Genomic DNA, 143,348 nt, shown 5'->3' on the forward strand with positions numbered 1-143,348 from the left:
GGTCAAAAATAACATTTATAATTAGGATTTAATTGTCAGCCCTCTGGCAATATCTCCTTTCCTGGAGTCTGGTGTCCTCTCCTGTCCTATTTCATTTGTAAGTGATAATGTATAGTCAGCATGTCAGTATCACAAAATAAAAACCCAACAGGGTACACAAACAGTATCCAAGCTTTCCAAATAAATAATTGAATAATTAAATGCACTAATATTTTATTTTATTTAATTTAAAAATAATATTGCTGTGAGTTTTTTACTATTTGAATATATTTTAAAATGTAGTTTATTCATGTGATGACAAAGCTGAATTTTCAGCAGCCCATATTCAGTCTTCAGAGATCTTTCAGAAATCATTTTCAAATGCTGATTTGGTGCTCAATAAATATTTCATATTAATATCAATGTTGAAACAGTTTTGCTGTGTATTTATTTTTTTTTTATTTTTTTTTTGTTTGTTAAAAACTGATTTTTTTTTCTGAAATTTTTTTTGATGCACATTTTTTGAATGCGCATTTCTTCAAATAGAAATTTTTGGAAAATTAAAAATGTATTACTGTCACATTTAATCAATTAATGCAAAAAAAAACATTACATTATTTCTTTAAAATAATAATGAAAATAATAAAATAAATACTGACCCTAAACTTTTGAGTCAAAAATGATTTATGATGTGCGAAGAAAGACATACGAGATTATATTTATTTAGAAAAATTGGTCAGAATATTTCAGCCAATCAGAATCAAAACAGCTGTGTTACAGTTCTCTACTTATGTAATAAATACTCAAGTCTGTATGTTGTTGTCTTTTTCTCTTTGGAGTGAATTCAAAGCATGAGGCATGTTGCTGGAACATTAGATAATCATAATCACTAGGCAGATGTGATAGTATTGAATCAGACCTAATTAAAGAGGCAGATATACAGCCTTGTGATGAGACTGTGGACTGGAAATGAAGGGAGACAGCGTGTGCTGGACAACTAGAGATATCGCAGCTTCCCGCTTCTCCATATGAGCTGATAAGATTCTAATGAAGCAATAACTGTGATTTACTGTGATTGTAAATTGTGTTTCAGGGCTGCTGTAAGGCTTTATTCATAAGTAAGCATCATAAACGTACTCTGCAGTCGAGTTCCAGGAAAAAGTTTAATGTAGCTTTCTAATAATCCTATTTATAAGGCTTCATCTTTCCATTGTGCACAGCACTCATAACCTCTCAGTCTCTTTTCACATCCCTCATATAACAGAAAAAGATTTTGAGAAATTTAGCAATTTATCATTCACTTATCAATGGATCCTCTGCAGTGAATGGGTGCTGTCAAAATAAGAGTTCAAACAACTGGTTCATTAAGGTGTTTAACTTTAAACTGTCAATTCAGACCAAAATATCAGTCAATAATCCATAATAATGCTTGCTTCAAATGACTCGAGTAAATGTTTATTACTTGTGGATTATTGTAATGTTTTTATCAGCTGTTTGGACTCTGATTCTGACAGCACCCATTCACCGCAGAGGATGCATTGGTGAGCAAGTCTAATGCTAAATTTCTCCAGATCTGTTCAGATGAAGAAACTATCTACATCCTAAGGGTGAGTAAATGTTTATTAGTTTTTTGGGTAAACGGTTCCTTTAGGTTTTTTATCTTTTTTTTTTTTTTTTGTAATGTATATTTAAGAAGACTAGCAGCTGAAAAGTTCCACTAATATATATTGATTTGAATGCTGAGCATTCAGTGGTCTCTGTAATGCTGGGTCTGTGGACCTGTCTCTTCATGCTAAGTGAGAGTGATGTAGTCAGTGATGCAGTTACACCAGGAATGAGTGTCATTAGACGGTCAAAATGCTGATCACACACCCTTTAGCAAAACACATTACATTGGGTCTCTAAAGCCACAGAGTTTTAGACTGCATATTATTGCAGCACATATGTATTACAGTGCCCATATTAACAGACAATTGCATTCACATTGCACGTGTATAAAAATGTGTTTTAATTTTTATACTATTGTTTTTAAGATTTTGGGTCGGATTTTTTAAATGTTTTTGAAATAGGTCTCTTAAGCTCACCAAAGCGCGCATTTATTTGATCAAAAAAAATTGAAATAATATTACAATGTTAAAATAGATGTTTTACATTTGAATATATTTTAAAATATATTTATTTTCTGTAAATGCAACGCTGAATTTTCAGCATCATTACTTCAAGTCTCCAGTGTCAAAATGAACTTCAGAAATCTTCCTAATGCTGTTTTGCTGCTCAATAAATATTTTTTTTTATTATCAATGCTGAAAACAGTTGTGCTGCTTAATAGCATTGTAGAAACCATGATATTTTTTTTTTTGAATTTTGAATTTGAGTTCATAATTAAAACATTTATTTGAAATAAAAACCTTTTCAACTAATATTATGTTTTTTCTTCCAAACACCTTGCTCAATAGAAGTATGAATGTCTTTCAAACTTATGAAATGTAAGCAGTGACAAAATACAGTTTATTTATTTATTTATTTTAGCAATTTCTAGTGATGTGAAACCAGTGCTTATTTGTATTTTATTATTATTATTATTGAAAAACTCAGCACACTTGCTCTTATGGTTCAGTATTTGTTTTCTAAAATGTGTCTTGAATTTGTACGGTTTTTCAGTTCATCACACAAAACGGTGTGGTCGACACAAACCATGTTTGTCCTAGAAAAATTGAATTTAATGTATTCTGGGTTGTAAATCTTTTTAACTTTGCTTAGTTTTTTGCTTGATTTTTTAGTATAAGGAATGTCACCCAACCCATGTTTGGCATCTGTCTAATTTGATGAATCTGTGCCAAAATACAGTAGACTTGGACTGACCCCGCGACCCTTGATGTCAGCTTCTACTGTTGTCCATCTGTTTGTGCTCTTGACTTCAGACCCACCAGCAGCAGCTTGCATTGCTTCTGGTGACCCAGCTATGAAAAAGTTACAGTATAGAGGTGAATTTGAAACATGACTGGTCGTTTCAACAGTCATGGTGTGCTGGAGCATGTCCCCTCAAGCAGCTGCAGTCATGGCTAGATGAAATAGATGTTTACTCAGTGTTTCCTATTAAGAATGGAAAGACTGGCAGCCAGACACGCCTCACATTTGGCTTTGGGTCTTAGTGAACTGTTTCTGTGTGCTGGATGTAGTATTCAGAAAAGGAAAACAGGGAGTATGTGCATCAGCAAAGTACATTAACATTGACTTTGTCCCTCCACCTAATGTGATATTTTAGTAATGTCCAGGCTCACCTACCCATGAAAACAGAAAATTTGCTTTGTCACTGCATTAGAGTACTGGATGTTTTTTTTTTAAACAAATGTGTATTTTTATTGCATTTTTCATCTAATAAATATTACAGATTTGCTTGTTTGATTTGAAATACTGCTGGATCTTAAGTATTCTTTTTTATTTTACATTTTAACTTTTTTTTTTCTTTTAAATCCTTAAACAATTTATTTTCAGGTTTTAAAATAGGATTTTAATACAAGATTTTCAATGTGGACCCCAGACCTTTGGACTAAATCTAGTTATGTCTCCACAGAAAAACCTCTGCAACAAATATCTCGGTAATGTATGTAACCCTCTTTCACTGAAGGAGGGAATGGAGACATCACATTGGGTTACCGACGAATTGGATCTTGTTTCGAGAGACCAATCTACTTTGAGTGTAAAACTAAACGAGCCAATGCACATTGGCATATGATAACTGCATCCAGCTGCTGCTCGTGACGGCACTGACATAAGTAGGCAGCAGGTGTAATGCATATTCAGGTTTTGCTGAGGAGCCGAGCCGGGGACATGGCCGCTCAGCGGTGGTACAGTGGCCATGGCGAGGGGACATGATGTCTCAGAAAAAATTATCTGTGTCATCCGCGCCACAAGGAGTGCGAAGAATGCACTGTTTCTACATGTGTTTAGCTTTAGATTTAAAAGAAAACAGCGCATCCTTGTGGCGCGGATGAGAATGAAGAGCATAGGGTGATTTGGGTGGTATGGGGGGAGACAGATGGACCAGGAATTATTGATAAAGTTGTTTCTTCGCTTTACAAAAAAAGTGTTCTTGTCCTTTCATATAACCCAGATTGCACGTCTGATGGCAGATTGAGTATTCTGAAGACAACTTTAATAACTTTAATGGACCTTGACAATGTTATTTACTTGGCAATCAATGGGACAGTCTCAAGCCTCCTTGTTTTCTTTCAAAATATCTTAAATTGTGTTCCGAAGATTTCAGAAATTTTATGGGTTTGGAATGACATGGGGGTAAGTGATTAATGACAACATTTTAATTTTGGATGAGTGGAGTGTCCCTTTAAGCTTTTTGTCTCAAGATAAAGACTAACTAAATCAAAAATGCCTGTCAAATTAACACTGGGTCACTGAAGTGACTGACTGAAAGGAAACTAGGGGTCGACCTATATGTGTTATTCAGGGCTCATGCCGATACTGATTATTTTAGATCAAGTAGACCGATAACCAATATTTTGAACCAATATATATGTCTGGTGGAAAAAAATAAAATTAATGTACAAAATTAAGATAGCAAGGGCTCTGACAAAAACTTTCTTTAAATGCTTTTAAATTATTTTATCGGCAAATTGGTTTTGAAAATGACAGATACTGATAACCATTTAAAAAAAACTTAGTATTGGCGCTGATAGTTGGCCAGGCCAATAATCGGTTGGCCCCCACAAACAAACGGCATGTTTATTGTGATATCATTGATATAATATAAATAATAAATATTATGTATAAATATTGTCAGTAAATATGTCATTGGTTCCATTCTCTCAGATTGAAATGACTCTCCTTTATCTTTCACTGAAAACCTTCACATCCTCACATATGTATTTTTGTGCCATTTTTCAGCTAGAGATATTCATGTTTTCAATCTTTGTGGAGTTTAATGACCCTTGGAGGTGTAATGTAAGGAAAGAGTGTTTTAATAGACCCCTCATCTGAAGACCGTCTGCAAGGAGCTTCATTTCTAGGACCAGAGTTTGCCTTCCTGACTAATTTTTAACCTCTGATTCCAAGTAGCCCCTTTCTCATTTGTCTTTGGCTGAAATAACTGCTTTTAAAATGTGATCCTGCTTGGAGCCTAACACCTTTTTGTACGCCTCGTCCCCCACTCTTTTACCCCTCTCCTCTCTACGTCTTTTTTTGACCTACAGCAGTCTGTCTGCAGGGCTGGTGCCCTGAGTTGTTCTTGTTATGTCTCTGTGCAGATACCCGAAAGCAAATAGAAAGAATTGTTGGTATTGAGTTTTTCTATCCTGTAGTCTTTCACCTTAGTCTCTGGAGACGAGGCTCTTTTCAGTATACTTTCTTAAAGGGTACTGCACTGACACTCTGCCCTCAGTATGTTTGTGTGTGTGTGTGTTTGTATACATCTACGTCTGAGGGCTAGTCTTTTGTTTTAGTGCAAAACTACCATGTCTTCAGCTAAAAAGTGTGTTGATCTACCCGGCTAACTGTGTTATTTTGAGGGAACCAAATTTCTGAAATAGTTTACATTTTGAGCTTGCTTAGTAAACATATTAAATGATAAAGGAAAATATAAATGGGTCATGTGACACTCATTTTTTTCTTCCAGTAAGTTCATAAACTTATTTGAAAATCCATGAATAATACTACTAATAATTAACATGATTAGTATTACCTTGACCTTTCTGACTTCACATCCCGTGAAAAAAAAAAAAAAGAACAATTTGTATATGATGTAAATATAAAAATGTAAATTATATTATATTACCTAAAATGTGTAATATAATGTCATTTGGAATCAGTAAATGGACTACAATTCGTATTTATTTATTTATGGAAAATATTTTAACACTGCATTAATATTTGTATTTATTTATTTATGGAAAATATTTTAACACAGTAATTTGGTGCAATCAAAATGCTGAAAAATGGTATAAAAGTTTTTCAAAACCGGATTAAACCTACATAAATACAAAGAGTGCATTTATAAGAACCAGTGACATCCCTTCTAAACCATATTTTTCCTTTAAAACTACAGTATGTTTCCTTTTAAAAATCCTTTTTTTTTTTGTTGTGGTGAACTCTTTTACCAAATATGCAAAATGAATATCATTATCTAAGTACAAAAACAATAGTCAATGCAAATTCCCCTGACAGATAAATGATACAAATAATGTAAAATGTCTGTTTGCTTTCTGTGTTTGAGGGTTAGTCTTCTGTTTTAGTGGGAAAACTTCACCATATCTGATTATCTACTACTTAGTGTGCTGACCATCTGGCCCTGGCTAACTTTGGTGTGATTTTTGCAGGAAACAAGAGCTGCTGACCATCTCCAGCGTGCCTCTGGGAGAATGTCCACCCTCACCTCCCCCGCACTGCACCACCACCATGAGGTGAGTGAGGCCAGGCATTCACTCACGCACACACACACACACAACACACACACACACACACTCACACACACACACACACACACACACACACTCACACACTCACACACACACACACACACACACACACACACACACACACACATTGCTCTATTAGAGCTGTTAGCCGAAATCTGCTGTATTCGTCTCCCAGACACACCTTTACACTGAATTAACCTCTATTAGCGTTGATAGCATGAGAAAGTTGAGAATGCCCTTTGTAGCATGCCATATAAAATGACCTCCTTTCACTACCAAAATGTCAACATGCTCTTACAACATGCCTCTAACTGATTTAGACATGCACATTTAACCTGCGGTATTGTCTTTGACGGTGCATGCAGCAGGTGTTTGAGGTAAAGCTCTTCATTCAAGGTTACCTCTAAATGTAATTCTAATTCATTTTGGACTGAGAAATCCATTTTCTTCCTGAGCATTAAGGTCCCATTGAGTTCACATGGTGTCGCTATCTCTTTATATTTGCAAAATCCTCGAGAGGGGGCTGGAAAGATTTTCTGTCTTGTTTAAAAAGTGGTACACGGCGTCAGAGATGGATTGTGTGGTGTGAGCGGAGCACAGTCGGGTGTCACCTTGAAATGAGACACACTTGCCGAAAAATCAGAAGAGGAGGATGGAGAGATTGGTGTTTATGCAGGAAGGGAGGCTGAGGGGCCGAGGCGTCAGGTGTGATATTAAGATGAGAAGACATGAAGTCGAATCCAGAGGTCATGATCCTGTTAGCCAGTGCTTTAATTATGAATATCGTTTCTCATAAGGACTGATTAAATGTCTGAGGCACACAGCACTTGTGTGTCTGAAAAAAATCATACTTGAAATTTATTGAGGTCTCCATCACGCTTTTGCTTAGTTATTACCTGTTTGTTGGAGGATTTGAGGATTTATTTATAAATAGCTTAAATGGGATTTGCCTTTCTCATGAGCCAGATGTTGTAAATTCTGTTATCATTTGTTTGCTCTTATGTTATTACAAAACCTATGACTTACTTTTTTTTTTCTGTGAAACATAAAAGAAGATATTTTGAAGAATTCCTAATTTTTGTTCATACTATGAAAGTCACTGGGTTCCAATGTTTTTGTTTTTTGTGTGTTGTATTTATACAGGTGTGAAATTACATGAAGGTGAATAAATGTTGAAAGAGTTTACATATTACACTACTTTTCAAACATTTGGGGTCAGTAAAGTATTTTTTTAAGAACGAAATACTTTTATTTTTACAGTGACACATTACAAAGGTCAAAAGTAACAGTATAGACATTTATAGTGTTACAAGAAGAAAGTAATGCTGTGTCTTTCAACTTTCTTTCATAAAAGAATGCTAAAAAAAAATATATCATGCTTTCCCCAATACAGCTGTTGCCAACAATGAAAATAACAGAAATATGTACCCTGGACCACAAAACCACAGGGGTATTTTTTTTTTTTATTATTAAAATCCATTATATATTTAGCTTAGGATGCGCAATATTTGACCGAATACAGGTATTTGAATATCTGGAACTTGAGGGAGCCAAAAAAATATAGAGAAGAGAGTGCTGCTGATTTTAAGCTTTTTCAAATACATTTTTCTCAATAAATAAATATTTAAAGAAAAATATATTAAAATAAAAAAGAGGAATTTAATTTCACATAATGATGCCCGCTCTGTTCATAAAACAAAAAACAATATTGTTGTTTTTGCAAAACAAAACAGCTTCTATTAAAAACAAAACATAAAATAACACCAAACTTTTAAACAATAGTGTATTTTATAAATACAATTATATTTTGACTAGTTAGCACCTCTTATACTTAAAGTTTAAATCTAGTATTAGTTTGCATTGCACCAATCCTAAAAATAGTGTCACTGAAAAACTCACATAACAAGTTTCAAGTTCCCAACTTTGTCCTTACAGTCACTTTACACATTGCAAAGAAATGTTTGCAGAACAGGTTAACTCTACACAATGTACTGTACCTCTTTACAGCTTTAACTATTCTTGTGGGGACATTTGGTCCAAACATTGTAGCCAAAATCTGACACATAAACACACACTCACCCACTCAGAACACCCCACAATGTGCAAAAACTCCATTAACACCTGTGTTTGAGTGTAAACAAAATACATTTAGTAGGGACCATATTAATGTGTATGTGTACGTGTCCTTTAAGATATAGAATTATGTTGTTCACACAATTGGTGGCCACTCCCAATGTAAACACAGTGTCTAAAGAAGAAAAGAGGAAAGGGAGGAAAGCAAGTGTGCGGACTTGATAAGCTCTCGTGAACTGTGGTTCAAACAGCTGTTGGTCATATACAAAGCAGTACTACAAAAGCAGAGAGAATGGGAGAAATTAATAACTCATAGGTACAGACACACTGGTAAGACCAGTTTTAGGGTGTGGAGCCATTGCACACTGCCAAGCGGACTTGGTCGTCCTCTTCCTGTTTTGTAAAGTGTTTGCATAGAGGATCACAGCTAATCAGAGGAGAGAGGTATGATCGCCTGTGTGACAGACGGGGGGAAACACAATGTGAGAGCTGTGTGTTTATTGTGGGATGGGGGTATTGATGAGGTTTGTTAGTGTGTATTTGACACAGCATAGACCTCCTGCACCGCTGCAGTTCATTCATTCATTCTAGTGTGTCTGAGTCTTTATGTAATACTGTATCTGTTTATCAGCCAGTTCTGGACAGAGTCCAGATGCACACTTTATTACCCCACTGCTTCTATATTGGTGTCTTTTTTCTACCTATAACTACATGCAAATTCAAATAAACAACACTTTCAAATTTTTTTATTAAAGAAATGGCAGCATTTAACAGTAAGGTTCAATATGATAACATTTGCTAATGCATTTATTATAATGAACTAACAACAGCTTTTTATTTATTTATTAATTATAAAAATTAGAACTACAAATGTTAAAATGTATTAGCATATGTAGAAATTTACTTAATATTTACTGTAATACTTAATATTTTCACTCAGAATTTCACAAATAATTACAAAGAAACAGCAATTAACAAATTGAATTAAATGTGAAATTTGAAGTAGAAAGATTAAAATAATAAGTGCTGTCAGACGATTAATCGTGATTAATCACATCCAAAATAAGTTTTTATTTACTGAATATATGTGTGTACTGTGGATGTTTATAATGTATATTACATGCACACACATGTATGTATATATTTAAGAAAAAAATTATATTTATATATTTAATATATTTATATATAAAATAAATTATATGAATATAAATGTATAAATGTAAATATTGTCAAAATATATACTGTATGTTCTGTAATTTATATATGCCAAATTAAATATACACAGTACACACACATATATTATGTTAACAAAAACATTTATTTTGGATACAATTATAATATATATATATATATATATATATATATATATATATAGTGATTAATGGTGTCTTATCAAATATCAGGGACTTTGTATGTCTACTAGAAAATATTTGGATGTATTGTGTGCTTTATTATAAAATGGGTGAAACTTCAAAGATCCAGGATAGGGTGATAATCTTGTTTGAGACAACAGTGGGACTAACAGGTTGTGTTGGGAGATAAGCTCTGTCTCTTCATAACCTTACTATGACACTACGGCATAATTTAAGACCTATGTGAATTTTTTATCATGTAGCTCTTATGTTTTATATTTGATTTGATGTGCTCACGCAAACTGCTTCAGGCATTGGACTGCTGACTCGTGAGTTTTGTTTGGTTGTGGGACAAAAACAAAGTCAATATCCAATATATAAGCAAAAAAGGTCAAAAGATTGTTGCATTGCAAAACTCTCAAAGCCTTTCCAAAAATATACACATCCACTCAGCTTGTTCCTTCTTTGGCCACCCGTTCCTCTTTAGCGATAAGGAGTTTACCCTCATGCGTCCTATTGATGTTGTGGTCTCAGTTGCTCAAGGTTATTTGGTCAACTATGTCTCAGCTGGGCTTTACTCTGTTGACTTTGTGTAGTGAGTTGCCCCTTGGATCCATGGCAGGTTAAACATTAACCGATCTGCATTTGTTCTGTCCTACTTGCATCTGTTACACTCCGTCCGATCACAGAAATATTCTTAAACCCAGGGGATCTGTTTTGAACAAATATCAGATGTTTTTCTTTTCTACCGCCTCTTAACTAGCAGGGGTGCTCTGTCAAGGTAAGAGACTCTGGGTTCAGTAGAAATATTGTGCAAAGAATATTTGAGAGTTGTTTTTATTATAAGCCCTTCAGGTCTAGACTACAAATTGTGGTTTAAACCTCTATTGTATTTCTTAAATAACTAATAATTAAGCCCTAATGGTTGCACAGCCCATAAATTAAATGCAGATGTAAAGGTTCAGTACATTTGATTTAGAGCGAGGAAGTATTATGGTTTGTTAAGTCTGCATGGAGAAAGAGGCATTTGAAGTTATTTACAATGCATTGAGCATATCTTGACCTATATTACATTTATGATATAGCATTACAAATGTGCAGTGGATTGTGGACAAGTCTGTAGCTGTTGACTTGATTTTAGATACGATCAGGCTTTGCTGTGTGAGGCTGTGGGAGTTGGGTGTGTAGGCTTGAGAGTCCAATATACATGGGAACTTCTTTAGTATGCTTTAAAAAGCACCCCAGGATGCACCTCATGTTGATTTAAGGGAATGTCTAGAGTGAGCAGAGAATCTATAGACAATGGGTTGGGACCAAAATGAAATATAAGACTGAAATATGAGATTTGTTTTTGTTTTCTTGTACTGTATACTTTGGGTTTTGATTAGGGATGCATAATAAATTGGTTCCATATCAGTTATAGGTTTTTATTTTATTTTATTTTATTTTATTTTATTTTATTTTGATTTTTCTTACATGCATTTGAGCATGCTCATTTGACCCATTTTTTTTACTTGTAGATATCTGTTAGTGCTCACTTAAGTTGATCTTTAAAATGACTGATATAATAACACTGTTAAATGTAATTTTCTAAATCTCAAAATACTATGCACATTTTCATATGTTTTGATTAGGGTTGCCACTAGTCCCTTAAAATACGGAATCAATTTGTCCCATATTTACAAAGGCCAACACATATTTGAATAAATAAATAAGTATTTTGCACTGTTTATAATACTAATAGCAATTATAATGAAATCAGTTTCATAAGAAGTATTGAAGAAGCTCATTTGCGCGTGATTTTGATGTCTTTGTATCCATAGCGACAGAGTCGCCAATGGCCAGTTGCTTAAACTTAGCCACCATCTTAAAAACTAGTTTGACCAACTAGTAGTTGCCAAGTGGAACTTACAAGAGTCTTACTTTTCCAATACAAATAAGACCAATCTACCTCTTCATAACTGAAGAGAATAAAATTATGACAGTTCTTGAAGAAAAAAAATTAGAAACTAACTTTTTTTAAGGCTAGTCTAAACCGTTTATGCAACTGGCCCCAGAACGCGTGCCGTTAAAGCCCTTTCACACGAGCACAGCATGTAGTAAACAAACCTGCGTGGTTTAAAACATAGGAGCTCACATCTGCCCTTTGAACACAAGACTCTCCACATGTAGGGCTGAGTGGGAACGTTATCAATGTGTCTGTCCAGTAACTAATGATGAACGCAGTTTGCAGAGAAGCTTTTCAGTTGCTCATGGTGGACTGTCTGACTGAAAGGGACAGTTCACCCAAAAATGAAAATGTTGTCATCATTTACACACCCAAAAGTTGTTCCAAACCTGTAATAATTTCTTTCTTCTGTTGAACATAAAAGAAGATACTTTAAATAATGTAGGTAACCAAACAGTTTCTGGTCCCCAATGACTCTGATAGTATTTAAAAAAATTTTTTTTTTACTTTACTATGTTTATGGAAGTAGATGTTTAGTTTGTTTAGTTTATTCAAATTATGTTCTTTTGTGTTCTTTTGTGTTAAGGGTGTCCCTTGTTTTGCCTCGCTGAATGTGGCAAACCTAGTTTTGCTCATTGCTCATTTCATCTGTAGCATTTAAATTGATGTAATGATTTTGGGACTTAGTGTTTCATTTTTTATTTATTTAGAAAAAGTGTATAGAATTTTAATCTGCCATTTATCTGTTATCAACCATGACATGAAAATAATTATCGGATTTTTGGTATTGGTCAGAATTTTAACAATGTTGCAAGTTTTGATTCCTTTAATATTATTTTACAGTATAGAAAATAGTAATGACACAACTTATTATAGTAAAAATAAGTAGTGTCTTAATGTATTAATCATAGCTTCTTTCTTGGTTCTACAATTTCCTTTCAGGTAATGATAAAAAAAAAAAAAGTTTTGATGTAAATATCACCAGAAAACCATAAATCTAAATTCTCTTTTCTTTTCCAGTCGGCGGAGTTCTTCGACATGCTGGAAAGGATGCAGGTAAGATTCCTTCATCATTCAGATGATCTTATAAGTGCATGTCCTCCTTTAGAATAAGATTCCTCCAATAACTTTGTACCTTAGCTGAAGATAATTTTACTGTATAATAATATAATAATCACAGCATGGTTTTTTTTTGCCCTTGAGTGCTGGCTAAGTGTTCTCTCTCCAGTGGACCAGACCTCAATTACTCTGAATGAATAATTACACATTCCAGCTCATTTCAAACTCATTGATTTAGCCAGCACTTTTCTTTGTGGTGGGTCTTTGGGTGGGGGTTTGGTAGGAGCTCCACAGGGGTGTGAGACTGAGAACAGGACATACTGACCTGTTATATAAGAGCAGCATGATTGTGTTGTTGTCATCTTGTGTGTGTTTGTGAGAGTGTGTAGTTAATGGGCAGCAGGTAGCTTAAGATCAGCTGATCAATACTATGTTGAGGCTGGATTAAAGCCCTCAGTCTTCTTGTCCAGACCTCAGTATGAGTGACAGATCGATTCAGAGGTTTGTCTGAAGGGCTGATGTCTCTCTCCAATGGATCACATGTACTTGTAATGTTTTAGATCAAAGATGAAGGTGTGCCTTAGTCAGCTCCCTAGTTCTGTAGCATGTACGGTGCCCAGGGAATTGACCATTTCCTGTTTTTGGTTACACATTATTTTAAGGTGTCATTGTTACAGTGTAATTATACATTTAAGTACTGAGTAATATTAATTAACTAGATGTACTTACTATATGTTTGGGTTAGGAAAAGGGTTTATCTTGGGGTTACTTGCGTGTAACTACGCTTAATTAATTGTTATTATAATAGTAATTATATGTAACCTGTGTAACATAGACACCTTAAAATAAAGTCTTACCAAGTTTTTTTTTCAGTTTATAATTACAATTCATGCCTAATATTTATGAAATGGAAACAATCCCACAAACTTATACACAAAATACACTGGAATAAAATCTGATAAAACATTTTTATTTTACATTATATATTTAATTTTATTAGATTTAAAATTTTTATTTTACCATTAAAACTAGAAATTAATTTGCATTTTTTATCAAATTAATTAAAATATTTGAAATATTAAATAATAAAACTAATAAATAAAATACATGTAATTACAATGTAAATGCAATTTACTTTAATTTATTTTAATTTTGTTTATTGTCTCTTAAATTATGTTTAATTTTAATAATGTCATTTAGAAAAGTATCTGTACTTAACAGCTAAGATAAAGAGATTGACATGCATGCAGTGTTATATAGCAATATTGTATAGCTATATTTAATATCTGACATTGTATTCATGTTACAGATAATTGTCACTGGTTTTGCAATATTCAGTTGTAGAGATTCACAAAAAGCATTACAAATGTTTCCAAGTGAACAAGAGCTTCTTCCTTTATTTATCTCTAAGTCAAAAAAAAATTTCCTGGACTGTCAGGTGGAAACAATTTTAGCATGGTAACCACAGTTTTTGACAAAATAACTTGATACTAGCCACCAGTCATAAGAAATTTAAAAAGGACAAAAATATTCTGAAGGCTTTATTGACTGTAAACAGAGCTGCTTTATTGGGGAGCTCATTTGAATAACAGTGTTAATTGTTTAGTTTGTCATTTATTCATCCTCTTTTCACCCTCTTCTGCTTTCCTGGACACGGCAGATTCCCAAAACTGAGGAGACTAAGAAATACAAGGTTTGGCTGGTATTGTGAATGTGTGTGTGTGTGTGTGTGTGTGTATTGTGTCTGTAAGTGTGTGTTTGTGAGTGGGGTCTTTTCTTCTCTATTAATATTCTGATAAACATCAGCCACAGTTTTGAGTTCTACAGCATCAATCAACATCAAGTACTTTTTTTTTGTTTTGTTTTTTTTACATTTGGTGACGTAAAGGTCAGTGATGATGGCCTTCAGATTCTGCCAGAGAGACCAAAAGCAGACTAAAAACCTTTAAATCCAATATATGGTTATTGGAATGCAAGCAGAGAATAATCAATATGTCTTTTTTTGTTGCTGTTGCCATTATTTAGTTTTTTTTTTTTTTTTCATTCATATTCTGGTGTAGATATTATTCCTCTATCCTGCTCTTGGGATTTTTTATTGCAATAAACAGACTGTGATATATGTGGTTGACATTTCGATGTTATCCTATGATGAAATGTCTTTTCCTCTCCTACAGGATGACTACATCCCTTACCCCCGGATTGAGGATGTGAGTCCATGAACACACACACACACACTCACATGCTGTGTTTCCATGTTTTATGGGGACATTCCATAGGTGTATTGGTTTTATACTGTACAGACTGTATTTTCTATCGCCCTACACCTAAACCTACCCCTCACAGGAAACTTTCTACATTTTTAGATTTTCAAAAACCTCCATTCTGTATGATGTATAAGCTTGTTTCCTCATGAGGACCTAAAAAATGTCCCCACGAGGTTCAGATTTACTGGTATTACTATCCTTGTGGGGACATTTGGTCCCCACAACGTGAAAAATACGAGGTACACACACACATACACACAATACTTCTAAACACAATAGTTCTATTTAATATTCTTGTGGGGGACGGGTTAAATACTCGTTACAACAAGAGGGTTTTCATTATGTTCAAGTGTTTTAAGGCTGAAAGGAACAGATCGTCTCTATTTATTACACAGCTCTTTGGAATACTTGATTCTGATTGGTTAATCACTGCATGTAGATGTTTGTGTAGTGTTTGCTAAACTGTTGTCCCTGGCAACAAATCTTATACACTGTGCTACTTATTTTTCCATAGAAAAATAAGGTAACCACTAGCTTTCATTAATAACTTCAGAATTACTATTGTTAACAGGTAATAGTTCTAAATGTAATGAAAGTTTGATTAAAATATTTTTCTTATAGACATTGCATTTGTAATGTTACAAAATATTTCTATTTTAAATAAATGGCATTCTTTTGAACTTTCTGTTCATCAAAGCATCCTGAAAAAGATGCATCAAGATGTCCATAAAATATTAAACAGAACAACAGTTTTCAACATTGATTATAATAAGAAGCACCAAAGCGCATATTAGAATGATTTCTAAAGGATCATGTGACAGTGAAGACTAAAGAAGTAATGGCTGCTAAAAAATTCAGCTTGGCCATCACAGGAATACATTACATCTACAAACATTTTAAAAAACAAACGCCATTGTCACTCCCTCGCATACAGCCTTTCTAACACAAATCACATCTTACAAAAGTTAAATTAGTATTGTTTTCTGCGAATGAGTGAACAGGATGATTCAGTACATTCATGCTTCTTACATATTATTGTAGCCCAGTTTGTGCTGATTACAGTGTAATCAGACTTTAGTCATTAATATGTTTTTAAGATACTGAAAAAACCCCCACAAATGTCAGGGCATGACAAAACTTCTCCAGGGCCCCAAAACCCCTCAGACCCCAGAGGGTTAAATGCAGCCTTGGTGAGCATTTAAAAAAAAAAAAGATTTAAAAATCTAACCGACCCCAAATTTTTGAGAAGTATTGTGTACAATAGCTAGATTATAGTTGCAGATGTGTGGGACTTGTGAATGATTTAAAAATACAAATTATTCTAACGTATAATTGAAATATATAATTAAAGGGATACTCCACCCCAAAATGAAAATTTTGTCATTAATAACTTACCCCCATGTCGTTCCAAACCCGTAAAAGCTCCATTCGTCTTCGGAACACAATTAACATATTTTGGATCAAAACCTGGAGGCTTGAGACTGTCCCATAGACTGCCAAGTAAATAACAGTGTCAAGGTCCATCAAAGGTATGAAAGTAGTCGTCAGAATGTGCCATCAGATGTGCAATCCGGGTTATATGAAGCGACGAGAACACTTTTTGTGAGCGAAGAAAACAAAAATAACGACTTTATTCAATAATTCCTTTGTCAGCGTTCTCCTCTGAGTCTTTCCATATCGCTGTATGCTGTGTATACTCTTCTGTATCATCCGCACCACAAGGAGGTTTTCATCCAAAATATCTTATATTGTGTTCCGAAGACGAACTAAGTTTTTATGGGTTTGGAATGACATGGGGGTAAGTGATTAATGACAAAATTTTCATTTTGGGATGTAGTATCCCTTTAAAACCAATTATGACTTTGCTGACCATTTATGTTTTTATGTTTTTTTTTTTTTTTTTTTGGCTTTGTTGTCTAGGTCCTGGAGAAGGGTGGTCCCTACCCTCAGGTTATTTTACCTCAGTTTGGTGGATATTGGATTGAGGATCCCGAGGCTCCGGTCGGGACGCCCACGTCCTCAGACAGCAGCTTCTGTGAGGAGGAGGAGGATGGTCTGAGTCCTGGTGGAGGAGGAGGAGGAGGAGGCTTCAGCTACAGGCTGGAGTGTAACAGCATCTCACGGGCTTATCGCAAACACTTTCTGGGCAAGGTGAGGATTCTTTTGTTAATGCTGATGGTATGTTTCATTTCTATACTGTAGGTTTACAGGGCCAAAAGTATCCATATTTAAAGAAATACCCATGTATGCCCAGGATATTTTAGCTTTTGGCCGAAGGTAGGTGTCCTGTTTGAGTTAATAACTCGTGTGCCCGAAGCTTATTCACTCACAGTTCTTCATAACACTTGGATATGAGGTGTGATGGCGCCTCTTTGAACAAACATTTTGTACGCCACATTTTGCTATCAGTTGTGTGTCACAGAGAGCTTGACAGAGAGCCACACTTGAGTGATAAAAATGCAAACTCAGTCTACTGGAAAATTAACCTCTCCATATCAAAATATTTAAGGAACGAACTTGTGAAATGAGCCTGCGGAAACACCTTTCTCTTTCTCAGGAGCACATGAACTATTACTGCACAGGCAGTAGTATGGGACACCTCATCATGTCTCTGAAGTATGAGGAGGCAGATGGACAGGAGTCACTCCGCATCATGCTCAGGTACCATGTTCAGCACATAATAAAACTCTGGTATAGTCATTGCTAGGTAGGTCTTTATTGTCATAGTAAATAGCAGAGCAATTATTTTTTATGTCATTTTCTAGGTCAAAAACAAAGACCCTTCATGAGCGAATCCCACTAGAAGGCCTCCTCCATCTACCCAGCGTACCACAGATAGCCAAGGTGTGTATTGGCAAGACAGGCAGCACCAGACCAAAGTCAATGCTATTAAATAACAAAAAATAGTGATGCATTGACCTTACAAATCAAAACTGTTCAATGACACAGTCTTTAGGATCATAAGAACCATGTGCAAAACTGTGACTTAAGAGACATTTTCTGTGACCTTAATGTCTAATAACCTCGAACAAGTATAAGTTAGCTTTACACATCCAAGTAAATATTTAATTTATAGAAAATAGGAAGTGCTATATACACTACTGTTTAAATGTTTGAGGACAGCAAGATTTTTATGCTTTTAAAAGACATCTCTTATGTTCACCAAGGCTGCGTTGCATGTAATCACAAATATAGTAAAAACAGAAATGTTGTGAAATTATATTAGTTAAAAATAACAGATTTCTATTGTAATATGTTTTAAAATGTAATTTATTTCTGTGATGGAAAATCTAAATTTTCACCATCATTACTTCAGTCTTCAGTGTCATGTGATACTTCAGAAATCATTTTAATATGCTGATTTGTAGCTACAAAAAAATTTCTTATTATCAATATCGAAAAAAGTTAATTTGTAATTTTTTTTTGTGGAAAATGAGATACTTTTTTCAGGATTCTGTGATGAATATAAAGTTGAAAAGAACGGGATTTATTTTTAAAAAAATCATTAATTTTAATGTATCCTTACTGAATAAAAATTTAAATTTCTTAATATATAATAAATTCTTTATATATATATATATATATATATATATATATATATATATATATAATATATATATATTTTTTTTTTTTTTTTTTTTTTACAGTAATTATATATTCTTTCAACTGACCACTAAGCCTAATAGGATTGTGGGATATCATAGGCAGTAAAAGCTACTAAGATTAAAAAATTCTCAAGATGAAGGCATCTTTATAGACTACAATCACATTTAAAGTGTATGAGGACTCAAATTCTCAAAAAAAGTCTCTCCCACAAAGTCTCTCAAGACTTCAAGAACTTAGCAGACCTCTTCTGAACTTCCCTCAATCCACTCAAAGGATGTGAGATGTTCACATCAGATGTGTCCTATGTGTTTCAGCTGCTCTGCGATGACGTCACCGGTCTGAAGTTCAACCCCGTCCTCTACCCTAGGGTGAGCATTTCTGAGTTTCTCACTCCATCTGTGACTTACCTACTGCAGGCATCAGGGGGAAATAAGGGTTGGGCTTTGCTCCGTTTCACCCTAGTACCCAAGTCATCTGAATTAATATGTTCCCGTGCTCCGGGGGAGTCACAAATCCATCTGCTATACACTGCCTGGCATGCCTGAGCCACATAGTGTGTTTGAGAGGAGCCTTGACCATCTCAAGGCTTTGCATGGTCTGTCAGGCATGGCAAACACAAATGCCTGAATTATGGAAAGGCACTGACACACATATTTACCCCTGCAGGCGCTTTCGCTCATTTTCTGTTTTCTCTCACCCAAGCCTCGCAACTGATCGTCAGTTTTGATGAGCACGAAGTGAACAACACTTTCAAGTTTGGAGTCATCTATCAGAAGTTTGGTCAGGTGAGAGTCAGTCTTGAGCTGTTGTCCTCTATGTACATACTTTCACTGAAGTTCTCTCTCTTTTTCCCACTGGGATTGTCTCTTCACATCAGACGACAGAGGAAGAGCTGTTCGGGAACAATGAGGAGACGCCAGCCTTTACTGAATTCCTCAGTGTTTTAGGAGACAATATTGAACTGCAGGAGTTTAAAGGGTGAGAGATGGAGATTAAGCTCTTAAAACTGCTGCCAAGGTTCATCTGAGCACTCATAAAAGGCTTGTTTTAATATTAAACAATATTCAAAGAGTGCATTTGTGAATAATTTATTTAATTTACTCATTGTGTGATTTTGACTGGAGGCCTGCTCACGGTAATCAGATTGATCTGCCTAAGCAGCGCTTCTAATTTGACTGGTGTGTGTGATATTGTGCTGCTCAGGTTCAGAGGGGGTCTGGATGTGTCTCATGGGCAGACCGGATCTGAGTCTGTCTATACCACGTTCCGTCAGAGAGAAATCATGTTTCACGTTTCCACAAAACTCCCTTTTACAGAAGGAGACATTCAGCAGGTGTGATTCCTTTTTTTAATGTTTAATAATTAAAATGATTTTTTTTTTTTTATATTATTACATTTTTACTTAAACTTTTAAATCAAATTAATATCTATTATTTAAATATTTTGTAGTTATTTATTATTTATTGTAATATTTTTTTTTATTTAGATTTTTTTGTCAAAAAAATACACTCTTTGTATCCATATTTCACTCTAAAATTAACAAGAAAAAAAATATTGTTTTCACAGTAAAGCACATGTTCCTTCCAAATCTAAATTGCTGTAATGGATCAAAAAAAAAAAAAAGTAGTTTATTTGTTTGTGCTAACGTTAACCCTTACAGTAAAAAAATTAATAATGAAAATTGTGGAGATAAAATGAAAAATAGGGAGAAATGTACAAAATCTAAATTTCTGTAATAGACAAAAATATATATATATCAAATTTTCCTGACCGCAATTCTAAACAGAGTGTTTTTTATTAATACATTTTTTTTTATCATTTTTTTAAATAAAATAATTAAGTAAGATACTACCATGATTTATTTATTTATGTATTTATTTATTATTTATTATTATTTTTGTGTGTTAACCCTAACCTTTTCATGGAGATAAAATCAAAATTAGGGAGAAATGTACTTAATGAATTCACATTGCAAAAAAATTAAATAAATAATTAATTATTAATTATTTCACATTAAAATAAAATAAACTATATTTTAATATAATCCCTGTATGTTTACCTTGACTAAAAATTGTGTTGGAAAATCCATACTATTTAAAATATTTATAAATATTTTCCTTTCTCAGCTCCAGAGGAAGAGACATATTGGCAATGACATTGTTGCAGCCGTCTTCCAGGAAGAGCCCACACCATTTGTTCCTGATATGATCGCATCCAACTTCCTTCATGCCTACGTGTTAGTGCAGGTGGAAAACCCCTGCACTGATCACACCATGTACAAGGTCTGTCAAACCCCTTACTGAATTACTCCAGATACCCATCAATCCCATCAATCCCACTGATCTGAGGTATTGATCGGTGTTCACAGGTGTCTGTCACAGCCAGAGAGGATGTCCCTCCGTTCGGCCCCCCTCTTCCAAACCCTGCGGTCTTTAAGAAGGTAATATAGAAGACTGCTTGTGTTAAATGTTGAAGGAGATGATGATCATAAGTATCATAAGATGATGAACATCAACTCTTTCCCAGGGTCCTGAGTTCCGGGAATTTCTCCTGACAAAATTGATCAACGCAGAAAATGCATGCTGCAAGTCAGACAAGTTCGCCAAGCTAGAGGTGAGAAATAAATCCAGAGATCCATGATTCACTATAAACAATTAATTTAAAGAAATAATCACCCAAAATATTAATATTTTGTCATTATTTACTAATGAGTTTTAATTTTGGGATGAACCATTGCTTTAATTAGCCTATCTGCATCATCATCTGTCGTTCTGTGTGTGTGTGTGTGTTTAAAGAAATAATCATCATCTGTCGTTCTGTGTGTGTGTGTGTGTGACAGGAGAGGACACGGGCAGCACTGTTAGATAACCTTCACGATGAACTGCACAGACAGACACAGGCCACAGTTGGACTGGGATCAACTACAGATGAAGAAAAGCTAGAAAATGGAGGTCATGGAGGGCTGCTGGAGTCTTTTAAGGTGAGATGTCCTGTCCTCGACCACTTAAAAACCCAGAGAACTAAAGATTTTACTGAATGATGTTACTCTTTGCATTTGTTCTATTCAGTGAAGTATTCTCAATTCCCTCTCAAATATAAAAATATTCTACAATATATACTAGTTAACATTTTGGGGACAATAGGAATTTTCAGCAAGGATGCACTTTTAACTTGATAAAAAGTGTCAACAAAGACAAATAATATTACAAAAGCTTTCTATTTCAAATAAATGCTGTTTTTTTGTATTCCTCAAAGAATCCTGAAAAAATGTATCACCAAAATATTAAGCAGCATAACTGTTTTCAACACTAGTAATAATAAGAAATGTTTCTTGAGTGGCAAATCAGCATATTAGAATGATTTCCGAAGGATCATGTGACCCTGAAGACTGAAGACTAATTTAGCTTTGCCATCACAGGAATAAAATACATTTAAAAATATTTTCAAACAGAACGCAGTTATTTTAAATTGTAATAATATTTCACAAAATCACTCATTTTACAGGTTTTCAAATAAATGCAGCCTTGTTGGTTTGCAGACACACACATACACTGCAGTGTTGATCTGTATAGCAGCCGTGACTGTGTATCATACCAAGTCAAACTGATGCAAATGACCACTGCACTTTAAACAATACATTAAACATGTATACAACAACACAAGACTCCCAGATTATTTCATAGATTGTTTGTACTTTTGTGCACATTTTTTTCACTTGTATTGTGTACATTTATATATATGTATATATATATATATATATATATATATATATATATACTATACTATACTATACTACATTTTAACTATATATAAACTAGTTTAAATGTTTTTTTAAATGGTAACATTTCATATTAAAGAAATTATTATATTGTATTATATTATAAAATCTAGATTTTAAAATGTTTTTTTTAAGTGGCAAAGTTTGTAAATGTACAAGCAAAAAATATAAATGTGAAACAAAAAAATAAATATAGAAATAACACAACAGCACAGAACAGAATAGAATGTCTGTTTTCTAACCTTTGTTTGACCTTTGGCTTTAGTATAAAGCTGCTGTGTAGCTCCACCTACCGGTCGTTCCTGGTAATACAATTGCATTTTTCAAACTCCATCATCATTATTATGGGTAGTTTTAGGGCTAATATAAAACAAATAAATGTCATAAAAGTAATAAAATAAGTAATTTAAGATAAATTATTAACCAGCTAATATAAATAATGCACATATAAACCTTACACTGTGACGTATGTTCTTATTTCTCTTTATTTGCCAATACAAATGTATTTGTAGTCATGCTTGGTACAATTTTGCCTTTTTTTGTTCCTCTCTAACCCTCTTCCTCTTCCTCTGTCTCTGTCAGAGGGCCATGCGTGTGAGGAGCCACTCTATGGAGACGATGGTGACTCAAAAACACAAGAGTCCTGGAGTGGCGGCAGGGGTCCCGTCAAGTGTGAGCGGTGGAGGACTCCAGCAGAACAGCATGGAGTGCACCAAGAGCACCTTCACTGTACTTCCATTATTTTCATTCATTCAGATTAAATTCTTATCTCATCCAGTGTATAAACTTGCTGAAGTCATTTATTATTATGAAGCAGTGCAGCAGTGCATGAGCTGAGCTTTGTGTGTTTGTGTTTGTCAGCCTCCAGCGCTGTCTGCAAAATCTCCATTAAAGAGTCCAGTAAAGCGGCGCTCTGGTCTGTTCCCCAGACTGCACTCCAGCACAGAAAGTCCAACTGAGAAACATCCATCTCGCAGGTAAACAAATATACATACAATTTTATACATTACTCCAGTCTTCAGTGTCACAGGATCATTCAGAAATCTTGATAATATGTTGATTTGCTGATCAAGAAACATTTCTTATTATTATCAATGTTTAAAGGTTTTTCTGCTAAAAAATTTTTGTGTGTGTGAAAACTGATACACTACCATTTAAAAGTCTGGGTATGCATGATTTAAAAAAAGAGAGAACAACATTAATCAATACTTTTATTCAGCAAGGATACATTAAATTGATCAAAAGTGACAGTAAAGACATTTCTAATGTTACAAAAAATTATATTTCAAATTCATGCTGCTCATTGACCTTTCTATTCATCAAAGAATCCTGAAAACTGTATCACAGTTTTTACAAAAACATTAAGCAGCAAAAACTTTTTAACATTGATAATAATGGGAAATATTAAAAATCGAGTACCATTAATAATTAATACACCAAATCAGTGTATTATAATGATTTCTGTAATGTAGTAATGACTGCTGAAAATTCAGCAATGTTGCATTTTATCTGTATGTCTATACATTTTCATGTGCAATAGTATTTCAGAAAAGCACTACATAAACTGTATTCTGTGTTTTTGTAGTGACCCAAAAACAGAAGTGTTACCTCACTCGCAGGATGTGAGGTCAGAGACGTCATCCAATCCGAGTTCCCCAGAGATCTGCCCAAGCAAAGAAAGGTGGGTTTCATTGTGGTTTCTCAGTTACAGTTCCTCAGGTACAGAAGATGTGAGTGCAGTGTTGGAGTTTTTTGACATTTGATGAATGAGAAATGTAGTCGGGCTATATTTTTAAATCCTTTTCCAGCACCTTCACCTTTAGCAATGTATGTGAAAGGGTATTTCTTTCTCCTTCATAGTTTTTCAGTAAACAAAAAACTGGATTTCTGTTGTGTAATCTCGGTCTTGTTGGTTTGGTCCCGCAGGCCATTTGTGAAGCTGAAAGAGTGTAGCAGCAGAGCTAATATCTCCCGATCCTCCTCCAGCACCAGCAGCTTCAGCAGCACAGCAGGGGAGGGGGACGGACTGGAGGAGCTGGAAATGGTGACACACACTTACACACACAGACAGAAGAGTTCTGTAGAGATTCAAGAGATGCACTGCAAAAAAAAACAACAGTATTTCAGTAACAGTATATATTATCTCAGCATCCTTAAAAGCAAAACTGCATTAGATCTTATATATAGATCTATAGTATATGTTTTGCTGCTTTTCAAGTATAAGATCTAATGCTGTTTTGCTTCTCAATTTTAATGTTCATAAATTAATTTATTTATCATAAAATGATAGATGTAAAAAAAAATTGTGAAATATTATTACAGTTTAAAATAACAGTTGCATAATATAATATACCTTAAAATATAATTTATTCCTATGGTGGCAAAGATGAATTTTCAGCAGCCATTATTCCAGTCTTAAGTGTCACATGATCCTTCAGAAATCAATCTAATATGCTAAATTATTATCAGTGTTGGAAACCATCGTAAGACAGCTGCCAGCATTTATTCAAAATAGAATATTTTGTTACAATATTAGTCTTTACTATCACTTGTCTTCATTGTAACATCTTTGCTGATTTAAAGTATTAATTTCTTATAAATAAATAAAAACAAAGTGCTGAATCCCAAATTTTGAACTGCAGTGTATATAGTTACAAAAGCTTTTTTTTTTTCAAAATTTGGATAATACAAAAATAAATAAACATAAATTTATATATGTATTTCTTACTCTAGTAAAGCTCACATAAGCTCACTGTGAAAACAATTCACTTATGCTTCTGTCACGTCTAGGTGTTTTCTTTTTTAATTGAAAAGCAAGAAAAAATGATTAAGATGATTAAGAAAATCATTTTTGCAGTGTGTTTCTTTCCCTTGCAAAACTCCTGTAGATAATCACCTCAGATAAGCTCACTATGAAAACAATCCAATTATGCTTCAGAAACTTCCTGTACACAGCTGATTTGCAAATAACCATCACACACTAAATGGCCCTTTGCATTGATTCACTAAGCCTGACGTTTGTCCATATGCCTAATTACTGCTGTACAGCTACTTCTAGAACAATCTATAGCGATGGTACTAGTATTACATTACCTCTGCAGGTTACTTAGTCTGTCATTTGGTGTGTGTTGTGTCCTGTAGAGCAGTCACCCATCCACGGCTTCATCTGTGTACAGTCCATCTCTCGGCGCAGAAAGCCAGAACTCCGGAACACCGCTGATCATGTGCCGCAGTCCCACAGGTGAAATAAGCAATCATACACAATAAAAATAAACTCAAGCTGTCCTATTAATTCCATTAATAGGAAATTGGTAATAGTTGAAATAGTCAGACTCACAATTAAAATAGTCTGACACATCAGTTAAAAGGTGGTGTCCACATATTTGTGGCTATGAGATGTGCATAAACATGAGTATACTTGTATGTACACACAAATGCTTGCACTTGGCACAAACAATAACTACGTTTTTCTTAGATGGAAAGAGCAAAACTTCACCAAGGACAAACTTGAAATTCCGCTTTGACAAACTGAGCCACTCCACTGTAAGTACTGTGTACTGGAATAACCTTTAATATTGACTGGGCATGTTTTGAAATCGGTTTCAACCAGTTGTTTTACAGTAAATCAGATTATCAACAATGGCAATGTTGGAATGATGTAAGTGTGTGTGTTACTATTGTTTTTAAAGTGCAAATGCATTTGTTATCATATGTCTGTAACAGTGCATTTGATTTAATTTGTAAACTGAATAATGAGATTGGAATTAATTCACTAAGAATAATCATTCCCCTTTCTTTCAGGGTCATTAGGTCAGACAGAAGCCACTGCATGGACAAAAGGTACTTTGCATATTACTGTACTTACATATCTTTAAGCTACGTAGATGCATCTTGAAATACAAACTTGCATAAAATAAAAATCTGAAGTTTTTCTTAGTACTTATTTTATTACCTTTTAATTATTTAGCATAGAAATGAATGCGAATCAAAAATTTAATTTTGTTAGTAAATATATACAGTATAGAAAGAATAGTAACTATTTCTCCTTTTACTCATCAGAACAAGTAGAAATACTGAAATGTTTTTAATAAATAAACAGCAATAAATGAGTCATCATTTCCAGTTTAGCCCCTTTTAATGCTAATAATGGAATGTTAAATGGTGCTAAATTAATTACATTTAAAAAAAAAAAAGAAATTACAAGGGATTTTCATCTGTGTTGTTACTATTAACTAAAACTAAAACTATTACAAAATAGTTTTTGTTAATTGAAATAAAGCTAAAATAAAATATGAATAAAAAATGATAAATAATAATGAATATTAAATGAAACGCATAAACTTGCAAATTAAGAAATGTTGTGGTAAGTAATTGAAACAAGTTTGAGTACTAAAATGACTAAAACAAAAAATAAATTATATATATAGGCCTATGTTGTTGTTGTTTTTTTAGAAATATTTATTAAAAATAAAAATAAATGAAAGCTAAATAGAAATATTAAAAACTAATAAAATGACAAAAGCTCATAACAAAATTACTAAACAAAAATGATTTAAAATGAAATTTTAAATATAAATATATCTGTTTTTATATTTAAGTCAGAAATAGTGCCTATACATAGTACTTGGTGTCAGATGAAAAAGAAAAGAAAGGGTTTCACTCATCCCCATTTTAATTTTATATGTACTTTATTAAATCTGTGGACTTTTAAAAGTACCATAGCTTACCCAGTGTGTCTGATCTTTGTCTTTCCAGGCAGTGACTTTGAATGGATTTTTATAGATTGGAAGAAAAAGGGACCATTCTCTCTTGCTAATGCAACAGTTATCATCACTCTTCAACATAATACACAACTGAACACTATTGTAAGAACTGATCCTACAAGCACACGAAAATGGTTCAGAGGACAGAAATGAACACCATTCTTAGTAGAAAAAGCAACAAATGTCTCTGTTATTCCAACATTTTAAATGTAGTGCTTAAACAAGTGTTGAATACTATCCTTGCTTTCTAGACATGCTCAATATTAACACAGCCACTTGAAATACTTGAAGAGTCCTCAGTCATTAAATGTTACAAGAGATACGGACTACAAAATAGCATTATAAGCACCTGTACTGTGCTGAGTCTTTTACAGAGAATATGGGTCATTTTGAGTCTTGAAACACATCACCCATCAGTGTAAGCCTTAAAATACTATAGAGAACTATGCTCTGATGAGGACTGAGTTCTGTTATTTTTGAGTGATGTGAAAAGGTCAAATTCAACTTTCCTGAGGGTAACCAAAGATGAAGCTTGACATGGTTTATTTGAAAAAAGGGAAAGGTTTTAACTAAAATATATTTCATGAATGGCAGAGACACATTTTATTATATTAAAGTAAAATCTGTCTGTTCATTTCATATATTTGTTCAACACTAATTTTATTAAAACAGATATATTTTCACAATTGAATTTAAAAAAATGAAATGGTATACTTCATTAAATTTCATTTTGAGCTCTCAAAAAACACTCTTGAGAAAGCACAGACACATAAACGTGATTTTTCTTACTTTCAGACTTGTGGATGTACAAAAAGGTCCTTTTTTGTAAATGCTTTGTTTTTCAATTATGGCTGGCAGAATAATTTTTGAAGGATTTTCTTTTGAAATGATGTGTTATTTATTTACATATATGTGTCTCTCCTCATTCCTCATGATTCAGTTGTTAGTTTTCAGCCGTACTCATTAGTGAGGGCATTAGACTGCAGAGGGTGTGTTAAATATTCTTGTACAATAGTGACAAACGTGTTGACATATATGTTTGTACTGCCATAATTTATTGCTTTTAAAAAATGTTGATGTTACGTAAAAAAAATACACAGAGTCAAATGAAAATAATTTAAAAGATTATGTATATTTGGTTATGGCATGTGCCATTAAGAATTTATTATAAAAAAATAAAATGTATTTTGTGTCAAATACCTGTCTGTTGTGAAAGACATTTGAAATATGAGTCCAATGCAATTTTCTCAGATATGTCTTCTTTTATTTCAGGTACAACCACACATTTTGTATACGAAATGCACGCATTCTACAGACATATCTGGAACAACAACATTTAGTGTGGCTTTACATCTACTGTATATTAAATCAAAGTGTAACATTGCTAGCATTCATATTTCAAAGTCAAGTTGATATCTTTTCAATCTTGTTGTCTAACTTTGTAGCTGTACTGCCACTATGTTTACAGTCATATTTGTTCTGGAATTGAAAACAACCCACAGCTACATGAGAGACAGAAATGCAAGATGTCTGTGTATTCAGGAGAAATGCACAGAGGAATAGACAGTTGGCTCAGACGCCTGTTTTGGATGATCATTCTCCCGTCTTGAATCATTCACTGTAACTTCTGCATACACCAACTGCACAAATAATGACAAGTAAAGAAATTAATTATATTGACTAATTAAACAAATCAGATTCTTATCAAAACACACAATGTACTGAGATACTTACTTCCTTTATTGGTTTCACTCTAGCAGCAACTAGAATAAGAAAAGCAACTTTAAAAAATTATTTTATATTTTTATAATTAAAATTTTAGATTAAATAAAAAAAGACATGTAAATTACATTTATTAATTTAACTTCAATGTATTAATTTAAATGTATACATTTAAATTAAATGTATTATTAACCTTAACCTTATGGAAGGTTTTAAAAAATTACTAAGTTGATTGATATACTGTACGACATATTTGCAGAATATGGAGTTGAATCTTACAGGACGTGTGGGGGCGAGGCGGGACAGGGGGTGGTGGAGGATGATGATCCCGGGTGAGACACCAAACAAACCCCAAAACAACAGGAAAACACATCAAGGCACCAAAACAAAGCAAGACTCTATGAGAGAGGCTTCTGCCTGATGAGTCTGCTGCTGCTGGCCAAAAATAAAGATAGATACTTTGTCATTTTAGCCATATATTGTATGCAAATTACGAAACAAAAATTTTTAATAATTTCAAATCAACAGCATGCATATGTGTATACCTGCAGTCACATTAACAAATGTCACATGTCCACTGCTAGTGATATTCTGAGGCCAGGATATCAAGCACTTGTACGCTCCAGCATCTGACTGGTTGATGTTATGAATGTGGAGTAACAGATGTGTGCTATTGGCTGTTGAGCTGGATCTGGACATCTCGATTCTTTCAGAGGGAATGAGGGAAGAAAATACTACTGTGTCCAATCCCTGGAAAACCCATCCTCCAGTCCAGCCAGAAAGCCCACAGTGTCGCACTTCACAGCTCATCTGGAGATTACCCCCCTCCGCCACAAACTTTGTTGCACGGCTTGCTCGAACAGATGAGCACAGTTCACATAGACCTACTGAAATGAGAGTAAAACAAGCGAGTTGAGTTTTGATTTACACAAAGCGCTTTTGGACTTTCTACAAACTCTCTCATTATGGAGCCCTTAAAGTGACTTGAAAGCGCGTGCTTACGCAGAGTAACGCGTTAACAAGTTGTACAAAATATTAAAATAAACCGGAAACCATAACACAACCACATTAAAAGGAAATGTGAATGTTTACAATGCTAAAACATTATTTAGAGTCATGAAAATAAACATCTATTTTAAGTGCTTTTGAAAGTGCAGCAGCTTTAACTATGAATTTGAATATGAATGTTTAAATCTTACCTTTTAAGATACACAAAAATGCCAGTAACGTCAAGGAATTCAACCTGTAAGCTCTTTTCATCTTTTATACTGTTTCCATACTATCTGTCGAACGTCCTCGCAGCCACAGAACAGATTCGGAAGAGTTTTACAGTCAACAGTCAGACTTTTCAATCGAGTCTCCAGGGCAGAACAACAAAAAGGTACGTTGAGTTCTTCTAAACTCTTCCTAGCTCCGTAAACACCCACTCTCTTTATTCACTACAGGAAAATTGACTCCTCTTTCAGTTTAATTACATCTGGCAACTCCAGTCGTATTGTAAGCGTGCACATGAGGAAGGAAATGCATGCTCACCACAAGCTGGAAACCTATTATATATTTCCTGCTGTAGTAGGGGATTCTCTCTCAGTCACTGTTGAAGTGCTATTATAACTGGACTGAAACTGGGACACAAATGCTGGGATCTAGATAGACTAACGTTGTTAAAATGTGAATATTTCCTTGTAATGTGACTGTGTGCTCTGTCCAGCTGTGATATGGCAAATTTTGCATTGGGCACTTGGGAAGGAAATTAAACAACCAAGAACAGGTATAAAAGTCTTTCCCCCAGTATTTATTTATTTATTTTAATGCAATCGATATTTCATTTTATTTCTGTTGATGTTTATGTTGTTTAGACTGTATTACCGTACTACAACTACGACGACTACTATACTACTAGGCTAAAAATAATAATTTTCACAGTATTTTGAAATCCTAATATACAATCAGATTATTTAAATCTGAACAACCTTAAAATATGATATATTTATGTGAGAAGAAAATAAGGGGAAAATAGAGTCTTAAAAGAAAATAGGCCTAGAATAGGCCTATAAAGATTTTTCCTACTGCACTGGCAAATTATATTATACATTTAATTTTTCAGTTGTGTGTTTTATACTAAGATATAGTTTACCACAGAACGCCACAGTTATTCTGGCTGAATTATTATTAGTAGTATTTATTTATTTAGGGAAAATTATGGCATGGTGCCAGATATATCACATTCTGAAATGTCATAAAGAGGAGAAGTTTTTTTTTTTTTTAAACTTAAATCATGGTTTATGTTTTAGCCACAAGGTGGTGCTCTAAGTAAAATAGTTTCACTGTAGTCAGCTGGGAAATCTGTACTATGGTCGAGGCAAAAAGGGGCATGTGCAGGCAATTACACAGCTGCTGCAGATAAAAGCCAAGCTTAACCAGAACCTGCTGCTGCTGCTCTGTTTTACTTTAAGACAAATTATCTTTACATTGTCTTGATATGCAATACATTACACTTGATAAATCTACTTTAGAGATCTCTAAAACAAGTCAAATTCACATGACCTAGAAAAGGAGCCTTGAATGTTAAGGTTGCAGAGTTAAATATTTCAGACTGAGATCCTTTGAGTAGACCCAATCAAATGTTTAATGAAAATTCTGTCATTATTTACTCACCCTCATGTTGTTCCAAACCTGTATTCTGTTATTTATGTGACAAATGTGCACAATAACGGTAATATGGAAAGATTCTTTAAAATAACCTCTTTTTTTTTGTTCTAAAGAAGAAAGTCATACAGGTTTAGAATTTACAATTTTGGGTGAACTATCACTTGAAGCGACAAATGAGGCTCGGGCAGCATTTTGGCAAAGGGAGGCTCCCTCAGAAGGTTCCTTTGAGCTGTGCGATTGTTTCCTGCAGTGAGTAACTTGAGTCAGCGGACCTTAATGGTAACCAGATGTGTAGGACGTCAGTATGGGCTTACAGTCTCAGGATATGTCTGTTTTTCTTGGAAAGCCCGTGGTACAACACCAACCCTAAGTTACACAAGTGCTAACATATCATTTAACCATTAAGTTGAGTCATATTAATATAAGAACTTTTGTAAATGTCCTTTTTACAGGTCTGAAAGTGAATCTGATATCCAATCTTTATTGTTATCAGTCAAAACAGGAAACTGGACATTGACCACCCAGGAATGGGCAGGAATGAGTGTGTGCTGGTCAACCCACATGGCTTAAAGCAGATAAGTAAAAGCAAACACTCACAGGTCTGTGCTCAGGAGCAAACAACAGTGTATAACTGAACAAATGGCGATTTTGTCCATGTTTTTGATGCATACAGTGTCATACAGGACATAGGAATTAGCTAAGCTCAAAGCCATGTACTGAACAAATCATTTTTGTTCACAAATGAAAAGGCAGATTAATGTCCCCTGAATGGTTCAGTCCCAAGAAAGAATGGTTTCTTGGCAGTACAGTTTGCTCCATGATCAGATTACTCCGTAGGCACGTCCTCAGCCTTCACTGAATGTGCAACAAGGCTCTTTTTTTTCTCTAGTGATGAGAACAGGCCCTCTGAGGTTTACAAGTGTATGATGGTATTGCATTAATGCATTACATGGAATGTCAACATCATTAGGTGTTCAGCACCTCTCAAGGGAGTTTAGCTACATCAGATGTTCTGTTCTGACACAAAACACTAACCCGGTTGAGTGTGACGTGTGAACACAGAGCATGGTGTGTCTATTCTCCTGCACAATAAAGCTTTTTTTCTCTTGCACGCAGTGTTACAGTGAGAAAGCCTCTATTGTGCTGGTTTTCTGATACTTTGAGACTGTGGGTCTTTAACAAAAGGGAATGAAGATGACTGTACTGTGCGTGACTTGAGAATGAAACTTCTGTGCACTGCCACACTCAAATATAGAAGCTCATTTCCATTTTGGAATAAAATAAATAAATAAATAAAAAGTAATAGTTACTTTTTATTTCACAATTCAGACATTTTTTTTTATACTGGAGTTTTTTTTGGAAGTTTTATGAGAAGTGTGTGTTTTGTGATTAAAATAACTTTTTTTTTAATTCATGTGGCAAAAATGGGCTTCCATACTTTAGAGAATATTTAGAGGAGGGAGAAAAAAAAACATGGTACAAGGTTTTAAGGATGTGAAATCCAGAGAAGGATGTTGTTTTCTTTTTATTAAGTTTATGTGTATTAAAACAAAAAGTTTGCAAGACTGTGTAATTTTAAACCTGCAACTATGAAATAGATTTCATATTTTTCTCTCAAACTTTTTTCTGAATCCAAATTGGAAATCAATAGCAGCACACTATCTGAAACGAGCACTGGTATAGCACATTGTAAGAATGCTTTTCTAATTAAAAATTCATGAGATTTTCATAGGTGAAATGTGACCATGGCTGCATTTTTCTGGCTTCATTCCATGGCTGTCTGTGTTCTGGTTCCAGACACTGAACCCTTTTAATCTGACTCAAATGTGATTGCTCATTCTGTATCGATTCTCTTGTGCTTTTAGTTTGTGTCAGGTGTTTGGCATTGGGCCATTGTCTTTGCTCTAGCAATAAGTTATGGACTTTTAACCTTGAATTAACTGGACACTGGGAATCTGGTTGAGAGAGTTTATTAAGGCTACAGGATTTAACATTGTTGGTGTTTACAAGCGGAGACTGAGATTTTTTAGGGTTTTCATGAGAACATTGGCTATTTCCCTAATGAACTGTGGTTTGGATTGATAATGCCATATCAGATGGTTTACCTAAGGCCCATTTCATTTCTGTCCTTATCTAAAGTGAGAGCAAGTGATATGAGACACTAATAGATTTATGATGGCTTACATGCAGTATAGTACACACAAGAAGGAGAATTCACAGTAGTCTATAACACAATGAACTGTGTCCCATAACTGCTTACATCATCATGTCTAGTGCAACCTCTCACATGGTAAGACAAGTTGAGGCTCATGAAAGACAAAGAAGATAAGCAGCGTCTGTTCTAAATCAAATTTAGCAATTCACTGTGACCATGTACAATGTTAACAGAACAGTAAATGTTAATGCTGGTTTGTTTGGATTTGTTAAGTAGGTCACTACAGTACAGTTGACTTACCAATGTCAACAAATAAGAAATCAGCGACTCCTTATGCTTTATATAAGCTCTCATTTATCAAAGAATGTAAGAATAAACATTGAAGATCTTCTATTAAAATACTGTAGATTGCTAGAATCTTAATCTTTCTAAATTAGCAGCAATATTATCAGAAAACATGTGAACCCTCCCAGTTGGTCTTATATTTTCTTTTTATTAACCTGCATACCAAATTGTGATTGGTCTTTTTATTTTCACAGAACTAAAGCTATTCTTTTACTGCCTTACAGCAATGGTATTTCCTTCAGGGGCCTGTACCTTGATGGTGGCTGAACAAACTCAGGGTTACAAGATTAGTTTGGAGCTGACAAAACCAAACCAGTCCAATCTGGCTTTGTTGGTACCATGAAGCTGATCATCAACTTTTTCTGTCAAAGGCTTGATCTGAGAGTTAATGGAGCGCATGCACATGAAAGAGTGACATCAATAATGAACAGCCAATCACATACCTTGAAACTGTGATTCACTTCGCATGAGCGAGTTAGTGCGATTCACTACCAAAGATTACAAGATTGAACAATATGAAGAATTTAAGAGGAAAAGAGGAAAACTTAAAGAAAACATCTTGCCATATAAGTGCAAGGATAAGTTAAGTTAGTTTATAGAGTTGACATTTATACGTATAAAACACTTAAAAATCTAAGCTCATATGTATTCATGTTTAAAGCTAGTGATTCTAAAACTTATATTGCATATTATCTATGTTTATATAAATTTAAAATAAAAGCTTAATAATTACTATTAAACTAGGCTAGATTGTGTTATTGATTTAAGGGTATAATAATTATATAAATCATATAAAATAATTATAAAAAATAATCATCTCTAAAAATCAGACAATTTTATCTTTAAAAATGTTTTATTACGTAGCGTCCTTTAATTTGGAGTAAGAGAAGCTGGGGGAGTGGCTTTATTGCATCAGAGATGTGTCAATTTTCTTGAAGCTGATTGGTCAAATTTCGGTTTGAGATCTCTAAACCAGAACATAACCTGCCCCAGACAGAGCAGGTTAGCTGTGGAGTGTAAGTTACTAAGGCAATGAATGCCACTAAAAGCCAAGCCACTTTCATGGTACCTAAAACCCAGGATTGGTGCAAAAACTGAAACTTACCTGGCTAGCCAGCTAAACCGGTTTCATGGTACAGGCCCTAGGAAATGCTAGTCTTTAATCTAGTTTATTTTGAAGGATTTCATGATAACATTCATTGACTGTTTGGTCTTGCCTGTCGTTCCTCTTTGGCCCATGTTTATTTACATTACTTATTTATTCTGAGCATGGCAGAGAGTGCAAAAGTGATGAAGAGAAAGTTCAGCCGTTAAGTAAACTTTTTTTTCCACTAAGCTTTTGTGTAGAAAAGAAGAAGGGATGTGTCTTTGGCATTAGTCTCCAAGAATTTCAAAGAGCTGGATCTTGGCAATAATTCAGAGCAGCTAAGGGGATATATGAATCCTCGGCCTGTGAGGCCTACAAGCCTAAAGCCTGACAGGTTGAAGTCATCTGTTCCAATTCAGCCAGAGTCTTCTGTTCACCTAAAACTGCTGTCCATGGTTAGTCTGAGAGAATGCATATACTGTATTATTCTTTAAAAAAAAAAAAAAAAAAAAAAAAAAAGTGTGGAATAAAACACTGGGTGTGTTTTTTATAAACAAATCATGGCTGTCTGAGTGTTTAAACTGAAGAGAACCACATTAGCGAGGCCTGTATTAAGACTAAATGCACTGCACAACTCAGAAAAAAATCACGGCAGCCCTGGCTTAACTTTGGAAGTTTTGACAGAGTTTGGGGGAAATGAGCAATAAATCACAAGATTGAACAAACACACTGTTATGTGTAAAGTTGATTATCTTTTATTAGGAGTATAATTTTATACAAACATAAACCATACCTCAACTGACATGATGAACAATCATCATGCATTTTTTTTTAAAATCCAAAGTGCAAAATTTCAGATCAAGTAAACATCTGTGAAAATACGATTTAGGAATTATAAAGAGATGTGAACTTATTAATGTTACATTTCAGTCAAGTTTCAGTCTGAGTGAAGTGTAGAAAAATATTCTGTAGTTTGTAAATCATGTTTTAGGTTCAGTATTAGGAAAACTTTTCACTGACAAATTAATAAATTACATTTAAATTCTTAAATTCCACATACTGTATTTTATCCTTTGTGCTTCAGTCAAAAATGCCCCATTTTAAACCAAATAAAACACCTAGATTAAACGCACCAAATTGTATTGCCCATCACAGTCATTTAAAATTGATCATAATGGGGCATCCAAACATTAGAAACATATAATTCCAAAATACTTACTACTAAATGAATTACAATTTAAGGCACCACGACTTCTAAATTGACCTGTAACACTGGTGTGTTTGTACAAAGTGTTTGTTACAAACATTTAAGACTGTTAGTGTTTATAAAATTTAAAAAAAACAAACATCAGAGCTGACATCAAACTGCAAATCTCAGGTTACATATTAAGTAGAAGAACAAAAATGTGGTAACTAAAGTGCATGAGTCATTGCGACGTACTGTGCGTACTTAAATGTGATGAACACATGTAAAATAATGGACCTTAGTTGGCATAGTATGTGCAAATATGATGCAATCTTGAATTACAAAAAACATAAGATCTTATGAGAAACTAACAAGGCACAGAGATGAGAAAAGGAGTCTTTCCAGGCACTTCAGGCTCATAAGATCATTCCTGCGTTGTCACAGGTAAGTATATCATTAGGTTTGGCTTGTCCAATCTGTCTGTGAAACTGTCCTGGCTTGTGTGTCTTCCAGCAATGCACATTTGGACCTAAAGCAATGCTCTTTATGCTTGGCATCTGTGTAAAGACGGTCTTTGATAATGGCGTGACAGGAGTATTGGACAAATTGAGCTCTTGTAAAGAGACGAGTCCACTAAATAAATCTGGGCTCAACGTCTTGAGCCGGCTGTTGTTTGACAAGTCTAAGACCTGAAGGTTCTTCAAACCTCTAAAAGCACCTGGCTGAATAAAGGTCAGGTCAGACAGGCTGCTGAGACACAGGTGAACCAGTTCTGTCATTGAATCAAAGGCCCCTGCATCAATGCTGGAGATGAGATTCCCGTCCATGTTCAGATACTGAAGTGGGATCCCATTAAGCATCGGCACCTTCTTCAATTGGTTCCCTGCCAGCATAAGACTCTTGATGTTCAATGGATGGCCAAGGGTCTTCCTGGAAACGGAGGTAAGAAGGTTTCCTGACAGGTCCACCATGATTGGTACATCCTGTGCTCTGGTAGTGAAGAGATCAAGACTGAACTCTTTGAATCGGTTTTCACTCAGGTCCAGCTCAACCAGAGGGAGTCCGATGAAGCAGCCGTCGCCGAGATCCTCAAGAGCATTGTTGCTTAGGTCCAACGTCTCAAGGTAGCGAAGTCTGGAGAATGCTTTGGGACTGACATTTGAAATGAGATTGCCGCTCAGGTCCAGACTGACCAAGGTGGTGTAACCCGGTCCGGAGAGCATCGAGTCGCTGATGGAGGTGATGGAGTTTAAGGAGAGGTCGAGATGGGACGTGTCCAGAGGGATGGGGACAGGAGTGTTCCCAGGGCCGATTCCACTGCAGTCCACTTTGGTAAGGCTGAAACTGTCGAAGAGGCCAAAGCTCTCCACTTCACACCGACACTGTGGATGGCAGTTCTTCACGGCTCCCATGACAGCGAGGCCAAGAAAAGAGAAGAAGAGACACAGCAATGTGGCCATGGTGAGCTATAAACCAAAAAAAACACACACAGTACAGGGTTTAATTTCACAGTCATAAAAGTCCCAAAACAGAATGAATCAATAAAATTCATCTTCAACATTTAGTTCGCTAACTAGTAGTTCCTATAGCGGAGTTCCTATAGCTACCCTGTTATCATCAAAACTGAACCATATAACCCACTTCAGTGGTCTTTGAAAGGTTTGAAGAGATTAGTAGTCGCTCATTACATATGGTAATTGTGTAAACCTATGCAGCCAATCATTTGCAGCTGCACGTTAGGGATATGCCGGTATCAAATTTTCAAGTTGCGATTAATTGCTAAAGCTTTTATCATGGTATCATAATGCAGTACAACAGGTTTAATAACTTTTTTCTTATAACAAAAACAACTGAACATTTAAATACTATAAAGTAATACACAAATTTTTTTTTAAAAATTTGACAAATTAAAGTGCAAAAGAATTATAAAGACCAATAGGTATCATTAACAATAAGATCTCATTAGTTAATCTTATTAATGCATTGACATTCACAATGAGCATTAGCTACATTTGCTACAGAAGTTATTAATCTTTGTTAAAAAAATACAACACTTAGTTTATGTTAGCTCATTAAATAGCACAGTTGCAACTTTTGATTTTTAACAACGTAAATATTGGAATTACCTATGATTAATGAATAGGGCTGGGCAATATAACAAACGATATGATCATGCGCATCTAGTCAGTAAATCTGGTTCCATGATTACCGCTAAATCGCCATCACCTGCTTTCAGATGGAGCGGCATTTAATAGACAGAGCCGTAGATCACTGACAAGCTACGCAATATTGCGTTCATTATCACAGATGAATCGCAGATGAATATTGCTTGGCTTGTCAGTGATCTACAGCTCTGTCTATTAAATGCCGCTCCATCTGAAAGCAGGTGATGGCGATTTAGCAGTAATCAAGGAACTTTCCTGACGAAATGCACGTGACAATCGCATCCGATATATCCCCCAGCCCTATTAATGAATGTTTAGAAGAATTTTTCATTGGCAGTTTATGTTAACTAATGAATTAACTAATGTCAACTAATGAAGTCCTAATGTAAAGTGTGACCGAACAATAAAGAATCAAAACACTTTCATACAATATCTAGGGCATGTTGTAGTACAAATTAAAATGTAAAAAAAGTTTGAAAATAAATAGCCTATTAAGTCTAAATATTTAAGTATTTGGTGCTGTGATGAACAGCATAGCAAAAACACAAATCTGAAAGACTATTTAAATCATTTTAACACCTTTCAGAAACAAAGTGGCAGCTGCTTTTTTTTATGGGGTTTCCAGGGTAACAACTCCATTTCTGCAGTTTAGCGCCATCTGCTGTCAGAGAATGAATGTGCTTTCATTCAGAGCTTCTCTCATGTGTTACACCATGCTCTGCTCATGCGTGCTTGTTTACATCAGAGCAGCATACAGTGGTGTTGTGCATTGTGACCAGTTGATGGGAAAAGTATTCTTAAAATGCATTCAAAATTCGGAATAATTTGTAATAAATAATTTTCTCGGTATTTTGAAGTGCCCACAATAACAATATCTTGCATATTCAGTATCTTGATATATCACATTACCAAATACCAGCACATGTCTATTGCATGTTCATGCTTGTCACTCTGGGTGTGTTTATTCATCCGTTATGCTAAAAGTATAAATATTCTTCTCTTCTAGTGCAACTCGACGAGTCCTAATTTTTACACACATTCTCAAAGGATTTGACCTAATTCTTATGATCAAAGAGCCTATTAAATTTGACTTTCTCAATTACAGCAACAACTTGTCATGATTAGAAGGGTGCAAGGCTTTTCTCATGAAGAATTTAAGAACGGTTAGCACATAATTATTCAGTTAAAGAATACAGAGAACCTCAAAGACTTTGATGCTTTAATATATACAAACTGTTATTTGATAATATTACATTAAGTTAAATTATTAATATCGATATTATCAGGTTTTCAGGTATTATCAGTCTACATTTATGGTAAATAGTGTAATAATTTAACATTCAAATTTGTAATTCTAGTTATTCAATATGAAACCAAGATAATCATTTAAAAATGATATCCAATAGTATATATTCAATATAAATGATATCAATAAAAAGCCATTACTTTGCTCTTCAGATTCACATGATCCTACAGAAATCATTGAAATATGCTGTTTTGGTGTTAAAGCAAAATTTGACGTTATCAGTGTTGAAAACAGTGCTGATTTAATATTTTTGTGGAAATCATGATACATATATTCAGAACTCCTGATTAACAGAATGATTATTTGATTAAATGTTATATTGCACCCTTGCACAACAAAATTCTTCATTCTCCAAAAAACAACAACAAAAAAAAAACCTTTTGAACAGTAGTGTGTGTGTGTGTGTGTGTGTGTATATATATATGTATATATGTATGTAATCATTAAGTTATTTACAATTTAAATGTGTAATTCAGGCTGATATGTATGTGTATATATATATATATATATATATATATATATATATATATATATATATATATATATATATATATATATACACACATATCAGCCTGAATTACACATTTAAATTGTAAATAACTTAATGATTGCTAAAGATATCAAAGTGCAAAAAATTATTATGGCATGATTATACGCATAAATAATTGAATCTTGCTTACGCGTTTTCATGGAGTATGCAGAAGACTCTGAAAAAATAGAAGATTTATGTGTCACGCAGGTGGAGATGTTCTCTGTGACTCCAGCTGAACTCTATAAATGCTCCGCCACGCTCTACTGGCGACTTTTATTATCGGACCGCCCAACCATGTGCTCTTTGTTTAACTAAATGACCTGAACTTAAACCTCCTTCAACACTTGGCTCCAGGTCTAAATACAAACGATACTGCTGAATCTGGGCATGGGTTAACCTGATTACAAAACAGGTCCAAAAAAACTTGACAGGTTCACACGAATCATTAGAATGAAGCAGCAAAAAGACTGAACATTAGTTTGTAAGACTGCATGTAGTGGTATGTATAATGATTAACAGAGCCAGCCCACTAGGTACAAAAATTACCTCTTATGTAATTAATTGCATAATAGGTACAATGAAAACACTTCACTTACAGAGTGTACAATTTAGTGATAACACAATGAAAGACATGCTATAAGAAAGTAGTACCCATAATGAAAAAAATGTTATGACAGCAAAGTGCTACTTAATCTTAAACTGCTTAAACAGGAGTATTTGTTAGGGATATAAACACAGACCTGTAAGCTCAGACATGTCTTTCCTTTTCTGCTCTGGTGACAAAGAGAGACAGCAGATGTGTTCCTTTTCAAACTGCAAGTACTCTATTCTCACAGTTGGTCAGTTTAAAGTTTAAAGAATAGTTCACTCAAAAATTAGAATTTGCTGAAAACTGTCTCACCCTCAGGCCATCCAAGCTGTAGACAAGTTTGTTTCTTCATTGGAACATATTTGGAGAAATTTTGCATTATTACTTCACTTCACTTGCTCACCAGTGGATCCTCTGGAGTGAATGGGTGCCGTCAGAATGAGAGTTCAAATGGCTGATTCAAACATTGCGATAATCCATAAGTAGTCAACACAACTCCAGTCCATCATGAAACATTTTGTGCAGCAAAATGCTGCTTGTTTGTAAGGAAAAAATCCACCATTAGGATGTTTTAACTTCAAACCATTGCTAAAATACGAGTCCTCTATCCATAATATTGCTTTCTCCAGTGAAAAAGTTGAATAAGTCTGAATCAGGTGAGAAATATGCACAGATCGAGAACTGTTTACAAGAGAAAACAGTCCAAAACAGTTCTAAACAAATATGTCGGTGGATTCTGATGTGACATGACAATAGGGGATGGACTTATGGATTATGGAGTCATATTTTTTCCAGAAACAACAGTTTAAAGTGAAAGCATCTTTGTTTCTTACAATCATGAAGCTTTTCAAGTCACAAGATGTTAATTAAAGAACTGGAGTCACACTGATTACTTGTGGACTATTATGATGTTTTTATCAACTGTTTGGACTCTCGTTCTGACGGCACCCATTCACTGCAGAGGATTCATTGGTGAGGAAGTGATGCAACGACAAATTTCTCCAAATCTGTTCTGATGAAATAACAAACTCATCCACATCCTGGATGGCCTGAAGGTGAGTAAATGTTCAGCAAATGTTCATTTCAGGGTGAACTATTCCTTTAAGAGAAAGTCTCAGTCTGTTTATATTCTAACAGGGCCTTGCAAAAGCAGTAAAAACGATTTTCTACCACGTTCATCCCCACCTATTAATTCTGTATTGTCAGATTTATTACTCATATGTAACAATAATTTTTAGAACATTCAAAAAGAATGGAATTTTTGTGCCATGGAATTTTCTGTGAAGCTTGTGGTTGCATGTTTCTAAGTAACCCTACGTAGACATCTTCCCATGTGACAGGGTTAAGAACTCTCCAGGTGTTGTACACCTCCCAACGTAAAATCCATCCTTAAAAGGCCTAAAGTCTAAGTGGAATGTATTTTAAAAGCAATCACTGTCAGTGGTTAACAGCTACATATTTAAACCATTTATCTTTCTCCTAAATGTGGGAAATTACCCTAACACCTTCCCTTTCAGTGAGTCTGTGTGAAAATGGTCTAGTATTAGAATGCAGATCATTCTCAACTTACTTTATCCTTCCGCAGATAACACAACCAAAAGAGAACTACAGTACAAGAGAACTAAAGTGATTTCTTAATCAATTTAATCAGCAGACAGCAGACATCCTAATCCAATAAAGCTGAAAGAATGCAGTATTTGGGGGGTTGGGGGGGGGTCTGATTTAATGGGAGCTTAAAGTCTCACTTTTGAGTGCCAGGTACTTTTTGTGATGCCAACTTCACAGCAGTACGTAACTTCTGAATTACATGCTAGAGACATGCATCGAAGCACTCAACAAATGTTTATAGATGTTGACTACAGTACAGCTGACATCATGCAGTATGCCACCCATATCCTAGAAAGCTCATGCACAGCTTAGAGACAATCAGTTTGACTGCTTTTCCCCCCTTTTTTTATTCAAGTCTGCTGACAAATGGCACCATTTGGTGGGTGTCTAATGCATAGAACTTAATGCTAATGCTTCTTCCTCCAACAGGCAACAACATAATTACTCTATCGTGCCTTTCATTCAAGTGTGAAAACAAGGCAATTTAAGCCCAATTGTCAAATAGAACCCAAAACAAAGATTAATTTATATATTAAAGATTAAATAAAGATTAATTAATAAGAATATTTTTACATACGTATACATATATACATATTCTTCTTCTTTATACTATGTTTGACTTATTTTGTAAACAGCAGAAAGAAAATAATAATTTCTTAAAAATTGTGCAAAACAGTAATAGCAATGTACCATCATGCTGTCTAGGTAAGTTAGGTAGCTGACTAGGTTTTGGGACACAGCCAAAATCTCTGCTTTGACGGTTTGATCCACATCTGTATTCAGCTAAAAATACAATCGCAAAGGAACTCTGTAACTACTTAACAATGCTCAACAAAACGTGTGACTTCCACGGCTCAGAATGTTAAAAACAAACAAACAAATAAAAAACATAACGTTACTTTTCCATTGTGTCTTTATTCTTCATTACGCGAACTGCTACTGGGGATGAAGCAATCAGCATACTTTTGATTTTGTCAAGTTAAACGGACAATACAAACAAACGCCGACAGTAAGACGCGTTTGTGAGATACAGGAGAAAACTTTTTTCTTTTTCGTCAAACTTACCATGTGCCGCGACTCGTGTGTCGGAGAGCTTTTACTTTTCCAGGCCAGCATCGCAAAAGACTTCAGTTTTAAGGATTGTCATATCTTGTGCTTTTTGTCGTGGGGCGAATGAGCACGTCTGCGTTATTGTCTTGGTTGTGACTTCGTCGATCTATCGGTTTCAGAAGATGAAGCGATACAACGCCACCGCAAGCAGCCAAGGCTCGTCTAGAGTTTCACTCACTGAAGATAATCCGCGCCCACCAGCGTCTAGACCAGATGCGGCGAGCGTCAACAGCGCCCTCTAGCGGCTAACATATAACACTACAGACCAGTTAAACGTACTAGGGGGTTGAATTCTTACCTTTTCCTAAGTGCATCCGAATATGTAAATGTTTTTATTTTTAAATTATACAAATAAATAAACAATAGCTTTTATACTGTCGCTGTACTGAAGTAAAAAAAAAAAATCTGAAATTATTAATTTTATAATAAAGGAAAGGCATGCCTAAGAGTGAGAAATAACTGTGTGTAACCATAAAAAATATTCTTGTTTTGACTGTTTGAACAGCGCTGTAGGGCCTTTACAGATGCACATTCACAAAGAAGATGGTCATTTTTTATTTATGCACCATGTTCTTGTAGTATTTGTGTATTTACAACATTTTGAAAAATCTATAATAAAAATAGCTTAATAATAAAAGAAAGTTTTGACATGTGTCAGTGGGTTCTACACTGAAAAGAAAGATTTTTAGTTCAAATCAGTTTTATTTCTATATTCACTGTTAAAAATGAAGGCTGCAAACAACAGAATAAATAGAATCATGATTAATCTTGTACTTTCTCATCAGTCTTTAGAAAGTTTTAGGAATAAAACAGTAATAATATTAAATTTAATAAACATCAGGGGTGGTGGGGTCTAGAATTAACTTCAAAAGCCTCCAAATCTTCTCATATTTTCTATATGGACCCCCTAAATTTATTAATATATTCATGTTAACATAAACTCATGATAATCTTATTAATTCTACAATTTAATGTTGAAAGTCGTATAACTTGAGCTTAAATTACATCTGTAATGGTAAACGTAAAAAAAAATCCCCAAAGATGCATGTAATATTATTTGTTATAATATTATTACTGGTTCATGGTTTTCAGGGGGATTTAGGTCACAAAGAAAACCTTTGTTTGTATATATATATATATAATATATATATATATATTAAATATAATACCAATATAATATATATATAATATATATAGGAGCTTGGATATATTATATAAAGTGCAGACTTAAAACCACCTCTAATTTGTTAATTATGAATGAGCTTGGATGTTTAAAAGTGCAGATTTATAATAAAACAAAAACAACTGTCTTCAAGAAGCCAACATTTCAATGAAGAGAGCAAAACAGTCATTTTAGTTATATTCACAAATATTACTAATTGTAACACTAATATTAGAAAGTATATGAAGTGCATCTACATAATGGTTAACTAATAATATCTATACAGATGTCAGTTCAAACCCCGTAAATGTTTCAAAGATGAAAACACTTGGTTTGTTTCCTTTAGAAATGGTTATTGAGTACTACAGAGTACTGTAATATTACTTGTTAGTGCTTTGGATGCTGTTTGCTGAGTTTGCATCCTCTGTTTCTGGCTGTAGGGCAGAGGTGTAACATTTAAGAAGCTCAGAGGCTTATTTGATATGGGTCAGCATCTCTCTCGCCCTCCTCCAGCTCTCTCCCTCTCACTGCACATATCACCAGAAAATCTCTACAGTAACCTGAAGGCAAACATACACGGAACTGCACCTATGCCCAGCTGCATTAAGCTCCTCAAGCACATCAGAAATCCCAAAAGTCATGTGATCCATCAGAACGTCAAGACTTACGCAACCATCTAAAGTTTTAATAGCCAGCAAATGGGATGCAATGAAAATGTGAATCAAACAGTAAAACTGTTTGAGCAGAAGAAAAATGTTTATTATTACCTGGGCTTGTATTTCTCTGTAATAATAAGTCCAAATGAGCTCAGAGAGACCTCAGACGAGTTCTCAAACACAAGGTTTAACTGACACAGGCAAATGTAAGAGAACTCTAGGGATCGTCCAAGGGAGCGCCCTTCGTTAACTTTAATTATACCCAATACACCTTGTGCAAATTCAATTGAAGTGGGTCTATCACAGGTACACCAAACAAATGCCTAATTACACTGCATAAACACTCATGCACAAAGGGGTTTCCATGGCGAGGTGGAAATAGGCTGCTGAGACTCAACCTTAAATAAGAACCCGAAGATGAGAGCTCAAAAACATAAAGCATGAAAATAATAGTAAAGTGTAGGGTTTTTTCTTTCATTTTTGAATTAAATGTCATTTTGATATTTTTGTGGAGGTTTTAATTGACTGGAGACTGTAATTCTTGAAATATATGATATGTTGGCATAAGTAGCTTGGTTTGTATGTACTGTATGTACTATGTGTGTGTGTGTGTGTTGAATATATGTAATATATATATATATATATATATATATATGTACACATATATAGATAGAAATAGATATATAAATATAGATGTATATGTATGTATATATTTATTTTTTATACAATAAAATTATTTAAATCTATTCAAATGTGTTCATAGTAATTTCTGAATACAAATAATATTTAAAAACATGTTTGAAGATGTATTTGAAAATATATTTTACTTATGTAAATAATATAAAAAAAAAACATTCCAGAGATCTCTCAGCAACACAGTGTCAAGTTATTTATTATTTGACTGAGTTTGTGTTTAAACATTGTCAAAAATCCAAACCAACAAGAACAATACAATATGCATTTCTAAGTGCTTTACATTAAATTTCTCTATTTTATCTCCTAAACATAAAATAAAATCTAAATATAAAAGAATATAAAATAAAATAAAGTAAAATAAAATAAACAGTTAATTTAATGGTGAAAATAATGGCTATATGGCATTATCTGATTGGTTCATTGCATTTAATTACTCTTCTTGTCCCATCAAGATGTCTTTTTAATGTGCAATTTAATGTGTACTGTACACCATAACGCGCATTAACATTATTTTATATTTCCTTCGTTTGTCTAAAAAGTAACTAGTTGCTTTCATGGCTAGCTCAGTCAGTAAAGGTGGGTCTGGAGCGTTAACGTATGTCTGCAATCCTCTTATTTTGTCCCTGACCAAGTATGGATTACATTCATCCGCGGGTCACTTTCAAAGGACTTTCATTGAATAGAGAAACATCAAGGCCTCTATATAATTTCAAGTGGATATATTTGAAACGCAAATCGCTTTTTTTAATTTTATTTGATTATAATCATGCATTTAATTATTTTCAAGCTTGTCAAGGATTTCAGAAACTGCGATGTAAAGGAAATAAGGTAAAAATTTAACCCATATTGACAACACTGTCGAGTAGCTGTAGTGCGATATTCATAACAGTGAAGCTGGAAAATGTTCCTGAACGTTAGCTGTGAATTGTGAAGGTGCAAAAGGGCACCTGGATTGATGACTGCAGGCATTAAGTAGCTCTCCAGGGTGCTGAAGTTGAATCTCTCAACGCCACTGAAGAGCCTCATCAAACTCTTGTTTGTGAGCTGAGATCTACTCAACATTCGTTTATGCCCACGGCGCGACTGATGCTGGAAAACCATCGTGAAAGGTGACCGTCTAACCATATGAAGGATATAAATCTACGTTTTTAAAGGAAACACTGGAGGAAAGAGGTAAAACTTTGTGGAGATGTTTTCATTCGTCAAGAGGCCCATATAAATTATGGTAAGTTCAGTTTCTCAATTGCATTTTATGCAGCAACGTGTTCCAGTTTGTTCACTAGCATAAATATGAGAAAAAAATTGCTGAAAAAATAGCAGTTATTTATTCCTTTTTTGCATTTTATAGTGCATCCAAAAATTTGGTAGTGAAACAGTTGTCACTCAGTAAATTTTTTTTACAAATAATTACAAAGAAATAACAAGTAGCACATTGAATTAAACATGACATTTAAATGTAGAAAGACTGAAGTATTATTTTCTTGCAAAATCACTCCAATAACATGCCAACTCGAAAAAATATATAACAGAAAATCCTATATTATTGAATATTTGGCCTTGAAAACTGATAAACGGGTTCCATGACTTCAGTTCATGTCTAGTCTGCTGTTTTCTAGGTGTCTCTTTTATAACATCCATCTCTCATAACGGCTTCTGACGGAGGACAATGCAACATATTCACCTCCCATTCGGAGGTGCTTTATGGCAGTTATCAAGTTCCCCCTGCTGCCCCGTCCTCCGGAGCAGACACAGCCTCTCTACGCTCCCATTTTACAGCATTACACTATGGATTATTCTTGGTGTTTTGATGTGTCCATGCTGTGTCCAGTGCCTGATTTTCAAAGTAGGCATCCTGGGGCCTTGGAACTGTGACCCTTATTATGCGAAATCACTTCCTGCCATTGCATCCAGACTGGCTGTTGGCCGCATAAACGAGGATTTTAGTTTAGACCTGGGCTGTACGATGGACTTCGTCATCCTTCAGGAGGCTTGCGAGACATCCAAAGCCTTGACCTCATTTGTACAATATGAGAACGCGGTTGATGCGTTTGTAGGCCCTACAAATCCAGGATACTGCAATGCTGCAGCGCTCATGGGCAAAAATTGGGACAAGTCTATTTTTTCATGGGCGTGCATTAACTATGAGTTAGACCGGGTCCAGGGCTACCCAACGTTTGCTAGAACTTTACCATCCCCGACACGGGTGCTCTTCAGTGTGCTTAGGTTTTTCAGCTTGGCTAACATAGCCATTGTGTCTTCTAATGAGGATATATGGATCGACACGGCTGCCAAATTGGCTAGTGCTCTCAGAAGCCAGGGGCTTCCTGTTGGCATCGTTGTGTCCATGGGGAATAATGACACCATGCTGGAGGACACACTGCTGAGCATACGAAACGCAGGGAAGATAAAAGGTAAAGTGTTTTGGACACATCACTTTGCAGTGTCTGCATAAACATTCCTTTTATGTTTAGAGGCATTAAGAGATTTTTACTCCAGTGACTATTTCTCAGTATTTTGTACAGTCAATTTCTGTATAGACTTTTTAAGATGACAATTTCTACCAGTAAAACAAAAGGTATCATATAAATCATAAACAATTGTTTTACTTTTGACCAATAAATATTAATAAATTAAATATATATATAACAATTAAAATGTATGATAACTTTCCTTCCACTTTAAAATGATAATTATATTATTTATAGTTATACAGTATATAATTAATTAATTATTTTTATAATTTATATATTATATATTATAATGACACTTTACTGTTTATATTCTATTATATTTAAAGTTATTATAATAATTACTGATATAGTCACAGTTCTTTGAATACTTTGAATGTTTGTCAATATGTATTTCTCAGTATTTCTGAAAGTTAGACCTTGAAGGCTTTTTAAGATTACTCTACAAAACAATTTAGGGAACAGAAAAAATGTAAAAGGCAAAATATCAAAGCACAAACCATTGTTTTAACAAATTAATATAATGATTAATAAATTGGAAACATTTAAAAGTTTAGAAACACTCCCTTGTCAACCTTTTATTATATATACTTTATATATATGTATGTGTGTGTGTGTGTGTGTGTGTGTGTGAATTATTATATACTAACATATTTATTGTGTGTAAAGAGTGAACATTTAAACCGACATACAAAAAAACTACTGTGTGTGTGTGTGTGTGTGTGTGATTGTGTATACTTAATATTTTATACAATATTTAGAATTATTATCAACTATATATATATATATATATATACTTTTGTTATAAGAGATTAAGATATATGTATATATATATAGAAAACCGACATATATAAAAACTACTGCTATAAAATATGCAGACATATATTGTATATGTATATAATATATATATGTAATAGATCATATATATATATATATATATATATATATATATATATATATATATCTATTATATATATATTATGATTAAACAGATGGCATCTGAAAGTTTGCTTTAGCTCTCATCACTTCAATTTCTTTTGCTACAATGGTCAAAAGGAGGTTTATCTTTAACAAACTACCAAAAAAAGCATTTATTTAAACCTGTGTGTAAATGCATGCACTACATTTGTTGCTCAATTAAAGATATTTATGATTTTTTTTTTTTTATTTTAAACAACGTTTGTTCAAAGGTTTGTTCGATTCATTTAACTGTCACACAAATTTCTAATCATGGTCCTTTTTAAAAATAAAGTAAAATTTTTTGTATTTAGGTACAAAGTACAGCATCTTTTCTAAATTGATTCAACACAAATGAATTTATTTTTCATGTTTCAGTTATCATTATGTGCATGCATTCAGCACTCATTGGAGGAGAGCAACAAACGTCATTCCTGATGAAGGCCTATGACATGGGATTGACGAAGGGTCAGTATGTGTTTATACCATACGACACCCTCCTGTACAGCCTGCCCTATACCAACACCACCTACTTCCCACTGCAAAACAACACCAAACTGCGCAAAGCCTATGACGCTGTACTCACCATCACCATAGAGTCAGACCTGATGTCATTCAACGAAGCATACAATATGGCTAAACGATTCGGAGAACTGATGGTGTCACAAGAGCCAGAGCAGGTGTGCACGGTGCAGTCTGAAACATTTATGAGTCTTATTTGTACAGGTGCGTAAAACAATACATTAAAACATTCTGCTACATTTCAGGTCTCTCCGCTCTTTGGTACAATCTACAACAGTTTGTACCTCCTTGCAAAATCCATGCACAACGCCAGAAGAGCCGGTAAGTGGTTCTCTGGGTCCAACCTGGCCTCCTTCACAAGGACCATCACATTTTCAGGGTTCAACCAGAACATCCGCATGGACGCCCAAGGGAACGGGCAGACCGACTACGTGATCTTAGACACTGATGGCTGGGGATCGGAACTGTACCGTTGCTTTTATGTGAAGCTGTCATTAGATAAGGTGCTGTTTGCAGGCACCTACATTCATTTCCCTGCAGGTTCCCCTCCACCTTCAGACTCAAGTTGCTGGTTTGACCCCAATGCAATCTGCACAGGAGGTACAACAAACACACACAAAACCATAATCAAGATAAACATATATTTGATTTTTAATAGTTTTATTTTTTCAGCTTAAAAGGTAACTTCATTATTATTATTATTATTATTATTATTATTATTATTATTATTATTATTATTATTATTATTATTATTCAAATAATAACATTCAAATTTAAATAGTTTTAAGAAATATTACTTGGTATTTTATCTACAATATTTTTAGTAAATGATCAATATTAACCATTATTATTATTATTTTTTTAAGAAATATTTTAAAGAAAATATCATTTTTTTTTTTTTAGAAATGATTAATTTTATGAAGAAATACTCAATTAAAATGATTAATTATGATTAAATTATATTTACTTTAGCAGCTTTCTCTCTTTCTCGCTCTCTCTCTATTTATTTATATTTATACATTTACAAATAAGCATAGTAAAAATAAAATGAATGTCTTTATGCTGAATTTTTTGTTGTAAATTATACATTTTAAACATTATGAAATAATTCATTACAATTACATTTAATAATTAAAATGAAACAGTAATATTTTATTTTTAATCATGCTCACAAATATGACATTGCTGTTTTCATATTATTATTGTTACTGTCACATCATGACTGTATGATTTATTATTATTATATTAGGCCATAATTTGCATTAATTCATTAAAATTTTAATATGACATTGTTTTTTATGACTGTTAACTCATGCGTAATGTTGTATGTATAATTAGTAACTAATATGATATGCATTTGTTAACTAATGTATTATTTTGTGTTATAGGTGTGGAAATAACATATGTCATCATATCGTTTGTGATGGCCCTCATTATGGTTCTTGGTTCTATTGGTCTAACTCTATTCATAAGGTAATATTGCTGTGGATTTGATAAGATCCTATGATATTTGTTTCATTTCATGAATATATAGAAGGTACAAGAAGTTGTGTGTTATCTTGTCTGATCTTTGTAGGAGGCGAATCCAACAAATCCAGCTGATCAAAGGGCCCAACAGAATCCTGCTTACGCTTGAGGATCTGACCTTCATTAACCCTCAGCTGAGCAAGAGGGTATGCGTCACCTAACCAGCTGCTTTCTTTAAACATTAAGCCCTTTTTTGAAAATTTTGTATTTTCTATGTCTCTTCTCACAGAAAATCACCCTTGAGGATCTTTGCGACTCAAAAAGTTACATTGAGGAGAAGAGCACAGGTGAACGTTCCCGCTCTGTGAATAGCATGGCAACAGCAACACATGAAACTTCAAATGTCGCTGTATATGAGGTGATTTTATGTGATTTCAAATTTTGTTTTTTATTGAACACGCTATGTTTTTTCAACTCGACACAATTCAAATCATTTTGATCTTTGCAGGGTGACTGGGTGTGGCTAAAAAAATTTAAGGAGGGACATTTCAAGGAGGTTAAACAGAGCACCACTAAGATCTTCACCAAGGTATTGGCTCAAAACACTTTATTTAAAAACAACAGTTTGGTATGAGCTTGTTCTTTGAGTGACACTTCGTATCATCTTTATAACTCCCAGATGAAGGACCTACGGAATGAAAATGTCAATCCATTTTTGGGGTTCTTCACCGATTGTGAGATGTTTGCCATTGTGACTGAACACTGTTCTCGGGGGAGTCTACACGATCTCCTTCGCAATGAAGATGTCAAACTGGACTGGATGTTTAAATCCTCTTTATTGCTGGATCTCATCAAGGTACTTTTGAACATTATAATGAATATTAATATAAAAATGTGATCTCCAGATCATTTCCAAATGCATTTATAATGTCTGTCTTTGGCTTCTGGACCTATCCAATAGGGCATGAAATATCTTCACCACAGGGAATTTCCTCATGGCCGCCTGAAGTCTCATAATTGTGTAGTAGATGGACGTTTTGTCTTAAAAATCACTGATTATGGATACAGTGAGATTCTTGAGACCCAGAAAGCTCCAAAGGAGACCCCACCTCCAGAGGGTATGGGTGTTTGCTTTTGAAAAATCTGGTTTATTTATAATGCAAATCTCTCTTTTACTCCATCCAATTCTCTGATATTAAACAAAAATGGGATAAGGCAATTCTTTGTCTCTCAGATCTATTCTGGACAGCTCCTGAACTTCTCAGAGACCCTGAAAGTCCACGGAAAGGAACTTATAAAGCAGATGTGTACAGTTTTGCGATTATACTTCAAGAAGTTGTGGTCAGAGGAACGCCGTACTGCATGCTCGGCTTGTCTCCTGAAGGTTGGTTATAGAGAAAATCTATAAAATTATTCCTCTTACAGTATTAGTTTGAAGAAGCAGTTTTAAAGAGGTAAACAGGCTGTAACAACAGTAACTGGGCAGGTATTATCAGTGGAATTTGGCATCTCTTTATAAGCAACAGCATTTTTATGGTATCCACAGAGATTATAAGGAAGGTGAAGAAACCTCCGCCTATGTGCAGGCCCACTGTCGCTCCAGATCAAGCTCCTCTGGAATGCATCCAGTTAATGAAACAGTGCTGGAGTGAACAGCCTGACAGAAGGCCTCCTTTTGATCAGATCTTTGATCAGGTGAGTAATAAAAACATTTCTGATGTTACCAAAAAAATAAAATAAAAAATGTTTTTCCAAATATTTCAAACAAATTGTGTTCTTTTGAACTTTGTATTCATCAAAGAATACTGAAAGAATGTGTCATGGTTTCCTCATAAAATATTGGTTACAATAGGAAATGTTACTTGAACAAATATGAATATTAAAATGATTCATGTGACAGTGAAGACTGGAGTAATGGCCATCACGGGAATAAAAAAACATTTTAAAATATATTAAAATATTAAATAAATTTGTATTATTAAAATATATTTATTTTAAAGTCATTTTAAAGTTTATTTATAGTTAGCATATTTTACAATATTACTGGTGGGCTGTAATCTTATAATCAAATAAATATATATATTTTTTGTCAAATAATTACATTCTTGGTGAGCATAAGAGGTTATAAAAATAAAAAATAAACAGTAAAAAATCTTACTGACCCCAAATATTTGAACAGATATATATATATATATATATATATATATATTTACTGGATATATATATATATAACTGGATTGCTTTACTTCCAAATTTTTTTCTTATATTCAGTGATAATGGTTCCTTATTTTCTGTTTTCAGTTCGATTTGTTAAATTATTTTCAGTGATAATTGTTTTATTTTTTCTGTGTTGCGTATGCTGGAGCAGTACTCTTCTAACCTGGAGGACCTGATCAGGGAAAGAACAGAGGAGCTGGAGGTAGAAAAACAGAGGACAGAAAAACTTCTGGCTGAGATGCTTCCTCCGTGAGTATACGTTTTCATACACCCACACTTCCTTTCACCTACGGTCACATTCTGCATTTTATTTTTTCCATTACAAAGAAAAGAAAGTGACAGTGAAAGTGACGTGACATACAGCCAAGTATGGTGACCCATACTCAGAATTCGTGCTCTGCATTTAACCCATCCAAGTGCACACATACACCGTGAACACACACCCGGAGCAGTGGGCAGCCATTTGTGCTGCGGTGCACGGGGAGCAGTTGGGGGTTCGGTGCCTTGCTCAAGGTCACCTCAGTCGTGGTATTGCCGGTCCGAGACTTGAACCCACAACCTTAGGGTCTCTAACCACTAGGCCATGGTTTCCCTGCAGACATGTTCCTGGATCAACATCTATGTCAAATTAAGCTTCATGAAATTTTTCATTCACAGTTCTGTGGCAGAAGCTCTGAAAACTGGTGCCTCTGTGGAGCCAGAGTACTTTGATCAAGTCACCATCTACTTCAGTGACATTGTAGGCTTCACCACCATCTCATCCCTTAGTGACCCAATTGAGGTTGTAGACCTGCTCAATGACCTTTACTCCCTATTTGATGCCGTGCTTGGCAGCCACGATGTCTACAAGGTACGTTTGGAAGTCTGAGAAAACCGAACAGCAATCAATTTCCATGAAAAGCCAGTTAACTCTTCTTTATCCCAGGTTGAAACCATTGGAGATGCCTACATGGTGGCCTCTGGACTGCCAAAGAGGAACGGCAACAAGCATGCAGCCGAAATCGCCAACATGTCCCTGAACATTCTCAGCTCCGTGGGCTCCTTCAAGATGCGACACATGCCAGAAGTTCCGGTCAGAATACGGATCGGCATTCACTCAGGTGAACTCTCAATCTCCAGCTGTTTCCATCCGCTTAGTGGACCTGAACAAAAACCCTCTTGTGATGCTCATGTAATCTTTTGATGTATTTCTTGTCCCTCATGCTATCATGTTTCTTCTCTATCCAGGGCCGTGTGTTGCTGGAGTTGTGGGTCTAACTATGCCTAGATATTGCCTTTTTGGAGACACAGTCAACACCGCCTCTCGTATGGAATCTACAGGGTTGCGTATGTTCCATTCAGATATTCTTGTGATATATTAACCCATGATGTACTGTAATACATCAATAAACATTATTTCCTTCAGCTTACAGAATTCATGTGAACATTAGTACAGTGAATATTCTCCGCTCACTGAACGATGGCTACAAAATAGAAGTCAGAGGAAAGACTGAGCTTAAGGTACTAACACAAACACTTTATTTTAAGATTCATAATAAATAATAACTAAATAATATTTGAACATACACTACCGTTCAAATATATGTGGTCAGTTAATACTTTCATTCAACAAGGATGCATTAAATTGATCAAAAGTAACATTAAATACATTTATAATGTAAAAGATTTTTATTTTAAATAAGTGAGAATTTTTATTCAGCACCAAATTAGTATGTTAGAATGATTTTAAAATGTATTAAAAATATATATATACTTTAATTAATAAAGAACATTAAAAAAATCTTACTGACCCCCAAACTTTTGCAGTACCTTACTGTGGAAATTTTTTATTCATGTTTATGGATTTTATTTTAGGGGAAAGGCATTGAAGAAACATACTGGCTTGTTGGAAAGTCTAATTTTACAAAGCCTTTGCCAAAACCACCGGAGATCAAACCAGGGTAAGAATTTAATAGTACTTTACCATTCATTTTAAACAAATATAAATTTTGCATGCACACACCCACACACATACACACACACATATATATTACAACACACACACACACACATATATATATATATATATATATATATATATATATATATATATATATATATATAATGAATGTAAAGCAGTGGCCTTTTTATTATACTGCACTTTATTTTACTGAAAGTAAATTGTATTTTACTGCACCACTTTCTGAATAAATTGTACCTTTAGATGCATTTTGTGGTTTAGATTAATTCTCTTTGTACTTATGAATGGGATACTATTTACGGATTGGATTATTGGATTTATGCATCAGGGAAGACAACCATGGTTTGAGACCTGAAGACATTGAGGCTTACAGGAAAAGGAAAGCTGAGAAAAAGGCATGAACCTGTAGACATTTGCAAGGAGGTAGTACCTTGCATGCTGTGCTGTATTTGTTATTTGGTTAGGGTGTTTTCTGGTGGGTTTGTTTGTGCTGTGATGGTGGTTATTGTGGTGTCGGACTTTCTGCTTATCCGATTATTTGTGCATGTTGTGTTTTGTTGCAGTTTTTGTGAATGCATTACTTACCAAGGTCCAAAAATGATCTACAATTCTCTCTGTCATAATCATTGTTAACTTTCTAAATTATTTCTCATCTTTTAGAGATAACTGGCAAGACATGATGACGGAGGAGATCAAGTCATTATTTCGCAAGGCCAACAGACAAGTGGACAAGCCCAAAATCTGAGAAGCACAAGGATGTTAAAACTGACCAAGAAGAAAGTTGCATGGGAGAGAAACAAAGGACAACACAAGCATGTGTGTTTCACTGCAGCTTACAAAGACTACTTTAATAGGATTGGTTGTTGTCTGTCTAATCTGACTCTGCCCAGCGCAGCAGAAACAACAGCGCTAATGAAATGGCTGCTGAAGAACAAGAAGTCAGTGAAAGTGTATTTCTTTCCCAATGTCTAATACTGTCACACTTACTCTGTTTTGGTCACAGAGTGGCTCAGTGTGCGTGTCATACCAAAGGCGACTTCACATTTGTTTGTTTTTTTCACAGATGTTTCACATTTTGTGTTCTCACATATTTGGTACTCACGGTGGAGCTTTAATTGATTTTCTTTTATCTTCTCTAACCAAAAAACAATGTAGTGACATAATCAGATTTGGAGAGGCTTAGTGGACATCTGCTGCAAAGACCAAATGGGATATTCTAGCGATGTTTATGCAAAAGCCAGATCGACTGAGGTTGGTTGGCAGCAAGTGATTACAAATGTAAGGCTGCTGTACGTTGTCTCTGGACTCATGAAATCATGAAATATGACTGTTTATGCAGTGTAAAAAGTTGCTTAAGAGAAATTACAAAATGGAATGCAATAATTCTGTGAATTCTGATCATTTATGCAAAGAAATTTATTTATACTATGCAGAATATTTATTAGTTGTACCTTGCAATACATTAAGAAAACGGCAAAACTGACACTGCTTTTAAATTACATATAAAATCAGCCTAATCGGTTTAATAAAGGGTCATGTCTCTCTCTGATGAAGCACATGTGCTTGTACTGGATGTAAAGTGAAATGTTTAAGATGCTGTGCAGTTTAAGTTGTATTAAACAAGTAGGCTGGGTTTGTCTGAGAGGGATTGACTGCCTTACAAAAGCTGTTTAAAATGATAACTTGCATTTTCTGTAAATCAAACCCATCAGGCACAACCTGAGTGGTATTTTTAATCATAATTTTTCTGACCTCATTTTCTGGGAGTCAATGTAAAGGCCGGTCAGATCTCAACAGGCCTCTCTTTAATAGTTCAGTTTTGCACTCCTAGCTTTTTAATTGTCTGTTAAACATGTATATAAGTACTGTACAATATTATACTATAATTGTTACATTTGTTACATGAGAAACTGTATTGATAAGCATAGCATTAGGAGACTTGAAACGTTCAATTTTATGCTTGCAAAAGACAATGCTGTTCTGATGCTCCGTACAGACAATAACATAGTTGAACAAGTAATTTTTTGCCATGCCTTTTTGTTTCTTCTTGCATTATAGGCTATAATGAAAGCTAAGTAACAGCCTTAGTAAACAATAATTTATATAATTTCAAAACGGATGAGTCACGAAGTTTCTTAACGTTGTGCGCACGCACCCGCCGGCGTGTGACACAAGAAAGCAGCTGGAAAAATTGTTTAATTTAATTTAAGTTGTTTAATTGTTTAAGGCTACCGATGTCAAACATATCAGGTTTGATATTAGCTATATTTCGCAGCGTATCAAGGCAAGCACCAAATCATTGTCACTGATGAACACTTTCAGTTCCCCTCAGATTATTATTGTTTTTAGTATGACGATCTCATGACGATTTTTATAGTATGTTCTTTATTCTAAACCATTTCTCATTTCTCATAGGTAGTAACAAAATGTTTGAGAACTGGAGGTCTTTTCTGTAGTTTTGTTGCTTACCACAAGATGGCCCTGTTATAAAGGTTTTTTTCTGTGGATCGGCCCAAAGCAATGATTCCGTACATTCAGTATTCCCTTTAATAATAATCCTTAAACCAGTTGCATTCATTTTATTAATATTATGCATATTACATTACGTCGGCTGGGTTATCTTGGCAAGGTTAACAGGTTAGTCATTTATCTTGACGATATCCTCTTAGACTATTTTCTTAGCCTCTTCTGATTGCCAATCTCTCCATGCGAGCCCTTGTCTCCAGCCGCTAATCCTTCTATTGTATGTCTACTCACTGGCTCATACAGCCTACGGGATGGATCTGCTAGTGTGAAAGGAAATAGCTACTTTCTCACGTCAAAACTCCTCTTTGTGGTTTTGAGGTTTATGGTGTCATAAAGACAGCAGGGTGTCTGGGAAATATGTGTCACTTAAAACGTGAGGAAGTGAGACAACACAACTAAAGCTTCACATTCCAGTCCACAGAGGGTTGACACAACAAACTAGGCGGAATGACGGATCAGTGACAATGTGCTCTGCTTTTATCTGTCATAAGTTATTGTCAGTCATTCAGGATAGTATTACTTTAATTTGAGATCTTATTTATTTGTTTTATGTATTATTGTAGATTTTATCTTTTTTATGGATTTATTTTTTCATTTATTTTTTGGATGTATTCATTTAGGCCTATTGAAATAAATAAATAAATAAAAACAGGACAATATATTTACAAAATTTTCAGTTTATTGAAAAAAAAACAACAACAGTATGAAAAGGAGAAAAAAAATCAGCACATGCTCTCAAATGATACTATATGGTAAAGACATATTTAAGCATAACATCTAAGAGTGTTAAATCTATGATGTTAAACATAACATCAGTGCAGGAGCCAAGAGTTGGGTAGAAGTGAAATCATAGAAACCTACAAACTGTGCTTGTGAAACATTTGAATAGGGCTACCTTTTCCCTTTAAACATTAAAGATAAGGCAAACCCTACAAAGATGTCGCATTCTCATAAAGAGAGGTTCTACAAGCACAATCTTAAATACCACAGCTTAACATCAACGACACTACGCTTAATATAAGCATAGTGTCTGATTGAATAATACACATGAGCAAATTGATGTCAAATCTTTGGTAACATTTGTAGGGTTCTAATTCTTCACCTATAGGAATGCATTGCTCCTGATGTTTATAACCAGTCTCCTTAAAAATATGTTTTTGTACTGACAGTTTCACTGAGATTGTCCATACACAGATACTCCATCGGAATGGCCACATGAGGTAACAGTCAAACCAATAATAACAATTATACCATTTAAAGACATCAGAAAATTCAAATAGCCTAAAAGTTACAATTCATCTCTCATTTTATCACCCTTAGGCCGAACTAGCCTGCCCATAAAAAGAATGGAGTTGGTCTTGTTGTCTTTCACAAGGAAAATGAAGGGATGGTCGACGTAGAAGAGCTTGGGGTTCCTGATCTTCTCGCTACCATAAATGCTGGTGTCAAATGGGTTTCCCTCTGTGTCCCACTCCAAGGCAGAGGCATGGAAGACATTGGCGAGGTAAAGATCTTTCTTGCCAGAAATGTTGGACAAGTCTGCCTTAGACTTGTCCACAGCTTCAGTGAGACCAAGTTCTGCAAGATGTTTCTGCAAAGCAAGAGGAAAGTGCCTCATATTTCATGCACAAAATAGTAGTAGTGGTTATATAGCCACTATATAGCAAAAATCAGCCATATTTACCTGAAGGTCGTGGCTGACTTCCATGCTAATTTTAGGTAGAGAGATGGCGACCGCTCTCTCCTCAAGCTTGCTGACCCAGGTGTCCAGCTGCTGGCGAGTGAGCAGTTTCTCCAGCCTTTCCAGAGGCTCCACATGGTAGGGCATGATGAAAATCATGCTGGACTTCTTATGTGCCAAAGGCATGCTGACCATAAGCAGCTTGTTCTGTGTGTCATCATAGAAGCCGTAGATACCTGTTAAGTTCAAAGTTAAATAATGTTAAGTTCACTTGTAGGTATAGTAAATTTTGAGTAAGAGACTTCAAAACAAGCTGTTGGTTTTACCTGTGCGATGCATCATTGGAACAGAGATCGTGTGAGAGCGGGAAACCAGGAAACCACGGTTGTCAACCATCTTGTGGTGGAACTTCTCATCCCAGTGGGCTATGGAACAGAAATAAGCCATAAATATTAATAATTAGGTTGGTCTTTCCAATCAGTATTGTGTTTGTTATTTTGTCCTGGCTCTCTTCAGGATAAATAATGTAAATTAATACTTGCATAAAATAAATATAAATCGTAAATATCTATCAAAAATCAATATCAATGCTGACTTAAAAAAAATCTATAATTACATATGATTTAATGATTAGAATTTTTGTATATTTTTTAATAGATATTCCAGGAACTGTCAAAGTAAATATCCATCATAACAAAACATTTGTTAAAAAAAACAGGACATGAAAAATGGGGCATGCCAAGATCAATAATTAAATAGAATTAAACAATTATTCATTAAATATGATCTATATAGAGATTCCTGTAACTATTCCAGTAAATATTCATCCTATCTATATAAAAAAGTCAGGACATGGTGACTAGATCTGGGTGAATAATGTAATCAAATTTAATAATTTAAAAGTAATTCATACAGACATTCTTGGAACTATTAAACTAAATATCAATTGGGGGTTCGTCCGGGATGAATAATTAAATGCAATTTATATGACATTTTAATTTTAATACTTACGTTTAAAGAACATAGCGTTGGCGATCATAGCCCCATCTGTGTTTTTCACATCCTTGGTAATTTCTGGCAGCTTTCCATCAGTTGACTTGGCAGCCCACTCATTGATGGAGTTAATGGCGCTTCTCTTATCACGGAAGTTGATCTTCGAGTGTTCGTAGTTGTAGTGCTTCTTGCTGTTCTTGACAAAGTCATCAGAAAAGCTGACTGAGCTGGGGCCATACAGCCTGTTGCTGATCTTCCACGTGACGTTGCGGGCCTGGGGGTCGCTCACCTCTGTCAGAAGCTCGGACAGGCCTTTGTGCAGATGGTCATCCTTCAGGGTGTCAGCCTTCAGGAGACTTTTCACCTGGGACGCAGTGGAGGATTTGCCCCCCATGGCAACCATTCCCAGAGAGGAGGCCACCACCACAGGAGAAATGAGGATGTTGTCAAGACCCTTTTCTTTGGCGATATTGTGGTAGAGGTTGAAGGCTAGGTTAGCGCTGGTGTCTGCCATGGAGGTTGCATGGGGACTCAGCTTTTTGTCCTCACCGGACACGGCCACAGCCAGAAGGCACAGAGCAATGAGGTTGGATACCAACATGCTTGCTGTATTTTTGGGTAGCAATGAAAGCCTAGAAGAGAAAACAGGTAACAAGTGATACTAAGTGCAAAATTAAAAATTTTTCAGTATTGCAAATTTAAGTTGTTCTGTGTGTGTTTTAGGAACAAAAGGCTGCATAGTGAATTGTTTGATCATTATATCAGTTTTAAACCATTTTGTATTTTGATTTATTAAGTTTCTGAAATGTATGCACCCTAAATAGTTAAAACTACAGAAATAAAGCCTGTAGGCCATGTTTCTAGGTCAAACCTGTTAAACAAAAGTGATGGCAGTGACTAATCAGACAGGAATCCACTGCTTAAGGCTGATTTATACTTCTGCGTCGAAACTACGCCGTAGGTTGTGCTTCTTTGGCTTTTGCCGTGGTACTGCGGGTTACACCAGCAACATGCCCACGGACACTGCAGACTAACACTTTGCATGTGTACTGCACGTCGATGTGGACAACGACGCAGAAGTATAAATGAAAATGACGCACAGCCTAGGGCGTAGAGGCTACAGCATATGTCCGACGCAGATGTATAAATCAGCCTTTAATGTGAGTCTGCTCATTTTATACAGTTCTGAAATGTGCCAAACCACTTTAAAATAAATGTTAAAAACTTAACTGCATATAGAGATTACACTGCATGTTGAAAGTGCGATTTAAAACTGTTGTTGTGAGATGTTATGTGTCCCTATCCACTAACAACCTCAAGATAGCAGCTTGTGTAAGTCAGCATGGTTATTCATTCACTTATTATGTTTGTGTCTTTTATCTGTTTCTTCTTTGTATGTTGCTTTTTTATCATCTTGGATACCTTGATATGTTTTCATATTCATAGTTGTCAACGATTGCGATTTTCACTCTGAAAGACAAGAGGTGCATTTGGGTAATCTACACAAAAATCTTTATATGCATTGGATAACGAGCAAAAAAAAAAAAAAAAAAAATACTCCTTGAATTCTTTGCTTCTCTTAAGCATAGGTTTTATTTTGAAGCCAAGGTCTGCTGCTACTTCATGCACACAGAGAAAGAAAGACATGTAGACTCTTCTTATTGGCTAGAAGATCTTAGGTGGAAACTTTCAACCAATCAGAACTTCCACAGTAGACCCACATCTGAATTCCAGAGGTAGCACTGATTGAGTGATAGCATAAACCCCCTCCTGACTGGAAAGATTTCATCACCCTTTTGTAAATATAGGGTAAAAAATTATGGGAAAATCATACACAAATCTGAAAAAATATGCATAACTGAACATCCTATGACTGTCCAGCGCATCTAAACTGACCTGTAGGTGTTTTAGCAGTTATTTGACTAAAGCAATTTATTTTTCCCTTTCTTCTTTGGGGAAAAAAGCAAAAACATAAATAACCTTATACTTAATTTTGGATTGCGTTGCCTGTAAATGCATTAAAAGTGCAAAATGGACTGAAAAGCAGAAAGAAGAGTATTCTCAGACCCTGTGTGCAGTAGCCTTTTTTAACATGCAAGCAAAAAATAAAAAAAATGCCATTCCAAATATTTGTAAAATAAATGAATTTTTCCCTATATTTACCTTGGACAGCTGTTTGAATGTGTTCCTCTTCTTTTCTCAGATGTTCTTGTCTTCTTTTCTCAGATGTGTTCCTCTTCTTTTCTCAGATGTTGTCTTCTTCTTTTCCCCAGTTGCTGCTTTGCTGCAGAGTGTTTGAAGCAGGGGCCTTTATACTCCAGGAAAGAAACTTCTAGAAGCTGGAGACATGCTATTCAAATGAGGATGTTTGGATTTCCTAGGGAAGCTGGGAGAGCCCTCCCTCTGGATCCAGTGACCACAAGATTCAACCTCTGCAAGGTCCTAAAGCCTTCTGAAATCTGCAAACAATCAGTTAATCTCTGCCATTAAACTAGTGTCATCTTTATTTAAACTAAAAGTTGTAAATATAAAATTGTATATTTTGGCATGAAATGTGTAATGGAAGATGATAATATTTTGTCCTGTATAATATTTTACCACTGAACCCAAATTTGCTCTGCTGAGTTGGCAGTGTTTTACAGAACAGAATGTGCATTTTATGCTAGAATATAAAGTTTGAAACAACTGTTTGTCGATAAATCACATAAATGACCCAATGATACGTATATGATGTAACCATTATAATCACAAAGTTTTCTGTCTTTGTCAGCATTCCTTCTAGATTCTTCTGTCGGGGGATGTAGAGACATGCTCCCCAAGCTCACATCCTCCCCCAACACTGCCACGTCAAAGTGTGAATTCTTTTTTCAGGCTGCGGGTGTGGTGCACAAAATGGCTATATACATTTCAGAGTGACTTTTATAATTTTACTGAACTTAATATTTTTCTGAATTTTATAATGTTGTGGTGATCAGTCTTTTGCACCTTTTGTTTTGTTAAGCCTGTTGGTCTGAGCTCTTTTGCATATTTGCACTTTTTCCTTTATGTAACTTTTTCTTCTGTCCCCTCCAGTAGTGAAAAAAGAAGAGTATTCTCAGACCCTGTGTGCAGTAGCCGCTTTTTAACAATGCAAGCAAAAAATAAAAAAAAATGCCATCCCAAATATTTGTAAAATAAATGAATTTTTCCCTATATTTACCTTGGACAGCTGTTTGAATGTGTTCCTCTTCTTTTCTCAGATGTTCTTGTCTTCTTTTCTCAGATGTGTTCCTCTTCTTTTCTCAGATGTTGTCTTCTTCTTTTCCCAGTTGCTGCTTTGCTGCAGAGTGTTTGAAGCAGGGGCCTTTATACTCCAGGAAAGAAACTTCTAGAAGCTGGAGACATGCTATTCAAATGAGGATGTTTGGATTTCCTAGGGAAGCTGGGAGAGCCCTCCTCTGGATCCAGTGACCACAAGATTCAACCTCTGCAAGGTCCTAAAGCCTTCTGAAATCTGCAAACAATCAGTTAATCTCTGCCATTAAACTAGTGTCATCTTTATTTAAACTAAAAGTAGGTAAATATAAAATTGTATATTTTGGCATGAAATGTGTAATGGGAAGATGATAATATTTTGTCCTGTATAATATTTTACCACTGAACCCAAATTTGCTCTGCTGAGTTGGCAGTGTTTTACAGAACAGAATGTGCATTTTATGCTAGAATATAAAGTTTGAAACAACTGTTTGTCGATAAATCACATAAATGACCCAATGATACGTATATGATGTAACCATTATAATCACAAAGTTTTCTGTCTTTGTCAGCATTCCTTCTAGATTCTTCTGTCGGGGGATGTAGAGACATGCTCCCCAAGCTCACATCCTCCCCCAACACTGCCACGTCAAAGTGTGAATTCTTTTTCAGGCTGCGGGTGTGGTGCACAAATGGCTATATACATTTCAGAGTGACTTTTATAATTTTACTGAACTTAATATTTTTCTGAATTTTATAATGTTGTGGTGATCAGTCTTTTGCACCTTTTGTTTTGTTAAGCCTGTTGGTCTGAGCTCTTTTGCATATTTGCACTTTTTCCTTTTTGTGTTTTTTTGATTTGTGTTTTGCTCCTTTTGTTTTGTTAAGTCTTTCTTTCTTTTTTTTTCTCTTTCTTTCTTTCTTTTTTCTTTCTTTTCTTTCTTTCTTTCTTTCTTTCTTTCTTTTTTCTCTTTCTCTCTTTCTTTCTTCTTTCTTTCTTTTCTTTCTTTCTTTCTTTCTTTCTATGCATCAAATGTGCATCAAATGAGCTCCATAAAAATGCATTAAAAATAACAAATTGCTGTAAAATGTTTTTTTTTTTTTATTATTAGGTAAATTTCGAAATGTCTAATAAGCACAAAATCATGTGTTTTGTGCACTGACCACCTGTGTGTGGTATGTGTTGCCCAAACATGTGGCTCTGCTGTAAATGGCAATCTGTTGTTTACCGGAGAGTCTCTTTAAACATCTCAGTTCTCTCAAGACTTGAATGTGGCAAATGTCTTACTTGCTACAGTGGCACAACACTCAAACTTTGGTTCTGTTTAAAAATGTTTTAAGAATATATCCATATATGTTCGCTGAACCTCAGAAAATCTGCACAAAGCAGTCATTGAGTTATGGGCTGAGCTGGGGGCTGTGCCACGCATGTATGATGTAAGATGTGAGCAAAGTTACTTCTTAAACGCTGATGTAACTTAGTGCAGCATTGCATGTGTCTTTGATTTCTTATCGAAGAAGTGAGAAAAAGAGAATTTTGTGAAAAAAAAAAAACAATTTACACTGGTTTAGTTGGTTTGGTTTTATAAAAGGTTTATGTGCAAAACAAATTCATTTATTTATACCTGAATTCACACAAATCATAAATCGCAAATGGAATTGTGTTGTTTTACCACTGCAGAAATCAGAAGTTTCCATTATATACTGTAGTTGGTCTGATCTGCAACCCCTAGGAGTTTTGTTTTGTTTTAAAAGGCAAAAGTCCTTTTTTTTGCAAGACAAAATTACCATCTTTTAGGGTGGTTGCAGTAATCAGACAAGTTTTTATAGCACCGTAACATGCATGTCATTGGAAAGTAAAAGCAAAGAAGTAGGCAAACCTCCCCAACAAGTATGACAGTCCATTTGCACATTAAGTCATAAATATTAAGTATGATTTAGGCTCTGTCGTGACTAAAGGGAGAAAGACTAAATTCTTTGCTCAGGCTGATGAGGCATGATGATTGACTGTGACCTTAGTCACTTTTACTAATTGAAAGCATGATGATTAGTTCTTAAGGTTTTAATCCCAAAATCTGACTTGGTATGTTTAAGGTTTTGAGGTAATAATTCAGATAACCTTTCTCTTGAATTGGGAACAAAAAGTAGCTTAACTCAAAACTTATTTTCAGCCTGCACCATATTGACCGACCACTAGATGGCGATCAAAGAAAGCAGTTGTATCATACAAGCGATGGCTTTCCTAAATTCAGGGGTATTTCTCTCATTAAACAAAATGTTTGTTTATAATCCTTTTAAAATCAGCACCTTTCCGACTCCAGATTCATGACATCTATCTTATGAGTGATCATGTATGTATGTATAACAGACAAATATAGGAGTTTGGGGATATCTGAGCAGCTGGATGCTGTGACCAACAGCTGATCAGAGAATTGGTGTCCACTTTATTTTCACAGGGCCTGAAATGTCAGGGGATGCAATTACCCTGCTGCAACCTAAGCAAGCGTGCCCACACACACACACACACACACACACACACACACACACACACACACACACACACACACACACACACACACACACACACACACACACACACACACACTTACAAACACTAGGGATCACAAAAGTTTGCTTGTATGATTTATCAATGACAGTCTTACTTAATTAAACTTTCAAATGCTTTCCAAGGCTTCCCAATATTTCATTTTCCCCTGTGTCTCTCAAATAACTCATAAATAAAGCTATATATTTTTGCAGCTGTGTTTTAGTTTTTAGTCTTATGGTTCTTTGCTGCCACTATTTAATGAAATATGTCCTACTATTTATTTGAAAGCACAACTTAATTAAACACTTTTATTATTATTATTATTATTATTATTATTATTATTATTAGTCTTTTCACAAGTACGTTTAAATGGCTTTTAATGTAAAAACAACAATTTGTGAACAAGCTAAAATGAAAAAAAAAGCAGAGAATCAACGTCTGAAATTATCGTATACAAGAACCATACATATGAGTATTACATGAAAAGTCTTAGTTTAAATAAAATTGAATAAGGATTCTTTGAAAAATCCGCTGATCCACCAAATTCTCCTTTAAACTGCAAATTGCGTGTGGTTTCATCTTTGACAAGTAGCCTAATGTAATGTACAAATAAATGCTAAATACATTAAAATATAACAAATGTTGTATTTCAAGCTCAACAGTGAAAAATAATTTGTCCCTATCCTTTATTATATACTGGACAGTAGGGAGCACAATAAGACAGAGCAGCATTTGGCCCCGCCCATAATGCATCAGCCCCGCCCATAAGCAAGAGGCAGCACTAGTGCTGTCTCACTCAGATAAGCACGAGCGCAGGTACAGCATTCATTTGACAACACAGAAAACCCGCCTGGAGCCGAGCAAACAGACAGCTTGCTCTTTGAGTTTAGACACTTTTTATTGCTTCTAAACATGCTTGTCGTGTCTGCCAGTGCGAGTGCCCTTTAATTCGGTCTCATGTTCTTTTAATATCCTTTGGTTGAGTTGCTGTGTCAGTTGTTAGCTACCTGTCCCGTTAGGTGTGGAAGGAAGGAAGGAACGCACACAGGAAACGTTCCTTCCAAGTTCACTTAAACAGCTACAGGGCAAACGCGTCTAGATAAGGTAAGAAAACTTGTTAACTTGTCTTTATTTGTTCCTTTCTTTAATTTTGTCACCTGCTCCTTTTGTAAATTGTTTGTTTAATCGATGACCAGATGGTGAATGAACAGTTTAAATGTTAATGTATGATATTATGTTAATATAAGGCTAATAATTTAAGTAATATTAAAAGGCAGTCAATTTATTGCAAGGACGCAGAGGGTTTTCTAATGTTGACAGGGTGCGGTAAGGGGCTTTAAAATCCCCAGCAAGTGAAACAAAAAGTTTGAGGGGGTTTCATGCGTTCAAACATTGCAGTCAATATAAAAGATTACAAGTTCAGTAAGAGCTCTTTCATAACACAAATCGCATTGTAACCATAGCAACAATGGCGTCGTCTCACTTTTCGTTAGGATTATTATCATCAGACTTTTAGTCTTTTTAGCAAAGATTTACACATTACAAGTATGTCACAAAAAGGTGAGGGATTTTATTTGAATGCTTTTAAGATTAGCTTTTACGTTTAGCCAACTGTGCAAGGAACGCCAAAAGACATTTTGCTTAGCTCGAACATGTAATCTCCATATTCACAATAAATTAAGCAGTTAGCATCTCCTCAGATTTGAGTAGAAGATTTCAAGAAACCAGAATATTGGCTTACTCTGGTTTTGGCAGCCTGGTTAATTATTTTACACGACACCAAGTTAGTCATATTCTGACTAACACTTGAGTCAGTCATTAATAGAAATGTTGTTGCAGGTCCAATAAAGGATGTTGATCCAGGAAAATGTTTTAATTGGGTAAATCACTTTAAGCACTTTAGATTATATAATCAGTACAATCATAACCTACATAACTGGTTGTTGGGCCAGATTTGTCATCATTTACTCACCCTCACGTAGTTCCTAACCTGTAAAAGTTTCTTCTATTGAACACAAAAGGTTTTTTAAAGATTGTTGGTAACCAAAATGTTGACGGTATCAATTGATTGCCATAGTATGGAAAAACAACAATGGAAGTCAATAGCTAATTCAACTTGAATGGTTACCAACATTTTTCAAAATATCTTCTTTTGTGTTCAACAAAACCCATACAGGTTTGCAAAAACTTGAGAGTGAGTAAAAGATGTCAGAATTTTCATTTTTTTTGGGCGAACTTTCCCTTTAAGTCACATTTTTTAATGTTTTCAAATATTTTCCCATTTGTTTGACACATTAGAAACAAAACCAGACCAAAAGTTAAAAATTAACCCATTGCTGACTGTTGCATGTTGTGAAACACACTCATACTGGCTTTCATCTGCACTGAAGAATAAAGATCTGTTAGCTGAGTAACAAGAATCACTGTTGCCGATCTCTAAAGAGCAGTCTTCATTTATCTAGCATGGCGGGTGTAATGTTGAATTATCCCTCCTTATCGTAAGTGAGCCGGGTGATGCTGTGAGATGACCTATTATTATTGTCAGTCCTGTGGGAGCTGAGCCATGTGCTGTCTTTGATTAGTTCACACCCCCCTCCCACATGTCAAGGAATAATGGACGAGACTCTGAGACTCAAAGCACAGCGTTGCATCATTAGTGAACCAAATGATGTCTACCCATGAAGCCCTCATCTGATGTGGTCCGCTTAATACTTGGGGATCTTTAATCTTCTTTGCGTTTGACGTTGGGTGATTTTTAACTTAGTACTTAAAGCAGAAATCTGTGGTTATTTGATCAGTAAGGATTTCTTTACTAAATAGAAGCTATTTAAATGAATTGTAAGAATCCTTTTTGGCTATGGCATGTTTGACTAGGTTGCAAAATGTAGCTAATTTTGGAGCACAGGTTGAGGGCAAAGCAGAGATGTACTGTAGTGTTTGATGATGAAGTACTGGCTTGTATCATATCATCAGTCAGTAAAAAAAATGAGGCTTTCTGCTGCGCATCTATTCATAGTTTTCACATGATGTTACACCCTCATAGGAACGCCTACTTGGAGGGCAAAACAAGGCTTTCTTCTACTGCCCGCCAGTTATTTTTTTACCAGGTTTGTACTATGTACTACTGTACTAGGACCTGATATTAAAAGACTAATTTCAGTATGCACCTTATTAATGATGCATGCCATTTACAGCAAGTAGATGTGCCAAGAATATGAACCCAACGCATTAAATTAAATGTTAAACATTTTCCCATAGAAGACCATTAGAAATAAACTGCTCGACATGCGATTTAGCTTGTTGCATTCATACAGTATAGAATTCATCAGTCGGGTTCCAGAAGTAAAAATTCCATCCATTTTCTCAATAGGGATGTTGATTTTTAACATTACCTTGTAAATTGTTAGAGATAGACATGCTGATTTAAAAAAATCATGTTTAACAGCTAAATTCAAGGTGAAAAAGTACATTATCCATGATAATGTGAAGAAAATTCCACCAATCAGAGAGCTCGGCAGGGAACACTGCTCCCATGAAGCACTTTTTTAATGTTGCGATTTACCTTGTAGCTGGTTGGTTTGGTTCATGGCTTATAATGCTTTAGCAAGACCTTTTTAAAATCCCTAAAGGGAAAAATTAATTGGGAAAAAATACTCCCAGAAGTGACGTCACAGAAAAGTGGACTCTGGCCACATCTGTTTGGTTGTACATAGCACACGGTGAATCATCAATAAAGTGTACACTGAAACCTCGCCCTCATCTCGACATCCAATCAACACCTAATGCATACAGCCGTTTCTTTTTTTTTTCACTTTTGATAATCCATTACACTCAGATGTACATCATAATATAAAATATATATACAGTGGTGGCCAAAATGATTAGAACACACACCAGCTAAAATGGTTTTAAGTCAGTTGTTTGTTTATTTTTGTTTAGTTTGATGGTTGTTAACGCAAGTTTAAATTTCCAAACATTCATTTAGTCATTCGTTTTAATAATCCAGTGAAATTTTTGTTTGACAACAGCCAGTGATCCACACAAAGATCTGATCTTATCATCATCCAGTCTATCTGGAATAACATGAAGAAACAGAACAAACTGAGACGGACTAAATCCAGAAAAGCTGTGCCAACGTCTCCAAGATGCTTCAAGAAACCTACATGCAAAGCTACAGTACTGTTAAAAGTTTTATGTACTTGTGTAAAAATGCTGTAAAATAAGGATGCTGTCAAAAATAATGTCATAAATAGAGTTTCTTTATCAAATAACTTCTATTAACCAAATTAAATCAACGTTTGGCATGACCATCCTTTGTGTTTAAAGCAGCTTTTTGCCCTTGGTGAACTTGCGCATAGTTTTTCAGGTATCTTTGCAGGTAGGTCTCTTTTAGCATCTTGGAGACATCGCCACAGTTCTTCTGGATTTAATCTGTCTCAGTTTGTTCTGTTTCTTTAGTGATTCCAGACAGACTGGATGATGATGAAATCGGATATCTATGTGGATTACTGGCTATTGCACACTTCTTGTGCAAACAAAAATCTCACTGGATTATTACAATTAATGGCATAATGAGTGTTTGGAAATGTAAAAAGATATTTCCTACTGATACACTACAGCAAAAGATAGAAATAACTGACTTAAAACCATTTTAGCTGGTGAAAATACTAGTGTTCTTATAATTTTGTCCACCACTATATATATATATATATATATGTCAATATTTATCACTACATCAATGTTATCTGAACATTTTTCGTGTTAATTCCTGCTGTTTTGTTTGTTATTAAAATACTGCAGTGGGTGCTGTATATGGATCACAAGTGCCCAGAACTTGCAGTTTGTTCACATATTGTTGTTCTTCAGTTGAGAGGTGATGAAAATATTTGTGACCTAGAACACAGGTAAAATTGACAGGTCTGTGTGGTAGTTCAATGGCTGTTTTGCCCTCAAGGTCTCTGCACCAGTCATGTGACTGAAACTATGAACTGATCATCTATTGAATGTGGATCATTCAAACAGATGGCTCCTGTGCTTACTGCCTCTGAGATTTCAGGTGGAAAAGGAAGGGTTAAGGCTTTGATGGCCTTCGTTTCGGCCAGAACAATGTTCCCTCTGTGTCTGCATGCCTCGGATGCCTTTGTAAGGTGCTGGTTTTCCAGGGAAATGTTTCAGCACCTACTGTATGAGTAAAGTTTGATCCAGAATTACTTTCTTCTCACCAGTCCACTGGACTTCATCCCCAGGGGTTGCTGCAAACTACTCCATTAAGCCATTCTTTTGCTTTCGGCATTAGCATTCAGGAGGGCAGCAGGTTCAGCTGGATGGAGAACGTGCCAAGCTCAGCATCCCTCTGTTTGGAGTGAGTGGAGCCATCTGAGCACAGTATGTTTATCCTGGTTTGTTGTTCGTTTTGCTCTGTCCCTGGTGTGTAGGAGGTGTTTAGTTTTTCATTTTGTCTCACTCTTTTAAGATCTTTTTATCCCAAAAATAATTTTTAAGGCAAAGTTTTTCCATATAAGTTTGTCCACTGATTTTGGATTTTATTTGGATTTAATTTGCATTGAGGATTGCTTTGGATACATATCCTGAAACTATCCTGTTTGAGTTCTAACATTAAGGCTTTGCTCATATTGCAACTAATTTTATTTGTTTTGTAAAACAAATAAGTGTAATTAATTCTGAACATATTGGAACCCATTTTCAAATATCTGGATTTTTGGATTGGATTGATTTTTGGATGGACTGTTTTGGCCAATATACCAAAAAACATGCCAGATTTTTCCTGCCTGTCTGAACAAAGCCTTAAAAGGCTCTCAAAACACAACTGGAAAAGCTTGGCAAAGGAGTAAATTCTAACCAAAGATGGTCGATTGCAGGCAGTCAGTTAGATGGCCAAGGAGGAATGATTAAATAAAGAACACCACTGAGCGGTGTGATGTCTTTAGCTCCATTACTCTCCTGAATAAATGATGGGGCATTAAATTAACCACATTCGATCTTTCAAAAATGGCGCTGTTCCACATTAGCACAATGATGTGTGGGGTGAGGTTGGGTGCCCAGTCATCTTTGATCTTTCAGCTCGGAATTAAAACTATATTGTCACTGATGTGCATAGATAATCTTAGATAGATAGTCAGAGATTGAGAGAGATTATTTTGTTTAAACATAACTGTTATATGCACTTTATTGCAAAGTTCCAAAACCTGAGGTGAAAAATGTTGATTATAAATTAAACCGTTATATATTTCATTCAGTACTGAAAAAAACTTTTTGAAAGAAGTGTCTAATGCTCACCAAGGCTGCATTAATTTGCTAAAAAATAGAATAACAACCATAATATTATATAAAATACCTGTTTTATATTTGTATGCAGTTTATTTCTGTGATGTCAAAGCTGAATTTTAAGCAGCCATTACTCCAGTCTTGTCAAATGATCCTTCAGAAATCATCTAATGCTGATTTGGTGCTCCGGAAACAATGTTGAAAAAAATTGTGCTGCTGGAAACTGTGATATTTCACGATTCTTTTGAATAGAAAGTTCAAAAGATCAGCATTTGTTTGAAACGCAAATCTTAAGGAAACATTATAAATGCCTATATTTATTTATTTTGTGTTATTTGTGTGTGTATACATTTTAATGCTTATTAGAGAATCACTCCAATAGCTTAGCAAAATGGTAACGTAACTTAAAATCAATTGCAAATGTTGTGGTTGCTGATGAGGTCACATGACTAGGATGGCATCAGCTGTCTATGTACGCAGTAGGCATCTAGGCAGCTCACTAGGTTTTGTAACTGAGCTAATCTGGATCATAATTAACTTGGAATTAGATTGTAATATTTCAAAATGTGTGGAGAGCTTCCCATATGTTAAAATTAACTTGATATGGTAATAATAAACTGTAATATTGCAATCTCAAAAATCTTTGAGCAAATTTCTTTTTGGTTATTGTTGTAAAAAATTTTGTGTATTGCAGGTCAGTTATGATTTTGGCTTTTGTTCCTCTACTGTCTCACTTTTTTTCCCAGATGGCACCACCTTCTGCTTTTAATTAGTGCCAGAGAGTAACTAAAATATCCTGAGTCCACAGACACAGCCCAGCTCTCATCTGTGGCATTTTAAATCATAGACTGTCTCCAGTCAGAGAGGAAGGAGGCGTCTGTAACACTATATTGCTAGCCTTATAATTACACTGATGGGCATTTAGCATTGTAAAACGAAGGTGGTTGTTCTGTGAAAAGTGCTTTGTGCCATTTGTCACAACTGCTAAAATAATGCCTACTTTTAATTGGTTCCAGTTTATGGTGCTGAATTTTGCTTTCTGAAACTAGCTGTCATATAAATTAGTCTTATTCACAATTAGCAACTAATTGCCTGTTGATTTTTTTTTAAATTATTTTTTATTATGACATTTTAATTAGAGCCATTGTATAATTTCCTTACATTGTCCTGACAGTGAGTGTTTCTTCCAAAAAGACATCAAGTTGAAAAATGACAGCATGTAACGCCCGTGTTCAAGGCTACAGTAGCTTGTATGATAGAGGAAAGGAACTCTATTTAAAATCAATCAGAACAAGGTCTTCCTTTAGATGCTTGTGGCTCAGCGTTCTGCTGACTGGGTTTTCCAGTGAAGATGCCCTCTCCTTGGTCTGCAAAAACTTGTTTGCTTGATCTCTCCACCTAAGAAGACAGAGCCCTCAGTGAGTGAAAAATGAATAAGGAAACTCATTGGACATTTGACCCAGTTCATACCCTCACCGATCATGAGCAGTTTATCATGATTATGATAGCTGTCATGGCATAGCAGTCTAGAAGTCATTTAGTAGTAGGAAATGAAGGACTTGCTTATTTGTTTTTGATTGCCACGTGTCCCTAAACCAGCCTTGTAACTGATTTACATGGCAGAGAGTGATTAAAAAAAAAAAAAAAACGCTTTACAATTTTCTACTTTTAAAGTCTTCTGTTTAATCTCTTATAGAAACAAGTGGGAATGGCATACAATGAATGAGGTACGGTCAGCCATTATTGCAAAATAAACCCTGTCAGGGTGATCATAACCCAGAAGAAAAGAAGAAATAATTTATTTTCTTATTTGCTTATCTTATTTCTACTTCATTACAACAGTCCATCAGCTTAGCAACTAAAACAAAATAGAAATTGCGGACTGATATTTGAAAGTAGCATGGGTATGTTGTCAAACGACAGTGGTGCAATTTACAATTTAACGGTAGTTATAAGAAATATTTGACACTCTGTGCTGCGTTTGACCAATTGAAATAAAGTATTCTAAAGAACTGTGTAATAAATCTAATTTACAGGGTTTTTTTTTCTTCAAAAATCCCTTTATTGTGCAAAGATGAACGATTAATAATGCAGTCCATTTTTACCTGCACTAACATTTTGCATAATAAATTATGATGTAAGAAATAAAGCATTTGAATCAAAACGTGCCATAGTTTGATTCATACCTCTATTTAATGGCCCTCACAAAAGATGTTGAATCTGGCCACATGACATTATGACTTACGGTAAGAGAGGTCTATTGTTTTCTTGACAGTATGTAGAATTGTGGCCTCTCCTCTCTCTCCATACAATTTGATTGTGGTGACATTTTTGCTCTGTGCCAGTGTAGATTGCAATCCCCATGCATTCTCTTCAGGTCCATTTCATATCTGAAGTGAGGTAATGACTTTTAAAAAAGGACTTGGGCATTTATGTCATTTGTGTCACTTATTGGCCCAGAGCTTCACAAACAACATATTCTGCTGTCACATAAACATTTTCCATTGCAATATTTGTGTCATGAGCTGCCTTATGAAGGTAAGAAAACACTGCATAAATACGCAGTCATAATGTTGCTATGTCGGCATTTTGGACCCTCTGAAATAACAGATTTCCACATCAGCATTTTGTCATTCTCATTAGCATTCTGAGTGGGCTGTGCTCTGTGAAGTTGATGTATCTTTTTTCATTCTAGAATCCTTGGGCGAAATGGATCGATGTCTGAAATCAATCAAACATGGAGCTTTTGTCAAAATTCTGTCACCAAGAGTAAGCCTAATTGCACTTGAGCTGTTTTTCCATAAATAATATAGCATCCAAGCATATTTTAAAAAAGCTCTTGTGGTCAGTGTACATAACTTTGTCAGATCTACTTTTGACAGTAGGTACTTCTCAGTGTTTTGATTACTGATCAACCAATACATAATTTTTAATGTGTAATGGCAATACGGACATATAGAAAGTAGAGTAAAAACTGAATGTCAGGTCAGTTTATCCTGATCAAAATATCAGTCTTTCATTAGTTGTAATATATTTTTGCCCACACTGGGCGCCAGATATGCTGGTTGTTTAATTGTTTTATGGTTTAAAATGGTTTAACTGGTTACACAGGTTACATGTCCTGCAGATGTCCTTGATTCATCTTTCTTTTTTGATTTCTTGAAGTTGCATTTCAGTTTAGACAGTTTGCAAGAATGTTTAGCATCCGTGGTGTGAAAATAATCGCTGGCGGAGTGAATGAGGCTTGAGAGAGTTGTGAGTGAGGGAGATCGCAGCCATATCCAGCTATTATAAGCGTCTTTGGACTTGTCATTTCAACGTAATTTGACACTTTAGAAAGTTAATAAAGTGGGAAGTTGCAGTTTAGGGTTAGCAATATCTTTATCTTATCTTATATTTATTTCTTATTTATTTTTCCATTTTTATTTGTTTTCACAGCAATATTTGGCATCGCCGGCACTTAAAAAAAAAAACATATTGGGTAAGGAAAATGCAAAAAAACAACATATTATCTGTCAGAAACATTATCAATGCTATCAAAAACATTAGCATATAACAATAGTACACAGATCTGTTTGAACAAGTAGGTTACAGAATGAAATTAAAAATGCAAACACTAACCATGAAGAAGTCTATGCCATTTCATTCAGTATGGTAGTTACATTTTCACAAAATCATGCTAAAAACATTCATACTAGACAAAGTTATCATCTATATAGCAATGGTTGATAATGAAAACTATAACAGTAATATGTACTTTTTCGTGAATAATAAACTAAAATTATCCACCCTTGGTTTAGTGTATATAATGAGTTATTATTAGTGTATATTATGAGGGGTTATTACAGCACAAATCTTAACCCCACCCCAGACCTCACTAATTTTCAAACTGCTATGGTCTTGGTATGTGTTTGGAGGTTTTACTATACTGGATGAATTCCAAGCTCTTCCAGGAAGTTTTATATACTAGTCATTGAGAACTAGGGTTGTTATAAAACTTGAAGTAGAATAATACTTTTTGATAGAAGTAGCATGCGTTGCACAACCACAAACGTTTTTCATTGTACAAAAAGAGCTAATGCATCCTTTTCGGTTTGCTTAATAGGCAAAAAGTTTCTCCAACAATATTCTAAGAAACAACCTCCAACACCCCAAAATTTATTTCACCACCAACCGCAGCATGTCCACTGGTCTTCCGCCACTCAGACTCTGTCTGTGTTTATTTAGGTGGAAGAGGTCAAGTCCGAACTGTTTGTGGTCTTTGTAAATTCCAGCCTGAAGTGTTTTAAAAATCTATGAGGTTACATTCACTCCCTAGTTGTAAGGGAGTATTTTTCTACTCAGGCTTTGTGCAAGGTATTTGGCGGTTTTGAGCAAACAGATGGTCACTGGAATATCTTTTAGTAGTTATAGAGAGAGTGAGTAGGGGGGGGCGCTGACACAGCATTGGAACGCTTCCATTTAGGAGGGAGTCAGACATAAACAACCTGCTAATATGAGTCAGGTCATGGCAGGGCCTGTTCATCTTCATCATCACCACCCCTCTGTGTAGTACATTGTCCATGGTGCATCGTCTAGTTAATGAGGTTTAGTATTAAAATAAAAACATGATTTAGACTGATTAGATACATGATTTTGACTAGGTAAATGCCAGCTTGGCTGTAAAATTTTATGTTTTATGGTCTTTATGCTGAATCCTCATGCTAATAAATATTATTTTCTCTTGTAATTAACAGTGCAAATGGTGTTGTGGTTATTATACAAAATATTTCATGGATATTATACAAAATATTCTTTAAGGAGTAGTTTGTTCCAGTTCAGATGAATGGAATAACAGATGCTTAAAGGGAATATTTTACCTGATACAAGTGAAGACAAGCTTAAGAAAGCAATTTGTCTCCTCCTTTTGAAAAATGCAGCATCTTTGTCCTGTAAATCGATCAACTTTGACATCTTACCACTGAATAAAAACAAAATGTCTGCAACCTTTCCCTAAGGCAAAGAGGCAATTTTTATCATTTTCTGCAATTGTCTCTTCACTTTTCAAGGACCGATGGTGGTCATTTGTAGCGGATCAGTTTGAGGAGCCCTTGATTGCCTGAGGTTACTTTGACCTGAGTATGTAGTAAACATGTTTAAGATGCTAATAGTATTAGATAGTATAGATTGACTCGCAGAGGCCTTATGGGCCTTATATTCTCAGGGCTCCAAACAAAAAAATCGAGTAAGGAGCCACTGGCTCCTATAAGAAAAAAACTTAGGAGCCAAATAATTTTTTTAGGTGCCACAGAATAAACGTGTTTTATTTATTTTATGATTATTATTTATTTATTTATTTACATTTTAAAATTTCAATCATACTGTCATGTGTTTATGTCTCATCTTTTCTTGACTTTATCAGCATTTTAATCCATCTTGTAGATGACCTGGGAACAAAGGTTCACTTAAAGTGGGAACTAAATGTCTTTTCCAGCTTGAATTCTACAGTCACAAAGAATTGTTCATTACGAATCTGTACTAGTATCATGGAGCATAAGCATCACTTGGCCACTGAGTGTAGCTTGTGCTCCTCCTACATGAGACATTTCAGTAAGTTGTACTGTAGGCTCTCTTATAAAATAGCCTACCTTTTGATGTTAATTCATGTTCACTATGTACTATATTAGTAAAGAGAGAAAGATTAAATGGGTTCACTTGCCCTTGAACTGAGGCGCTAAAGCGACCGCGCCTGCCCCATTAAGGAGCGCCAAAACTGTATGGTTTGAATTTCTTTATGAATTCGGAATAATTTTAAAGCTGGTACTTTTTATTAAAAAGTTACAAAGCGCAGAGCATTTTTCCGATTACTGGACGGCAGTTGCAGTTCAAATAATGAAGTTCACGCATTAAAAGAACACAGACCAAGATCTTGTTTAGAAGAAGCCATATTAGTAATTATTATAAATGAGAATTGTTAACGATATTGCTTATATCCACACAGCTGACAGCTTTACCTGTTCTAGTTTGTTCAAGTTGTGCATGAAATAGACGCTGTATTTTCTGCACTTTCCCTTCTTACGTCTCCGTCATTTCTCTCTCGCTGCACAGCGGAGCTGCGTTTATCAGACTGTGTGCGTCAGCACTGATGTGCGGCAGAGAAGAGGACTGTTTGAAACTTTATTTTTCGACTAAAACTTTAATGCGCATCGTCTCAGTTTTATACGTGAACATAACAAAAGATTTGATCGCAAAACAATTAGGAAAAAAGGCATTACGTTCAAAGTTATAACATGTAAATATATACCCAGATAGCAATAACACTTGGGCTGATTCTGGCTGAAATGCGTCTTTGTCGGTTCAGTCTCGGCATCGGTGAGAAGATAATGGGCCAGAGCCGCGCCGACTCTACAAAACACTTCTGGCTGACAGACGGCTTTTTCTCTATGGGCCGATTGTGTGTATTAACCTTCGGCCCGAGTTCGTTTTATTACAGACGGGGCGCTGCTAGAATGAAGCAAATCATCCGCCTGAGCAAACTTTTTTAGGGTTAAATCCTGAGGAGCTTTCGGCGGGTAGTCGCCAGTGGCGACCTCAGCAAAAACGTCACTCGCAAATTAATATTTATGGTCGCAAATGCGACTGTTTTAGTTGCAGTTTGGAGCCCTGTTCTGCCAATAAGTGTGGTCAATTTTAGCATTTTTCAACGAAATCCAGTTATTTAAAAAGGAATTCACCTACTGAAGATGGGAATTTCACATGAGGGCAAAGAATCCCAAGCAGATTTCACAACAGGTTCAAGTTAGTCACACAGATTTGCCACACTGACCAACAATTTGGTGATTTTTTTGTGAGTATTTTGTATTTGTTTGTAATTTTAAGTGTTAACATTTATTGTGATTTTGTGTGGTTCAGAGGATTTTTATTTTCTTTTTTTTGCCATAGGAGGTTCCTTTTTTAACTCAACCTTTCTCTTCTACACTAATCTGAGATGCAAACTGCTGAACCGTTTCCCTTAATGGAGGCTGTTTGTCACCATTTTGTGGCAATAGGAAATGAAGCAGCAGAAAAAGAGAATATTGTTCCTAAACTCTCACCCATGTCAGACCCCTAAAAATATGGTTCAACAGTCAACTAGACATAAAACTCCCTCTACATCTGAGAGAGTTTCACATTGATTGACAGAAACTGTTTTTTAACCTTACTGGAAGACTTTTAATTTTCATGCAGGTGTGAGACTCATTTTGTGAGGGTATATTCTAAATCCATGCATAATTCCACTGAAAATTTATAAAAGTGATTTTTCTTCTCAGGTGCTTAGCCATGTTGATCTATTCCCTTTCAACTGATAATTAAATGAACTGGTGACCCAGCAAAAAGTTGTTCTAATTAAAGGGACTGTAGAGTTTTCTATTGCAATGTGACTTGACTGTGGTCTTGTGTAATAGCATGTTTTCCGTTTCTGAGAGTTCTGTTGAGATAAGGAACAGCTGACGGCTGCATTTCATCACTAATTCATAACAACAATGACTAATCCTAATTATTTTAACCTCCTGCTTGTGTTTATTTATTGTGCCATTTAATGTTTGGTTATTAATGAATAAATACGTACTGTAATGATTTATTCTTCTTTACATAGATGTTCCTGGCATGCAAACATTAAAAATGTAAAAAGTTGGTGTAAGAAGTCTTTCAGCCATGTCTGGCATGGCCAGATCAAATTAACACATAATTAAGCCACCTGGTCTATAGATTACCATTCCCCTCCTAGATCTGCCACACGCACAGCAGTAAATACAGACGATGCTTAATTATTCAGCAGTTCTCCAAAATGGATTCTCTTCTCTTCATGGGAGTGCAAGAATAATTGCTTTCTTTGCAATTAACAAACCCTGACAGCTAATTTACAGAAACACAAGCTCATTGAAACTCGTTTTGGTGATGTAAGAAGCCATTTATGTCTTATAACACGCCCTTGAAAAAGCATATTTTAGTCTGGCTTGTAAAAAAGTTTTTCATATTTAAGTCCAACAACATGGATTGTTTTTGCTAAAGCAGATTATCTGATGTTGGTACAACAATGGAGCCTTCACAGATTCATCACTGTTGAAATTGATTCAGCTAATCTATAGAAGAGTCTATCCTGATATTTTTTATGAGCCTTTGGGTTGTTTTTGAAGTGGGCATTCACGAGACCTTGGTGACGTAAACTTACCCCCCTTTCTTTGTTGGCTTCTCTAAATGCCAGCTATGCTTCTCACCAGCGCAGTGCACATGAAAGGCTGCTGGTGGTCTCTATTCTCTCCCTGATGTCCCTGATTACTCTGCAATGATTCATTTAGCAGATAAGCAAAGGAGGTATTCAGAGATATGATGTGCCATGCTTATAAATACGGGAGCCCTCATGAGAGGCAGACTAGAGATGAATTTGGATAATTTTCTTGTGTACTTTTTCAACAACTTGTTTTCTTGAACTTTATTTCTATCTAGATTTGCCTATGTCCTATTTTTGCAAGTTTTCATTTAACTTTCTGGAAGTGTACCGCTCCAGTGATTGGGGTTGGTAGGATTTTTAAGTCTCATCAAGGCTGTATTTATTTGATTAAAAATACGTCAAAACAGTAATAATGTGAAATATTATTACAAAATAACTGTTTTCTTTTTTAGTAAATTTTGAAATGTAATTTATTCCTATAATGCAAAATCCATAAATAGAGTAATTTTCTGCCATTACTCTAGTTTTTAGTATCACATGATGTTTTAGAAATCATGCTAATATGCTGATTTGCTTCTTAAGGAACATTTCTTGTTATTATAAATGTTGAAAACAGGATTCTTTGATGAATAGAAAACTCTTCATTGTCACTCTTGATTAGTTTAATGCAGCCTTGCTGAATAAAATTTTTAATTTGTTTCTAACTTTTTAAATGCTCGTATAAACAATTTCTTAAACATAAAACTTTTAAAGCAGATTTGTAGCAGAAATCCAACAGTGGACAACATTGAAAGCTCTTCTCAGTCAGCTTTTTTTTTCACAGTGCTTGGATTTGTGCAAATGAAAAGCTGTCTCGTTAGATGACAGTGTTTTGGCTGATGCCAGTGCCACCCTGGCTTCCCTGATAAGGGTTCCAGAGGCTTAGTCCCTCACTCACAGAGACTGATAAGCAGGGGAAAATCTCTGAGCTGAGGCTGCAAGAAGGTGAATCTCTTGGGCAATTCAGCGATGATTACTACAGGCACAGTGCCGATCTGGTGACTGGCACACACGAGAACGGTTGAGGGTCCACAACTGTTACGCTGGCAGTTTTCAGGTGTTCATGGGATCCACAGACAGAAAGACGTCTCTTGTGTCCACCCAGGCTGCATTTAAAAAAAAAAAAAAAAATCTAAAACATAGTAAAAACTAATGTTGTGAATTGATTATATTTTCAAATACTGTTTTAAATTTTAATGTTTTTAAAACGTTATATTCCTTTAATGGAAAAGCTGAACTTTCAGCCATTATTCTAGTTTTCAGTATCACACAATCCTTCAGAAGTCATTCTAATAATTGCTGCTCAAGAAACATTAATTATTATCAGTGATGAAAACAGATATGCCGCTTACTTTTGTGAAAACCATCATAAATGTTTTTTTTTTTTTTTTGGATTCTTTGATGAATAGAAAGTTAAAAAGAACATCATCTATTTGGAATAGAAATCTTTTGTAACAGTATAAACGTCTTTATATCTTTTTAATGCACTCTTGCTGAATAAAATTATAAATTTCTTTAAATAAACATTAAACAAACTTACTGGCACCAAACCTTTGAACAGTAGATTCAACATTGATGACCACAGTTTGAGCATAAAATGTAAAAATTGAATGGACAGTTTTAGGAATTATGGATCTTCTATATTTAGAGGATCTGGAATGGCATTGAGCAGTGACATTGTTGGAAATTGACTCGTTTCTCCACTGCTCCCCTCATAAGATTTATGGATGTGTCAGCCGTTTAAAGTGTCACATGGGGCTAATGCTAATCTGCTGTTTGTTTTATGCAGTGCTCTGTGTGTGTCTTTCTACAGGGTCTTTGGGGATCAGTGGGATGATAGTGAGGTGGGTTGGAGTCTGGATTGAAGGAGCATGGTGAAGCACCAACCATTACAGGTCTATGAGAGACAGTTGTGTTTGTCATGTCTAACCGGGATCTACGGATGCCGCTGGAAACGCTATCAGCGGTCACATGATGACACCACCAAGGTGAGTTATCCCGTCGCCAAACCATCTGGCTGTGATGTGAAGACTTTATTACAGCTCAGATTCCACAGCTAATGTTTTAGATGTCACAAATATGAGTGTTTATGTGAACAGTTTTGATTCAGTGAAGTGTTTTGGGAGAGATTTCCGTGAACAGTATTTAAGGCAGGTTCACACTGCCCCAACAAAATGCAATGTTTTAAACAAGCAAACGTTGGCTTTTTTTTTGGGATTCAGAGTCATTTCATAATGGTCCGACTGATTCAAAACCAATAAAGAGTCATTTTAACTCATTCATTTAAGGGAACTGACTCATAAGAGTCTGAATCATATAAGTGATTCCTTTGTGAATCAGACTATACTGATCCAGCAGGTTTGTTGTTGTGTTGAGTCCTTTAGAAAACCATTTAGGTTCATAAGGATTAAGTAACAACCTTAAATATGTGGATTGTTTTAAAAACATAATACACTTAAAAATAAAGGTTCTTTATTGGCATTCCACGAAGAACCTTAAAAATTATTGGACCATTTCCATGGGCGCAAAAGGTTCTTTATAATGGAAGTTTCTTTAAATTATTAATGTTATTGACATTAAGAAAAAAAAGCACAATCACAGTACACAGAAAGTTTCTTTGGGAAACCAGAATGGTTGTTCTATTGCCTTGCTACTAAAACCCCTTTTTGGAAACTGTTATTTTTAAAAGTGTAGGTTAACAAGGATTGGAATTAATCAGGTCACATGTTGAGTCATAGTTTCCAAGAAAACTTTTCTGGGAAGATCAAAGTCTTGATTAGTCAAGGGTCACTGTTCAGTATGGGGTCAGAAATTCATTAGTTGATCGCCAACTCTGTGTTTCCTTGTGTTCTTTATTTGTCACTTAGATCAATGTGACACGTCTATCATTGACTTTGTTTTGTGCATAGACAGATGATGAAGTGTCAATATGAGAAAGAATCTCTAGGTCATTAAGAGGTCAGCTGAAGATCTGATCACATGGCCAGCCATTTCAAAATGTTCTTAGTGTATTTTGAATCAACATTTGCACTGTAAACATATCAAATTACCAGACCTTATTAGGTAATAAAACATAAAAGTGAGATGGAAGCATTTAATTATTGATTTTATTATATTTAACTATGTTCTAGAAATTTAGTCCTTTTGTTTAAGGGTCTTTTGATTGGGGTTTGCTTCAGTAGAGTCAAGTATAAGTAAGTAACGAACATAAAAATACTTTTTGTCTAGGATACTGCTTCCATGCATTTAATTAAAGGACATTCGCTGAGCATCAGGGGAATTGTGACGTTATTTATGTGTGCTGAAAAAGCCGTCTCTCCAGACTGCCAACAAATGGTATTATCCTCATTGCCTAATGCAGTGAGCGAGGCCACAGTGTCCATGAGGACTGAGGAGGATGTTCTGCTTTAGTAAAAGACTTTAATCAAAGCATTGCAGGTCTGTATATCTTTTTACATTAGTAGAATACGTAACTAGAACAGCAGCTGTGGATTTGTGTGTCATTGGAATGTGTGGTCTTTAATGTTGTACATACCCTTTCATTTGCCACTGTAAATGTAACGCTAATATACATCCTCTAGTTTTTTTTTCCTTTTCCATGTTCTCTCCAAATAGTTGCAGTGGCTCATTAACACACAACCTATATGCTTGTCTTTTCATTCAGTGATTTTTTTTTAATAAGGCTAATCAAATATCCCTAAAGGTGCATTTATTAATGTTTGCTTTCCTTCAGAGAGAGTTTTGCCTTCGAGCATTACTGTTTTCAGATGTGTACTCCGTAAAGGTCCCTGTGGGAGAAGAGAGTTGGGACACAATTGCTTGTCAGAGAATCAGTGTGTAAGATGAGACGCAAGCGAAAGGAGAAGACTTTGTGTTGAAAATCAGTGACACACATTTTGACCGTGTTCATGTTGCTGAGAAGAACTGGAGAGATGGTTGTCAGAGAAACCAAGATAAAGTTGGAGGCTTGTCAGTACAGATGCATGTTGATAATGAAAGGAGGACCGTCACACAACACCAGGGAAACTACATCCTTTGTTATTTTTGCTTACTCATAATACAGACCTCAAATCATACAGGAACTATTCCAGTGGATCTGAGGTTAATTTTTTGCTAGGCAGACAATAAAATGGGTGAAAGAATCCATGAACTGTAACATGAACTATATTTTACTTTTATTTAATATATTTTCAGATTCAGAACATAGTGTGAGTCAACTAGATGGAGAGATGCATCACATCTGCAATCAGAGTGCAGTTGGATAAATGCTACTATACTGAAATGAACCATAACAGATAAAATGTATATTTCGCTTTTAATTCCACAAAAGAAGACTAAGCCATTGCCCTGGTTTCCTGTTGTTCTCTGGCTCTCAGCTGCTTGTACTCTGCTGTCAGCAATTTCGGCTCAGTCTTGACTGTCCGCAGCGGGAGGCCTGACCCTGTCCACAGAAACAGCCAGTTCAGCTGTCTGCGAGAGAGAGAGAGAGAGAGAGAGAGAGAGAGAGAGAGAGAGAGAGAGAGAGAGAGAGAGAGAGAGAGAGAGAGAGAGAGAGAGAGAGAGAGAGAGAGAGAGAGAGAGAGAGAGAGAGAGAGAGAGAGAGAGAGAGAGAGAGAGAGAGAGATAACTGGACCAGAATGCACTGTGGTGATGAATACAGCTAATGTAGTTTCCGGTCACTTTTAAATGAAACAGGATATGCTGTCTTTACTCATACATAAAAATTTGACCTTTGTCCCATCCTGCCACAGTTGATCGTTTCATTGTCCAGGTCTCGGCCCTCATATGACACACTAAACTCTGAGTTGAGAGACCAGGGATGATGCAGAGCGCATCCATATTTCATGATTCCAGACTCAATCTGTGTAATCATTGGAGCGGAGAGATTCCTTCTGTCATTTCAAACTCAATACAAAGCCTTTGTGCATTAACCCCAGTAGAGCATGGTGTACAGTGGTCTAATATGACTAGTTCTGTTGAACTATTCTATATGAAGCCTGTCTTTGTGTCTGGTAAGAGTGTTTGTATGTGTGCTCGTCTCCTGTTTAAGCTGTAAGTTGTGCTCCGCTGAAAAGAGATCCCTCCTCAGTAATAATTGAGAGTTTTTCCATTTACGTATCCCAACACAAAGGGCACGTGAGTAGGAGTGTCATTTTCTCCCACAAGCCCCTGTGTGGTCTGTGCAAGCCAATATAGCTCAAAAAACACAATACCTGCAGCAACCGGCATGTAGTGGAATAACTGTGATCCATTATATACAGTGCCGTCCAAGCGTTTGGGGTTGGTAAGGTTTTTAAAAGGTTTTTGAAAGAAGTCTCTGATGCTTATCAAGGCTGCATTTATTTGATACAAAAATACAGTAAAAACAGTAGTATTGTTAAAGATACATTTTTCACTCTTGCTAAATAAAAGTATTCATTTCTTTAAAAAGATGCTTCCAAACGCTCTCAGGAGGATCTACCCATACACTCTCCAAAGTTCCCCTCTTTTCTCAATTTTTTTTTTTATCTGAGAGAGGTTTACAGCTGTAGCGTTAGTGATTGACAGTACACTGTAAAAAATAATCCAGTGGCTTAGTAAATTTCACAAAAATAAAGAGCTATATTAACTTAATAAAATCTTTTGAAATCATTTAAGTGATATTTTGAGTGGGTCAGGTTAAAAAAAATAATGAAAAATCCAACAGGTAATTTCTTCTAAAATTTACATATATTTTTTAAGTTTATTTAATGAAAATAAATAAGTATTTAACTAAGTAATTATATTTTTAATATAACCTCAATATTTCTGGTGAATGCTAATAGAAATGTTTGATAATTATTTACTTGTACTGATCTGTTTTAGAAACTAAAATTATTAAGTATTTCCTACCAATTTTCCTAAATAAAGTTCCATCTTAATAAACGAGTTTAAATAAATTGAGTAAATTTCGCGGCTAAAGTGATCACGTGTGCAGCTCCGCAGAAGACAATCTGCTTTCCTCAGCAACGACGTCGACTAGCCATACTCCTCGCAACTGGTAGTAACATTAGTCAGCTAATCCTTCTTACGTTTGTAACACTTTATTAATAAGTTAATAATTATTAAGCATTTCCTAACAACTGTCTTTGTATTTTACGTCATCTTAAACAAGTTTCGCGGCTTAATCGAAGCCACCTGAAGGACGGCTTCCTCAGCAACGGCAAGGCCCGCACTCCTCGCATATCCTGGTACATTATGTAATTTAGCCCGCTAATACTACTTATGTTTGTAATACTTAATTCAGAAGTTAATTAAGAATTTCCTAACAATTGTGTTTGTATTTTGCGTCATCTAGTTTCGCGGCTCAAGCAAGAGGCACCTGTCACTGAAGGACTGCTTTCCTCAGCAACGACGTGAACAGCATTACTCGAATATCCTGTAAGTAGTCATTTTATAACTATGTATATTTGCAATACTTTATTCAAAAGTTGATTAAACGTTGACCGTGGGTACGTGTACACAACATTGTAGTTTTCTAAGTAAGTTACTGGCGCAGCCATATGTATGTTAGCTAGTAAGTTACCAGTTGTTTTGGGGTTTTTTTTTGGAGTGGGTTAACGTTAGTACTATTTGTATCACCATTTATTTCAACCGCCATTTGAAAGTCTAACGATTAGTGTAACCGTGGTCCAGCAACTATAACAGTACATACCCAATGGAGAACGATTTTGTACAAATCCGGGTTCCAATTTGGTGTCGGTGGCTTGTCAAAAGAGAACACATCATTTATGAACGTTCAAATTACAACATTCTGTCTTTGTAAAACATCATAATTACTACATAAACTCAAGTATGAGCTCTTAAATCACCACTACAAATACGTCATGCAAAAGCATTTAAAATGGCGTGGGCATAACATAGGCTGGTGCGTTTTAATCAGCTCCCACTGTAGGGAGTCGGCCAGTTTAAGGCCTGTGCCATTGTAAAATCATTCTAGTGCACTGAAACCTAGATCACGCCATTTGGCTAGTAAATTTTTTAGGGTTACTCGCCAGACTGATATATATATATATATATATATATATAAAAGCTGAATTTTCATTCCATTACTCCAGTCACCAGAGCCGCTCCGCAACAAATCCAGACCTGGTGGGTATTGAAGGACGGCGGAGCATGGCGCCGACATGCAGCGGAGCAATCCGCAGCCGTTCCAGAGTTGGTGGAAATCCGAAATACCGCTAACCAATCAGACCTCAGAAACCGCCCAAAATGCCACAATAACCAATCAGAATAAAGAGAAATGCGTTTTTTCACATCTTCAGTTCAACTCAGTTCAGTCATCATTTTCATGATCGATCATGGCCATCAAGTCCGCTTATTCGAGTACTCTTGCCCGTTCCCTAATAAATAATGCTTTGTTTTAAACATAACGTTGAATACCGATATTTGAAATTTATTTTAAGAATGAAACAACACTACAAATGTGAAATTAAAACTACCAGTAGGTTGCAGCAAGTCACTTAATTTGATTCATTCAGGAATGAAACATCGTTATGCTTTTCTCAAGCACTCAAAATAATGCTGTGGCTTTTTTGAAGCTCGCAGTTGATCTCTTTTCATTTTTCTTTTAGGTTTATCGTTAAAAATAAATTTCCCTATGTAGAAAATTAACCTGTCCTCTTGTTAAGAAGAATGCTGTTAATTTTTGCAACTCCTCCCCCAGTAAACTTTGTTTGAGATTTTACCTGTCATATGCTCCAACAGGATGTTTGCTTCTTTAGGTGCTATTTGTTTTGTGTATTTGTCACTTTCTTGTTACATTCAGGTTTGAATGTTAGCTCTAACCAGTTCTCTTTACAATTTGCCTGTAGGATTCAGCTGATCTACCCGTCTTCGTCCAAGTGGAGTTGGCAGAGGAGGTCATAAAAATCTACATCCTTCGGGACAATGATGGGGCAGTCAGCGATGTAGGAGTTGTGATTGAGGGCATCACTGTCCTCCGCAATCTCTGGAATCTCAGCAGAGCCTGCTGCTATCTTTTGGGACTCAACGTACGCATTGGATTTGAGATATCCCAAGACCCACAAATACTCACTTGAGGTTTACAAAAACTGTTTCTTGAGCTGGATCCTTCAAGACTCTCTGTTAAGGTTCAGAGGTTAAAAAAATATCTTCTTGCATAGTTGCTGTTCAAGATCATCCCACAGAATGGGCATTCCTGATGGAAGTGTTTCTGTTATCTGATTAATTCTGTTGAAGGGATAGTTCACCAAAAAATGAAAATGTTGTCATAATGTACTCACCCTCAAGTTGTCCCAAACCTGTACGAGTTTCTTTCTTCTGTTAAACATAAAAGATATTTTAAAGAATGTTGGTTAACAGACAGTTGAAGGTTGCCATTGACTTTTTCATAGTATATATATTTTTTCCTACCATGGAAGTCAATGGCAACCTTCAACTGTCTGTTAACCAACATTCTTTAAAATATCTTTTGTGTTCAGCAGAAGAAAGAAACTCGTACAGGTTTGGGACAACTTGAGGGTGAGTACATTATGACAACATCTTTTTTTTGGGTGAACTATCCCTTTAATATTGATGTAAGTGTTGCTTTTATTTTTTTATGGTTTAATGTTGAGTGTGACTGCAAATGGCTGGTATGCACCAGGAAGAAAGTAAGATGTAATTTCTCTTATGGCTATCATATTTTACATGCAATCTACTTGAATATTAAAATGGATGAAATGTTTCATAGGTTGATTTTAGACTTTGTCTAATGTTTAATTGACAAATAAATGTTCAATTAAAAATGTGTTTCTTTCTTTGTTTGGTTTTATTATATTTATTGTAAAGGGTAAATAGTGTAAAAAAGTGAATGCAACATTTTGATAATTTATAGTCCAATATTAAGTTAAATTCATTTTTACATTTAGTAAATATAGTACATTTTTTTGGTTAAATTTCATCTAATATTTCAATTATATCTACTCAATATTTTTAGTTTATTTGACATAGAATTACAGTTGTGGTGTTTTATAATTTTGATTATATCTAATTAATTTTATTTCTCATATAAAGTAATTTGGTTATTCAGATTTACAATTTTTTTTACTGACATTTACTCAATTTATACAGTATATTTCATTGATTTCACAGCTTTAAAATTTACTCAATTTTTTTGAGCGTAAAAATGTTTCACCAAAAAAATTGAGTAAATAATAGTTAAACTTTTTACAGTGTAAGGAGCAAATCACAATGTGTGGTACACATGCGTCAATGACGGACGTACAGCTAGTTGTTGGCTTCCATTCATACAGCACACATCAACTGAAATCACTCTTAAAATTTGATTGTGAGTCACTGTTTATAGAATGTAGCTGTCAGTCTCTTTTATAACAATTTTTCTATAAACATAACCATAGTAAGCCTCCAAACAGGACTGATAGTCATCTCCTGCTGCAGTGTGAGCAAAGCAAGTGTTTGAATGTTTAGCAAACACTTTTTAAGTTTTACTTTTGAAAAATAGTAAAATATTGGAAGTAAAAAATACTTTTATGACACCCTGAAATAAAAACCCTACAAATAATATTAATAATAGTAAAATAATTATATATATATATATATATGTATATATATATGTGTATGTATGTATGCATGTATGTATGTATGTATGTATGTATATATATTATATTATATTATATTATATTATATTATATTATATTATATTATATTATATTATATTATATTAATGTAGCATTATAAATAAGTATGTAGAGTAGTTTCCTTGATGTGACTTTACATTGTTGGCCCAGAAAATATTTAAAATATTGTTTAAATATACAGGCACTGAAGTAAAGGTGTAGTTTTACATATGCCAGTGATGGCATTAACCAACCATTGATTACGTTAAATTTAAACCTGGATAATTTCACAATCACGCTGCTTTTCCCTTGTTGTTATCTAGTCAGTTGAATTTAGAGTTTCTGTTCATGTTTTCTGACTATGGCATTCAAGATTTTGGTGCATCCTCATAACTCACTCTCATGTTGTTTCAACTTGAATTACTTTCTTCTGTGGAACATAAAAGAAGATATTTTGAGAAATGTCTCTGTGTTCTTAGTAGAAGTCAATGGTCACCAAAATTGCTTGGTTACGAACATTCTTCAAAATATCATCTTTTTTGTTCCATAGATGTAAGAATGCCAAACTGGTTTGGAACGATGTAAGTAAATGATAGATTTTTCATTTTTAAATGAAATACTAATTTTAACACCTCACTGGGAAACAAGGTTCAAATACCTTTTGGTCTGGTGAAAACATTATTGTATGTTAAAACGTTCTCCTTTTCCAGTCAGTACTGAGGGTAGAGTGTCACCACAGACATGATGCACAATGACAGATGGTGACTCTACCCGTGTACCCGGTTACAGCATGTACAAAACAACCACAGACTCAGCCAGAGGCCACCCAACCAATCAGTGTTTTTCCTCAGGCTGAAGACTGTCATTTCCAGTCGATTGGAAGAAACTCAGAGACATGTACATGCATCTTTAGACAGCATCAGCATCAGACTGGGGCTCTTAAACACTTCCCATCCCTCAGTAAAACAGATTATGTCTGTGATTACATTCTGTTCTCTAGACGCTGTATTGCACATAGCAATCTGTTCACTGCAATGTTCTTCATTTACTTGGGTTCACATTAGGAGGACTTTGCTTTAAGATTCTCCACTCCAGTGCTGTTGCAGTCATTCTGGGCTCATGTTCACAGCATTCTTAAATGGCTTTGATGAACTCATCTGCGGGCATGTTATCTAGTGCCAGCATTTCCTACAAGGTGACCTACAATGCTTGTTCTTGTCAGATTTTATCTTTCCCTGTCTGTCAGCATACATTATTATTAGGTTATGCTTACATTGATAAATGAAATGATAAATTCTGTTGTTTTAGACCTCATTGACTTTCACTGTATGAACACTGAGACATTTTTTTAAATGGCATTTTCATTAATTTTTATGTTCTTCTGAAGAAAAAGTAATACAGGTTTGGAATGGCATGAAGGTGAGTAAATGATGACAGAATTTTCATTATCAGATCTTGGTTATCCAGTGCTTTTGAATAGAGATTTATGTGCATCTGACATTTAGTTCTTTGTCATCCATGTTTAAAATACACATTCAATTTTGTGATTTTTGCATATTTGCAAAAGCGGTACTCTTTGTGGCGACCGACACATTATTGACCCACAATGATTTTACATAACAATTAACATCAGTGGAACACTTTGAATAGACATAAACGTGTAATTTCAAGTGGAAATGAGTCCTGTTCACAGCATTTTCATTTAGACATCCAGCATATCTGTCTATAACCCTCAGGCAGACATTGTCAAGCTGTAGTGAACTACTTTCAGGACCAAAAATACCCTTATGTAAATACCAACACTATAGTATGAATGTACTGTACATCACACCTCTTCCACTATACAACTGGTCTTCTCAGTAGAAATGATCTAACTAACCCATAAAGCTCTAAGCACTAGTAGTGTTAAACTGAATCCACGTGGGTTAGGAAAGGTCATTTTTGCATAGTCCTTGTTATACAGCCACATTTTAATTCCACATGGCCTGAATTTTACCTCCAGTGACATTTTATTTTCAGTTGTGTAGCCACATATCGAAAGTACACCAGTATAATAATCACTCTATGAATAAAACATCTTTTCCTTGAAAAGTTCAGTTAATGGATTACATGACATCTGTTCCAAACCAGGTCAGTCCACTTTGTACAAAGGAGCCTGATTTTGCACCTTGCTTATGGATGCGATTTACCGCTGAGGGACTGTTATGAAAGGACGTTGTTCAGCTACTCCCCTACCTATTCCACTTCCATTTTTCAATCCGCTCACTTCCACCCACTGCCTCTCCTTCACTCTCTCGCATCGGGAAGCCGGCCTCCCCGTGTTCTTTGCCCTTTCACTCTGTGGAATAGATATTTAACAGTCAGTGGGATTTTGAACTACAGTTGGTGCCTCAAGGGAGCAGATGTGTGCGGCAAATACTTACTGTATGAATAAATTATATGATTCCGGGGCGCCAGAGTCAAGGCACTCCAAAGAAAGCTGCTTGTTGCTGTCTGTCTGTCTTGTTTTTGGGCAGTGGTTCAGCTTGGCTTGGTTGTTTGCTCAGGAAATGCTAAACAAGCTGTTGGCTAATTTTCATAATTGCAGTCAGTGCTTGGCAGATCTTATTCTGAGATATTGTTATCATTCCCATATTTCAGCATCAGATAAGCCTGTTTAACTTCATGAAGATAATTATAGGCAGCCACTGTAACCATGCCATTTCACCCCACCTTAACCAATTAGCAAAAGTCTTTACAGCGTTGAAACAAATGTGCCATGCAAAGCTTTGCCGGGATCGTTTTAAACGTAATTGTTACTTTGATTTTCTTCATAGAAGTGTTTCTGTACCTGACATAACTCTGTGATTTGTTACAACGAGACGTTCAAGGTTCAGACAGTTGAAACGCTGTCATAGACACACAATACAAATTCAACTCTCCCCTCAGGAAATAGTGGAAAAAGTCAGTTTACTTTGGAACTAAGTGGTGGAGTCGTGCTGTCATCTCAGATCAGCGGGAGGGAATGAAACAAGTCTTTTGAAAATAAGCTTTTTGAGGCTTAATGATGAGATAATATTGTCGTTATAGGAGACACAGTTTGCCGCCCAGCGCTGCTCTGAATCCCTCCTGTTAAGATGCATGCTGCTTGTTGCTCATTGGCCCTGATGATGTCATGGCAATCTGTTCAGCAGCTTCAACCACATGAGTGTCAAAAACACAAGCGTGTTTATCAATTCATGTGCTGAACTATTGTCATCTCGTTAAGGTTGTGTGTTCAAGGTTATGAAGGACAAGTCATGCCATGAACAATTGAAATATTGAACATTTTTAAGTCGTTAGAAAAATCATTGGAAAAAACAATACTGCATTTGACATTTGACCTGTTTTATGGTGTGATATTGATTTGGCGTATTTCAAACAGTCTGTGATGCTGGTGGGAAATCTCAGGTTTAGCAGCGTTTATTTGTGTGTATTATTTTTCTACTCCGAATTACCCATAATCCTCTTTATGTCTCTATATTTAGGCATTTTTGGATGATGGGGCTTAGGAATTAATACATGCTTTCTAACTGCTTTTTATGAGCCAAGCGGATCATTCATTTCTGAACAAAACATTTTTTTTGACCTGCTGTTTTCATTCTTTGTGTAGTGATGAGGAAGAAGATTGTCGATGTGTCTCCATTAATTTAATTTAATTTAATTTAATTTTTAATTTAATTTAATTTTTAATTTAATTTAATTTTTAATTTAATTTTTAATTTAATATTTTTTTTTGTAAATAAGAGCTGTCGACCTGCATGTTCTTTATTGTTCCGTGAGAACCGTGAATTTCTTCATGTAACCAGGAGTAATCTTTCTTAACAGAATTTGATTTGATTTGATTTGATTTACCCACACTGGTCATGGTTTTTATTAATGTGTGGTTTATATTTGCAGTCTTATGTCCACTTTAAGTGTTGGGATTTGAGGAAGTTGTTGGCCATATACGGGACTGACACTAAATCCCTAGGATAGATTAAAGAGGAAAACCATTACGAAAATGACTATAATTCAAAATTATTGTAACATTAGTCTATTCCAACATTAATTCATTCAGAAATAAATGTTTCATTTGTTTTTCATGGTTTATGGAATTGCACACTAGCCACTTCATTAATCCACAAATCCAATTTCAATGTGTGTCATAGACAGTGCACTGTTTAAAAAAAAGAAGAAGAAAAGGTTGGTCATCATTGAGCCAAATAAATGGTGGTATTTTAAGTGAGGCCATTATTCATGGTACATTGGTTATTGTGCCAGGGGTGCATTTGTGCAAACAAAATGTGTGGGAAGTGCCAGTGAAATGCTGAAAAAGAAAAGACATTTCAAAGAAAATATTCTTGACTGCTTTACCGTCTATGTGTGAGAAATGCTAATAGAGAGAATGTTTAATTCACTGGAGGATTTGAACTAGAGAACAAACAGTATTATGACTGTATGTACTAGGGTAACACGGTAGCCTACAAAATGATCTTACCAAATTTGCTGAAAATTTACTCACCCTCATGCCATCCAAGAACAAATATTGAGAAATTTAGTATTACATCACTTGTTCACCAGTAGATCCTTTGCAGTCAATGGGTGCCATCAGAATGAGAGTCCAAACAGCTGATAAAAACATCACAATAATCCACAAGTAATTAACACCGCTCCAGTCCATCAGTTAATGGCTTGTGAATTACTTGTGGAAGGAATATATTACTACATTTCTAAAAGTCTGTTCTAATAAAGAAAGAAACTCATCTACATCTTGGATGGCCTGAGGGTGAGTAAATTATAGAACATTTTCATTTTTGGGTAAACATTTCCTTTAATTATTGCAGATTTGAAGTAAATTGCCTGTACATTTTTGATGCTTCTCTTAGTTGACTTAGTTGAGAAAAATGAGAGCTGAATGCAGGCAACGGAAAGGCCCTTTATTTACCCTGCAGAGAGCAGAACTAATATTTCAGTAATGAATCTGTGATGAAGGCAGATCTCACCATTGAAGCAGCTCTATTCATATTAATTGAGTTTAATGTGATATACAGTAATGACCTGAGGCACTATTAAAACTCTATAGTAATTTTCACTAAATTTTTAAACAATATTTTGAAATATGTGACCCTGGACCACAAAAGCATCAAGGTCAATTTCTCGAAATTGAGATTTATCAGAAAGCTGAATAAATAAGTTTTCCATTGATGCATGGTTTATTAGGATCTGACAATATTTGGTCGAGATACAACTATTTGAAATAGTTGGAATCTGAGGGTGCAAAAAAATCAACATACTGAGAAAATCACCTTTTAAGTTGTCCAGATGAAGTTCTTAGCAGTGCATATTACTAATCAGAAATTAGGTTTTGATACATTTATGGTAGGAAATTTACAAAATGTCTTTACTTTAATATCCTAATGATTTTTGGCATAAAAGAATAATCAATAATTTTGACCCATACAATGGTTTTTAGCTATTGTTAAAAATATACCCAAGCAACTTAAGACTGGTTTTGTGGTCCAGGGTCACATATTTGCTCTTGAGATTACCTTTTGGCACAGTTTCTCACAGTGGCTGTATTAATTCTTGCTGGCAGCAACCCATTTAATAATACCGATGTTGATAGACACAAATTATGTAACAGATTTATTTGAACTTTTAACTAAACTATTTTTATTTGTTGCGTTTCTTTGTTCTAGTGGGAGTGTTTGTGGTCCTTCATTCTCTTCTGCACTTTCTCCTTGTTACTGGTATGGTTTTACTTCTGGTGGGAGGCCCACAATGACTACAGTGAGTTTAACTGGTGAGTAGACCTTATAAAATCACACACTCTCATCAACGATCCCTAAATCTCTGTTTCTCTGAAAGAGACATATCTAAGAAACTCATGAGCTTTCCCAAAAACAAATTTGGCATAATCCTATGCTCAAAGTAATCCAGAGTTCATGGAAAGGTCTCTGATAGAACAGATTGCATGTCATTCTAAAAGATAGGCTGGTCTGTTCTCTAGCAGTATTTAGAATAGAATAGCTTACTGAGTACTTCATACTAATTTTGGTATGTAAAGCAGTATGCAATTAATTCGTAAGACGAGTATGTTGTTATCTTCAAAGTGGTTATTTTGTATTTTTAATGCAAAATGTGTTGGCTTTTGTGAATCAAATTAAACAATAAGTAAAGAAAAAAGATGTTGAAAATTCAGGCTGTTGATATTTCTAGTTAAATTCTTAAACATTAAATGTAAGTTAAAAATGAGTAGAGTGGATTATGGGATTTAAGACCAAATGCAATGTTTTCCTTTGTCTATTGCTCACGTTTGTGTACTAAATGTAGTATGCTTAAAATACAGAGCTAAAATATACATTTATAATATATATTACTTTAATATATAATGTTTATTCATTTATATATAATTTTAAACTATGACATATATCTGCACTCACACTCACATTTACATTCTGTTATGGTTTCGCCATTAAATCACACTCTGACGTTTTTACAGTACCCGTTGCTTCATAATCTTCTATTTTCCAGGAGCCACATGCTCTGTAAAACTGGTTGAGGACATTAAAAACAACGTGACGATGAAAGCCATTGTTTGCCTTGTCCTTCAAGGTCATTTTCTCCTGATCTTTTTCTTTCATCTCCTGTTTTCCATTTCTTTTCAATGTCACTTCTCTCCTCCCTTTTGTGGCCTCCCACACCCCCCCGCACAGTCTCAGGGGAGGTACATGAGTCCTTGATGTTACTGTAGAGGACAAGAGAGTTGATTCACAACGACCTCCAGTTATTGCCTCCGAGGGATTGTGCATGTAGAATCTGTGATCAGACAGGGGATGCATGTAGCATGCAAACCCTTGATATGGCTCCACCCACCGAGCTGCATTTAGCCAATCAATTCTGAAGGAGTGATTACTGGTGATTTGTTATCTGCTCGCCCCATGTTTCCATTCTGATCCTAGGCTCAGTATAACATACTAACATACTACTATTGTTCCAGTATATAAGTACATGTGTGCTTAGTACACTACTATTTGAAAGTCTGGCACCAGTAAGAATTTTTAAATGTTTTTGAAAGAAGTTTTTTTTTTTTTTTTGGCTCACCAAGGCTGCATTTATTTGATTAAAAAATTACAGAAAAATAGTAATACTGTGAAATATTATTACAGTGTAAAATTACTGTTTTCTGTTAGAATTTATTTTACAATTATTTTAAAATTTATGTTATTACTGTGATGGCAATTCATATTTTCTTTTTTCTGAAACAGCTAATTTTTTTCAGGATTCTTTGAATAAAAAGTTTAAAATAGAATGTTTTTGTAACATTATAAATTTCTTTACTGCCACTTTTGGTCAATTGAATGCATCTTTGCTGAATAAAAAAATCTATAAAAAATAATTAACACTTTAGTATAGGGACCAATTCTCACTATTAGTTGCTTAGTAGCATGCTTATTATTAACATGTTGGCTGTGTTTTAGTACACAAAAACACACACATTCTGCATGACCATATTCTACATCCCTAATCCTACCCAATACCTAAACTTAACAACTATCTTACTCGTACTTAATAGTGAGAATTACAAAAAATAATTACAAAAATAAGAGTATCTTATTTTAAGCCATTTCTGTTAATCAAATTGGAAATTAATTGGAAAAGGTCATTTTTTTATGTAATATTGTAGCATTTGTAATTTTTACAGAATTAAGTTATTCTTTATTGCATGCTAATAAATTTTTATCTTATTTCTTATTTCACGTTTATCTTGTTTTGTTACTCTCTGTATGTGAAGATGTCATGTGACAAACATAGCATACTACTATTTGAAGCATATCGAGGAATACTATGTACTTTTGCATTCACCATTTTTATAAAATAGTAAACAGTATAGAGAATTTACTGCACAGTATTCCAGAAAACATAAGCCAGTGTTCAATTCTGATCACAGCCGCTGAGTTTAGATGTTGAAGAAAGCTAATACTGACCTTGATACTGTGCCCTATGGTCTCATGTGTTTTATCTCCCTTTGTTTCAAAGATACACACTAGGCAGATGATGCTTTTTGCAAAACAGATGCCTCTGTCATCCACCTCTTTGGGAAAAGTATACGTGTATAATCCTGAGCTCTCATAAGAGCGAGTAAGAGAAATGTGTAGCCAGTCAAAAGATTAGTAGCTTCTGTTTGTTTTTCAGGGGCTTGGTTATTTGATTAGGCCTTAATGCAGTCTGACCATTATGGAGAACATAAGACAACCAGGAATTCTAATGCTGAATAATCAACTGTATCCCGGTACTGTGCTCCCACAGGTTTTTATATAACCGTTCAGGGGAGTGGAGTGATGGAACCGTTCCCATATTGGCCGCTACGGCAGCTGGTTTCACCTATATTGCATTTTTAATGGTGAGTTGTAACTGCTCTGTAGCAGTGATACTGCACTTTGGATTTGCATACTTAAACCTCTCCAAAACCACTAGTGCTTTAACAGTCTCTCTCAGACATGTGTGTACACCATTCAGCATTATTATGATGTTTTAGCTCCATACTCCAGTTTTCACCTCATCTGAACAGTTGCTGTCATCCAGTTTTTCACTGAATGTAATATTTGTCTTTTTTTTCTGTCCAGATTTTAGCCCTGTGCCATGTGGCTGTCGGGCAGCAGATAAACCTCCACTGGCTCCACAAGGTACCCGTCGACCTCTGAAATGTTTTTTTTTTTCCTAGAATAGAAAAAGAAAAGCTTGTCCGTTTGTGCGAGACAAACCAAATTAACCTTGACACAGTGTCACAAACACCTTGTTATGCCCTGAGGCTTTCTGGCCTGTTGGCAGAGTTAAAGTAGTATTTCCTGTTTGTTTATGAACAGAAATGGAGTGGTGTGTTTTTTTAAGTATAGTTTGCTGAATAAATGAAGTAGAATTGCGTAAAATGAAGTGAAATGGAATGAAGTGGTCTGTGTTTTTCTCTCTAGATTGGTGTGACAGTCGCTTTGCTCACTACAGCAATTGGTGTGATATCGGTTACTCAGATGTGGGGAGAGGAATGGGATGTAGTTTGGATTTCTCTTCAGGTACGCTTTTTTTTAGATGTCTGGTTTCCCACAGTCCTATCAAGGATAGATTGGAGAATGGAGAATATTAAAATGTCAGGGAAATTTCTGTATACATTTTTTTAGTTGCACTACTTTTGTGTGTTTTTGAGTACAAGTATATTTTTTCCAAAGAAATTAAGACTTTTATTCAACAAGGATGCATTAAATTGATCAAAAGTGACAGTAAAACCCTTTACATTGTTATTAAAGATTCCTATTTCAAACATATGCTGTTCTTTTGAACTTTCTATTCATCAAAGAAAAAAGCAGTATTATATTTTCCACAAGAATATTAAGCAGGTCAACTGTTTTGAAACATTGAAATAATGAAGTTTGTTAGAATGATTTCTAAAGACTCCTGTGACACTGAATATTGGAGTCGTGGCAGCTGAATATTCATCTTTGCCTTCAAATGAATAAATGATATTTTACAATATGGTAAAATTGAAAACTGCTAATAATATTTCAGAATATTACCTTTTTTTCCCTGTATATTTCAGCAAATAAATGCAACCATAGTGAGCAAAGATTTTTCAAAAACATTTAAAAATCTTACTTCAAGCTTTTAAATAGTGCTTTTTAAGGAATATCTTTATATCTTTTTCCTCTTGTGTGTGTGTGAGGTCTTTATCTATGAAGTTATTTTTTCTACAGACTCTTTGAGGTTTCTCCGTTGTCTAGACATTTGTGTTCTTCTCTATATGTTTGTGTATTAAGCACAAATTAATGTCTCTGTTTTTCTTCAGGCTACTGGTCCTTTCCTGCACATCGGTGCTTTAGCTGCTGTTACCGCTTTGGCCTGGCTAGTGGCTGGACAGATGGCGCGAGCAGAGAAAACCAGTAAGATGAATCCACCTCCTCACTTAAAGATCAGTCTCTCAGTTAGGCATCATTATTAACTTGATGTTAATTATTAAAGGGATACACAGAGAAATCCTTTTTCCTGATACATTCCTGTTGTCACACAGAGACACATTGCTATCTCCGCTAGCTCAATGCACTGGTGCTTCATGTTACAGCATTATAGGGAAAATTAATATACTGCTATTGATTCCTCATTTCAGTTTACCCAAGCTCATCTGATTCAACTAAGCACAGATTTAACTGGCTCATCTTAAGTTAATCAGAAGTCTTTCTCTTTAGTCCTCAGAGAAAAAAATACAATGAGCATAAACTACCATTCAGGCATTCAGAGTTGATGAGATTTTTGAGACTGCATTTATTTGATAAACATATACAGTAAAAGCAGTTACATTATGAAATATTTTTAGATTTAAAATTACTGTTTTCTATTCAAATATATTTTAAAATGTAATTTATTCCTGTGATGACAAAGTAAAATTTTTAGCAGCTGTTACTTCAGTTTTCAGTGCTGCACGATCCTTCGGGAATAATTTTAATATGCTAATATGCTGATTTTGTGTGCAATAATTTCTTATTAAAACTGTTTAAAAAAGCAATTTTATAGCTATTTTTAGTTTATGCCTTAAAAAGGCTTTTTTGGAAGCTGTGCCTGAGTTGTAACTTCAGATAACTAAGTTGTTGGTTCTCTAGGGTTTCAGGTGATGGTTCTCCTCATCTACCTGAGTGTTCTCCTCACACTTTACTTCATTCCCCTGTCAATCACCTCACCCTGTATTATGGAGCGTGGGAGTCTCAAAGCAGCACCTGCCATCATCGGCCATCAAGGAGCTCCAATGGTGAGATGATAAATTGTCAACATTGTGCTGTGCACTTCCTGTCTTCTCTAGATGCTACATCAAGCTCAGGCTACATCAAGGATTGCTGGAGGCAGTTTGGTCCTTCCTCTCTCTGTGCCTGTATCTTTCCTCTGTCTTTCCATCCCTCACTATCTTTCTCTCTTTCTTTCTCTCCCTCCATTTATCTTTCTCATATTTCTTTTCCCTGGCTTGTCCATAGCTAAATATAACTCAGGAAAGAGCCGCTGAGAATCTCTGTGTAGGCGTTGTTCAAGGTTTGGTGGTTATGAAGGGTTTTCAGTAGACCTGTGTGTATCATTGGTTTATTGTGCTCTGAAATGGCAAATACACTTTTAATGTGTGCATGTTATTTCAGAAAAAAAATTGCTAATGTTTTTGTACAGTTGTAGTCAAAATCAATATTTGGACAGGATTATATTAATGAGCTAGTTAAAGGGGTCATATGATGTTGCTAAAAAGAACATTATTTTGTGTATTTGGTGTAATGAAATGTGTTTATGTGGTTCAAGGTTCAAAAAACACATTGTTTTCCACATACTGTACATTATTTTTTCCTCTCTATGCCCTGCCTTTCTGAAACGCATCGATTTTTATAAAGCTCAGTGTTCTGAAAAGCGAGGTGTGCTGTGATTGGCCAGCTATCCAATGCATTGTGATTGGCTGAATGCCTCAAGCATGTGACAGAAATGTTACGCCCCTCACCATACTGTGATGCCATTTCCTGGCCATTGTTGCCAACTTTTCACACCCCCTTAGCGACCTTTTTCCCAAAAACCAACTAGCGACAAATCTAGGGAGATCTCTTTGAGACTCTCCGGTACTGCCGCACGAGCGCAAGGTTTTGCTTTCCCAGTGCACACACCTCTCTCTCTGCATCTTCTCTGTTCAGCGAGTGCTGAGAGAAGCAGCACATTCAGTTAAAAAAAGATATGTTGCTTCTAACTCTATTTTACATGCATGTATAGCCGAAATCACAGCACAGCCGTTGTCTTAATCCCATTTGTATTTGATTTCATTAGACAATGTCGTGAATAGGGTTTTAGTGCAGATTAATATCTTTGAGAGCTGGTTATGTAGTCATTACAATATTCATAACGTTGTCTGACATCAGAAACAGTAAAGTATATTAATAAAAACAGTTTTATTGAGAATTTGGCTGCATTAAAATGCAGTACGTGAGCACAGGGAGGCAAGACAATACGACGCACTTACGTCATGAATTTGCTGATTAGTGTATTACGTCATCTAGCGACATTTAGCAACTTTTCAGGTGGGGTTTAGCTACTTTCCATTAAAAGAAGTTGGCAACACTGCTCCTGGCACAGTGAGACAAAACCAATAAAACCCATTACAAACGAAGCATTTGTTGCATCCAGCAGGGACATTATTACTGATTATAATGACTTATACTGTCTTTTTATGCGTTGTGTTGCATCGCGCCGCGTAAACATAAAACCATGTCTGCATTTGTGATTGGAGAAATGACAAACAGTGGCAAATTCTTTAAATATAAAAAACATATCGCATGTGACGATGGACACAAATTTCCACAACATGGCGCCATGGCAACAACTAGAGGTGTGTCCCAAATCGTGTACTTATGCACTATTCTTAAACTATATATCGTTTTTTTAAGTATAAATAGTGCGAGTAGTGCATTCACACTGAAAATTCCAAAAAGAAAAAGTGCACTTTAAATACCTGGATGATGCACTTAAATAACCGAAAAAACGCCTTCTTTCTTTGCGTGAACATTTGAGCGGTGTTATGCAAATCTTCCCACATCGTGAGGTAAACATCTGAGGGCGTGTTAGAACGAGCCGTTTTAGGGGGTGTGGTTGACTCTTAACTTTTATAGAGAATATCTCTTTGGATTTGAGACTTTAGTCTTTGCAACTTTACAGATCTTCATTATCCACCAAGAGCTTGTAACACTCCAAAGAGAAATGAAAAATATCTATCTATCTATCTATCTATCTATCTATCTATCTATCTATCTATCTATCTATCTATCTATCTATCTACATACATAATCTATATACACAATATAAATAAACTAATAAATATGTTGTGTGTGTGTGTGTGTGCATGTGTTTATATATATATATATATATATATATATATATATATATATATATATATATATATATAATATTTTTATTTGTTTAGTCAAAAATGGGTTTAGCTTTATCAGAAGTTGTATGTTAAAAAACAGGTAATTTCCTCAAATTTTGCAGGGTTTGTGTGAGAATAAACTGATGTTTATTTGGTCTGTATTAAAATCACCTGTGAAACTAATTTCCTCTGGGAAAAGCTGGTCCTGTTCTAAATAGGGCTACAAAAAATTATTGAGAAAGAAAATGAATAATAAAATCATTCCTATGGGTGGTTTGCTATAGCAGTAGTGTTATGTAACATTTCAGCTAGCCTATTAGTGAACAATTTTTTTTGGAAGAACTTACTGTAATTGTCCTCTGCCACTCCTAGCTACAGCTGTAAACAGCCAAACTTGGATTGAAAACACAAGCCTTTACAACACTGCAGGCACTGGTTGGAGATCATAGGTGTAGTATCAACAAGAATGGCATTTAAAGACAGAATTTAAAAAAAATCGAATCATAACCATAAGTGCTCTCCAAAGACACATGCATACTGATCCCAATATATTCCTCTCCTCATTCTCTTGTGCTTCAAACGAGGCGTCCTTCATTTTGCATTGATGTCACATGTATTAGTACATCTAGAATGGCAGTGTGCAGATGATCTCAAGCTGCTGCTTGCATGCCTTTGCATGAGCATGAACCACAGAGGAGCTATAGATTGTGCATGTGTCTGGCCCTCAAGCACTCAGTGAACCTTCATGAGATGAGTTATTGATTTATATCCAAAGAGCAAGGAAGAGGTTTAGCTACTGCTTAGCTCCAGGGTGAGAAGAATCTCACATTTTGGTTCAACAAAGATCTTTCCATTCTGAACTCCACAGGGTTCAAATATGCAATATGTTTTTTCTGTATCATTTTCTCTTAATCTTAATTTTACTTTTCCGTTTCCATGTTGTTGTTTTTTTTTTCTATCATGCTTGAAGATAGAGCCTAGTTACATACCTAAAATAATTAAATAAATGAATTTATACATATATGTTATTTTTTGTTATACTTTTGTAATTATATAAAATATACTAAATATACATTTTGTTTTTTTTCCCTCTTGTTGCTTGCCCCAGAGAACACTCTCCTATCGTTCAACAGAGCTTTGCAGAGAAATGTTAGTGGGTTGGAGGCGGATGTGACCATCAGGTATTCATACGTTTATTCTGTCTGGTTCTCCTCCTCTTGGTACAGTTCAATCAATAGATTGAAGTGAAGTAAAGTACAGAGCCATGTGTATGTGGATGCAGTGTGTGAATCCTTGTGTGGCTGTGTGAGACTGCTGTAATGAGAGGGTGGTGTGACGTCTCTTAGCCCAGTGAGTGCATAGTAATTGAACATTGGGATGGACAGGAAGACTTTATAAAGAAGCCCCCTTAAGCTATAATCTACTCTGCCTGCTTAACATGCATCTTTAGATAATGGAGCAGAAATTGTCCATCTGCTAGGTTGTAATTTATCTTGGTTAAAGACAGTCATCACTCAGGCTTTTTTAGATCGAGATATCATCCCTTGTATATTTAGTTTTTTTTTTCTAATTTCTTTTGTGTATACAAATACAAGCAACACTCTATGGACAGCATCTTCATCTACAGTATTTTTTTTTTTTTTTACATATTTATAAATACATTTATATTAAAATATAGGACAATATATTTGTAATTTATTGCTATATAATGTAATACAATATCATGTAAAATAAATTAAATTATAATTATTGTTAAATATTAAAATATAGGACAGTATAATTGTAGTTTATTGATTTATAATGTAATAAAATATTATATAAAAACCTAATTTAAAAAGGCAAATAATTTCTGTAATTATTCTTTAGACAAATCCCTAGCCTAAAATAAAATGACATCATTTAAACAATAAAATGGTTCAAATTTGGAGGCTGTTTTCTCATGATCATCCATATTGATCATTGTGTTGCCAAAAAAATATTTTAGACAGTGGAGTCAGTTAAAAAATGCTTTGTAAAGCTGCTTTGGAACCATATATATTGTGAGAAACACCATACTTGAAATTGAATTCCTGTGGGCCATCCCTGCTTTGTGATTAGTTGTTTCAGGCCACATGTTACTATGGTTGGGAACCTCTGGTTTAAAATGAAATCAGTGGCTAAGAGGCTAAACATCTTGGCTGGTAACCTAAAGGTTCAAACCTTAGAGTGGGTGGTTTAACAAAGTACTACTGAGCTCTTGTAAGGCATTTAACTCCAGGTTGCGGGTTGTTAAAAGCAGCTGCTAAATAAATAATAATGAGCTGTAATAATACTGCTTCTATTGCAAAACAGTCCCACCATTCACTAAATGCATTCCAATGTTTTTCTGTCAGTCACAGCGCAAGTCAGCTTCTCACATTTATTCTCTCTCTTATCATTGAATATTATCCAGCAGTGCTGGCAGGCTGAGCCTTAATGGAAGCATTTTCTCAGTTGCAATCTAAGTGCTTTCTAATCACATCTACTGCTGTGTAACTCTGGCTTCGGCTGTAGTCTAGATGGTATACCGTTCCTCATGAGAGACCGGACGCTGAGGAGAACCACAAACGTGAGAAGAGTGTTCCCGGACAGACAGTATGATGATGCTTCACTCTTCAACTGGACTGATTTGAGCTCGCTGAACGCTGGCCAGTGGTTTCTAAAGGTGTGGGCTGTTTTGGCTCTAAACTATATCTACAGTACAGCTGAAATAGTATGTAATAGTGTTAGTAATGTAGATCTATTTATGGTAAGACTGAAGAGTTTTTTTTTTTAGATTTATAGAGTACATTTATAGGAATTCAGTGTACTACACTAAAATGAGTTTTCGAAGTTGTAAATAAAGATTATTAGAGTATGTCTTTCTACTTCAAAATGTCATGTAATTAGTTGTGAAATTTACTAGCAAATTCTGAATGTAAATTATTTCTACTTAAATGTTTTGTTTTTTCCCCCAGTGTATGTAGATGTGCTTTAATATTCATATAAAGCTTCCTCTCTTGATCATTTATGGAAATGATGTTGCGAAACAGGTCACTTAGAACAAGTCACAGTTATGATGTCAGCACATTAACATATAGAAATCTTAAAGGTACAGTACAAAAACAGTGTATTTAATTAAATGTAAAGGTTACGTAAAATAAAATTGTAGCTGTTTTCGGTGCAAAACATTTAGGACTTTACATTAAAACATTAGGACTTTACATTTATATTATTGTATAAGTATGTATGATGGCATATAACTGTACTAACTGATTTAACCGAACGCAGGATGATCCCTTCTGGACTGTGCAGTACATGTCAACATCTGAGCGCTGGTCAGTTGGGAACCAGACAGTTTGCAGCTTGGAGCAGATGCTAAAACTAGCGGCTAAGTCCAAGAGCTCAGCTGTATTCACTCTGCGCAGACCGCCGGCCAATCACCCCCACCGCCACGACTGGGTCAACCTCACCCTGGACACTGTTCTGAGGTCCGGAATACCACAACAGCAGGTCAGTCTCGAGGGAGTGATGCTCACGTTTGATGTGCTACTGGAAATCTCATTGTCCTTGGTTAGGGGTTGAAAGAGATGTGTACAGGGATAGGATTCAGGATACAAATCTGTTCCCGATTTATGTGGTTGTGTAGTAGCGCCCCCTAGCTGTGACTAATATTAATTGCATAATAGTTGTAATGTCAACCCTATAAATCCTACTGAATTTGATTTGATATACAAATTTCTAAGGCCTTTAAATTATCAACATGATCAAAACTTTGCTGAAAAAACTGTTGTGCTGTGCTGTTTAAAGAAAAAGTTTACTTTAAAAATAACTATTATTTTTATTTCACAATGAGCACTTACAGGACTTCTTGGTAATTCATATATCATGTTTTTCCACATCAACAATAAAAACTACAAAGCTTTCAAGATAAAACCAGGTGTTTCACAATACTGACTAGCAAGAAATACTTCAGACTTTGTCTGATAATAAAATTCTATCATATCATATTTGCATATTGTCTTACTAAGACACATTATTGGGAGATACAAAGTGACAACTGATATTTATATGCCTTATTTTAGTCTGCTATACTGTTATAAAAATCTCATTTATTTACATTACAGGCTAATAGAATTTCATTTTAATTTTGGCCATAAAAATTATAAAAAATATATTTTTTTTTTTTTGTAAACTGCCATTCAAAAGTTTGGGATCAGTAAGATTTTTATTGTTTTTTTTTAAAGAAGTCTTTTCTGCTAATCAAGGCTGCATTTATTTGATTAAAATACAGAAAAAACAATAATATTATTGCAATTTAAAATTGTGGTTTTCTATTTTAATATACTTTAAAATAGACTCTATTCCTGTTATTCAAAGCTGAATTTTCAGCATCATTACTCCAGTCTTCAGTGTCAGATGATCCTTCAGAAATCATTCTAGTATGCTGATTTATTTTCAGTGTTGGAAACAGTTGTTTTTGGAACCTGAGATACTTTTTTCAGGATCCTTTGATGTATAAAACATATGTAATATATAAGAAACATAAGAAATATATGTATGTAAAATAGAAATAAATATATATATATATATATATATATGTATGTATGTGTGTGTGTGTGTGTGTGTGTGTGGGGTGCATATATATAAACACATTTCAATTCTTTTTGTGTGTGTGTTATGTGTAGGTGATGTGGACGGTGGACAGTAACAGAGAGATGGTGAGGAACGTGGCTCCAGGTTTACAGCAGACATCTGTGCAGAAGCTGCCTCTCGACACACTCCATCATAAAGGCATCAGCAGGGTCCTGCTGCGCTACAACCAGGCCTCTGCGCAGGACGTCCGGTAGGATGCTGCCCTATTTACAGACACCTGGTCTCGCTTACAACATCTACATTACATAATACAGGACAGTTTTGGAACAAAAGCTGCAGTGTCTGTGCCACTAGTGTAATGGACTCGAAATGCAAAAACCTGTAATTGCGCTGTAAAGTGTGTAAAAGCTATACATATATCTCTGTGTGTTTATTTTAATAGGCTGTATAATGAGAACAACATCAGTCTGACTCTGTATTCGGTGAACGAGCCATGGCTGTATTCCCTGCTGTGGTGCAGTGGAGTGCCGTCTGTCTCCTCCGAGGCCCCGCAGGTGCTGAGGAAGGTGCACTATCCGCTCTGGCTCATGGTACGAACCTCATCTTCTTGTAGATTATTCATTAAGCAACCGCACAAAGCTGTGATGCTTTTCCAAGATATATAATTGATCAGCATCTGCTGTTCTGGCCTTTATTCAAAATGAGAAGCATACTGCCTTTTTTTAAATATATTTTTTGTAGAATATAACTTACAAATATGATAAATATGTTAAGGGGCAAATACGTGATTGAGATTGACATTTTTAAATAATAAATATTGACGATTACCTTATTTAATAATTTATATCAATGTTGAAAAAATGAGCTAGCAATGGCTGTGCTATCTATTCTCTTGCGCCATCTACTGGTGTGTGTGGCTCATTAACGTTTGTGTCTTTTTCTAGAGTCCGGATGAGTACTGCTTGATATGGATCTGTACTGATATCATTTCCTTTGCTGTAGTTCTGGGAATATTTATATTCCAGAAGTAAGTGTTCACTTGTTTGACATGGCATGCTGTAGATTACAGGGATAAGGTTTTATTCTAAGTAAGACCTAGTTCTAGTTCAGTGCTATTTTTGGATAACTTATATACTGTTGTAGTATTTATTCATATTTTGAATTCGCTTTTATTTTTATATGTTTTATTTTATTTAGTTTAGTTTAAGTTTTAGTGTTAATGTTAAATAAATAATAAATAATGTCATATGCATTTGTCATTTTTTGGTTTTATTTATTTTTTAGATTCATTTCAGTTTTAGTCATTTTAGTACTTCAAATTATTTGACTTTTTCTATGATTCATAATGAAAAAGTTGGTTGCCAAGACAACAATTTATCATTTTTTGTTTAAGCTTTTCATCTAATGTTTTTATTTATTTATTTATTTATTTATTTTTATTTTCCCAATTCATTTTAGATTTAGTTTTAGTTTAGTTAGCCAACTTCTTTCCAACTTTCCAGTACATATACTAAATTACTTAAATTACATTTTAATCTCTTAAGAAGTCATGTCAATCTCATTTACATTATGAGCAATAAAGTATTAGCAAATAAAAAATAATTATTAATGTTTATAGAAAGTTAAAGTATCTATATGCAAATGTGTAGCTTATTCTGCTGCATCTGAAATGTCTTTTATAACGTTTTTTAAATATTTCTTAATATTTCATGTAATTTTATTGGTATTATAAATTTAATATATTTATTTATTATTTTATTTTTATAAAGTTTTTTTTTTTTTTATTTATTTTAGGTTATAAAGTTTGTTTAAAGTCACTCCTAAAACATCTAGCTTGTAAATTCTAGTAAATAAATATGAAATACCTGTTTCACACAATCAAATGTTTTAGTTCCATCAGATGTAATCAAATACAGCCTCCCATGGGAAATTCACATAGTTTGACCTTTACAAAACAAATATTAATGCATCGTGAAACATGATTATCTCTAGTGTGAAGGAGAAGGAAAGAAGGATAAGAAGAAAACGTGTTTGCCTTGATGTTGTTTTGCATTATAATATTATGTTTAATGCTGGAGATCAGCATCACTAGGAAATGTATGAACTGAAAACTCAATGTTATGTTGGGCTCTGGATCCTCTACGTTTGCTGCGCTTGCCATAGGGACATTTGCAACTGCTTTTCTGAACTGACCTCTTAATTCTCTCCCTTTCTTTTACTCTTGTACCCTTTCTTCCACCTCTCCTCCTCTTCTTCTTGCTCTCTGCCTGATGTGCATGCTCCTCTTCTCTGCTGCATTCTGGCATCTCTCAGCTATCACATGATCAGGTAATTGGGTCAGCGCTGCTGGCCCATGCTGCCAGTGTATATCTCCCTTTCTTGCCTTTCTTTCTCTGTATAACCCTGTTTCAATCTATCTGCCTGGATCTTTCGTTCTACCTGTATTTTGTCAATGCTATTACTAACTCTTCTCACTAAACCACAGCCCACATGATTACACTTTAATATCACTGCTTATCATTTAACATATAATTAATATTTAATTGAGGTACATTATGTGGAATGACTTGGATAAAGGTTCACAAACAGGAAGACTTGATGGTTTTGCTAAGTCATTCCGCACTCATCCACTAGGGGGTGACAATCACATGACTGACAGTTACAGACTATTTAGCTGGCTTTTGTTTCAGTCAGAGAATAATTTTCTGTCGTTGCAGAAGAGGGTTTTTTATCCCCCACGAAAACAGTTTACACTTAGATGGAAGGTTATCTATATTTCTACCAGCTATCCAGTTGAATTTAAATGCTTTTGTTTTGGACCAAAAAACACCCCAAAATCTCAGTTTTGACTGATGCTGTCAGATTAAAAGATATTATTAGAATAAATAAATAAACATAATAAAACATACATGGTATTTTAGGTCATTTGAACAGATGGTCACTATACAGTAGCTTTAGATTAACAGCTTTGTTTTAGTTCATACATATATGTAAAACCTTAAGAAAGTTTGGGTTTGGTTAAAAAAAAAAAAGTTTGATTAGAAATACAGTAAAATAGTAATAGCGTGAAATATCGTTAGAGTTTAAAATAATGTTTTTACTGTTTTAATATAAATATATTTCATATTAAAATATAATTTATTCCTTTGATGGCCAAGCTGAATTTTCAGCAGCCATTACTCCAGTCTTCAGTATCACATGATTCTTCAGAAATAATTCTAATATTCTGATTTGCTGCTCAAGAAACATTTATTATTATCAGTTTTGAAAACAGTAACTAAATATTTTTGGTGGAAACTGATACAACTGATACATATTTTTTTCAAGATGATTTGATAAATAGAATGTTTAGAGAATTAAAGATTAACTTAAAATATAAATAATTTGAAATGTAATAATAGACTTTGCTATCACTTCTGATCAATTGAATGCATCCTTCCTTAAAAAAAATTTTATAGGTAATGTAAACACACTGTATATATCAAAGACTACCAATTACATTAGTAGATCACTGTGAGACTAATGATTTTAAAAAAGCATAGATTTTATTAGCTGAGTCAGCAGTATCAATGTGAATTCTGTTTGGAGATGTCACTAAAGTCAGTCTGTGTACGTGTGTGTGTGTGTGTGTGTGTGTGTGTGTGTGTGTGTTTGTGTGTGCACGTGATCACAGGTGGAGAATGAGCGGGATGCGGAGCTACAACCCAGAGCAGATCATGCTAAGCGCAGCCGTCAGGAGATCCAGCAGAGATGTCAACATCATGAAGGAGAAGCTCATCTTCTCTGGTAAGAGCCACCTAACCACATCCTTTTGACGTTTCTCATATTGCATGTGTATGAGAGTGCTATTTGTAAGCTTATTACACTTTGCTCTGAAATACTGGATTCTGATTGGTCAATCAAATCTTTTTATAACAATCACTAAACTACATATTTCACCATTGTCCATGGCACAATCCATGGCACAATACTGGTGCTGTTTTTTCATGTGTCATATATTACTTTACATTGTTTCTCTTTTTATACCAAGAAGTTTGAAAAGCTTATTAGCACTATCTTGTGACTCAAATCTGAAGGACTTTATAGGGTTTATTTTAAAGGAATAGTTCACCCAGGAATGAAAATGTGCTGAAAATATACTCGCCCTCAGGCCATTCAAGATGTAGAAGGGTTTCTTCATCGGAACAGATGTGGAGAAATTTTGTATTACATCACTTGCTCACTTGCAGTGAATGGGTGTCGTCAGAATGAGTCCGACTCAGAAACACCACTCCAGTCCATCAAGTAATGTCTTGTGAAATGAAAAGTTATGTGTTTTTAAGGTGTTGTTTTTATCAGATGTTTGGACTGTCATTCTGATGGCACCCATTCACTGCTGAGGATCCATTGATGTTTTTCTTTGATGCATAGCTGTGTAATAAGTGGGATAATGTACAGCCAATGTTCATTATCGCATTATCTAGAGTGACACAAGATCTCTCTGTCGTGTTTTTTTTTTTGCGATTTATGTCCAGTTGACTGTTCATGTGTTGCATGCAATGTGTTTTTGGATTAATATTGTGTGTGCATGTGTCCCAGCAATGTTTGCATGCCTCTGTGTGTGTGTTTGCCCTGTCTCTAAGGTCAGCCACAGTAGCTGTCCACCTCCTGGGTTTGAGTCTGTGTCACCGCATCCCTTCATCCCATTCCATCTCATTCCCTCCCCTCTCCTTCCTGTCTCTCACTGTCTACCACCATCCCGTCTCTTCCTGCATCCATTCTTCCATCAATCCATACTCCGCTGACATCCCACAGCTTGAATGATAGGCCAATGGCCAGAGTAACTTTGGCCTGCGTTTGGTGAGTATGAGGGTGATGATAACTAACCCGATCATTCAGATATGTGGAATTCACAAAGAAGATCTACAGTTTGCTTTTTCACCACTGGCTCTGTTCCAAGTGTGCAAACTACATAAGTAGCTACCATAAAAAGGGTATTAATATATTGAACCTTATGACTGAGTTGAAATGTTCTATACAGGCATAAACTTAGTGAACGGTCACACATGCACTCCTTACCATTTTTTTTAATTTTGAAGTAGTTATTCTATGTAGTTGTTATTTTTTTTAAGTCTCTTTTGCTCACCAAAGGCTGCATTTATATAATCAATTTATATTTGAATATATTTTAAAGTAATATTTTTTTTTTTTTTGGGATTAAAATAGAATTTTTTTATTTTAATTTGTTTGAAATTTTTTTATTATTATATTGTTATTTTAATTTTATTGTAGAATATAGTTTCCATCTCGGATTTCTTCAGTGAACAAATTGCTTTTCACAATTACACTATCTGTAAACAATATGTGTAATACTGACTTTGGCCAAGATTTTTAGACAAAAATCCATCTTATAAGGTAGGAAAAGTATGTGGTTTACTGTTTTAAACTGTTTTCACATCAGAGTCACACCTGTGATACCAAATAAAGTGCTGTCTTGGTAGGCAGCTCACTAGGGTTTGGAACAGAGCCGGTATATCTCCAGTATGATTGAAGATCCTTGGTTTGTGGAGGTCTTGTAAACGTTGTGGGCGTTAAGCATAATTTGTATTGCCTCCTGTCATCTTATTCCACAGAGGTGAGCAACGGAGTCAGCAGCGATGAACCCTATATGGAAAATGGATTTAACTACTACACCAATTAAGACATTGCTCATTGACACATGGAACAAAAAATTACATCACATCCTGATCAAGCTTGTGGTGTCTCCTCTGAACTACTGACTCCATTCTTAGCCTACTGTTTCTGATGGACCCGTGTACAGAAAATTATTTTTTTCTTCCACTATTAAGTTGATTGTTTTAATTTCTGGACAGTAAAGAGAAGTAAAAAGTGCGGTTCTTCTGTTGACTTTCCAAATCTGTGGCCTCTTTCCCCTACTTAACGCTTGAGGATCCTGGAATGCCTGTTACTTGCTTCGTATTGAAAGCATGCCTGTGATAATATAGTGGATTTTATCTGTCGGTTTTTGGGGATTTTATTTTTCTAATCTTCCATAGCCAGCCAATGTGGAGTATAACATATTATGCCAGTTTTTCTTTTTTTATTTCTAGACCATGGTTTGGTGTGATATTAACAGTCTAATGATGCCTTCTGTTCAAACGGTTGTGCATTTTTAAGAATAAACAGGTGTTTACAGAGTGCCTGCCTTTGGCCTTCAAGTTATATTCGCTGTATTTAATATATATCACCTATTTAGCATGTGGTTCAGTTGTCATTTTGGAAGGAAATCACCCAGCCTTATCATTTATTAGGTATGATGCCAGATTACATGGAATATTTATGTTTGGCATATCTGTGGTTTAATTTAAGGAAAAAAAATCCTGTAGTTAGGTTGAAATGGTGGATTACAGAAACCAAAACTTAAAGATCCATGAAAAAAGTTCTGTCCAAAATTGAGTTTGGATTGTATAGTTGAACACTGTTTATAAAGGAAGCTGGCTTGGAGTTTCAATGCTGTGCAATATTACTCGGACACTGTCCTTGTCCGGACATTGTCATTTTAGTCTGAACACTTTTGAGTAGCTTTTCATGTATTAAATATTTTGTACAGGGCTTCCCATTACTGAGATGTCCTGACCCTTTACTTAATATTGTAAATGTGAGATGTGACATTGTTTACAGTGGCTCGTGCTGTCACACAGAGGACGAGGCTGAAAGCTTGTGCTGTTTGATGTTTTTATTTTGTATTGATGTGTTTCAGAGGTCGAGCAATAAAAAAACTCTGCAGTTTTACCAAAGTTTGTTCTTTGCACAGTAGCAAAAGTTAAAGGACTTTAATCACACACACAAACCAGGTTCTGTGCATAATGCAACAAATAAAATGGTACAGGAGTGTACAAAAATAGAATTCAGTGTTTTGTAGAATTACAGTAACGTTTTGAATATGCATTCACACTGATAATTGTTTTCCCTTTTTACTTTGTGCAATGTTCTGAACTCCTCTATATGTAAAGTGCATTAAACTATATTCACACTTTGCAAAAAGTATTTTCACCTCTAATATTAAGCTTTTAGCATTATATAAACAAAACTGGTCAACACAAAAAGCAACATCTTTTTTTTTTTTTTTGGTCCATGTGGGTAATTATACTTTACTTTTATAATATGCAGAAAAATGTGAACCTAAACACGAAATATATTTAAACATTTATATATATCTTAATTCACGTTCTTATAAACGCTTCAGTTTGAAGAGTTAATGAACTAAATACCACATTGGTCATGCTGGTACATTTTTAAATTATTTATATTTAACAGTTGGCAGGTAGTATTATGGTTTACTAATACTTAACTCTATTTATATATAAAAAAGCATCACAAAAAAGACAGTAAGTCTTTAAAAATAAAGTACAAATCAGACTATGCTTAGTCTACGGTACCCATTTAACTGTGGCAATGATTAAAAAGGCACAAGCAAAACTCCAGTAGACAAAAACAGCTACCTGAAATCACAACTAGCCCTGGCAAAATAAATAAATAAATAGCTGAGACTGGAATGATTATTCAGTTATATACAAACAGCTGCTTCCCTGAATGTAACATCATTAAACCTGCTAAAACCAGTTGTCAAAGACTTATTGCACAGTTAGTACCAGTTAGGCATAAAGATGGCAATAAACTAACCAATATGGTCCCAAGCAGACACTTGCTCAAGATAACGGGAAAAACATTCTCTCAATGCTAAGATAAATGTATACATTTTTAATTTGGGCCAACAAGTCCAGACATTTAGTACAAATGCTCCAGTAACCATTGTGTTTGGCCCAATCAGGACTTCATTGCAAAGCTGTGTTTAAGGAAGCAAAAACATATAACACACACATCGTTTAACCGGTTTTTGGTTTGTTGGCACATGGCAGTCATGTGACAAAGTAGCAGTTTAAGTTTCTCAACCAATCAGCTGAAGTTGGTCTTACGAAGGTGCCTGTTGGGAATCTCAATTGCGCTGACCTGAAGAGGCCACGAGCCGCCCATGATGCCTGCTTGAATGGCTACCCCAGTCACCACAGCCAGGTCAGGGTCCACTGAGGTGTTTGGTTCCTTTCCAAAGAACTGACTAATGAGCTGTCTAATGCGGGGGATCCTGGTAGACCCTCCCACCAGGACAATCTCATCCACTTCCTCTTTCTCTAGATGGCCCTCTATGAGGACAGTCTTAATGGGTGCCAGAATCTTCTGGAAGAGATCTGCATTCAGCTCCTCAAAGAGTTCCCGTGTCAGCCTCTCCTGAAACAGGACTTTTTCCTCCTGCGCTCCGTTCGCTCCCGTTGTTTGCAGGTGAAGAGGAACACGGAGGTGAACGTGAGGCTCCTGGGTGAGGTTGAGCTTGGCGGCCTCCACGGCCTGTCGGAGGAGGTGGATGTCTTCTTTAAGAGTAGGAGGCACGCCGTACTGCTGCCGCGCTCGCTCAATGCTGTACTGCAGCAAACGCTGGGTGAAGTCCTGCCCTCCAAGCTTGTTATTACCTGTGGAGATGAAGACCATGCGTTAATCTCGTGCTGAAACAGGAAGGAGGTTGTGCACCTGATGTGACACCATTTCCATGTGTGTTAGGTAAATGTCAGTGAGGTTTTGCTGAGATTGCACTACCTAAAAAACTTATAACCTAAATACCCATTGAGGTCAAACCACAGAGCCTGGGGAAAAACATGGTATGTGTATTCAAATAGGTCATAACCAGGGTCCCTACATTCTCTAAACAATGAATTTCAATGATTTTCTATGCATTTTCTAATAATTTGTGATGACTGTATGGGGATTTGAAAAAACACAACTCACAGAAATACTGTAGAACTGAACTATAAAAATTTTCATGACAACAAAAATTCCATGAAATTTTAATATATTTAGATTTTAATATTAATGTATTACAAATATAACATTATAAGATAATATAAATGAATTGTTTTATATTTTAAAGGTGTATGCTGTGCTATGGGGAGTCATTTGAATGATGTACTCCCACGGGAGATTGTCATTGTGCTCCTAACAGTTTTCTATTTAAAAATAAAAAATACAATTGTGCATGGTGAATGAATTTCGCCGTGAAGAAATAACGTGACCCGCGCGTGCGATAAGTCGAACCGTCGTGTTGTTTGGGGATACGACGCGCGAAAATTAAACAGCTAAACATGCGCTTTGCCAGCAAAACAACCGAACTGACAATTGGTACTTGTACAACTGAAGAAGCAGAAAATGTATATCTCAGGTCACAAGACAGAAAAACCGACAAAGACAAAACACAAATGTAAACATCAGTACTGGACATAAGTGGAACGATTTGACGACGGAGAAAATGCTGAGTCGCCTCTCTGTTTTGTTGGAAAGGACAGGTAACGTTAACGTAAGGGAATTCATAGTTGTGACTAAAAGCAAAACGCTTTATAAAATGATGAACCTGTCATTCAAGCCTTTAAACCATTTCAGTGAAAATGAGTGAGTGGAAATGATAAAGGATTATGTATTTTATATATAATAATATTAGTCTGAACAAAATCGGCAAAACAAAAAATGCAAATGCACTGTCTTCCAGGAGGTAACGCTTACGTAAAAGCAGAAATAGCACTGTGCCTAGAAACACTAATGTATTTGTTATAATAAAAATAGTAGGACAACAGGAAAATACAAATGAACCCTTTCTGAAGACAAAAACAAATGCAGTGAATGGTCTGTATCAATATTAGAAAGACAACAAGTTTGAACGGAGTTTTCATAACGAAGTGTGGTATTAGTGCAAAAAATCATTTAGACTGCAACACTGGAATTAAAAAAGCTTCAAATTTCTTGCATCTGTAAATGGACATCAGCTGAACATTAATGTGTATGTTAACTTACAATTAACTGCTTGGCAACCATATACAACTAAACTTTGCTTCATGTTACACCCATTATTTCTTCCTCTTCGCTTTAATAAACAAACTCGCAATAATGGAGACAATACAGAGCAGGATGTGTCTCAAATATGCAGCCCTGTCCATTAATAGCCCCACAAATATACCTACCATAGTAAAATCTCTCCTAGTTGATACATTTATAATGTCATATCACCCTGCTCACCTGCCATTGCTCTGGTGAGGAACATGCCACCCTGCTTATTAAGAAGTGACACATCTAGTGTTCCTCCTCCCAGATCCACCACCAGCACATTAAACACTTCTGCTTTATGCAGTCCATAAGCCATCGCCGCCGCCGTGGGCTCATTTATCACCCGCAGGATGTCCAGCCCTGAGGAGGAAGACATGCACAATTATCGATCAGTTATTATCTAACTATTATAGATTTAAACCAGAACATTATCAGCTTTTACAAGGATACTTGTACTGATTTCTATAGAAATAAAAAAAGGTAATTGCAAAACAAGTCAGAATTCCGAGATCTAAACTTAGAATTCTGACTTTTTTCCTCTGCATTCTGAGTTTTCTCAGAATAGCGAGGGAAAAGTTTGAATTGTGAGATAAAAAGTCACAATTTACCTTTATTTATTTATTTTTGTTTGAGTGCCTTTCATAGATTCCAATAGCAAGACATAACCAAGTTGTGACAGACTAATGCTGTGATTACATTAGCAAAGATTTGATTGCAAAAAAAGGTCAATTGTCAATAGCATAGAGAGCTTGCCTTGCACTGAAGTTACTTTCAGCTTTCTGTTGGTCAATGCAGTAAATTTGTGTGAAAAATGTCCTAATGTGGATTCCTAATGAAATGACTGGCTTTTGTGATTAATGTACACCTTAAGAAGTGAGTAGTAAACTGACCGGCTAGGTTAGCAGCTCTTATGGTGTAGTTTCTTTGCCTCTCATCAAACTCTGCTGGCACTGATATAACCGCTTTATTGATAGGTACTCCTAGTTGTTTCTCCGCCATCTTTTTCATTTTCAGCAGGAGGCGGGATCCAATGAATTCAGGAGTAACTGTGAAGGTGCTATTTGTAGAGACTAAAAATTCTGCACTCCTGTTGTTGAATATCACTAAAAAAGTAAAGAAAATGTTAGAGACACTGTAAGCATTGCAAGGGCAATTAAAGACTGCATAATATAAAATGTGTACCTTAAATGGGTATCGTGCGCTCTCTTTCTCTAAAGTGTCTTCGTCGAAAATCTTCCCTATAAATCTCTTGGCATCGTAAATTGTGTTTTGAGGATTTATGTCAGACAATTCCTGGCCCTCATGTCCAGAAAACACACCGGTGGGGGTAAATGACACCACACTCGGAATCGTTTTGCGACCTTTGTCATCTTCAATAACCTCAATCTCGCCTGTGCCAGGCTGAAACACTCCCACAGAGCAGAAAGTGGTCCCAAGATCCAACCCAATGACCCTGGGCTTCGGAGGGGGCAGGTACTGCTGTCCCAGATATCCTGCCAGGAACAAAGCCAGGATGACAGAACCTGTAGGGACACACAGAAATATAGATATATATGACTAAGAAAAAATGGTCAAATCAAGAAAATTATATAGTTATATAGGCTACCATAAAACTTAATGGTTATTATACGCATGTCGTTCATCTGTATTATAAAAGTATATCATCCAAAAACGTGATATGTAGAAAAATAAAACACGGCCATTCTAGATCATATTTCTGGTGCGTTAATGCGCAAACATGCTGTCTTAGATTTTGAAACAGCCGCTGTAACTTCTGTAGAATAAAGAACTGACACCAGCTGTGTCTATAAGTGGTGTACATTTTTTTCCTTTTTTGTTTCAAGTTGGACAATATATCTATTGGTCTGTCTGATATACCGGTAGTTACCCACGTACAGTCAGTTGTTAGATGCGTCAGTTCTATTTCTAGCTAACGGCTACATAGAGATGGTTGTTCTGTTTAATATGACATATATCTTTACGAGTACATTAGTTTAATTTAACACTTACCTATTATGGACATTTCCCCGGCCATGTTTCCAACCCAATATGTTATGGATTTTTGTATAAGAGATGTTCATTCAGTATCTGCGCTGACTGAGCTAACATACACGTCGACCTAATACGGACTGTTTGGCTGATGGGGGTTGTAGTTCTTTTAATCAGTAGCATGGTCAACAATGTAATCGCAACTGCTGCTGTTAACTACATTTCCTAGAATGCACTGTAAAGCGAGTACTTCCTGTAATATTTTTTAGTTTCGAAACCGGAGACTTTAAAGAAACTCAGCATTCTAGTGCGCAAGACAGTATGCATGGTACTAAGGAACAAATAATAATAATAATAATAATACATTTGAGCAATATCAAAAGTAAGGTTGTAATTAAAAAAAAATATTATTGGCATAGCTTATGTAGTAGTATTATTGTTAATAAATAAAAATACACTGCCCGTCCAAAAAAAAAAAAAAAAAAAAAAAATTTACCACCTGGATTTAACTAAGCAAATAGTAAAGATCCTTCCACTGGATAATTACTGCATAGATGATTATGTTATGTGCCCAAAGAATGAGGTCAGCTGACTACTTGAATATACTGAATGACCAGGTTATTCCATCAATTAATTTTTTCTTCCCTGATGGCACAGGCATATTCCAAGATGACAATGCCAGGATTCATTGGGCTCAAATTGTGAAAGAGTGATTCAGTGAACATGCAACATTTTCACACATGGATTGGCCACCACAGAGTCCAGAGTCAGACCTTTACCCCAATGAGAATCTTTGGGATGTGCTGGAGAAGACTTTGCCTGCCGGTCTGACTCTCCCATCATCAATACAAGATCCTGGCGAAAAGTTAATGCAAAGAATAAATGTTGTGACATTGCAGAAGCTTATCGAAATGATGCCACGGTGAATGCATGCCATAATCAAAGCTAAAGGCAGTCCAACGAAATATTAGAGTGTGTGACTTTTTTTTTGGATGGGCAGTGTATTTTTCCACTCTTACATCATATGCATCTGATCTGAGTTTCTTGTTTTTTGACAACCCCCCCCCCCCCCTTTCACAAGCAGGGAAGTCAAATGAATAAATGTGGTCACACATATTTATTTCCTGCCACAAGACCTTAGTTGATAATAAATATGTATGAAAACTTTTTTTTTTTTTTACAACTGACAAACTATAAACTTAAGGGGGAATTGTTTCAAATAACTTTTTCATTTACAAAAAAAAAAAAAAAAAAAAACATTTTAGGTAAAATCAAGATTGTATCAATAAACATTAGTCATTACCAATATATATTAGCATGTTGATCAGAGACGGGAGTTGCGTATTAAGTTTTAATTCAGGTAAAGTATGGAAACTGGAAAGTGCTTTGAAACTAAACCTCTGTATCAGTCAGTGCACGTGACTAGTCATCTGGAAACTCATCCCACCAAACACCCACCAACACCAAATAGTTATTTTGAGAAACAGATGGAAAGTTAATAGCATAAATGTTAACTGTAGTAGCAATTTGTGTTCAAACACAGCCAAATGAGGAAGTAAAAGAAAGCTTCAGAATAAATAACATTTTTTAATAATATTATATACAATTCAGTCATCATAAACATTTGTAAAAGCTGTAAAAATTCCTCACACACAAGTTTGTTGCCATGAAAGTTCAAATAACATCTGCATTAACAGAATAGGTTACATCAACACAAAGCTGAACAAAGAATGTCTAAATAAAAAACACAAGTACATCTAAATGAAAGACGAGCACAAAAAAGAAAACATATTAACAGTATGTTAAACAGTTCTGTGTCTGTTTGTAGCTTTAACATGAAATGATATAAGGGGAGAGTCACTGGATAACTCAGCAGTCAGGACACTCTGCAGGAATAAAACAACCAGAGTCTCTGGGACAGTCATTATCTTCGTCTTCCTCCTCATTGCCCTTCATTGCTCCCTCTTCGTCTTCTGTAAGCCAAACCAAAGAAAGGTTAAATCTCTCATACAAACTCCTGCTTGTTAATTTAATCTCTGCCAAACAAATCAGGTTTGCATTTGCGCAAAAAACCAAATGAAATTAATGTTAATTAAATGACAGTATGTCTTCCTGGTTATTATCCCACACTCATATCAGCCAGAGCAGCTCAGCCATGTGCCACCTGCTCACAAAGTGAGCCCACATCCAAACGCCAATTAATCCTGACCTGCATTTACAAGAAAAGGCTGTTCCTGACTGCACAGAGCATTATAGATTAAATTAAAACAGATAAGGTTGTGACTTTCAGTAATACTGGACTTGCTGTCTGACTCTAATATTTCAAAAGGGCAGAATTTCATCAAAACACAAAAATAGATGATGCAAAGATTGTGGTATCTGTGTCCTTCCTGAGGCTTGCTGACATAATGTTTCCTGAGATGGTTACAGAGGAAACCAAAATATAGTTTTGCCTAAAGCTGTCAATCAAGCTGCTTGTATTGATACTCACTGCTTGTGACATAGAGGCAGTCTGACGCAGCAAGCAACCTGTGTCTGTGTTCTGGATCGGTCACATTCAGCTCAATCAAATGCCTCTCTTTCAGATGTTTGAGATCATCTACTGTCTGATAGCCATTGAGGAGTAATGAAGATGCATATTCCTGTGACAAAATATAATTTCAACATTAAAATGTGCAATACAGCTTTAAACTATCCAGGCAAAGACAAATTTATGGAGATATATATAATCAAAATTTTAGGGGATTTATCTTGCACTTGCGCTAAATCATATATGTCGACTAGTGTGGATGTGAACGGGCACTTTCAATTAATTCTCTAGGGAGCTGAGTGTTTATTTATTTATTAACTTTTTTTGTGGGATTGATATGTAGTTACAAGGGGTGAGAGTGTCAGAGTAATCAGAAAAGCATAAATATGCCAATGACAAAAAAAGTTGGCAGTATAATTTATACTGTTATAGCATAATTTTTTTGAATTGGCTTTTATTTTTATATTCATTTTATTTTTGTTGTACGTATGTTTTTAAGTGTTTTTGTCACTTTTATTAAACATTGATTATAAAGCTATTATTATTTATATTATTTTATTAATATATCTATCATATATTACTATAATTTACATTGTTATATTCATATTATTTTAGTACTTTACCTTAATTTTTTTTATTTCAGTGAGTTTACAAGGCAGTGTTTCTAAAAAAAATGTTTAAGTGTTTCATCTATTTTAGTAGTTTAACTTAAAATTATTTATTTCAGTTAATTTACGAGGCAATATTTCTAGAATTTTTTTTTTTTTTTAGTTTTTCATCTAATATTTAGATTTTATTTTTTTCATTTTTTTTCAGTTACAGAAAATAGTTTGTAATAGTTTTTATTTTAGTTAACAATTAAAACACTGGTGGCAGCCAATCAGTGTGACATATGTGTCCTGTCTGTGGATATACCTCTAAATGAAGTCTCTCTAATAACTCCAGCAGTGTATTCGGTCGTGGCTTCTTGCATACTTTCACAGGTCTTATATTTGGGGCCTCCTCCTCTTCTTCCTTCTCTTTCTCAGGCAGAACATCCACATAAATAAACTTGAAATTTCCCACTTTATTATTAAGCAAGCCAGTCCATATGCCCATAGGTGGTTTACTTATGATGCTGATGATGTCTCCCACCTGAAAAAGTTTACCAACACCATTAACTTACTCATTTAAAATTGTGCTGATTAATTCAACTGGAAGCAATCTTGAATTAAAAATTTTTTTTATTTCACCTTCAGTTTTAGTGAGTCTGTATCATATGGACTGGGTACAAAGTCTGTATGTACTTTAGCTCGCCCGCAGAACTGTCCCGTGTAGGGCACTTCCTCCTCCAGTTTCAGGCTGTCTCTGTTACTGGATACATCTGAATTGCTAGCCACACCACCCGAGCCAATAAATATAAAAACAAAAAGAGTATGATTATAATGTCAAATCACTTTCCACTTCAGTCGCTTGTGTGTAGATTCTTACTGGATGAGCTCTGTCCACTGTAGAGGCTTTCTAATGAGTTGCTGGTTTGGTCTGAGCTCTTCTCTGCTGGAGACCCATTCTCTGTTTCTCCCTCAGTGTCATCACCCTGCGCCAAACAAAACATCAGTCTGGATATTTGTATGAACTATTCTACAGATTAAGTGACAGGGAGAACTGGTTGGTTGGTTGGTTTCAGAGGTTGGTTTTGTGGGTCATAATTTCTGGGTCATAATGTACACTCTCAGTAAGGTACAAAAATGTCATTGCAGCAGTATCCTTTAAAACTACTAATATGCACATTTTAGGTACTAATATGTGAGGTACTAATATGTAGCTTTAGGACCTTAGGGTATGGCTTTGTATTGTCAATTTCTGAGAGTATACTTCATTTTTTTTTCTGGGTCAAAACAGAAGTTAAAAACAGATTCAAATTTAAAAGAGTCATGAACTGAAGAATCAAAATTCCCCTGATCGTTTGACATATAAGAGGTCATTGTGTCAAAAAAACATTCTGTACTTTTCAGAAACTTTCTCGTTAGTCTAAAAAGAGCTTATATTAAATCCAATCTGCCAAAACGGCAGGTTGTGGAATGTTCTACTCTGATGTAATAGTGTAGCTAAACAACACCTCCATAGAAGAAGATCAACGCCTGCTTCTACATCCCTGCCTGTTTAGCCCCGCCCACCGATTCGTGACAGAGTAGGTAAATGACAAGAGCGGAAAACGCAGGTCTACGCAGAAACCCAACGATAAACTTTATTTGGTGAGCTTTATTTTTAATTAAGTAATAGACCTCGTCAGTAAGAACTCGGACCTTTGTTCACATCATTTTCTTTTACAAACGAGGCATTATTTGATGTTGGATTTTCAGAAAGATTGAAACTAAGCTAATATTTTGCTGTGCCAAGTATATTGGATTTAACAGTAATGTCGCACCACACAAATGTGAGTAACTGTTTTTATTATGTGGTCACTATTGCTTTGTCTGTTATTACAGATATGTTATATTTCAGTATTTATGTGTTTTTAACCTAAATCACAGCAGCGTCCATCTGTGAAGGACATAGGCTGTCAAACATACAGAAGTGTTAGCCAATCATAGCAGTGGGAATTTACTTCTGAGTCTACAATCCACCACACCTATTTAAACAGAGCATTCTGATGAGAGGGGTTAAAACAGGACAGAAAATAGCCAATTACTTCTAAATTATGATGTTTGTTAATGTAAAAATCTTGATGACATTATAAGTGGACCTCAGAGATGACTACAAAATAAAAAAACAATGGCAGTTCATGACCCATTTAAAATATATAAATGTTATATATATATTGATATAGACTTTCTTTTATATCAGTTTATAGTTGCTTTAAATCTTACATTATGTGGTCACTATTGCTGCATATATATCTGAATAAATATTTTTTTGTTTTTATACATAATTTAAAAAAAAAGAAAATTTAAGGATAGTAAAACAACCAACAAAGGGAATAACACATTTTTCTTTAAATGTGCCAACCAACCCCTGTACAATCTGATGAACTGCTGATATTTGGGTAATAAAGAACTTTGTTGCTTAATCATTGTCAGTAATCAGATGAGGAACTTGAATTGTGACTCACCATGTCCTCAGAGTAGGATTTGACGTGTTTCTTGGCCATCCGTTTACGCATAGTCATCGAGATGGCTTTCATCTTTTTCCCCAAACTTCCTGGTTTCTCGCAGTTTTCTGCTGTTGATTCAATCTCGGCCTGTTTTATACACGCAAAAACAATATGTTTTGATAATTCTTTTACGTACACACACACACACACACACACACACACACACACACACACACACACACACACACATATATATATATATAAAATCCTCCATCCATTGGTCAGTTAGACAATTGTAATTAAAGTAGGCTGGTGGTTTTTCATTTAAGAGGCAGTGAAAAATATTTTATGAGGAATCATAGAATAACAAACATAGAAACATAATGGAGCATAAACTCTCAGATTAATAAATGTCTTATTCATGCAAATTTCTCTTACCTCAGGTGCTCCATGTTCCTCAAGTCTGGAAGGGGAGTGTTGATTCCTGAATGTATCAAATCTTCCAAAACTGGTGGATCGCTGTGTTAGGTAAATAAAACCAACCACATTTATAAAGGATATAACAGCAAGGCACATGCAACATGTACATGTACATTACTTTGCATAAAAAAAAGTAATTATAGTGTCCATGTCATCAAGTTATAGAGCACTTCAGTACATTTTGTCATAGTTTTACAGTTTTCAATTTGATAAAAACACTGAATGATTCATAATCTGCTCAAAACCTGTCAGCTCTTCCACAGGAAAATGCAGATAATTATCTAAATTTAAAATGTAATCTCAATCAAATAGTAAACTGTGGTATCATAAGATCCATTCTCATGAATTTGACCTTGACAATTCTGTTCGTAATTGTTCAATAAGGTCAAGCTGTTTTCTTTTTGGTATATTGTTCTTAAAAATTTCCATTTTCTTGGTCCATTTTCAAATGTCAGATCTATTGGGATATGGCATCACTGCATGATATAATACCCTTATATATCTACTCAAATAACACCTTCAGATTATTACCTGAACTCTTAAGATACATTAATAAATCCTACCTTTGGTTTAAGACTTTTTGGTTTGTCTGATACATTTGAAGCAGCCCTTTGGAGCATCGCCTTGACGTGTGCGTTCAGTTTTTCCTTAAAATGAAAGTCTAATCTGAAACTAGCGGTTTTACTTCTCAGCTCCACGAGTGTAAGAATGCAATGTCTCAGCAGAACAACCGATTACAAGAACTTCCTTAAATCACACAGGATGTGAGCCAATGCGCGTTCTGTCTATTATCAAGGCATCAGTTCTACAGGGGAAAAACACTAAACGCTTGAGTCTGCATTTTGTGGTTCACCACTTCACAGTCATTTCGAGTAACACAAATTCATAAGTTGGACTCTGTGGCACACACACACACACACACACACACAAAAAAGAATTTCCATAGAGGTGCTTTTTACTGAATTGAACCCTCCTTGCATCATATTAGTTTCATGAAGGCCCTCTGGAATCTGTGCTTCCACTATGTTTTTCATATAACTTTATGATTAATGTTCGTAATTTCACATTAAAACTATAAACATACTCAAGTGAAAGCTTATTAATCAAAATTCCTTTTGTCCTTTGCCCAAATTGCAAAATCCGGTCTCTGTATAGGGGAAGTAGCTCCACTGCACGCAAGGAAGTGGACCCATGCTTTTGAAACACTTCCTGTCTAATTTCACAACTTTTAGTATGGATTTTTTTTGCAAAACTGCACAACGATGAGTTCTATCTGACATCTGTCTTATGTACTTTGCATATGCAAAGCATGTTAGTCATGGGCTCTTTATATGTCAATAATTAAAATCCAGCTTTTATATACATTGAAAACTAAAAGTAAGCCACAAATATGTTTATTTTCCTGAACAATTTGCTTTGTGATAGTATCGAAAAGCAACATTAGCTCAACCAATGTCATGAGTTTGGGGGCGGGACTATTGTTTGAGCAGCAAATGGAAGATGGGGAGAGTGTTCTGGAAATTTGTTTGAAAATAATCAAATTTGCAATTACATTTTGTGTTGCTAGAGGCACAAAAATTAAACAATCTGTGTTTAATTTAATTAAAATTGTGGAATTTAATTTAAAAAAAGGCCTAGTTAAAAATACAGATTGCTGTATAAGGCATGTACTGACCAATAGTGTTCAAGAAAACCCTTTAGACGATGACAGCCTAATCCAGCTGTGTGCAACCTATTTCTTTAAACACTACAAACCTTTGAAAACAAACAGTTCTTCCTACATTTTCATGAGAGCTTTATTTTATTTGAGAGTGATACAGTGTAGTTGTTCACTCCTACTCAGAGCTAGAAAGATGATACATATGAGAATGTAGGAAACAGGAAAAGATTATCAATTTACATGGTCTCCATACAGTATACCTTCAGAAAACACTGGAGGTCATCACCCTGAAGTGTGTAAAAGTATCACTGTTTGGCACAACAGGACAATCTTCGGAAGTCTTATATTGTAATAATAACATGTATTCAGTACTTGATAGGAGGTTAACAGCCTGAGTTTATAACACATGAAATAAGCTTTGATAATTTGCATATTTTTCAAATATTCATGCTTTGCAAAGAATAATGTGAAATAATTGTTTCTTGAGCACCATTAGCATATTAGAATAGATGCTTTTTTTACATCACATTTAGATTATTGCAACTCCTTGTATTTGGGCCTTCCTCAGTCAACCATTTCTCGCCTCCAGATGCTTCAAAATGTAGCTGCAAGGGTGTTAACTAGAGCAAAGAAATCTGACCATGTCACCCCAATCTTAATATCGCTCTATTGGCTCCCAGTCCATTTCAGGTTTCAGTTTAAAATTATTTTGTTTGTTTTTAAAGCTCTTAATGATCAAGCCCCCTCTTATTTCAAGGATCTTTGTTTTTTTTAGTATATTGTCTTCCATGTTATTTTATTCTTATTTTTTTTCTTCTTAAAACTCTATTCAGCACGTTGGTCAGCTATGCTGTGTTTAAATGTGCTATATAAATAAAATTTACTTATTTACTAGAATGATTTTTCAAGAATCATGTGACACTGAAAACTGTAAGTAATGGCTGCTGAAAATTGAAAGCTGAAATATACTTCTTCACACATGGCATAAAACTTCTTCCAATAACGTTTAAAAATACTTTTGAATGATAGTATATATATCAAATTTTGAATGATAGTATATATCGAAAATGACTTACACTGGAGGCACAGAAATCCACACTGGTGCTAGAACGCAACACTCCTTTGGGGAAGGAGTCTCTCTTCGAGTTTCGAATGTTGATTTTATCTTCTTGACTTGGAGTTGTGGATGTAGTCCAGTCACAGATGTGGACTCGATATTCATTGCAGGGAGGCAGACAGGTGTTGTTGGCTGGTATCCAGTTTAAGGCTGTTTCAGTGGGGTTACTCCAGCGATGTCTGGCAGGTGCTGTCTCCGTGACCCTTGACCCCCCAACAGTGTCACACATCATTCCTTTGGCACCTTTGATGTGAGCTTTGGAAGACAGATAAAAAATATCAATAAATGTCATTGACATTACAAACAGCATTTGATAAAAAACAACACAAAACAAGTAACTGCTGTTGCATCAGGTATAATAGGTTTATTTACATGTCGTTTCTTGTGTTGGAGTTCCTCTTTTACTGCTTTTCCTCTCTACTTTTTTCATCCGTGTCCCTCTTAGCTGTGTCATGTGTGCAACTGCTGTCTCAGGCTGTCAACAGAGTAAAATAGTAATTAAATGACATTGTTAAATAATACCTACATACATGCATGCATATTAAATAAAATAATTAAATGAATTAAATAATTGTTATAAATAATTACATATAATTCTAACATATAGGAACATTAATATATAAAAAAAAAAATTTTTTTATTCTACACCCTTATTTTGCTGACGATATTGATAACTCTCAACAGTGAGTCCATTGACGGAGTACTACACTGGTGAACACATAACAGATTTAGCAGTCTCGACTGACTCTAATGCCATGTGGGCAAAGGGATTACATGGGCAGAACGTGCCCCTCACCCAACCATCTGTACAGACACAATCAACAACGATACCCTGAACAGGGACAACTGTTGTTCCAGCCCCTGTGTAATAAATGATGATCAGTTACATTCCAGCTGGCACAAAACACCTGGGAGGACAGGGCTTGAACTCACCATGCCATTCTGTTTGCTTCTTAGCTGATCTTGGTTTGGATTACACCCCTCATAATAGACAATCTACCAATGAAAGAATCAACATTTAAAATAGAAAAGGTGATGAAATAAATAAATATGCCATAAACATGTTCTAGGTTAAAATTTGAATTATACCAACATAACTCAGCTAGACACAAATGTCAAGTGTTTCCGACCTGGACAGGAATCTCTTGCTGTATGTTTCTTGAAATGGATTTTCTGTCTGCCATTGTCTGGCTTTCAGCCCTTCTTATAGCTCTCACCATATCTGAAATTTAAGCATGTTTAATAAAATTATTAGCAACCAAGTCACTATATAAAACGTTTGCTTTTTTTAAAAGTTTTTTTTTTATTAAGACATTACATATCTCTGTTAGACAAACAAAAAAGTTTAAACCAAAGTGGAGCTCAAAATAGTACATTCCGTAAGAGAAAACTTATGTGGTTTTGCACCTCGTTTCCTGTTTTGCTTCTTCAAGTATTTTTGACGAGAGGAAATACCACATGGCAGGTGATTTTACTCTGCTTAGTCAAGGAAATGTAGCACATCCATACAGACAGGTTCAACAGCATTATTACCTTAAAATAAATGTGCACCACCATTTGAAATTCAGATTAGAGTAAGCTTATAATCTATTCATTATCTTTTAAAAATAACAGTGATTAAAATATTTGAACATCGTCATTTTATCAAAAGCTCTAAGCTAAACTACATTTAACATTAGTTAGATTGTAACATTACAAAAAATCAGATGAATTTGTTAGAATGTATAGTTGATATTGAAATTGACATGTTCTATGTTGTGACATACTATACAACATCTAAAACATTTAGCAATTTTTTTTTAATAATTATTATGCATCTTTAATAAACCTAAAATAATAATAATAATTGAGAGATTAAATGGAATATTTTTACTTTTAAAACTATTGTATCACACCACAGGGCCACTTCTCCCTTATATATTTTTATGATTTAAGAAGTCCTTTGAAAGTCCTTCACAGTTGTAAGAAGCTGAAGTCTAGGGCTCTATTTACAATTAAGACCCTGCTGTTTCTTAATTAATCCCACACAGGACAGGCAAGTGCTTTAAGTGAGCTGATGACTGCACAACACTGTCCATTCACTGTCAGTGGGATTTGACGCGGTCAGAATCGTATAGGCCATCTGATTGGCCAATAGTAAGTGATGCTGCTTAGCTGTGTGTGTCTTGTAAATGAAATCCAGTCGGGCTTAACCTACAAATCCTCAGAGTGGTTTTACCTTCATTCTGATTCTTCCTCAGGAGGACTAAATCTTCCTGCATTTTGGCACTGGGCCAGACAGAATTAGTGCAGACGGTATTATCTGCAGGAGGGAAATCAAAACCATTAGGGGTTTGTTCATTTAAGGTTCACTAATGTTCCATGCTTTTACTTTTTCACTCTGTGGAATCTCATTTAAAGGCAAGAAAATGTAGAAAATCTGGTTTGTCCTTTCATTCATGTTCATAATGATCTGATACACACTGTACCTTTCTTTTTCATTATCTATTTACTGGTTTGCTGCCAGTCAAGTTAGTTGAGCATTAAAGCAATTGCAGATTAGTCATGTGATGCAGAAAGAAGTAGTTTAAGAAAATGTATAAAATATCTCTCAAAATATCACATACCTAAAGCTTCATTTTCAGAAACGGATTTTGGTAGTGAACTGAAAGAAGATGCAAAGAAACATTTAAAAAGAGTACATTTGGCATTCTCTGTCTGTGTGAAAGCCTCAAGGGCTCTTTCACTTTTGCTTTGACAAGAAGTTCAACATTTTTCTCTTTCTCTTCTCTGTTGACTAAAAACACCGACTGAACTCACCTTTGTTTCTTTTTTCTAGTGTTGTCTGAGTTGATTTTTGAAATTTCCTGTAAACAAATACAGTATGAGACACTTTGATCATTTTATCTAGAAACTTTAACATGCAGGGTCGTCTGTTGTTGCATGTATTTATTTGAAATTGTGAAATTATGTGAAATATGTTCTCAAGATTTCGCAAGCCTGTTATTTCAGGTTTCTCTCTCATAGGCAGGCCTAAAATAGACCTTAATATATTTCCATATGGTTACAGCACAATCTATTAGCAGCAGCTTTCATTTAATGGAAGCTCATCATGTCCACAGCAGTGTTATAGCATGCGTCCAGATGGCCGATACATTTCCCATGACAGTGCAGTATATGGATTCAACATTCCAGCAGTGATTTCTATAGTTACCATGGAGATAGAACGCCCCGCACTTCTCCATTTGGTGGCTTCATCTGAGAGAACAGCTGGGCTGCAGGACCTGCTGGGGATGGTGTACACCTGAGCCTCACAGGACTCCTGCACGGCCTCGTACAGGCTGTCCATAGAGCCCTCCTACAAAACAACATCATGTCGGTCACAACCCGTGCTGCTAATAATGTAAAGTAAAATATATGTAAGACTCACTAAATATCTGATTTATTATGAGGGTCCCCGACGGACCTTGTTACAAACATGATTATTATAGTTAACTAATACTGAAATCTTAAACGAATTATTGTTACTAGAAAAAAATTAACTAAATTAAAAAAATCTAAACAGCATTAAATGAAATATAAAAATAATAATTCTTTTAAAAACTAATAAAATGACAAAAACAACAAAATTACTAAAACTTTAAAATAGCATTTTCAGTTAGTTTATCTTAATGTATTAAAATAAATAAAATAGAAATAAAAATAAACTATATGACAAAAAACAACACAATTATTAAAACTTTAACTAAAATGAACATAAACAGAAAATCTAAAAATAAAAAACATTCAAAATATTAATACAAACTATAATAGCGTCTCAACTGAAAGATACTAAAATAACCCTGTTTATACCTTGTATAAAATTAAGTGTTGCATTTTAAGCTTGGCATTTTAAACAGGCATATAGTACAATAATAATATAAAATAATTAATAATCAACATTAAAATAATTGTTGATATACAGTGTCATATGCAAGTGCATTTAAAATGAACTTTCTAAAATGTGTTATGGGTGTGACAGTGAAGCATTTAGCTTAAATTAAGCTTCATAACTTCAGCTTTGGTTGAAACTAAGTTCATAATGTATTTTTGTCTAAAGCAAATCATCTCTTTTTAAAACAAAAATTAGTCAGAAATCAAACAATTAATATAGTACAACCACCGATCCTCTAGGGGTCACAGACCACCTGTTTAAGACCCTGATTTATTTCACAGTGTTTATATTGTAGTGCATTTGAGTGCAAATCCATTTGTGCAAAAGATGACACAAATAACCAGAAGCATTAGTTTGCTTACAGAAAATCAGACCAGCGTGAATTCAGTGAAGAGGAAGCACCATTAATCATAAACTGCACAGGACAACACAGCATCTGGCAGAGAAACTCAGTTCAATCTACACATTTCATCAATGTGTGTTGTTTTATAAAAGTAAAAAAAAAAAAAAAAAAAATCATAATTTATTTAAATTAAAATATTGTGAAGGTAAGATAAATAAAATGTATCTTTAATGCAAGGGCTACACATGTAAGCCATATTAAAAAACCAATAACTTGACTTCTTAACCAAAAGAAAGCATAATAAAAGGCTCTCGTGAGCAGCTAAAGCTTGGTTCCTGATCTTCATGCATTGTCACATGTTGCCTTCACATCCTCCAGCAGGCCAAGTTTCATACACACACTGTCAGTCTATAAACCACAGAGCCGAAAAGGTGAATCACTTACCAGAGAAAAGCAGAAGAGATTCATTCTGGAAAGTATGGTTTCTTTCCAATGCCCACAGCACAGGATGAACAATGGGACGAGTCAGAGGCAGACAGAGAGCAGAGTGCTTAGTGTTCCAGGCTGCCTACTGCTCACAGATTAATACTGAATGACATCCTTCCGCTAATCCAATAGATGTGGAGGACCATTACCACTCCAGGCAGCCCCTCAATCAACTGCTGAGCTCGTTAATGCTGATGTTGTTTACTTACCAGTGAACTGGGTTGAGAGCTTTTGTTTGCACTATGACAAAGTCACCACAACAACCCTTTGCATAATTTACTGTAAATGCCAGTCACTGGACTTTAAAAATGAGGTGCATAGGCATATAAAGGTTCTTTTTTTATTTTATTTTTTGCAATTTTTTGGATGCAGCACTTACTGTACTCCAGACAACTAAAACTAAAAAAAAATTATATTATAATATTATTTAAAAAAATATATTATTTAGCCATATTTTCTCTAAACAGTAATTTTAATTACATTAAATTTAGACTGAAAACAAACAAGCTATATAGGAACAGAACACTTGTAGTGTCTACACAAGGAGCTTATTTCATGCTAGTGACATAGAAATATACTTGAATATGGCAGTGAGAAATATTTTATTAACCAAGCACCATGTTCTGACTCCATCCACAAGGAAAGGGAAATGAAGGTGACATTAAAGCACAGCCCTTAGGAGAATTCATGATTCAAGTACCTTCAAAAAGCTTGACTGCACTGTAAAACAAATTAGATAACCTAAAATATACTTCATGTGGAACAATCTGAACTAACTTTAGCTCAGAAATTGTATTTAATATGACTGAATCATCCTCACTACATAAGGTTACACCATCGAAAGAACTGTAAAGCTAAGGTCACACAGAAATTTCCCCTTAAGTGCAATTTCACTTTCTACATTCTACTCAAGGAGTGTGGAATGACATTTTGTAATAAGAACTTTATTCACTTATACAAACCTTTTTTTTTTTTTTAGCTAAAGGAAATCTACCCTACTGAGGATGCGCTGTCTTGGCATATGACACTACCTGCTAGCACAGCTAGTGTTTCTTAGCCAAAGTGCATGTGATGTCTTGTCAACAGTCCTTAAGTCGCTTATATCTGGAATTGTCTTGAAATAGACCCAGAGGATTATGGTGCCCAACGCAGCATTTCAGACCTCAGGACAGAAGGTGAATCCGCTTCAAGAATGTCTAAGCTGGTGCAGAAAATGGGTCAGTATGAAACCAAGGTGTTCATGGTTTCTCTCTGACTGTGCACGCAGATGAATGTGAAGGTCGTCAGACATTTGATTTGCTTCAGTGATAATCTGCTTGTTTTGATTTTTGGAAGTTTGCCCAATTATGCAATATGTTCATTTCTTTTGTGTTGCAATGAAAAGGGCAGTTTGAGGTGATGGCTGGTCTGGCACTAGCACAACTAATGCACTCAAATAATTAATGTGCCCTTGTGAATTTAATGAAAAGTTCTGCATGTTTACAAATGCATATTCTGAAGTAATTCAAGTAGCAGATTCAATTGTAAAGTCAACAAGAAATCAAAATGAAGCCTATTTAATTTCTTAATGCACGACCCTGGTTTTATTATGCATAAACCATTGTGCAATCCATTAGTGTTGCTATTTCAAATTAATATATGCAATTGTTACAATTGCAATCTTTATTATATGCATAAAATGTATCTTCTTCTTAAATGACTTTCCTTTATGCTGACAACATTTATTACAAAATAGGTATTTAGGTATCATTTTAACAATTTTTGGTGGGTAACACCCACTTTTCACTGTCCAATCAGCTTGCAATAGATACAATTAAGCCTCACCCAAGATTTTTTCCTCATTTAGTGTCAAATTACACTCAAATTGCAGAACTAAAATGGGTTGCAAACTGTAATTCACTTTGACCGTGGCCAATCTAAAATGACAAGGCATTTTTCTACAACATCAGCTCAAAGTTTAATCCATCACTGTTATGTGTCCTGTTCCCCATCTTTTCTTCCTCTTTCTTGACAAATCTGGGAAATCTCACTCTCCCTTAATCAGCGAAAGAGCTCAGATTCTCAGAAACGACAGCTCATTCACTCGCTCATTTCTTAGAACTTGTAAATTGACAAAAATGCCATGTCAATTCAACACACCGAGGCCTCCAGCTCTTAATCTTTTGCTGTCCATTAAAGAACATGACAAGATAAATTACTGTGCTGGTCGCTGTGTGAAAGAAGGTGCACAGGTTCCAGCTGCTTATTTTTAAAGGAAGAAAATCCTCAATCTCTTTAATAACAAACCCTGCAGTCACGGAAACAGAAATAAAGACGGGAGGATTAATTCACATCTGACCCATATTTCCTTGTTTGAATTAACATGATTAGAAGCAGCCCAGATTTTTTGTGTAAAAATATTTTTTAAATAATGTGTATATGCATGTAATATGCATGTAAAAAAAAAAAATTATAATCACAGTATTATTATGCATAATAAAATGAGAACAACAGTTATCTGTGCAAAAGTAAAAGTTACTTTTGTCGTAATACACGGACTGAACAATAAACCTGTTGACTAAAACTTGTGATTCGTTGATAAAGTGTACAGAGCATCTCATCATCTGTAATGGAGTTAAGCTTGTTTGGAAACATGCAAGTAATTATGTAATTATATAACATTCGATATGCATTTTTTGCATTTTGTAAGAGGGATTAATGCCTGGACTGCATGTTTAGCTTCCAGTCTTCTCATCTGTTAAAAGCAGCAGTTAATCCAGACGCATATGGCATCATAACATCTCTCTTGAATGACCTACATTCCTCTGATACTGAACACACACATACACAGCATTTTACTGAGCAAAGTTTATTTAATTCATAAATCAAATCATATAGAGAAGGGACAGAAACCAAGGTTATTAGACATTCCTTTAAGCAGGGCTATGTAAAGCAAACCATGTTGATTCAGATGGGAAAAAGTCATTAGAAAATTGAAACACCTAGAGTAACCCAGAGATATATATATATTTTTTTTTTTTTTGTGCACGCTATTACAATGAACATTAGTGACTGATTCGATGACTCGATGATGTTGAGAAATCAGTCACACAGATCAGAAGTGCAGCAGTAGATGTTCACTCCAGGAACACAGAACTCCTCACATGTCCGGCTGAACACAGTGGCTACGGTTTAGAGCATAACGAGAAAATAGCTCAATATCATATCTAAACTTCTACAATACAGACCTTTAATAAAGAAATGACATTCTCCTTTTTTTAAAACCAACCCAGGGGTAATAAATATGAATCTGTTACTAAGGTTATTTTTGTTAACAAAAACTAAAATTAAAACTACAATTTCATTACTTGAAATAAAATAAACATAAACTAAAATATAGAAAATATTTTTTAAAAGCATATTTTATTTAAGTTAGTTACCAAGGCAATATTTCTCAGTTTTGTTAAATTTAAGTTAAAGGGCTAAAAAAGACAACTAAATAAACAAAAACTATATAGACATAAAAAAAAATGATAATAAAAACTAATAATATGACAAAAAATAGCAAAAAAAAAAAGTACAAAATAGAATCAAATTCAAAATATTAACAAAAGTTAGTATCTCATGATACAAAAATGAATCATGATACAAAAATTGGATGTTAATGACTATTGAAAATTGAGTCAATAAATTATTTTAATATTAATTGCTTACCTGTTGAAACCGTTTTGCAGAAGTTGCTTGAGTCTGGGCATTGAGTTGGGGTCTTGCAGTCCCCATCCACACAGGTGTAGCATGTCAGCGAGTGCACTATTACATATCAGACAGATAGATAGCAATGGTGAAAGTACATCTGCACTTCATCAGAGCATTTTGAAAAACTTTTAACTACATTCCAAAGCATAATATTTGACAATTTACTCCACTACATTTCATAAAAACAAAAATCTTTCCTCTGAGACATGATAGCAATGTCTGGTTAATGAACAAATCTTTCGTTTGAATCTATTCTTTTCATTTAATTAGTTGATCCAATTCACAAATTGCATTGAAATGATTTATTTGTGAATTTGTATGATTCAGAAAGGTCTAACCCATTTTGACCAGGAAGATAAAGGATGGATGAATGGATAGATAGATGGAAAGAGAAAAGCTTTTGTCTTACCTGAGGCACTGCAGAGAAGCACCACAATAAGAGCACACACTAGCGTCTTCATGATTGAAGCTGGTCTGGTCATACGGAGGAACATGTTTCTTTATATACCTTGGTTACACCTTTTACTGAAAATACATTCTTCCTAAAGCATATCAGTAATGCTGCATGACAGGTTTCATGTAACTAGATGCAGTATAGATGTCAGCTTAGTTCTTGGACAAGGAAGTAAAATGATTTTTCGGTAATTCTCTTCATAGCTTAATGTCTGTCCTTAGCTTGTGAATTGTTTTAGCCAAGATGCAAGATCTGAGAACTTCTATGAAGTCTGTAACTCCACTGTCTTTTCCTAATCTTTCACTTATTTTTTCTTAATCTTTTCAGTTATTTACCCACAATTTCTCTGATTTCTCTAACTCTGATAAGTTGGCTATTTTAACATTGAGATCATTATCTATTTTCCAGCACTAGCAGATACTACCACAATGCATTATATCCTTAGGAAGGACATGTTTTCCTAAATATCACAATGATTGTACTATTATTTTATAATATATATATAATATATAACATAAACCACACTATCCTATGAGATGGGGATCTAAAGTGCAGAGCTCTTAAATTCAAATTCCTCCTGCATTACTAAGCCTGCCAGGTACCATAGAAAACATCCAATTAATCTGCACACCAACAATCCTCTGGTGTTCCACTGGGATCTGTACTTGGACCACTTCTCATTCTATACTAAATCACTCAGTTATTTCATAACCTCTCATGGCCTCTTACCTCTTATTAAAAATGCAAATCTCATCTCAAAGTCAAAATTACAGGCCAGCTGGCAAAATGATCTCTAATAGCATGCACCTCAGGGCCGTGAAGCCAAGCGAATTCAATGCTTATTAGAGCTGGGGCACGGGCAGGCCTTATGGGTAATCGGTCTAAAGATTAGCCGTTTATTGTTCTTAGGCTCTGGCATTTCCATAGAAGTTTGAGACTAGTTATTGCTTTGAGAAGAGATATTAGGGGACTGTCAATGTTCAGCTCTCAAGGCTAAGGTTAAGTTGCCAAAAGATGATGGATATTTTCCTCTTGAGAATCTAATATATCAGACAAGTAAAGTTTATTACAGCTTTACATAACATTGCCACTAAGATGTCAACAGCTTTGTTAAAAGAAGTACAAATGGTTAATTATCATTCTGATATCACTGCAGATGAGGCATCTGAGAAAAAAATTTCAGTAAATGCTGTAACATGTAGATGGCAACACAAAAGACACAGACAGCAGAGGGCAACAAAGATCAGAAATGATTAGATGGGCAAGCATTCAGCAAATATCCTTCATAAAGAAAAAGAAAGATAATAAAAATACTGGAACATATATGATTAGTATTTAATACACTAATGATATACTAATATTAATATTTTATTAAAATGTATGTTATTTACATATTAGTTACATGTATCAATGCATATAAGCAGTAACAATTTTTTTTTAATAAATCAAGAATGTTGTTTGAAACTATTTCAGTTTAATATACTGTACAAACTTAGCGTATTATTTGAAAATATTTAAAAATACTTAAGATAATTAGCACTAGTTCACAAAAAGAACATTAGCATTCCTCAGCCTAAACATCCATCTATCGGTCTCTCTCTTTAGTCATCCATCCATTTATTCATAAATCACTCAACCATAGCCTACATCTATCGATCCATTAATTCATTTTTTTAATAAAAGCAATTTATTGGAAAGCTTACAGTTCTTTAGTATACCACTCAACAAAATGAAATCTTGGGCTTCTAATGTAATTTTTTGATGCATTAAATGAGTTACTAAAAGTTCCATTTAGTAAGCAATTGATTCCTGTGTAAATAATCACTTCAATAAAATGTTTTGGGATTCATTTAGCCTCTAAGCATAAAGGTGACAGTGCTCACGACTTGTGATTTAGGGTTGCCAGTTCATTTGAGCTTTGGAACTCTCTGAATTATAGAATAGCACATTTTACAAACTTCTTAGCAGCACATCAGCTCCAAGCACAGGCAGTATGTTCTGAAAGCTGAGTAGAAGCAAAGTAGAGTGTTTTATGGTTTTGAACTAAGCGTTGACCATATGACCTTCTGTAGGTGAACTTGCTACTCTGCAGTGACGTCTCATAATTCCTTCACCTGTGCCAATGACGTCCAAAGGAAGATGTCTGGAACAGAACAGTCTGTGTTGAAACAAAACACTAAAACAAGCACAGTATGAAATGTTAATCTAAGTTTAATCTGATTTTTTAAATGCTAATAAATTGCAGTTTATTATACTACATAAGAAGAGCAATAATAGGCTGCTTAAAAATACTTAATAAATACTAAACAGAAGATATCATAATTGAGAAACTTCTATAGTGGTGAACAGAAACTACAACAAATGTATTTTTATTTATTTATTTATTTTGTGTGTGTGTGATTTGCCCCACTGGCAAAAGAAACAGCATTTCTATGAATCTGCAAAAGAGGAGAAAACATTGAGAGGTAGTCACTAATCAAAAGAGAGGAAGATTTGTCGTCACTCCCTTAGCTGTTGTATTAGAAACACTCACGCTGCAGCGTTAAAATACAACGCAGTTATAAACGTACATTAAAAAGTTCAAAATGGAAATATAAATAGCTTTTCTAGATTCACGATGTTAATAACTGTGGGAACCATCCTTAAAAGCACTTCATGGAAACAGCCATAAATTAGCAAGCACCACTATGTCACTACCATTGGCAGCCAGCAGATGCTGCCCTTGAGCCAATCAGTTGTGTGAGTGCTTCACTAATTTTGTTTGCAATGAATAAAATCTCTTCAGTATGCAGTTAGCCAAATAATCTACAATTCTCATTTGAACAACCCAACACATCGCTTTGTCAGTGTATCTCTGAAATAAATGACACCATTTGCAAACTAAAACAGTCTGACAGAGCAAGCAGCCTGATCTTGCCGCTTAAAAAAAGTCATTTTCTCTTCTAAAGCGCAATGACTGGACTGGATAGCAAAAAGCTTCAGATTTTCCATCTCCCTCAGTAAATTGCAGAAACAGAGGGTTCTCCATTAGGCGCCATAAATCTGAGTTGATGTGACAAAGGGTAATGAAGCAGCTTTCTAATCGGCCTGCCCACGGCCCCTCATGTCACACTGCAGACAAGCCTGGGCCAAATGCAGGAATAGATGTGGTTAACAGATTACCGAGCAAAGCTAAACCCACAAACGTTTATTTAGAGCCAGAAAACACCAGCATGTATGTCAATAATGGCATACGTGAGGGATGGCTTAACTAAATGCAGTTGAAAGTTGGTAGCATTTACAGAAATCAATAATACAGCACCAGACAAGTTTAATGAAAGAAGATGATAATGATCCTGTTTCCCCTCAAGCTAAACCAGAACCTCTCTGAAAAAGAACAACGAGTCCATTTCCAAATGCTGTTTTATTGTATAAGTGGCTCTGTTTCACAAGAACAAGAACTTCCTATAAACTTGAAGCCGTGGGAGTCATGCTTTAGCCTCTCAGGATGGTGTGCGGAACACACTGCAGCAGGATGACATTAAACTCTGGGCTTGTCCCATACAGTACATGTGTTCCTCTTGTCCTTGTCTCTGAATTGGAACAGAGCTTACTACAGCGAGACCTGGCTGGCGCTTTATCACATAAACCTTCGGTATACCTAATCAAATAACCAGCCGGGCGTGAAACCATATTCCACTCTGTTCACGTAGCCTTGCGATGAGTGCCTCGCAGAATCAAACAGGACACAGGATTAAATGATGGAGTTGGAGTATTCCAGAGGGCCTTGTGCTACAGCGATTAGGACTGAGGTATTAACGTGATTGTTGGCGGTACAATACCTAAAGAATGGGGAAAGAAGTGCAAAGTAGCTCTCCATGACCCATCAGGTGCTCATCTGTTGAAATAAAATTGCCTAGTGGTGTAGTTTTTATAAAATAGCAATGATGAGAGCTTTTATTTACATCAGATTTCACACCTGAAAGAAATGAAGCAACTGGATTTGGTCAAAGAAGGAAATAATGTTGATTTAAATGATTAAGGAAAAATGTTTGTTTGATGAAAGCACTCTATTAAATCTCCCTTTTTAAAAGTTGCATTATATATATATATATATATATATATATATATATATATATATATACACAATGGGTACAAATTATATTTTTTCTTTTAAATCTAGAAAAAAGAAAATATAAAAAGTTAAATATAGTCAAAAAAGTAATATGATATGTATTATCATTATTGTTATAAAGCTTTTTCATTTTTTTCTTTTAAATGTATAATTACATATTTATAATAGAAATAACAAATATCATTTAATTAATTAAACACATTATTAGATTTTAAATAAAAAAAAATGTTTTGTAAATGCTATTTATTATTTTTATTATTATTATTATTATTATTATTATTATTATTTGGTCATATGTTCTTAGCACAAAATGATCTTTGAAGTTCACTTGTGGTCTCAGACTTTTGACTATTTTATAATAGTTTTCTTTTCTGTACTTTTTTATTTATTTTTTTAGATATTTGACACTTGCAGTTCTGAATAGTGGCTAATGACTCACTATATCCACATCCCTTTCTTTGTCTCTCTGAACTCCTATCTTTGCACTCGGCTGAGACTGTGAGGGGTCGTGACCTCCGTGGCCTTTTGTTCCCTCAGTGAGTTGGGTTACAGACAGTGCCTCATCAGCCATGCTGTAGATGACCTTCTGTACTCCTGTCCCTCAGAGCTATGCGGGGCCATTGGCCTCTCTGCCGCAGTGTTAAAGCTGCCTTTTATAGAGCAGACTGCCCCAGCAGCATGCTGGGAGACAAACAGAGACAAATGGGCTTGGGTTTTTTCTTCAGAATAGTTAAATCAACAAGTGCGACAGAAAAAATGAATGCAAGGTGGGTATATATCTGTGTAATCAGCGTCTCTGATATCTCAGGTTTTCTTAAAAAACTTTGCTAACTTTAAAATGATGGCTGTGTTGCTAAAGCTTAATGTCCTCTGTAAGAGGCTCTTAAAGCCGTTCCAAGACCTCTCGGAGTCCCAGGAAGTATTTAAAGCTCTGACGTGATGCTGTAAAAATAATTCAAAGATCAGGAAGAAGAGTTATTAAACCGAAAGGAAAGTTGCAGAAAGCGGGAGGGGTGTTCAGACAGCAGGGGTCTTTGATGAGCGTATCCGGACCGGGCCGGATGAGAGCTGAGTAATGTGGGGGAGCTTTATCCAGGTGCACACATTGTGCTTTTGAGTCTAGCA

The 143,348-nt window shown here is 35.1% G+C and overlaps 9 protein-coding genes and 1 long non-coding RNA gene across 22 annotated transcripts; 4 read left to right on the forward strand and 6 right to left on the reverse strand.

The window, feature by feature from the left end:
• The first annotated feature begins 8,678 nt into the window (after positions 1-8,678).
• Positions 8,679-27,790, forward strand: LOC109059196 (rap1 GTPase-activating protein 2-like). 4 transcript variants are annotated; one of them, XR_006156581.1, is made up of 24 exons: positions 10,465-10,613; positions 12,801-12,836; positions 14,500-14,532; positions 15,014-15,046; positions 17,024-17,254; positions 17,661-17,764; positions 17,869-17,947; positions 19,024-19,077; positions 19,411-19,494; positions 19,587-19,687; positions 19,913-20,042; positions 20,836-20,991; positions 21,078-21,149; positions 21,236-21,322; positions 21,549-21,689; positions 23,070-23,216; positions 23,349-23,464; positions 24,073-24,168; positions 24,414-24,531; positions 25,629-25,728; positions 25,963-26,030; positions 26,109-26,145; positions 26,289-26,327; positions 27,243-27,790. XR_006156581.1 is itself a non-coding variant. In XM_042739687.1 (23 exons), the coding sequence occupies exons 2-22, from the start codon at positions 12,819-12,821 to the stop codon at positions 26,295-26,297; spliced, it is 1,977 nt and encodes a 658-aa protein (XP_042595621.1). In that variant the 5' UTR covers positions 10,466-10,613; positions 12,801-12,818; the 3' UTR covers positions 26,298-26,327; positions 27,243-27,790. The 4 variants fall into 4 exon arrangements, 3 of the variants coding, with proteins under 3 accessions (XP_042595623.1, XP_042595621.1, XP_042595622.1); XM_042739687.1 differs by lacking the exon at positions 26,109-26,145 and having other exon boundaries at positions 10,466-10,613; XM_042739689.1 differs by lacking the exons at positions 10,465-10,613; positions 14,500-14,532; positions 26,109-26,145 and adding an exon at positions 8,679-8,924.
• Positions 27,791-28,497: 707 nt separating this feature from the next.
• Positions 28,498-30,717, reverse strand: LOC122139829. 2 transcript variants are annotated; one of them, XM_042739693.1, is made up of 5 exons: positions 30,172-30,717; positions 29,518-29,859; positions 29,252-29,407; positions 28,985-29,013; positions 28,498-28,890 (listed from the first exon to the last, which is right to left on the reverse strand). In XM_042739693.1, the coding sequence occupies exons 1-5, from the start codon at positions 30,230-30,232 to the stop codon at positions 28,789-28,791; spliced, it is 690 nt and encodes a 229-aa protein (XP_042595627.1). In that variant the 5' UTR covers positions 30,233-30,717; the 3' UTR covers positions 28,498-28,788. The 2 variants fall into 2 exon arrangements, with proteins under 2 accessions (XP_042595627.1, XP_042595628.1); XM_042739694.1 differs by having other exon boundaries at positions 29,252-29,404; positions 30,172-30,716.
• A 5,223-nt stretch (positions 30,718-35,940) lies between these two features.
• LOC109059224 (tsukushi-like) lies at positions 35,941-43,891 on the reverse strand. 2 transcript variants are annotated; one of them, XM_042739696.1, is made up of 3 exons: positions 43,660-43,891; positions 40,546-40,572; positions 35,941-37,860 (listed from the first exon to the last, which is right to left on the reverse strand). In XM_042739696.1, the coding sequence occupies exon 3, from the start codon at positions 37,852-37,854 to the stop codon at positions 36,811-36,813; it is 1,044 nt and encodes a 347-aa protein (XP_042595630.1). In that variant the 5' UTR covers positions 37,855-37,860; positions 40,546-40,572; positions 43,660-43,891; the 3' UTR covers positions 35,941-36,810. The 2 variants fall into 2 exon arrangements, with proteins under 2 accessions (XP_042595630.1, XP_042595629.1); XM_042739695.1 differs by lacking the exon at positions 40,546-40,572 and having other exon boundaries at positions 43,660-43,889.
• A 2,839-nt stretch (positions 43,892-46,730) lies between these two features.
• Positions 46,731-56,681, forward strand: LOC109059199 (retinal guanylyl cyclase 2-like). Its single transcript, XM_042739701.1, has 20 exons — positions 46,731-47,443; positions 47,835-48,629; positions 50,022-50,323; positions 50,411-50,765; positions 51,554-51,638; positions 51,742-51,838; positions 51,922-52,050; positions 52,141-52,221; positions 52,312-52,488; positions 52,594-52,750; positions 52,867-53,016; positions 53,179-53,331; positions 53,752-53,776; positions 53,958-54,098; positions 54,507-54,699; positions 54,775-54,949; positions 55,077-55,175; positions 55,255-55,349; positions 55,704-55,789; positions 56,470-56,681. Exons 2-20 carry the CDS (start codon positions 47,885-47,887, stop codon positions 56,552-56,554), a joined length of 3,330 nt encoding a protein of 1,109 aa, XP_042595635.1. The 5' UTR covers positions 46,731-47,443; positions 47,835-47,884; the 3' UTR covers positions 56,555-56,681.
• A 2,338-nt stretch (positions 56,682-59,019) lies between these two features.
• serpinh1b (serpin peptidase inhibitor, clade H (heat shock protein 47), member 1b) lies at positions 59,020-64,399 on the reverse strand. 3 transcript variants are annotated; one of them, XM_042739699.1, is made up of 6 exons: positions 64,209-64,399; positions 62,432-62,479; positions 61,028-61,641; positions 60,343-60,441; positions 60,020-60,252; positions 59,021-59,926 (listed from the first exon to the last, which is right to left on the reverse strand). In XM_042739699.1, exons 3-6 carry the CDS (start codon positions 61,608-61,610, stop codon positions 59,624-59,626), a joined length of 1,218 nt encoding a protein of 405 aa, XP_042595633.1. In that variant the 5' UTR covers positions 61,611-61,641; positions 62,432-62,479; positions 64,209-64,399; the 3' UTR covers positions 59,021-59,623. The 3 variants fall into 3 exon arrangements, with proteins under 3 accessions (XP_042595634.1, XP_042595633.1, XP_042595631.1); XM_042739697.1 differs by lacking the exon at positions 64,209-64,399 and adding an exon at positions 63,173-63,324; XM_042739700.1 differs by lacking the exons at positions 62,432-62,479; positions 64,209-64,399 and adding an exon at positions 63,173-63,321 and having other exon boundaries at positions 59,020-59,926.
• Positions 64,400-67,569: 3,170 nt separating this feature from the next.
• gdpd5b (glycerophosphodiester phosphodiesterase domain containing 5b) lies at positions 67,570-115,197 on the forward strand. 5 transcript variants are annotated; one of them, XM_042739704.1, is made up of 18 exons: positions 67,570-67,895; positions 72,017-72,176; positions 83,120-83,294; positions 96,605-96,708; positions 99,216-99,309; positions 99,533-99,592; positions 99,878-99,976; positions 100,744-100,837; positions 101,552-101,697; positions 104,932-105,014; positions 106,366-106,516; positions 107,122-107,343; positions 108,519-108,676; positions 108,869-109,016; positions 109,371-109,453; positions 110,740-110,754; positions 112,100-112,212; positions 114,039-115,197. In XM_042739704.1, exons 3-18 carry the CDS (start codon positions 83,178-83,180, stop codon positions 114,104-114,106), a joined length of 1,755 nt encoding a protein of 584 aa, XP_042595638.1. In that variant the 5' UTR covers positions 67,570-67,895; positions 72,017-72,176; positions 83,120-83,177; the 3' UTR covers positions 114,107-115,197. The 5 variants fall into 5 exon arrangements, 3 of the variants coding, with proteins under 3 accessions (XP_042595638.1, XP_042595637.1, XP_042595639.1); XR_006156582.1 differs by lacking the exon at positions 72,017-72,176 and adding an exon at positions 113,049-113,265 and having other exon boundaries at positions 67,571-67,895; XR_006156583.1 differs by lacking the exons at positions 72,017-72,176; positions 110,740-110,754 and adding an exon at positions 113,049-113,265 and having other exon boundaries at positions 67,571-67,895.
• On the forward strand, positions 87,344-89,601 carry LOC109055274. Its single transcript, XR_006156584.1, has 3 exons — positions 87,344-87,515; positions 87,623-87,705; positions 89,139-89,601. It is a non-coding gene; the product is annotated as an uncharacterized LOC109055274 (long non-coding RNA).
• hspa13 (heat shock protein 70 family, member 13) lies at positions 115,127-120,482 on the reverse strand. Its single transcript, XM_042739707.1, has 5 exons — positions 120,340-120,482; positions 119,512-119,852; positions 119,220-119,433; positions 118,522-118,689; positions 115,127-116,930 (listed from the first exon to the last, which is right to left on the reverse strand). The coding sequence occupies exons 1-5, from the start codon at positions 120,362-120,364 to the stop codon at positions 116,362-116,364; spliced, it is 1,317 nt and encodes a 438-aa protein (XP_042595641.1). The 5' UTR covers positions 120,365-120,482; the 3' UTR covers positions 115,127-116,361.
• Positions 120,483-121,885: 1,403 nt separating this feature from the next.
• On the reverse strand, positions 121,886-134,024 carry samsn1a (SAM domain, SH3 domain and nuclear localisation signals 1a). The gene is made up of 16 exons (XM_042739702.1): positions 133,879-134,024; positions 132,372-132,515; positions 131,978-132,024; positions 131,785-131,822; positions 131,397-131,480; positions 130,309-130,400; positions 130,112-130,174; positions 129,551-129,653; positions 129,138-129,433; positions 126,360-126,440; positions 125,940-126,068; positions 124,319-124,424; positions 124,081-124,238; positions 123,764-123,982; positions 122,810-122,960; positions 121,886-122,291 (listed from the first exon to the last, which is right to left on the reverse strand). The coding sequence occupies exons 1-16, from the start codon at positions 133,900-133,902 to the stop codon at positions 122,188-122,190; spliced, it is 1,839 nt and encodes a 612-aa protein (XP_042595636.1). The 5' UTR covers positions 133,903-134,024; the 3' UTR covers positions 121,886-122,187.
• Positions 134,025-136,752: 2,728 nt separating this feature from the next.
• On the reverse strand, positions 136,753-138,226 carry ly6d (lymphocyte antigen 6 family member D). Of its 2 annotated transcripts, XM_042739708.1 has the most exons (4): positions 138,065-138,226; positions 137,614-137,709; positions 136,977-137,084; positions 136,753-136,927 (listed from the first exon to the last, which is right to left on the reverse strand). In XM_042739708.1, exons 1-3 carry the CDS (start codon positions 138,147-138,149, stop codon positions 137,002-137,004), a joined length of 264 nt encoding a protein of 87 aa, XP_042595642.1. In that variant the 5' UTR covers positions 138,150-138,226; the 3' UTR covers positions 136,753-136,927; positions 136,977-137,001. The 2 variants fall into 2 exon arrangements, with proteins under 2 accessions (XP_042595642.1, XP_018940663.1); XM_019085118.2 differs by having other exon boundaries at positions 136,753-137,084.
• Between the last annotated feature and the right edge of the window lie 5,122 nt (positions 138,227-143,348).

This window comes from Cyprinus carpio, chromosome B15 (genome assembly GCF_018340385.1).
Source record: "Cyprinus carpio isolate SPL01 chromosome B15, ASM1834038v1, whole genome shotgun sequence".
In the NCBI taxonomy this organism is placed as follows: domain Eukaryota; kingdom Metazoa; phylum Chordata; class Actinopteri; order Cypriniformes; family Cyprinidae; genus Cyprinus; species Cyprinus carpio.

Bases quoted from the DNA above. Each gene is read 5' to 3' on its own strand.
- LOC109059196 (XM_042739687.1), top strand. The intron at 20,992-21,077 runs GTCTGTCAAACC...CGGTGTTCACAG, and splicing joins CTGATCACACCATGTACAAG to GTGTCTGTCACAGCCAGAGA. The intron at 23,465-24,072 runs GTAAACAAATAT...GTGTTTTTGTAG, and splicing joins GAGAAACATCCATCTCGCAG to TGACCCAAAAACAGAAGTGT.
- LOC122139829 (XM_042739693.1), bottom strand. From the start codon at position 30,232: ATGAAAAGAGCTTACAGGTTGAATTCCTTGACGTTACTGGCATTTTTG. The intron at 29,408-29,517 runs GTATACACATAT...ATTTTTGGCCAG, and splicing joins ATTTGTTAATGTGACTGCAG to CAGCAGCAGACTCATCAGGC. The intron at 29,014-29,251 runs GTAAGATTCAAC...TTCTTATTCTAG, and splicing joins GCCTCGCCCCCACACGTCCT to TTGCTGCTAGAGTGAAACCA.
- LOC109059224 (XM_042739695.1), bottom strand. From the start codon at position 43,710: ATGCTGGCCTGGAAAAGTAAAAGCTCTCCGACACACGAGTCGCGGCAC. The intron at 37,861-43,659 runs GTAAGTTTGACG...TTTGGTTTATAG, and splicing joins CACACGAGTCGCGGCACATG to CTCACCATGGCCACATTGCT.
- LOC109059199 (XM_042739701.1), top strand. From the start codon at position 47,885: ATGCAACATATTCACCTCCCATTCGGAGGTGCTTTATGGCAGTTATCA. The intron at 51,639-51,741 runs GTAATATTGCTG...TGATCTTTGTAG, and splicing joins GGTCTAACTCTATTCATAAG to GAGGCGAATCCAACAAATCC. The intron at 54,099-54,506 runs GTGAGTATACGT...TTTCATTCACAG, and splicing joins CTGGCTGAGATGCTTCCTCC to TTCTGTGGCAGAAGCTCTGA.
- serpinh1b (XM_042739700.1), bottom strand. From the start codon at position 61,610: ATGTTGGTATCCAACCTCATTGCTCTGTGCCTTCTGGCTGTGGCCGTG. The intron at 60,442-61,027 runs GTAAGTATTAAA...TCTGTTCCATAG, and splicing joins CAACGCTATGTTCTTTAAAC to CCCACTGGGATGAGAAGTTC. The intron at 60,253-60,342 runs GTAAAACCAACA...TGAACTTAACAG, and splicing joins TCCAATGATGCATCGCACAG to GTATCTACGGCTTCTATGAT.
- gdpd5b (XM_042739704.1), top strand. From the start codon at position 83,178: ATGGTGAAGCACCAACCATTACAGGTCTATGAGAGACAGTTGTGTTTG. The intron at 106,517-107,121 runs GTGTGGGCTGTT...AACCGAACGCAG, and splicing joins CTGGCCAGTGGTTTCTAAAG to GATGATCCCTTCTGGACTGT. The intron at 107,344-108,518 runs GTCAGTCTCGAG...TGTTATGTGTAG, and splicing joins CCGGAATACCACAACAGCAG to GTGATGTGGACGGTGGACAG.
- hspa13 (XM_042739707.1), bottom strand. From the start codon at position 120,364: ATGGCCGGGGAAATGTCCATAATAG. The intron at 118,690-119,219 runs GTCAGTTTACTA...CTTCCTCCTCAG, and splicing joins AAGAGCTGCTAACCTAGCCG to GGCTGGACATCCTGCGGGTG. The intron at 116,931-118,521 runs GTGAGCAGGGTG...TCATCTCCACAG, and splicing joins CCTCACCAGAGCAATGGCAG to GTAATAACAAGCTTGGAGGG.
- samsn1a (XM_042739702.1), bottom strand. From the start codon at position 133,902: ATGAATCTCTTCTGCTTTTCTCTG. The intron at 132,516-133,878 runs GTAAGTGATTCA...GTTGTTTTGTAG, and splicing joins ATCTCTTCTGCTTTTCTCTG to GAGGGCTCTATGGACAGCCT. The intron at 123,983-124,080 runs GTGAAATAAAAA...AAACTTTTTCAG, and splicing joins CAGACTCACTAAAACTGAAG to GTGGGAGACATCATCAGCAT.
- ly6d (XM_042739708.1), bottom strand. From the start codon at position 138,149: ATGTTCCTCCGTATGACCAGACCAGCTTCAATCATGAAGACGCTAGTG. The intron at 137,710-138,064 runs GTAAGACAAAAG...GATATGTAATAG, and splicing joins GCTTCTCTGCAGTGCCTCAG to TGCACTCGCTGACATGCTAC. The intron at 137,085-137,613 runs GTAAGCAATTAA...TCTAAACCGTAG, and splicing joins CTGCAAAACGGTTTCAACAG to CCACTGTGTTCAGCCGGACA.